Source organism: Ranitomeya imitator, chromosome 3 (genome assembly GCF_032444005.1).
Source record: "Ranitomeya imitator isolate aRanImi1 chromosome 3, aRanImi1.pri, whole genome shotgun sequence".
Lineage (NCBI taxonomy): Eukaryota > Metazoa > Chordata > Amphibia > Anura > Dendrobatidae > Ranitomeya > Ranitomeya imitator.
Window position 1 is genome coordinate 99,503,527 of NC_091284.1, and position 144,179 is coordinate 99,647,705.

The 144,179-nt window shown below is 44.3% G+C and overlaps 1 protein-coding gene across 2 annotated transcripts; it reads left to right on the forward strand.

The window, feature by feature from the left end:
• The first annotated feature begins 2,163 nt into the window (after positions 1 to 2,163).
• Positions 2,164 to 116,010, forward strand: LOC138672816 (flotillin-2-like). 2 transcript variants are annotated; one of them, XM_069761211.1, is made up of 11 exons: positions 2,170 to 2,286; positions 42,191 to 42,272; positions 61,500 to 61,569; positions 90,039 to 90,162; positions 100,940 to 101,058; positions 101,317 to 101,430; positions 101,512 to 101,631; positions 108,860 to 109,074; positions 110,493 to 110,676; positions 110,993 to 111,142; positions 114,206 to 116,010. In XM_069761211.1, the coding sequence occupies exons 1-11, from the start codon at positions 2,238 to 2,240 to the stop codon at positions 114,242 to 114,244; spliced, it is 1,266 nt and encodes a 421-aa protein (XP_069617312.1). In that variant the 5' UTR covers positions 2,170 to 2,237; the 3' UTR covers positions 114,245 to 116,010. The 2 variants fall into 2 exon arrangements, with proteins under 2 accessions (XP_069617313.1, XP_069617312.1); XM_069761212.1 differs by lacking the exon at positions 61,500 to 61,569 and having other exon boundaries at positions 2,164 to 2,286; positions 114,206 to 116,009.
• The last annotated feature ends 28,169 nt before the right edge of the window (positions 116,011 to 144,179 follow it).

The window sequence follows — 144,179 nt, forward strand, 5'->3', positions numbered from 1 at the left end:
GCACCCCTATAACTGACAGCAGGGCGCCCCTATTACTGGCAGCAGGGCGCCCCTATTACTGGCAGCAGGGTGCCCCTATTACTGACAGCAGGGAGCCCCTATAACTGACAGCAGGGAGCCCCTATAACTGACAGCAGGGAGCCCCTATAGCTGATAGCAGGGCGCCCCTATAACTGACAGCAGGGCGCCCCTATAACTAACAGCAGGGCGCCCCTATAACTGACAGCAGGGAGCCTCTATAACTGACAGCAGGGAGCCCCTATAACTGATAGCAGGGCGCCCCTATAACTGACAGCAGGGCGCCCCTATAACTAACAGCAGGGCGCCCCTATAACTGACAGCAGGGAGCCTCTATAACTGACAGCAGGGAGCCTCTATAACTGACAGCAGGGCGCCCCTATAACTGACAGCAGGGCGCCCCTATAACTGACAGCAGGGCGCCCCTATTACTGGCAGCAGGGTGCCCCTATTACTGACAGCAGGGAGCCCCTATAACTGACAGCAGGGAGCCCCTATAACTGACAGCAGGGCGCCCCTATTACTGGCAGCAGGGTGCCCCTATTACTGACAGCAGGGAGCCCCTATAACTGACAGCGGGGAGCCCCTATAACTGACAGCAGGGCGCCCCTATAACTAACAGCAGGGCGCCCCTATAACTGACAGCAGGGAGCCTCTATAACTGACAGCAGGGAGCCCCTATAACTGACGGCAGGGAGCCCCTATAACTGACGGCAGGGAGCCCCTATAACTGACAGCAGGTGCCTCTATAACTGACACCAGGGAGCCCCTATAACTGACAGCAGGGCGCCCCTATAACTGACAGCAGGAGCCCCTATAACTGACAGCAGGGCGCCCCTATAACTGACAGCAGGAGCCCCTATAACTGACAGCAGGGAGCCCCTATAACTGACAGCAGGGAGCCCCTATAACTGACAGCAGGGCGCCCCTATAACTGACGGCAGGGAGCCCCTATAACTGACAGCAGGGAGCCCCTATAACTGACGGCAGGGAGCCCCTATAACTGACAGCAGGGAGCCCCTATAACTGACAGCAGGTGCCTCTATAACTGACAGCAGGGCGCCCCTATAACTGACAGCAGGGAGCCCCTATAACTGACAGCAGGGAGCCCCTATAACTGACAGCAGGGCGCCCCTATAACTGACAGCAGGGCGCCCCTATTACTGACAGCAGGGAGCCCCTATAACTGACAGCAGTGAGCCCATATAACTGACAGCAGGGAGCCCCTATAACTGACAGCGGGGAGCCCCTATAACTGACAGCAGGGCGCCCCTATAACTGACAGCAGGAGCCCCTATAACTGACAGCAGGGAGCCCCTATAACTGACAGCAGGGCGCCCCTATAACTGACAGCAGGGAGCCCCTATAACTGACAGCAGGACGCCCCTATAACTGACAGCAGGGAGCCCCTATAACTGACAGCAGGGCGCCCCTATAACTGACGGCAGGGAGCCCCTATAACTGACAGCAGGGAGCCCCTATAACTGACAGCAGGTGCCTCTATAACTGACAGCAGGGCGCCCCTATAACTGACAGCAGGGAGCCCCTATAACTGACAGCAGGGAGCCCCTATAACTGACAGCAGGGCGCCCCTATAACTGACAGCAGGGAGCCCCTATAACTGACAGCAGTGAGCCCATATAACTGACAGCAGGGGGCCTCTATAACTGACAGCAGGGAGCCCCTATAACTGACAGCGGGGAGCCCCTATAACTGACAGCAGGGCGCCCCTATAACTGACAGAAGGGAGCCCCTATAACTGACAGCGGGGAGCCCCTATAACTGACAGCAGGGCGCCCCTATAACTGACAGCAGGGAGCCCCTATAAACAGTAGCGGATTTCTGCATCTGTCACTGAGGGCAGATAACGAGTCTTCCTGTCTCCATGACAACACACAGCGATCTCCATCCGCAGATCGGATGAACCGTGACGTCACGTCACACCCCCCCAGCTCTGAGGCGGAGCCGCGCTGTCTACTCACAAGTCACTCAGGGAGTAATCTGTTACAGTTAGCATTGGGAGCACGTGATTGGTCCTCTGTACACCAAGCTCCGCCCCATAACTCCAGAGCGCTATTCTAGTCATTCATGCCTGCGGAGGGGCCGTGCGCACCGAGCAGCTGACTCCGCCCCGCTTGGTTGTCGTAAGCGTCTTGTCTGTCCTCGTCGTCATTAGCCGCAACGCGACAAACGATCTGTGCGCACGGAGCTCCGCAGCCATGGGCAACTGTCACACGGTGGGGCCCAACGAGGCGCTGGTGGTGTCCGGTGAGTGCAGGGCCCGGCTGTGCCCGCCCGGCCGCACATAGTGTGCTGTTATCATCACCAGGATTAGATCTCCACTCCCCCCCACCCAAAAAAAAACAAAAAAAAAACATTCTGTATGTAATGGGGGGTCTGTGGCTTCTGAAAGTAAAGATCTATGAAGAAACGAGACCTGTCACTATGTGCACACAGGGGGCTGCACATCTACTACGGTGTGATTAGCGGGCATTGTGTGTGTGTAGATATTACTCTCTGTGTGTATATAGATTACTAGCTATTGAACCCGTTCTACGCCCTGGTGGCGAGCATTTATAGTGGTATATGGTCTCCATCCTGTCATGTGCTGCTCCCATCCTGCGCCCCCATCCTGACATGTTCTGCTCCCATCCTGCGCCCCCATCCTGACATGTGCTGCACCCATCCTGCGTCCCCATCCTGTCATGTGCTGCTCCCATCCTGCGCCCCCGTTCTGTCATGTGCTGCTCCCATCCTGCGCCCGTTCTGTCATGTTGTGCTTCCATCCTGCGCCCCCGTTCTGTCATGTGCTGCTCCCATCCTGCGCCCCCATCCTGACATGTGCTGCACCCATCCTGCGTCCCCATCCTGTCATGTGCTGCTCCCATCCTGCGCCCCCGTTCTGTCATGTGCTGCTCCCATCCTGCGCCCGTTCTGTCATGTTGTGCTTCCATCCTGCGCCCCCGTTCTGTCATGTGCTGCTCCCATCCTGCGCCCGTTCTGTCATGTTCTGCTTCCATCCTGCGCCCCCGTTCTGTCATGTGCTGCTCCCATCCTGCGCCCGTTCTGTCATGTTCTGCTTCCATTCTGCGCCCCCGTTCTGTCATGTGCTGCTTCCATCCTGTGCCCCTGTTCTGTCATGTGCTGCTTCCATCCTGCGCCCCCGTTCTGTCATGTGCTGCCCTATTCTGTCATGTTCTGCTTCCATCCTGTGCCCCTGTTCTGTCATGTGCTGCTCCCATCCTGCGCCCGTTCTGTCATGTGCTGCTCCCATCCCTCGCCCCCGTTCTGTCATGTGCTGCTCCCATCCTGCGCCACCATTCTTTAATTTGCTTCTCCCATCCATATGCCCCATACGCTGCTCCATTATGGTTGATGGCCCCCATAAGATGCTCCATAGTATATGCCCCCGTACACTGCTCCATTATGGTTTATGGCCCCCATAAGATGCTCCATAATGTATGCCCCCCGTACACTGCTCCATAAAGGTTTATGGCCCCCATAAGATGCTCCATAGTGTATGCCCCCGTACACTGCTCCATAAAGGTTTATGGCCCCCATAAGATGCTCCAGTGTATATGCCCCCGTACACTGCTCCATTATGGTTGATGGCCCCATAAGATGCTCCATTGCATTATATGCCCCCCATAAGATGCTCCATTGTATTATATGCCCCCCATAAGATGCTCCATTGTATTATATGCCCCCATAAGATGCTCCATTGTATTATATGCCCCCCCCATAAGATGCTCCATTGTATTATATTCCCCCCATAAGATGCTCCATTGTATTATATGCCCCCCATAAGATGCTCCATTGTATTATATGCCCCCATAAGATGCTCCATTGTATTATATGCCCCCCCCCATAAGATGCTCCATTGTATTATATGCCCCCCATAAGATGCTCCATTGTATATGCCCCGTATGCTGCTGCCATATATAAAAAAAAAATATACCATACTCACCTATGGTCGCTGGGTGCCGAGTGCTGGGGGGCCTGAGCAGGCGGGGACACCGGCGTGCTGTGGGGGTCAGGTGCCGGAATCACCGCTAGCTCAGGCCCCCCCAGCACTTGCTATACTCACCTGTCTGTCCAGTTCCACCGCTGCGCGCCGCCATCTTCCGGCTCCTCTGCTGTGACTGGTCAGTCAGAGGGCGGCGCCGGCGCGCATTAAGCGCGTCATCGCGCCCTCTGAGCTGTGAACGTCACAGCAGAGGACCCGGGCGACGGAGCCGCACGCAGCGGTGGAACGGGGGACAGGTGAATATACTCACCCTCCTGGTGGTCCCTGACTCTCCGGTGGAGATCGCGGTGTGCGTTCAGTGTTTACGCATAACACGATCTCCTGGGAGCGTCACTCTGAGGGGGCCAGACTGCGCCGGCGCTTGCGCAGTCTATAAAGGCTTCGGACAGAGTGATGCTCCCAGCGTTATATTATAGATATATATATATATAATTCCCTATACATAATTGAAGCATCTCACGTCGGATCATCATTTGATGTCATCTGGTCTTCATCTCAATGTTGTCTTCTTGATTATTTTAAAACAATCTTTATTATAATTCTTTTGAAATACAGGATAGCATATAGATATTGTAGAGACCCATGGCCGTAACTACAACCGGGGCACTGCCCCGGGGCCCCAACCACCCAACTACTTTCATTTGAGAATGATCGAGCTCAACAGATCAACTTTGACAAAGTAATTGATTAATTCGCTTCTCTGTAAGTTAGGAAACAAATATTTAAGTAGCTGTTTAAAACTGAACAAATTGGTAATGTTTAAGTAATGCTGTGTTTAAGTGAACAAAGTTTAAATATATTGTAACAACTCTGCTTGCATCAAGGCATGGCCTCTCATCTCTCACACTATCTTACCCACTGCTCCAGGTCATATTGTGGTTTCTGTTTCTTGCCAGCTTCATATTCTGTTCCTCTGCTCTCTGCATGCTTCCTGGCTGTGTGCATAGGGGGCGGCGCCTGAACGCTATGGTTCTTATAGCAATCAGGTGCACCTGTCTAATCGGTTCCTGACCAATTACCAAGAGGCCTCCAGTATTTAGTGCAGCTCCACCCAGTGGACTGGGCCTGTGCAATGTGTTAGCTCAGTTTGTATTTAGCTTCTGAGTTGCCAGGCCTTGCTCTGTTACTCCCTCTCTAGAGGCTTTTCTCCTTGCCTTGCCTTGATCTTGTTTGTCTGCCCTCCAGGAGGCAGCATATCCTGGTCCCTGTGTCTTTGTTCTTGTACCTTGTCTTGTTCCATTACCTTGTCTGAATTTGGTCCTACCTCTGTCTCCTTGTCTATGGATTCCTTCCCTGCTGTCTTTCCTTGCGTCCTTTCTGTTTGCTTATGCTCTGCACTCTTGCGGCTCTTTTGACTTTGCCTGTGCTCCGCTGTCTTGCAGCTTTACCTCTGCTCCGCACTCCTGCGGTTCTGCTTCGTTCTACTCTGCTCTGCTCCTGTTGCTGCAGGAATCTCTTGCTGCAGCTCCTCTCCACATTCCTTGTGGCTCCGCTCTGCTTAGCTTCTGCTGCTGCAGTAATCTCTTGCTGCAGCTCCTCTCCGCATTCCTTGCGGTTCCGCTCTGCTTAGCTTTTGTTGCTGCGCTATCTCTTGCTGCTCTTCTGCTCCTATCTGCAGCCTTGCACTTCTCTTCCTGTGTGAACAGGTCCCAACCTGTTCCTTCATACTCCTTTCCTTCATACTTCATATCTATACTTGCATCTCCCGTGTGAACAGGTCCCAACCTGTTTCTTCATACTCCTTTCCTTCCAGCTTGCATCCATACCTGCACCTCTTGTGTGAACAGGTCCAAACCTGTTCCTTTATACACCACACCAGCCAGCCCTGTGTCTCTGCTGTTCCTGCCAGCCCTGTGTCTCTGCCGTTCCTGCCAGCCCTGTGTCTCTGCTGTTCCTGCCAGCCCTGTGTCTCAGCTGTGCCAGCCTACTCGTCTGAGTTTCATCCGTGCTCATCTGCCAGTCCTGCCTGATGCCCGCACCTGTCCTAGTAGTAGCCACAGACAGACACCACCCTGGAGTAGCACCTGGCAGCTGCCTGCCACCCAAGTCTGACCTCACCATCAGAGGCTCCAGCTAAGACCAAGGCAGCTGTCATAGTTACGCCCCTTCCAGGGTAGTCTGGTTCGTGGCACAGTTGGGCCACAAACCCCCCGAGCTCACGCCCACAAATCAGGGCATGAGCGTGACATATATACTGTTTAAAACTACTTAATATTTATTAAACATATACAGTTATTTGAAAAATGCTGCAAAATTTTGGAATTATTCACCTTATTAATTTTCCAAACATATTCACTGAATATTTAACTTCTAAAACTTGCATCATATACAAAATCTATTAAAGGTCTTGCAGAACGTGGTGAAGCCTGTGTGTTGTATACAACAATGCGTAGCAGGCTTCACCACGTTCCGCACAACCTCTAGTGATTGAAATGTTGAGGGGCCCCACTATGAAGTTTTGCCCCGGGGCCCCGAAGTTTATAGTTACGGCACTGTAGAGATCGTGTTTCATGTGTCAATCAAAGTCCATAAATTCAAATGTTGATGAGAAAACAAAGTTCATAGATGAAATGTAGCTTTAATATCTGTGCAGTGTCACCTTTAGAGACCTGGACTTAAATTGGCTCGCCTTGGAAATCATCTGGAATCCTTCCATATGATCCGCACTGGTCTTGGAACAGGTGTGACTTTTTGGTCAGCACAGCAAGGGTTAAATTGACTCTTCCTTGCTAATCATAGCACCATAACCAGTCCTTAGTGCACAGGACATATGTCAAGATTGCAGTGTCCTGACCATTACCTTATTGTTCACCAGCTTTCATGGAAGTCTTATAGGGGATAGGAAACCACTGGAACGTGATAAAAACATGACAACACAGTTCATCTTGGCATCATAGGATCATTGTCCTCTCCAGTTGTGGTTGTTAGTTTAGATACTGTACTCATAGTTGTCAGTGATGGATGCTGCAGTCGTGGTTCTCAGTGGTGACATGAATTGTAATTGACTCAGTGGTCTTGTATGTCTTCCATTTTCTAATTATTGCTCCCACTGTTGATTTCTTCACTCCAAGCTGGTTGGCTATTGCAGATTCAGTCTTCCCAGCCTGGTGCAGGGCTACAATTTTGTTTCTGGTGTTCTTTGACAGCTCTTTGGTCTTCACCATAGTGGAGTTTGGAGTCAGACTGTTTGAGGGTGTGCACAGGTGTCTTTTTATACTGATAACAAGTTTAAACAGGTGCCATTACTACAGGTAATGAGTGGAGGAAAGAGGAGACTCTTAAAGAAGAAGTTACAGGTCTGTGAGAGCCAGAAATCTTGATTGTTTGTTTCTGACCAAATACTTATTTTCCACCATAATATGCAAATAAAATGTTAAAAAAAACAGACAATGTGATTTTCTGGATTTTTTTTTCTCAGTTTGTCTCCCATAGTTGAGGTCTACCTATGATGTAAATTACAGACGCCTCTCATCTTTTTAAGTGGTGGAACTTGCACTATTGCTGACTGACTAAATACTTTTTTGCCCCACTGTATATATATATTTATATATATCTATCTACTATATAATTGTCTAAGGGTCACTTCCGTCTGTCTGTCTGTCCTTCTGTCACGGTTATTCATTCGCTGATTGGTCTCGGCAGCTGCCTGTCATGGCTGCCGCGACCAATCAGCGACAGGCACAGTCCGATTAGTCCCTCCCCTACTCCCCTGCACTCACTGCCCGGCGCCCGCTCCATAATCCCCTCCACTCACCGCTCACAGAGGGTTAATGGCAGCGGTAACGGCCCGCGGTGTAACGCACTCCGTTACAGCTGCTATTAACCCTGTGTGTCCCCAACTATTTACTATTGATGCTGCCTATGCAGCATCAATAGTAAAAATATGTCATGTTAAAAATAATTAAAAAAATAAAAAAAACCTGCTATACTCACCCTCCGTTGCCTTTCCCGCTCCTCGCGACGCTCCCTGGGACCAGAAGCTGCAGCTTGCAATGGAGCGATCCCGGGAGCGTCGCGAGGAGCGGGAAAGGCGGCGGATGGTGAGTATAGCAGGACTTCAACGGGCCTTCGGAAGGTGAGTATATGTTTATTTTATTTTTTTAAGTCTCTATACTATGTGGCTCTGTGCTGTATACTCCGTCGCTGTGCAATATACTACGTTGCTGTGCAATATAGTACGTGGCTGGGCAATATAGTACGTGGCTGTGCAATATACTACGTGGCTGGGCAATATACTACGTGACTGGGCAATATACTACGTAGCTGGGCAATATACTACGTGGGCTGGGCAATTTACTACGTGGCTGGGCAATATACTATGTGGCTGGGCAATATACTACGTGGCTGGGCAATATACTACGTGGGCTGGGCAATATACTACGTGGGCTGGGCAATATACTACGTGGGCTGGGCAATATACTACGTGGCTGGGCAATATACTACATGACTGAGCAATATACTACGTGGCCTGTGCAATATACTACGTGGCCTGTGCAATATACTACGTGACTGGGCAATATACTACGTGACTGGGCAATATACTACATATTCTAGAATACCCGATGCGTTACCATCGGGCCACCATCTAGTATATATATAATTGTCTAAGGGGTACTTCTGTCTGTTTGTAACTAACTTCCGTAATGGAATCCCACGCCGGCCGGGCGCGACCAATCAGCGACAGGCTTAGTCCGGCCGCGAATTGGCCCCTCCCTACTCTCCTCAAGTCAGTGCCCCCTCCCTACTCCCCTCCAGTCAGTGCCAGTGTGTCGCCCCCATCCCGGACCAACATTTTACTATTGATGCTGCCTATGCAGCAACAAGTTTTTCCTAGCTTTAGTTTGGAGGAGTTATGCCTCCGAGTCGTCTTTTATTTTTAATGGTCTTTGTACATCTGTTCCTTGTACGTCATCTTCGTCAGTTCTCATGTCTCCTTCTACGTTTCTTCCATTTTTTTTACATCATGAGACAAAAGGTCACCTTGAGTTGCCATTACAGACATGTGTCTTACATCTTGTTCACTCTCCACATTTCAGTCAACATCACTAATTTCCTTAGAAATTTTTTCTACACAGTCTTTTTTGGATTTCTCTGAAACAAACTTATGAAATACGTCAACCAAATGTAAAATATTTTTCAATTTCTCTTTTTCTCTGGATATTAGCTTAGAATCTATCTTTAGATTTGCAATCTTGCATTCTGCATATAAGGAAAGCCAAAAAACTTCTAAACTAGACTTTTCATTTAAACTTAAAAATTTCAGCTGACTTCACTTAGAATATGAATTCTTTAAATCCATTTTTCTTACCTTGAAATATCTCAGCTTGTAGTTCCTTTGTTGGACAACGCTGGGCTCTGGTCGTCACGTCTGTCTCTTGTAATACTACTACTTGTCAATCCATCTGGCACCTGTTAGTCCTCACTCATGGACTGATGAAGGTCTAGATAAGACCGAAACATTTACAGACTGCAAAAATAATATAAAATCATTTTGCAATGACATACAAAGTTGAGTGCCAAGTTCTTTATTTTACTGCTCCTGAGGAACTGACCAACTGGGATAGCTTTAATGACTGACTGTGCCCAGGAGGCATGTAATAAGGAGTTCACAGCTGTCTTCTTACAATAAAGGTCTGTCTCAATAGTTTCATCTTCCTCAACACACAGTGTAATGTCCAGAAAATCAATTGTTTATGATGGTAATTGTATGTAAACTTAAGATTAATTGGAATATCTTTAAGCTGTTGCATAAATTTCACTAGGCTGGTCTCGCTAACCTCCCAAATCATCAAAACATCATCAATGTAACGAAACCAGCCTAGGACCAGGTCCGTGGTGTGTGCTCCGGTACACTGAAAAACCTGCCTCTCCCAGAAACAAATAAACAGGTTGGTATATGGCGGAGAACACGCCACACCTATCGCAGTACCTTGAGTCTGTATTAAAAAAGATCCTTGAAAACAAAAAAATTGTGCGTTAAGATGAACTCCAGCAAATCCATAATGAAATCAATAAGATGACCATCCCAGTTGGTCGTCTCCAGGAAGAAGTGAGCTGCCCTGCGGCCATCACACCTCATTTAAAGATTTTTCTGTATTTTCATGACAATGAAAATCGTACATTCACACTGAAGGCATCAAAACTATGAATTAACACATGTGGAATTATATACTTAAGAAAAAAGTGTGAAACAACTGAAATTATGTCTTATATTCTAGGTTCTTCAAGGTAGCCACCTTTTGCTTTGATGACTGCTTTGCACACTCTTGGCATTCTCTTGATGATGCCTTCAGTGTGAATGTACAATTTTCATAGTCATGAAAATACAGAAAAATCTTCAAGTGAGAAGGTGTGTCCAACCTTTTGGTCTGTACTGTATATAATGACTCAATGTCAATCACAACCAACGTCATATTTCCTTCAAGAGACAGTCTGTCAATCCTGGTGAGTACATCCATAGTGTCTCTGACATAGGGTAGGAGCCTCTCCACTAGTGGTTTAAGATAAAAATCCACAAATTTACAATTATTATTGCTCAAACCTCCTATGCCAGAGACAATTGGCCGGCCAGGAGGACAAACAGGGTCTTTGTATATCTTGGGTAGCAAGTATAAAGTTGTCACCTTCGGATACTTAGGTAACAACCCTTCTATAACCTTCTTTGGGAAAATATCTGACTCGTAGGCATCAAAAATAATTGACTCCAATTGAGTCAAAAAGAACCAAAGGGTTATGAGGCAACACCTGATATGTGTCCTTGTTTCAGAGCTGGTGGAACGCCTCTTTCTCATATTTCTCGGTCGGCCAGATCACAACGTTCCCCCCTTGTCTACAGGTTTAATGACCACATCATCTAGGGACTGTAATTCTTTTAAGGCTCGTCTTTGTACATTTGTAAGATTGTCATTCCGTATATTTTTTTATATCTTTTTTTTTTTTTTTTAAATCCTCTGTAACTAATCTACAGAAGGTATCCACCTGTGGTCAGACAGACAAAGGGGGGAACGTAAGAGATCTGGGGACAATTGACTGTGGAAAGGTACCTGTCAAATCAGATTGTTGCTCCCTTAAGGGTATGTGCACACGTCAGGATTTCTTGCAGAAATTTTCCTGACAAAAATCGGACATTTCTGCCAGAAATCCGCTTTTTACCGCGATTTTGATGCGTTTTTGGTGCGTTTTTGTGCGTTTTTTCCCAAATGCATAGAATTGTGGGAAAAACGCAGAAAATCCGCAAAAATAATGAACATGCTCATTTTTTTATCGCGATGCGTTTTTTTTCGCGGAAAAAAACGCATCCATGTGCACAAAACATGCAGAATGCATTCTAAATGATAGAATGCACAATGTATGCATTATTAATGAGTTTTTATAGCGTTTTTAGCACGAAAAAAACGCAAAAAAACCTGAACGTGTGCACATGGCCTAATAGCTCCTCCAAAGCTACTAGTGCTTGTTGTTCTGTCATATCAGTAATGTCCAATTGTGCAATTTTTTCAGCATCAATTTTCGACACTAGACGTGCACATCCTTCAAGGCTGTAAAAAAAAATCAAAGCTATTAGAAGGAACAAAATTTAAACCCAGTCTCAAAAGTTCAGACTGCGCCTCTGATAAGGGATGCAAGGACAAGTTTTTTACCTCTAAATTACTGTAGTATTTTTGGCCTTCTGCCCATATTTAGAAGGAGATGCATGCTTCCTCTTATTGGTCATCAAATGTCCTCCCATGCTTCTTGTATTCTTAACCCTTTCATTTCCCATAGTTTTATTTTGTTCAATTGTTGAATTGGGCTCATCAATGGACGTAAGTGATGATATGGACTCGGATCTGGCCTGTGAGGAGGCTCGGTGTTTACCCCTCCTTCCCTTCCATCTATAAACTTAATTTTCCTGGAAATCAAGATTATCTCTTTGTAATTTCCTAGTTTTGGTGGTACCTATCTCTATCTCCCACTTTGAGAAGTTTTTTTCCAGATCGGCATTTAGCTTATCAAGGACATCAGGAGTAAGCTCATTTTTAATGCTAGTCTGGATATTTCAACCTCATTGTCTCCCAATCTTTTATCATCAAGTTTCACTAACAGTTCCATAAAGCCTTGTGAACATTTATTCACCACTTCCTCCCAATCCCTTTTGAAAGTCTTATCATCCACAGAAAAAGATGGAAAGGTTTGAATACGTTAACCCCTAGGGATCAAGCCACGAGTCAAGGATTGTCCTAAAGAAGTCCTGTTCCACCATAGTTTAGTACGTTTATGTAAAAGTGCCTTCAACTGCACAATTAGTTCCTTGGAGTCCCTGCATCCTGATTCTGAAATACCAACAGAATCCTCCTTAAAAACCTCGTTCAAGCAAGAGAGCCAGGTTTGATCACGGGTTCGGAAATCCATGTGTTTGAGATTAGAAACTGTGAAAGACACAGAACCAATAAATATTGAATCAATAATCAAAAAACACCAATAAAGTAATGGGGTTGAGAGCATATTGCAGTCAAGCTCTCCTCACTAAAATATAAGATCAACAGTATAGTGGTGTACTCCAGATACAATAGCTACAATCACCAGCGAAAAATGGAGTAGCAACAAGCCACAATATGGATAAAAATGGCAAAAATTTTATTAAACACTTAAATAAAAACAGATCATACAAAATTCATATCAACATGCTATAATTAGACAAAGGAGGACAAAGAGGTAAATAAGGGGTAAGTGAATGGTCAAAAGCATAAATGGACTAGGGAAAAAGCCGGGTGAAGAAATATTGCAGCTGCACCAAGGTGGTATTATATATAAACCAACAGTGTAATATGAGAATACCCATATAAAATGGCCATAGCAGAGTTATATCACCCATAAGCCGGCTTATCCATGAGTCCAGACCAAGACAGCACCCCAGGTGGCCCCTGATGCGCGTTTCGCCGATTGCTTTATCAAAGGGAGTAAGTATAATGTCCCATCTTCCCAACTCCCTTTTTATAAGGAAAATCAATCAGCGGCGCATACGCTCCGGAATCCAGCCGGCCGCGATGTCACTTCCTCCACCGCCATCATGTCAAACTGCGCATGCGAGCAAAAAACCCAGTGACGTCAACAGACATGCCCAATGTGAAATACTAACGGCTGCCGAGAAAGCAAAGTGCCAGGGAAATCCCAGTGGACACAGGAAGCTGCCATGATGCTTTCCTTGAGACTAAAATCTTTTACTTGCATACATAAGATCTCCCTTGCTTACTTGTGTATATGCAAACAAGGCTCTTTGCATTGTGATTGGAGCTTATCTGTCTGTGTAGTTCACTCAGAAACCTGCATCTTATTCCACATACGAATTATGGTATGTGACACAAAAAGGGATTTTTCATGTAATCTTTCACCACTTTGTAGTTCTGTGTTTGGACTGCACCTTTTTTTTTTTTACAACTTTGCTTGTTGGAATTTTTGTATTTCCTAATTTGAGTTTGTATATGTTCACTCATGCTTTTATTAAACTCACTTTTAACCCTCCGTCACATACAATATTCGGACTAACGAGTTCACATACAATGTGCCTGTCAGGCGCCTGCTGGAAAAATACCTATAATATCTAATGTTTGCAATTTCAGTGCTCTAAAAGTGATCAGTGACCTTCATAGGGATGTAATAAAAGAAACTACACATAATCAGTTGCAAAAAAAAACATTTACTTAACATAAAACTAATAACTATGAAATACCAACTTTTCAAAACTCCCGCCAAATAGTCCCCAGTTCGACTCTCTCAAAAAAATGTACAAAGAAAATTTTTGAGCACAAACTTAATTTTAAGGTACCTTAAGTACTATTAAAAACATATTCAATCAGAAGTAGATGCTGAGGTTTCCCCAGAAAAGTCACACTTGCAGAGCAAATAGCAAGAATTACACACCATTTTTGCATGTGTCAGGCAAATTGCTTTATGACATTTGAGACATTCATAATTTGAAAGCCTTCTGGTTCCGCTTTCCGTTTGGCAGGTGGTGCATCTCCTTCTTTTGTGAGGTGGTGCAGATGGTGAGTTTTCACCATCATCTTCTGGGCGGAACCTTTTGAGCTGAACTTGAAGGCGAGAGGGGATACCGATTGTTTTCACGCTTCTCCTGCGTAGCTCTCCAAGTACTAGTTCTTTTCCAATATAATATGACCCAACTTCTTCATCCTCACCACTGTCACCATCTTGCTCTGTTTCAGAATCCAGGACACATTCTTCCACCTCATCATGAGAATCAATCTCACTTTCCTCTCCTAAATCCTCATTCAGTGTGAGGTCTCTATCATCTAACAGCATGTTTGTTACTTCCTCAACATCAAGTTGTTTGGATAAATTGTACATTTTCCTCTCCATTTCAGCAGATAATCTGAAGCAAAAGAAGGAATATGTTAGGGAACTACTGTATATGCCTGAGCAGCACACTTTCTTTTATAATATCTCCCTTATTTCTATGAAATATCCTCACATTTTGTGCTATACATTCATAAAACAAGCTAAATAAACTATTGTGATGAATAAAAACATAAAATACCAACCTTACTGAATGTGACGTATTCACATACAATGAGCCTGAGAGATCTGTGCAGCTATATCCTCTCCCCTGAAGCTCTGAAATCCAACTGTGATATCAGGTTTCACAGACCTTCAAGAGACAGGAGACTACCTGGAGGGAGGGGGTTTCCTCACAATCTGGTGAGGAAGGAGAAATGAAAGTAAAAGAGAAGCGCCTGTCAGATCAGTTGTATGTGACGGAGGGTTAAGAGCTTTCTGCACAGACATGAACCCGATCATTGAACTCAATGTTTGGTCATGGAAGCAGAAATTTAATGCTAGGGTATTATTATTATCATCATTATTGTTGTTGTTTTTTTATTATTATTATTTATTATTATTTTCCATTACCTTGCCACAATACTAATGCACTGCTGGATACAGCACAACCCCATGATAAAAGGCTGAGGCAGAGGAAGTGCAAAATACTGATAGAACAGCCCTTTGCACACCGATCATCCATTAGGAGGACTGCCTGGTATTAGACACTGATAAGGCTTGTATATGACGCCAATCACACAGAAGCATGTAATGCAGTGACTTAAACTTAATTTTAGTCTAGGACTCTTAAGGCACTGATGACACTTTGCTAGAGATGAGAGCTTGCGTATTTTGGCTAAAAATATCACTCCATAATATTTTATACAGCTCTAGCAAAAATTAAGAGACCACTGCAAAATATTCAGTTTGATTTGTCTCTTTATGGGTATATTTTTGAGTAAAATGTAAAATGCTCTTTTATTCTATAAACTACTGACAACATGTCTCCGAATTTACAAGCACTACATTTTGTATTTATTTTCAGAAAATGAGAAATGCTCAAAATAACAAAAAAATGCATTGCTTGCAGACCTCAAATAATGAAAACAAGAAAACAAGTTTGTAATCATTTATAAACAACAATACTAATGTTTTAACTAAGGAAGAGGTCAGAAATCAATATGTTGTGGAATAGCCATGATTTTTAATCACAGCTTTCATTCTTCTTGGCATGCTTTCCACCAGTCTTTCACACTGCTTTTGAGTGACCTTATGCCACTCCTGGCTTGTGACTATCCACCTTCCTCTTGATTACATTCCAGAGTTTATCAGTGGGGTTCAGGTCTGGAGATTGGGCTGGCCATGACAGGGATTTGATGTGGTGGTCCTTCATCCACATATTGATTGACCTAGCTGTGTGGCATGGCACATTGTCTTGCTGCTAAAAACAGACCTCACAGTTGGAGAACATTGTCTGAGCAGAAGGAATCAACTGTTTTTCCAGGATAACCTTGTATGTTGCTTGATTCATACATCCTTCTCAAAGATTAACCTGCCCAATTCCAGCCTTGCTGAAGCATCTGCAGATCATCACCGATTCTCCACCAAATTTCACAGTGTGCGCAAGACACCGTGGCTTGTACACCTCTACAGGTCTCCGTCTAACCATTAGATGACCAGGTGTTGGGCAAAGCTGAAAATTAGACTTATCAGAGAAGACTACCTTTTTCCAGTCCTCTATGGTCCAATCCTGATGGTCTTTGGCAAACTTCAGCCTGGCTCTCCTTTGCTTCTCATTGATGAAAAAGGCTTTTTTCTAGCTTTACATGACTCTTGCCCTGCCTCTAGGAGCCTGTTATGAACTGTTGTTGCCGTGCACTTCACCCTAGCTGCCGTTTGACATGCCTTTTTGTAGGTCACTTGATGTCATCCTGCGGTTGCTGAGTCACATTCAAATAAGATGACGGTTATCCCGGTCAGTGGAAGGTCTTTTTCACCCTCTGCCAGTCTGTAGCTTTGTTGTCCCCAATGTCTGCTGCTTGACTTCGTTGTAACGGACTGCCGTCTTGGAAATTTTAATAATGGAGGCAACATGACGCTCACTGTATCCCTCTGCTAGTAAAGCCAGAAATGAGCCCTTCTTTTCCTCACTCAAAACCTCTCTTTTCAACTCCTTTGGCATGGTTGAAATTTTATATATATATATATATATATATATATATATATATTGTTTTCCATGAAAACTCATACTTTTATTAATCATATGAGTTGCCAAATGAATTGAAAATCTAGTACAGACATTGACAAGGTTCGAAAAAAAGATTTTTATTTGAAATAATAATTTTCAACTTCAAGCTTTGCTTTAGTGAAATAATGCTCCCTTTGCAGCAATTACATCATTGCAGACCTTTGGCATTCTAGCAGTTAATTTGCTGAGGTAATCTGGAGAAATTTCACCCCATGCTTCCAGAAGCCCCTCCCACAAGTTGGGTTGGCTTGATGGGCACTTTTTGCTTACCATACTGTCAATCTGCTCCCACAACGGCTCAATGGGGTTGAGGTCTGTTGACTGCGCTGGCCACTCCATTACAGATAGAATACCAGCTGCCTGCTTCTTCCCTAAATAGTTCTTGCATAATTTGGAGGTGTGCTCTGGGTCATTGTCCTGTTGTGGGATGAAATTGGCTCCAATCAAACGCTGACCACAGGGTATGGTATGGCATTGCAAAATGGAGTGATAGCCTTCCTTATTCAAAAACCCTTTTACCTTGTACAAATCTCCTACTTAACCAGCACCAAAGCAACCCCAGACCATCACATTACCTCCATCATGCTTGAAGGATGGTGTCAGGCACTTTTCCAGCATCTTTTCAGTTCTGCTTCTCACAAATGTTCTTCTGTGCGATCCAAACACCTCAAACTTGGATTCGTCTGTCCATAGCACTTTTTTCCAATCTTCCTCTGTCCAATGTTTGTGTTCTTTTGCCCATATTAATCTTTTCCTTTTATTAGCCAGTCTCCGATATCGCTTTTTCTTTGCCACTCTGCCTGTTATGGTCTGGTGATTAAGGAGCGACATGCGACTAGCTCTGAGCAGGTGGTAACTATACTGACCGCAGTCCCTAAGCTCGACACAACACTAGAAGTAGCCGTGGAATGCTCCTAACTCTGCCTAGGCATCTCGTCACAGCCTAAGAGCTAACTACCCCTAAAGATAGAAGCAGGATAACTATCTTGCCTCAGAGAAAATCCCCAAAGGATAGATTAGCCCCTCACAAGTAATGACTGTGAGAGGAGAAGGAAATGACATACGTAGTATGAAACAAGATTAAGCACAGGAGGCCACTTCTAGCTAGATAGAGATAGTACAGGACAGAACGCTGTGCGGTCAGTAATAAAAACTAGAAAAAGTCCACCGCAGAGGAATGCAAAAATCTCCACACCTGACTAAAGGTGTGGAGGGCAAACTCTGCTGCCCAGAGCTTCCAGCCTAGCTGAATAGATCCATACTGATAAGCTGGACAAATGAACAAAACATAGAAAGTGCTGAACAACAAAGTCCACAACAAGTGTACTGCAAAAGGACAAGCAAGGACTTAGCTTTTGCTGAACTGGTCAGAGTGTCAGGAAAATCCTAAGAGCAATGACTCCAGGCAGGAACAATTGACAACTGGCATTGAATGAGGGATAAGGCCAGACTAATATAGCCGAGCCAGAAAGACGATCAGTGAAAACAGCTGCTGAAGCTAAATCCAAGAAGCAGCCATACCACTCAAAACCACAGGAGGGAGCCCAAGAGCAGAACTCACAAAAATGCTACTTACAACCACCAGAGGGAGCCCAAGAGCGGAATTCACAACATCTGCCCTGAAGGCCAGCATCCCGGAGTCGCCTCTTCACTGTAGACATTGACACTGACATCTTGCAGGTACTATTTAATGAAGCTGCCAGTTGAGGACCTGAAAGGCATCGATTTCTCAAACTAAAGACTCTAATGTACTTGTCTTGTTACTCAGTTGTGCAGCGGGGCCTCCCACTTCTCTTTCTACTCTGGTTAGAGCCTGTTTGTGCTCTCCTCTGAAGGGAATAGTACACAATGTTGTAGGAAATCTTCAGTTTCTTGGCAATTTCTCACATGGAATAGCCTTCATTTCTAAGAACAAGAATAGACTGTAAAGTTTCACATGATAGTTCTTTTTTTCTGGCCATTTTGAGAGTTTAATGGAACCAGCAAATGTAGTGCTCCAGATTCTCAACTAGCTCAAAGGAAGGTCAGGATTATAGGTTCTGTTTTCAGCTGTGCTAACATACTTGCACAAGGGTTTGCAAGGGTATTCTAACCATCCATTATCCTTCTTACACAGTTTGCAAACACAAAGTACCATAAGAACACTGGAGTAATGGTTGTTGGAAATGGGCCTCTATACACCTATGAAGATATTGCATTACAAACCAGATGTTTGAATCCCGAATAGTCATTTACCACATTAACAATGTATGGAGTGTATTTCTGAATAATTTAATGTTACCTTAATTGGAAAAAACTGAGCTTTTCTTTCAAAAATAACCAAATTTCTAAGTGACACTAAACTTTTGAACGGTAGTGTTTGTGTATATATATTATAGCCCTCGGCTTTGGGCAGAGGGGGGATATGTAGCACAGCTGGGAAGGACAGGGTTAAATCAAAGCTCTGCAGTGTCTTGATTAGATGCACCTGTAAAGTCAAGCATGATGTTGGTGAGTGTCCAGCCATAGTGCGAGCTGTAGGTGAGAGAGTGGCACATGCCGAGGTCCCTCTCTGAATGGCGATTGCACTTGTGAGAGCTGCAGAGAACCGTGTCGAAGCTGCTGCCTCATCAGTGTGAACTGTTCCTGGAGTTGAATTTTTGTCATTGAAAGCTGCTGAAGGGGATACCGCAACTGTTGGGATTGTTCTTCTTCTGTGTATGAAGTCTGCTGTGGGCAAAGGACTGATCTATGGGATTATGATCAAATGCCCAGTCTGTGTGCAGAGAACCGCGAGTATCAATGGTTGCTATGGACGATAGCTATTTGTGTGTGACCGAGCTTGGGGCTAGCTCACCCGTGTTTGAGAAGCCAGGGTCTGCTCTGTTTAGTTAGCAGTTGGGCAAGGCTGGACAACACAGTGCTGTGGAGTCGGTGTCTGACTTCCGAGTCCACAGCACTGGTTATTCTGTAATGCTGTAGATAAGCCCCCGATGTATCCTGAAAGATGAGAAAAAGAGGTTAGATTATACTCACCCAGGGGTGGCCCCGCTGCAGTCTGGTCCGATGGGCGTCGCGGTCCGGTCCTGGGGCTCCCATCTTCATAGGATGACGTCCTCTTTTTGTCTTCACGCTGCGGCTCCGGCGCAGGCGTACTTTGTCTGCCCTGTTGCCGGGAAAGGTCAGAGAAGCCCGGCCTGCGCACTGCAGTACTTTGCTCTGCCCTCAACAGGGCAGACAAAGTACGCCTGCGCCGGAGCCGCAGCGTGAAGAAGAGGACATCATCCTATGAAGATGGGAGGCTCCGGACTGGACCGCAGCGCCCATCGGACCAGACTGCAGTGGGACCACCACTGGGTGAGTATAATCTAACCTCTTTTTCTCATCTTTCAAGATACATCGGGGGCTTATCTACAGCATTACAGAATGCTGTAGATAAGCCCCTGATGCCGGTGGGCTTAGCTCACCTTCGATTTTGGGGGTGACAGGTTCTCTTTAACCCCATAGAGAATCCATGGGGTATTGTAAAGAGCAAGATGAGAGACACCAAACCCAACAATGCAGACGAGCTGAAGGCTGCTATCAAAGCAACCTGGGCTTCCATAACACGTCAGCAGTGCCAAAGGCTGATCAACTCCATGCCACGCCGCATTGATGCAGTAATTGATGCCAAAGGATCCCTGACCAACTATTGAGTGCATTTACTGAATATACATTTCAGTAAATCAACATTTTGGATTTAAAAATCATTTTTTTACATGCTGTAGATAAGCCCCCGATGCCAGTGGGCTTAGCTCACCTTCGATTTTGGGGGTGACAGGTTCCCTTTAACCCCTTCATGACCCAGCCTATTTTGACCTTAATGACCTGGCCGTTTTTTGCAAATCTGACCAGTGTCCCTTTATGAGGTAATAATTCAGGAACGCTTCAACGGATGCTAGCGGTTCTGAGAGTGTTTTTTCGTGACATATTGGGCTTCATGTTAGTGGTAAATTTAGGTCAATAATCTGCGTTTATTTGTGATAAAACCGGAAATTTGGCGAAAATTTTGAAAATTTCGCAATTTTCACATTTTGAATTTTTATTTTGTTAAACCAGTGAGTTATGTGACACAAAATAGTTAATAAATAACATTACCCACATGTCTACTTTACATCAGCACAATTTTGGAAACAAAATTTTATTTTGCTAGGAAGTTATAAGGGTTAAAATTTGACCAGCGATTTCTCATTTTTACAAAAAAATTTACAAAACCATTTTTTTTAGGGACCACCTCACATTTGAAGTCAGTTTGAGGGGTCTATTTGGCTGAAAATACCCAAAAGTGACACCATTCTAAAAACTACACCCCTCAAGATACTCAAAACCACATTCAAGAAGTTTATTAACCCTTCAGGTGCTTCACAGCAGCAGAAGCAACATGGAAGGAAAAAATGAACATTTAACTTTTTAGTCACAAAAATGATCTTTTAGCAACAATTTTTTTATTTTCCCAATGGTAAAAGGAGAAACTGAACCACGAAAGTTGTTGTCCAATTTGTCCTGAGTACGCTGATACCTCATATGTGGGGGTAAACCACTGTTTGGGCACACGGCAGGGCTCGGAAGGGAAGGAGCGCCATTTGACTTTTTAAATGAAAAATTGGCTCCACTCTTTAGCGAACACCATGTTGCGTTTGGAGAGCCCCAGTGTGCCTAAACATTGGAGCTCCCCCACAAGTGACCCCATTTTGGAAACTAGACGCCCCAAGGAACTTATCTAGATGCATAGTGAGCACTTTAAACCCTCAGATGCTTCACAAATTGATCCGTAAAAATGAAAAACTACTTTTTTTTTCACAAAAAATTTATTTTAGCCTCAATTTTTTCATTTTCACATGAGCAATAGGACAAAATGGATCCTAAAATTTGTTGGGCAATTTCTCCTGAGTACGCCGATACCTCATATGTGGGGGTAAAGCACTGTTTGGGCACACGGCAAGGCTCGGAAGGGAAGGCGCGCCATTTGACTTTTTGAATGGAAAATTAGCTCCAATCGTTAGCGGACACCATGTCGCGTTTGGAGAGCCCCCGTGTGCCTAAACATTGGAGCTCCCCCACAAGTGACCCCATTTTGGAAACTAGACCCCCAAATGAACTTATCTAGATGTGTGGTGAGCACTTTGAACCCCAAGTGCTTCACAGAAGTTTATAACGCAGAGCCATGAAAATAAAAAATAATTTTTATTTTCTCAAAAATGATTTTTTAGCCCCCAATTTTTTATTTTCCCAAAGGTAACAGGAGAAATTTGACCCCAAAAGTTGTTGTCCAGTTTCTCCTGAGTACGCTGATACCCCATATGTGGGGGTAAACCACTGTTTGGGCACACGTCGGGGTTCGGAAGGGAAGTAGTGACGTTTTAAAATGCAGACTTTGATGGAATGCTCTGCGGGCGTCACGTTGCGTTTGCAGAGCCCCTGATGTGCCTAAACAGTAGAAACTCCCCACAAATGACCCCATTTTGGAAACTGGACCCCCAAAGGAACTTATCTAGATGTGTGGTGAGCACTTTGAACCCCCAAGTGGTTCACAGAAGTGTATAACGCAGAGCCGTGAAAATAAAAAATAATTTTTCTTTCCTCAAACATAATTTTTTAGCCCGCAATTTTTTTATTTTCCCAAGGGTTATAGGAGAAATTGGTCCCCAAAAGTTGTCCAGTTTCTCCTGAGTACGATATTACCCCATATGTGGGGGTAAACCACTGTTTGGGCACACGTCGGGGCTCGGAAGGGAGGGAGCACCATTTGACTTTTTCAACGCAAGATTGGCTGAAATCAATGGTGGCGCCATGTTGCGTTTGGAGACCCCTGATGTGCCTAAACAGTGGAAAACCCTCAATTCTAACTCCAACACTAACCCCAACACACCCCTAACCCTAATACCAACTCTAACCACAACCCTAACCCCAGTCTTAACCCTAATTCCAACCCTAACTCTAATTCCAACCCTAACCCTAAGGCTATGTGCCCACGTTGCGGATTTGTGTGGGGATTTTTCCGCTCCGTTTTTGAAAAATCTGCAGGTAAAACGCACTGCGCTTTACCTGCGGATTTACCGCGGATTTCCAGTGTATTTTGTGTGGATTTCACCTGCGGATTCCTATTATGGAGCAGATGTAAAACGCTGCGGAATCTGCACAAAGAATTGACATGCTGCGGAAAATACAACGCAGCGTTTCCGTGCTGTACTTTCCGCACCATGGGCACAGCGGATTTGGTTTTCCATAGGTTTACGTGGTACTGTAAACGTAATGGAAAACTGCTACGATTCCGCAGCGACCAATCCGCTGCGGATCCGCAGCCATATCCGCACCGTGTGCACATAGCCTAATTCTAACCCTAATTCCAACTCTAGCCCTAATTCTAACCCTAACCTTAATTGTAACCCTAACCCTAAGGCTAGGTTCATATTGCGTTTGGGCAATCCGTTTAGCGCTAAGCGCTAGCGGATTGCGCTAATGCAATGTATTTTTCGGGGTCGCGTTTAACGTCCCCGCTCTCGCAGATCCCCGATCTGCGAGAGCGGGGAACGGACCTCGGGCACGCCGCGGACGCTGCAAGCAGCGTCCAAGGCGCGTCACAAAACAGTGGCACATCGCTAGCGCGTGACGAAAATGGCACGCGCTAGCGATGCGCGTTCCCATTGCTGCCAATGGGCGCGCTAACGGACGCATTGCACGGTGTTAATTTCACCGTGCAGCGCTGTTCGTTAGCGCAGTCCCATTAACGCAATGTGAACCTAGCCTAATTCTAACCCTAATTCTAACCTTAGCCCTAAGTGCAACCCTAGCCCTAAGTGCAACCCTAACCCTAAGTGCAACCCTAACCCTAAGTGCAACCCTATCTCTAAGTGCAACCCTATCTCTAAGTGCAACCCTATCTCTAAGTGCAACCCAATCCCTATGTGCAACCCAATCCCTAAGTGCAACCCAATCCCTAAGTGCAACCCAATCCCTAAGTGCAACTCTAAGTGCAACCCAATCCCTAAGTGCAACCCTATCTCTAAGTGCAACCCTATCTCTAAGTGCAACCCTAACCCTAAGTGCAACCCTAACCCTAAGTGCAACCCTAACCCTAAGTGTAACCCTAAGTGCAACCCTAACCCTAAGTGCAACCCAATCCCTAAGTGCAACCCTAAGTGCAACCCAATCCCTAAGTGCAACCCTAACCCTAAGTGCAACCCTATCTCTAAGTGCAACCCTAACCCTAAGTGCAACCCTAAGTGCAACCCTAACCCTAAGTGCAACCCTAACCCTAAGTTTAACTCTAAGTGCAACCCTAACCCTAAGTACAACCCTAACCCTAAGTGCAACCCTAACCCTAAGTGCAACCCAATCCCTAAGTGCAACCCTAACCCTAAGTGCAACCCTAACCCTAAGTGCAACCCTAACCCTAAGTGCAACCCTAACCCTAAGTGCAACCCAATCCCTAAGTGCAACTCTAAGTGCAACCCAATCCCTAAGTGCAACCCAATCCCTAAGTGCAACCCTAACCCTAAGTGCAACCCTAACCCTAAATGCAACCCTAACCCTAAGTGCAACCCTAACCCTAAGTGCAACCCTAACCCTAAGTGCAACCCAATCCCTAAGTGCAACCCAATCCCTAAGTGCAACCCAATCCCTAAGTGCAACCCTAACCCTAAGTGCAACCCTAACCCTAAGTGCAACCCTAACCCTAAGTGCAACCCTAACCCTACCCCTAACCCTAACGGAAAAACAAAAATAAATATATTTTCTGTATTTTATTATTTTCCCTACCTATGGGGGGGATAAAGGGGAGGGTTTATTTACTATTTTTTTTATTTTGATCGCTGTGATAGAACCTATCACAGCGATCAAAATGTACAGGGAACGAATCTGCCGGCCGGCAGATTCAGCAGGCGTACTGCGCATGCGCCCGCCATTTTCCAAGATGGTGGCGCCCATGCGAGAAGACCGAGGACACGGGAGGGACACCGGGACTAGGTAAGTATGGGGGGTGCGATCGGACAGCGGGGGTGGGGGGGCAGAGGGGAGGATGGGGGAGGGGGCGGAGGGGAGAGGATGGCGCTGAAGACATAACGGAGGGGTACGGAACACTGACGGCGGCTGCAGATCGCCGCCGTCAGTCGGTGGGGGGGCCAGATCGGGGTCTCCAGCCATGGCCGATGCTATTGCAGCATCGGCCATGGCTGGATTGTAATATTTCACCAATTTTCATAGGTGAAATATTACAGATTGCTCTGATTGGCTGTTTCACTTTCAACAGCCAATCAGAGCGATCGTAGCCATGGGGGGGTGAAGCCACCCCCCTGGGCTGAACTACCACTCCCCCTGTCCCTGCAGATCGGGTGAAATTGGAGTTAACCCTTTCACCCGGCCTGCAGGGACGCGATCATTCTGTGACACAGCATATGCGTCACAGGTCGGATTGGCACCGACTTTCATGACGCATACGCTGTGTCACAGGTCGGGAAGGGGTTAAGGTCAGGCAAGTTTGCTGGCCAATCAAGCACAGTGATACTGTTGTTTTTAAACCAGGAATTGGTATTTTTGGCAGTGTGGACAGATGAGAAGTCCTGCTGGAGAATGAAATTTCCATCTGAAAAAAATTTGTCGGCAGAGGGAAGCATGAAGTGCTCTAAAATGTCCTGATAGACGGCTGCACTGACTTTGGTCTTGATAAAAATACAGTGGACCTATGCCAGCAGATGACATGGCTCCCGAAACCATCATTGATTGTGGATACTGTCCCACGACGATCTCCCGTGTAGAACACTGACATTAGGAGATGTCAATGTTCTACAGGGCTCCCGCGATACACTGACAGGAGGAGGTAATCCTCCGCTAGTGTATCCCTTCGCAGCCGGCAGAGAGGTCACTTCAGTTCATGCTGTCACCGGCTGGCACCCTGCGTGAGAAAATTCTCACACAGCATTGCTGTAAAATGAGAACATGTCCTCGGGGTACCTCTTCAGCGATGGACTGTAGGAGCCATTACCTCCTGTCAGCGCATCGCGGGAGGCCCTGTAGAGCAGTGACATCTTCTGATGTCAGTGTTCTTACACGGGAGATCGTCTTCGGACACTCGTTATTAAATGGATTACGTGAGAACAGGGAGTATTTGTGTTGTTTTTTTGTTTTTTTTGCAGGAGATCGAGGGCGTTGCTGGAATTAGGCATATAATAAAGATGGGAAACTGTGTTTAGTGTGTTATTTCATTAAAATACTTTATTCTGGCTGTGTCTTTATTTAACATGTGACAACTATAGGATTAGTAATGGATAGGTGTCTTATTGACACCTCTCCATTACTAAGCCTGGGGTTGTTGTCACTTTACAATTCAAAGGTGCTATTACCCCACTTGCCACCACTACAGGCAGGGTCAGGCTGGGGTGTCTGGGGCCCACCAGGAGAATGGACTCTAGGGGCCCACCTTACAGCTATATGCAAATATCTGTAAGTCTTTATCCCCATTATAGTGGAGCATTGACTGTAAAACACTGGGGGCTCCTGCATATCTACTGTGCGCCCCCATAACTGAGATGTACAATTACGGTATTTTACATTAAAGGTTCTATGGTTAAAACAAGTCATCACCGATCCATGGGCTCCACAGGACAGGTGATCGGTTAGGTCCGACCATTAAAAACTGCACCGATCAGAAGAATGGGGAAGTTTTATCCATTATAGGACACTTATCCCAATCTTAAAATGCAGTAGCAGTTCAGATGTCTGACCGCAGCTCCATTCATTCTCTTTGCGGGCTTCCAGAAAAAAAGTAAAAGCAGCCACTGAGGGAATGAATTGTTCAGTGGTCAAGTCGGACATATCGCTTCAGTCTAATGGGGATAAAAGTTCCACATTCTGCCAACTGGGTCCCAGTAGTCAGATTCCCCCATCAATCAATACGTTATCACTAATCCTGTGGAGAGGTGATTACTTTTTTCACAGGAGAACCCCTGCAAGTGCATCTCTGATGCTGTGATCCAAGTATCTAATCTCTAATGGAAACAAAAAGAATCGTCTCCTAATTAATATCAGAGAGAACAGATGACGGCCATATACAACACAATCCACTAAACCAAGACCAATAACACCACATGCAGGGATGAAATACCACCACACCATGAACAGATCACATAGTGACGGAATAACACCACATATTACCAGGATATAGGGACTAAATAATACCACATACAAAGAGAAACACCACCGCACCATAACTAGACTACATATTCCACCACATAGTATCCGAATAATAACACAAATAGGGGATAAATACCGCCATACCGTAACCAGACCACAAATTACCACCACATAGTGACCGAATAATACATATAGGGGTTAAATACCACCACACCGTAACCAGACCACAAATTACCATCACATAGTGACTGAATACTGCAATACTAATCATGAATACAAACCACAATACTAACACTGTTATTACCAACAGTGACGTTATACACAAGAGCTCTGTAAATACTGTCAGTGTACATGTGATGCAGGGTTCACCAGTGACATTATACACAGGAGCTCTGTATATAGTGTCTGTGTACAGGTAATGCAGTGATCACTAGTGACAATACACAGGAGCTCTGTATATAGTGTCGGTGTACAGGTAATGCAGTGATCACTAGTGACAATACACAGGAGCTCTGTATATAGTGTCAATGTACAGATATCACCAGTGACATTATACACAGGAGCTCTGTATATAGTGTCAGTGTACAGGTAATACATTGACCAGCAGTGACACTATACAAAGGAGCTCTGTATATAGTGACGGTGTACAGGTAATACAGTGATCACCAGTGACATAATACACAGGAGCTCTGTATATAGTGTCAGTGTGCAGTTAATACAGTGGCCACCAGTGACATTATAAACAGGAGCTTTGAATATAGTGTATACTGTACAGGTACAGGAGCTATGTACACAGTATATAGTGTATAGTGTGCGTGTACATGTAATACACCGACTCACCGATGACGTCTCTAGTTGAAGTTCTTGTTCGCTTTTCTTCTTCAGCCAGGACAAGCCACGATCATTTCTTCCAGCCAGGACTCATCCCTGCAAAAAATAACACACCGTCATCAATAGCCGATCGCTTCCAGAACACTTCCCCCACTTTTTCCCTGACTTCTACACTACATCAGATGAAGAAAAAAAGCGACGTAGTGCCGCCCTGCACAACAGGACTCCCCCTTTGGTTTCCTCATGGAACACAATTTCCTAAAAAGCAAATTATTTTACTGTATTAATAATGTCTCTAATTGGACCCTAAAGAAATTATGTTCCCCACTTGTCTCAAAAAACGAATATAGCATGTTCGTCATTCTGGCCCCCTAACAGTAAATAAGTCCCTTATCCTGGTCCCCTTTATTTAATAATCTCACCCAGCCTGCCCCCCTTTATTTTATAACTAGCTGAAGAGCCCGGCGTTGCCTGGGCATAGTAAATATCTGTGGTTAGTTAGAGCACCTCACTTCTCTTATTTTCCCATCACGCCTCTCATTTTCCCAATCACATCTTTCATTTTCCCCCTCACATCTCTCATTTCCTCCCTCACTCCTCTCATTCCCCCCTAACACTTGTCATTTCGACCTCACATCTGTCATTTTCCGATCACTCCACTATTTTCCCTCACTCCTCTCATTTTGCACTCACACCTTTTCATTTTCACCTCACACCTCTCATTTTCACCTCAGTATATACATGTTTGTCATCTCCCTTATATATAGTATACACCTGTATGTCATCTCCTGTTTATAGTATATACCTGTATGTCATCTCCCCTGTATATAGTATGTACCTGCTGTGTGTCATCTCCCCTGTATATAGTATATACCTGTATGTCATCTCCTCCTATATATAGTATATACCTGTATGTCATCTCCTCCTGTATATAGTATATACCTGTGTGTCATCTCCCCTGTATATAGTATATATCTGTGTGTCATCACCTCCTGTATATAGTATATACCTGTATGTCATCTTCTATATATAGCATATACCTGTATGTCATCTCCTCCTGTATATAGTATATACCTGTAGGTCATCTGCTCCTGTATATAGTATATACCTGTATGTCATCTCCTCCTGTATATAGTATGTACCTGTATGTCATCTCCTCCTCTATATAGTATATACCTGTGTGTCATCTCTCCTGTATATAGTATATATCTGTGTGTCATCTCCTCCTGTATATAGTGTATACCTGTGTCATCTGTATTAGACCTCGTTCACACGTTATTTGCTCAGTATTTTTACCTCAGTATTTGTAAGATAAATTGGCAGCCTGATAAATCTCCAGCCAACAGGAAGCCCTCCCCCTGGCAGTATATATTAGCTCACACATACACATAATAGACAGGTCATGTGACTGACAGCTGCCGTATTTCCTATATGGTACATTTGTTGCTCTTGTAGTTTGTCTGCTTATTAATCAGATTTTTATTTTTGAAGGATAATACCAGACTTGTGTGTGTTTTAGGGCGAGTTTCGTTTGTCAAGTTGTGTGTGTTGAGTTGCGTGTGGCGACATGCATGTAGCGACTTTTGTGAGATGAGTTTTGTGTGGCAACATGCGTGTAGCAACTTTTTGTGTGTCAAGCTGCATGTGACAGGTTAGTGTAGTAAGTTGTGTGCAGCAAGTTTTGCGCATGGTGAGTTTTGCGCGTGGCGAGTTTTATGTGTGGTGCCTTTTGAGTATGTGCAAGTTCTGTGTGAGGCAATTTTTGCATGTGTTGCAACTTTTGTGCATGTGGCAATTTTTCCGCATGTGCAAGTTTTGCGTGTGGCGAGTTTTCCATGAGGTGAGTTTTGCACTTGTGGCGAGTTTTGCGTGAGCCTAGTTTTTGCATGTGGCGAGTTTTGCACGTGGCGAGTTTTGAGCGGCGACTTTTGTGTTTCGACTTTTATGTGGCGAGGTTGGTGTATGTGTGGTGAAATGTGTGCTGAGAGTAATATGTGTTCAAGCACGTGGTAGTGTGTGGCGCATTTTGTGTGTGTGTTCATATCCCCGTGTATCCCATGTCGGGGCCCCACCTTAGCAACTGTATGGTATATACTCTTTTGCGCCATCGCTCTCATTCTTTAAGTCCCCTTTGTTCACATCTGGCAGCTGTTAATTTGCCTCCAACACTTTTCCTTTCACTTTTCCCCATTATGTAGATAGGGGCAAAATTGTTTGGTGAATTGGAACGCGTGGGGTTAAAATTTCGCCTCACAACATAGCCTATGACGTTCTCGGGGTCCAGACGTGTGACTGTGCAAAATTTTGTGGCTGTAGCTGCGACAGTGCAGATGCCAATCCCGGACATACACACACACACACACACATTCAGCTTTATATATTAGACTAGCTGAAGAGCCCGGCGTTGCCTGGGCATAGTAAATATCTGTGGTTAGTTATAGCACGTCACTTCTCTTATTTTCCCATCACGCCTCTCATTTTCCCAATCACATCTTTAATTTTCCCCCTCACACCTCTCATTTTCTCCCTCACTCCTCTCATTCCCGCCTAACACTTGTCATTTCGACCTCACATCTGTCATTTTCCGATCACTACACTATTTTCCCTCACTCCTCTCATTTTGCACTCACACCTTTTCATTTTCACCTCACACCTCTCATTTTCACCTCAGTATATACATGTTTGTCATCTCCCTTATATATAGTATACACTTGTATGTCATCTCCTGTATATAGTATATACCTGTATGTCATCTCCTCCTATATATAGTATATACCTGTATGTCATCTCCTCCTATATATAGTATATACCTGTATGTCATCTCCTATATATAGTATATACCTGTATGTCATCTCCTGTATATAGTATATACCTGTGTGTCATCTCCCCTGTATATAGTATATATGTGTGTGTCATCTCCTCTTGTATATAGTATATACCTGTATGTCATCTTCTATATATAGCATATACCTGTATGTCATCTCCTCCTGTATATAGTATATACCTGTAGGTAATCTGCTCCTGTATATAGTATATACCTGTGTGTCATCTCCTCATGTATATAGTATGTACCTGTATGTCATCTCCTCCTTTATATAGTATATACCTGTGTGTCATCTCTCCTGTATATAGTATATATCTGTGTGTCATCTCCCCTGTATATAGTATATACCTGTGTGATCTCCTGTATTAGACCTCGTTAACACGTTATTTGCTCAGTATTTTTACTTCAGTATTTGTAAGATAAATTGGCAGCCTGATAAATCCCCAGCCAACAGGAAGCCCTCCCCCTGGCAGTATATATTAGCTCACACATACACATAATAGACAGGTCATGTGACTGACAGCTGCCGTTTTTCCTATATGGTACATTTGTTGCTCTTGTAGTTTGTCTGCTTATTAATCAGATTTTTATTTTTGAAGGCTAATACCAGACTTGTGTGTGTTTTAGGGCGAGTTTCGTTTGTCAAGTTGTGTGTGTTGTGTTTTGTGTGGCGACATGCATGTAGCGTCTTTTGTGAGATGAGTTTTGTGTGGCAACATGCGTGTAGCAACTTTTTGTGTGTCGAGTTGCATGTGACAGGTTAGTGTAGCAAGTTGTGTGCAGCAAGTTTTGCGCATGGCGAGTTTTGCGCTTGGTGAGTTTTATGTGTGGTGCCTTTTGAGTATGTGCAAGTTTTGTGTGAGGCAATTTTTGCATGTGTTGCAAATTTTGTGCATGTGGCAATTTTTCCGCATGTGCAAGTTTTGCGTGTGGCGAGTTTTCCATGAGGTCAGTTTTGCACTTGTGGCGAGTTTTGCGTGAGCCTATTTTTTGCATGTAGCGAGTTTTGCGCGTGGTGAGTTTTGAGCGGCGACTTTTGTGTTTCGACTTTTATGTGGCGAGGTTGGTGTATGTGTGGTGAAATGTGTGCTGAGGGTGGTATATGTGTTCAAGCATGTGGTAGTGTGTGGGGCATTTTGTGTGTGTGTTCATATCCCCGTATGTGGTGAGTATCCCATGTCGGGGTCCCACCTTAGCAACTGTACGGTATATACTCTTTTGCGCCATCGCTCTCACTCTTTAAGTCCCCCTTGTTCACATCTGGCAGCTGTCAATTTGCCTCCAACACTTTTCCTTTCACTTTTCCCCATTATGTAGATAGGGGAAAAATAGTTTGGTGAATTGGAAAGCGCGGAGTTAAAATTTCACCTCACAACATAGCCTATGACGCTCTCAGGGTCCAGACGTGTGACTGTGCAAAATTTTGTGGCTGTAGCTGCGATGCCTCCAACACTTTTCATTTCACTTTTTTCCCCATTATGTAGATAGGGGCAAAATTGTTTGGTGAATTGGAACGCGCGGGGTTAAAATTTCGCCTCACAACATAGCCTATGACGCTCTCAGGGTCCAGACGTGTGACTGTGCAAAATTTTGTTGCTGTAGCTGCGACGCCTCCAACACTTTTCCTTTCACTTTTTTCCCCATTATGTAGATAGGGGCAAAATTGTTTGTTGAATTGGAACGCGCAGGGTTAAAATTTCGCCTCACAACATAGCCTATGACGCTCTCGGGGTCCAGACGTGTGACTGTGCAAAATTTTGTGGCTGTATCTGCGACGGTGCAGATGCCAATCCCGGACATACACACATACACAAACACACACACATTCAGCTTTATATAGTAGATATGCCCCAGCCTGCCCCCCTATGTCCCTTGTGCAGCCTGGCCCTCAGATATCCATCCTGCCCCCCAGCTATCCATATTGGCCCCCATATGTCCTCCCCACCCCCATATATCCATCCTGATCCATTGTCCTCATAAATCCATCCTGGCTCCACCCATAATGCAACTTATATGCATCCTGGCTCCTCCATATAGCCACCATCCTAGCCCCCTATATCTATCTATCTATATATCTATCTATCTACCTATATATATATATATATATATATACCCACACACACACACATACATACATCCTGGTCCCCCAATATATATCCATCCTAGCACCCCATATATGTGCATCCTGGCTCCACCATATATATCCATCCTGGCCCCCCACATATATCCATCCTGGCCCCCCACATATATCCATCCTGGCCCCCCATATATATGCATCCTGTTCTCTTGTCCTGCCACCCCCATAAATCCACCCTTTCCCCCCAAATATATGCATCCAAAGGCTCCTCCATGTATGCATCCTGGACCCCCTCATATCGATCCTGGCACCCCCATGTATATGCATCCTGGTTGTCCATATATCTGTATCCTACCCCCCCCCCCCCCCCATATATATGCATCCTGCCCCCCATATGTCTTAATCCTGGCTCCTCGCGCCCCATATGTATCCATCCTGGCCCCTCATTTGTATCCATTCTTGTCCTTTGTCCTGCATCCATATATCCATCCTGCCACCCCCCTTATATCCATCCTGGTCCTTTTTTCCTGCCCCCATATATTCATCCTGCCGCCCCCCTTATAGCCATCCTAGTCCTTTGTCCCGCACCCATATATGCATCCTGCTGCCCCCTTATATCCATCGTGGTCCTTTTTTCCTGCCCCCATATATCCTTCCTGCCACCCTCTTATATCCATCGTGGTCCTTTTTTCCTGACCCCCTTATATCCACCCTGGTCCGTTTTTTCCTGCTCCTTATATATATCCATCCTGCGGCCCCCGTTATATCCATCCTGGTCCTTTTTTCCTGCCCCCCATATATCCATCCTGCTGCCCCTGTTACATCAATCCTGGTCCTTTTTTCCTGCTCCCCATATATCCATCCTGTCCCCCTTATCCTGGCTTCATGAGACAGAGAGACAGCAAGTGAGCTAGAGAGAGAGAGACTGCCAGAGAAAGAGACAGATGGAGACAGAGATAGAGAGAGACTGCCAGCCAGAGAGACAGCCAGCCAGAGATAGACAACCAGAGAAACAGCGAGAAATAGACAGCCAGAGATAGCGAGACATCCAGACAGAGACAGACAGCCAGAGAGAAAACCAGAGAGACACACAGCCAGAGAGATGAAAAAAATTCCTCTTACCTTCCTGCGCTCCTGGCGGCATTCTCCTCCTCCTCTGCAGGTCAGCACTCACATAGTAAAATGGTCGCCGACCCAGCAGAGGCCGGCGGCTGAGGTGCGCCCGTCGCATGCGGCGCATGACACTGACATCATACACTGGTGACGACGGGCGCACACTTGACAGATAGGATCAGGACGTGCGATGCCGCGGTTCAGATAATGAAAGCTGCGTGCGCGCGCCCCTTCACTTTGTCTGCACTTTTAAAGGGCCCATGCCCCTAAAAACCGCAGGCCTTTTCTTTTTTCTTCTCTCCTGCTCCCCGAGACAAGGGACCACAGGGGATTTCTCTGATACCCCGCCAGGCCAGACCAACTCTGGCTACAGAGCAAGTGGGAAGAGAAAGGCTAAGTACCAGAATTGGCGCATCTTAGAGATACGCCATTTCTGGGGCGGCTGAGAGCTGATGTTTGTAGCCGGGGGCAATATCCATGGCCCTTTCCTAGGCTATGAGTATCAGCCCACAGCTGTCTGCATGTCCTTTTCTGATTATTAATTATATGGGGACCCCCCTATTTTAATAGCCAGTAAAGGCAAAATATACAGCTGCTGGCTGATATTCATAGCCTGGGAAGCTCCATGGGTATTACCCCCTTCCCAGGCTATAAACATCTGTCCCCAGTCGCTGACTTTCGCTGTCTGGTTGGGAAAATTGCGCGGGAGCCCACACATTTTTTTTTTTATTAAACAGATATTGCGTTTAAGGCCGGGGAGTCACTTATGAGAAACTAGCACGAGTCTCGCACCTCAATACCCGGCACTCGGGACCAGAGTGTGAGGCTGCATGTATTTCTATGCAGCTGAACGCACCAGTCCAAGTATTGCAGCAGTGCCGGGTATTGAGGTGCGAGACTCGTGCGAGTTTCTCGCAAGTGTGTGACTCCAGCTTAATGCAGATTTTATGTGTGTGTGTCTTTAACTCTTTATGTACCATTTTATTATGTTCTTTACTAACATCGGGCTTGGTATTATCTATCTATAGATATATCGATAGTAGTAGTAGTCCAAAAAAGAAAAGCAGCACACCACTGTCTGTGAATAAGGAGCTATTTTATTTAGCACATGATGGCGACGTTTTGGTTCAGCGTAGCAAACCTTTTCCAAGCTTGAAAGATCTACTGTGTATATATGTGTATATATATATATATATATATATATATATATATGTATATATATATATATATATATATAGATGTATCTATCCATCTATCTATAGATGTATCTATCCATCTATCTATAGATGTATCTATCCATCTATCTATAGATGTATCTATCCATCTATCTATAGATGTATCTATCCATCTATCTATAGATGTATCTATCCATCTATCTATAGATATATATATCTGTGTGTGTAAACATACTTGAATGGAGTATGTAAAAGAGGTTAGACAAGGAAATGACATCACAGTTCTTTTTTTTTTGTTAAATAATATACCGTATCTATATTTAACTTACAAAAATGCATACAAATCCACATGAAAATCCGCGTAAAAAAATGCATCAAATCCGTGCGGATTTTCAAGTGCATTTTCTGCCAAGAGAGGAAGAATCTGCACATAAAATTCCACAGACAAATCCGCAACGTGTGCACATACCCTTAGGGTCCCCCCTACGCCAGCTTTGCGATGTTATTGAAGAGAAACTTTACCGCTTAGATCCTGCAACATAAATTGACATACTGCTGATTCTAAAATCCTTTCAGGAATGTGCACACACATCTGTCAAGAATTTGTCCATCGGGAGATGAATGAAGAGTGACCATGGGAGTGGCGATGGTGGCCCAGTGCCGTGCCTGACAATCTATGTTAGTGTCATAGACATTGAACTGATTGGTATGAGCAACCAGCCACTACGATCAACTCAGAACAGTCTTGTGGCCAGAGGAGAACTGGGATAGAAATCCATGATAGGAGAAATCCGGGACAGGACTGTTATGGCACCCGGGTATAGCTGCTGCAGGGAAAGCTGCACCCAGCAGCAAAGGAGCTGGGCTAGACGCCAAGTTACTAACCTGATCACCAACAAGACCTTACACATGTGACAGTGGCCAGGTAAAACAACAGGACCTTAGACATGTGACAGAGTGGGAGGAAGTCAGGGGGCGGAACCAGACGCCAGGAAACAGAGAAGGGACAAGCATAAAAGAATAGTCAAACAAGCAGAGGTCATAGCCATGAGATCACGAGATACTAATAGGAAGAGTCAGGGAACAGTCAGAAGCAAAGCCAGAGGTCAGTAATCCAGGAAAACGATTAGAGTAACGCACAGAAAGCAAGAACACTATGCAAGCTGGCACACACTCCAGAGGTCAAGCATACAGACTGAAGTAAACCTATAGCTGACAGGGATACCAGGTTAGGAGCGAGTATAAATAGCCCTCCCATCTTGAAAGAGAGGCCAATAACATTAACCCTGAGAGAACAGGACATTAACCATGTCCTAACCATGACAAGGACTAATCCAGGATAGGAGCACCGCACAGTCTACAAGGAACAGAAAGCAAAACATATGACACAAAGTCACACCTCCTGACGAAGAAAGCGAAATGTGCGTTGGGGCAGCGAGAGATGCCACACACAAACTCCTTATTTATGTAAGTGCTGCGAATCACTATTCTACTATAGCCAGTTTTTTCAGGAGAACAGTATATCCCGCAATTTGTACGTGTTACATTTTAGTGGCTTTAATTATATTATACTCTGCAAGCACATGTGGGATCACCTTCTGTGTATTGGCCTTCCCTGCTTGGAATGCAGTCACCTTGGATGTTTCTATGTTTTTAATTATATTTAAATAAACATTATTTTTATTGGCACGTTATACTACATTTTCTTGTTATGGTTGAAATAACTGATCCAGTTTTTTGGTGCCTTGGTATATCTACATGGGTTTCAGTGTGTAATACAGATAGGAAAGCAGGAACCTCTCATGTCTGTGTGTGACGTGTATGGGAGACATCATAGCAGCTAGTCTACACCCACTGGCTCAGAGACAACTGAAAATAGAGCCTGCAAAGGGGAAAACTGCTGATAAATGCTGGATTCAAGTAATTCAATAGCCAAACATGGTGTTATTTTTCATGTACACGCAGGTCAGCTTTTTCTAAAGTCACCTGAAACAGGCAGGTCACGTACACTCTGAGTATTTGAGGTTTTTTACCTCAGTATTTGTATGTGAAAACCAGGAGTAGGTGATGAATACAGAAGTGGTAACGTGTTTCCATTATACTTTTCGTCTGATTGTTCCTCTCCTGTTTTTTTTAAACTTTTTCTTACAAATACTGAGGTAAAAAACTGACCAAATACTGAAGGTGTGGCTTCTAATGAGGCAGTAATTCTGGGGAAGAAGCAGGCTATTTATATTTGACAGCACTTTATTGGATCGGTGTCATGGCAGTGACCTTTCCATAAACTGTTCACGACTGACTACAGCTGTGAGTGTTCAGCACTGCAGCTCTGTCAGAATGGGCCTAAGGCCGGAGTCACACATGTGAGAAACACGTCCGTGTCTCGCATGTGAAAAGCAAGCTCTGGCACCGGCACTTGGGAGCGGAGCGTGCGGCTCCATGTGTTGCTATGCGGCCGCACGCTCCGCTCTGGAGTGCCGGCGCCAGAGCTTGCTTTTCACATGTGAGACACGGACGTGTTTCTCGCATTTGTGTGACTCCGGCCTAAGTTGTACAAAGGTTTAAGTAAAACTGCTGATGAAGTGAATAATGTGCATCAGTTAAACAGGAAAATCTTGACCGCTTCCCCAGACCCCCAAACCGCCACCATGTATTTAATGCTATTTTTATGCCCTGCCTAAGGCTACTTTCACACTAGCGTCGGAATCTCCCCGTCACTTTGCGTCGGGCCGAGATTCCAACGCTAGCGTTTGTTGTGCCGCACAACGGGTGCAGCGGATGCATTTCTCCGGCGCATCCGCTGCCCCATTGTGAGGTGCGGGGAGGTGGGGGCGGAGTTCCGGCCGCGCATGCGCGGTCGGAAAAAGCTGTCTGTCAGGAGCAAAAAACGTTACATTTAACGTTTTTTGCTCCCGGCGGTCCGCCACAACACGGCGCAACCGTCGCACGACGGTTGTGACGTGTGGCAAAGCGTCGCAATGCGTCGCTAATGTTAATCTATGGGGCAAAAATGCATCCTGCAAACAACTTTGCAGCATGCGTTTTTTGCCATAAACGACACATTGCGACGTCTGGCAAAAAACGCCAGTGTGAAAGTAGCCTAACACGCTCACCTTTATGTCTTACTGATTTCTTAATATGCAAAAAATCAATTTAATAACTGTGGACGCAATATACTAGTTAGTGGGTGACTAGTTGTGGGGGAAATGTTTTTTTTCCCCCCAGACTGATGGATGTAAGTAAGATGAATTGCAAGAGTGGCGTCACCGCGACTGTTTGCACATCTCTGACAGTCTAATATAAGCCGGGGGTACACATTGCACATGTCCAGGAAGGCAGTAGCCTTGCTGGACTCGGCCAGCCGTTGCTGTGGTCTCCACATACCTCGCAGCTGATTGTCCCCTACATCAGTGGCGCTTACCTGGGCGATGCAGCTGGGGTATATCGTACACCTGGCTTACTGCACAACATCAGGGAGGCAGAGATGTGCAAGAGTCGGCGGTGACTCTCCTCTTACAAATCATGTTACTCGCCCACAGGGGATTGATAATGTATTTAGTGGTACCATTAGTCTGGGGAAAACATAGCCCTCATGACTAGTCACCCACTAATTAGCACATCACCACTGCAGCTATAAAATAGATTTTAGGCATATACAGTAATCTATAAGACGATAAAGGAATAGGATGGGTATAAAAGAATCAATAAATACATGACAGTTTGGAGGATTCTGAGGAAGCTATTTTGTTTTAGAAAACACGACATTAGCTGAAATGTACAAAGTGCTTTTGGATTGTTACTAATGATCCATTGCAATTACCGTATATACCCGAGTATAAGCCGACCCCCTAATTTTGCCACAAAAAACTGGGAAAACTTATTGACTCGAGTATAAGCCTAGGGTGGAAATGCAGCATTTACCGGTGAATTTCAAAAATAAAAATAGATCATTATTTCCCCATAGCTGTGCCATATAGTGCTCTGCACTGTTCATTATTTCCCCATAGCTGTGCCATATAGTGCTCTGCACCGTTCATATTGCCCCATATCTGTGCCCCATATAGTGCTCTGCACCGTTCATATTGCCCCATATCTGTGCCCTATATGCTCTGCACCGTTCATATTGCCCCATATCTGTGCCCTATATGCTCTGCACCGTTCATATTGCCTCATATCTGTGCCCTATATGCTCTGCACCGTTCATATTGCCCCATATCTGTGCCCTATATGCTCTGCACCGTTCATATTGCCCCATATCTGTGCCCTATATGCTCTGCACCGTTCATATTGCCCCATATCTGTGCCCCATATATGCTCTGCACCGTTCATTTTTGTCCCATAGCTGTGCCCCATATAGTGCTCTGCACCGTTCATACTGCCCCATATAGTGCTCTGCACCGTTCATACTTCCCCATACAGTGCTCTGCACCGTTAATACTGCCTCATATAGTGCTCTGCACCGTTCATACTGCCCCATATAGTGCTCTGCACCGTTCATACTTCCCCATACAGTGCTCTGCACCGTTAATACTGCCTCATATAGTGTTCTGCACCGTTCATACTGCCCCATATAGTGCTCTGCACCGTTCATACTGCCCCATACAGTGCTCTGCACCGTTCATACTGCCCCATATAGTGCTCTGCACCGTTCATACTGCCCCATATAGTGCTCTGCACCGTTCATACTGCCCCATACAGTGCTCTGCACAGTTCATATTTCCCTATAGATGCTCCACATAAATCTGTGCCGCTGCTGCAATAAAAAAAAAAAAGCCATACTCACCTCTCTTGATTGCAGCTCCCGGCGTCTCGTTCCGGCGTCCGGTCCCGGCATCTCTCTCCGCTCTGACTGATCAGGCAGAGGGCGCCGCGCACACTATATGGGTCATCGCGCCCTCTGACCTGCACAGTCAGAGCGGAGATAGACGCCGGGAAGATGGAGCGGCGGCTGGAATGGGGACAGGTAAGTATGACATACTTACCTAGTCCCAGCGATCCTGGCGCTCCCCGCCTGTCATGCGGTCTTCTGTGCTGCAGCTCTTCCTGTCAGCGGTCACCGGCACCGCTGATTAGAGAAATGAATAGGCGGCTCCACCCCTATGGGAGGTGGAGTCGCCTATTCATTTCTCTAATGAGCGGTCCCACGTGACCGCTGAAGAGGGGAAGAAGCTGCAGCACAGAAGACCGTGGGACGGCAGGGGGAGCGTCAGGATCGCTGGGACTAGGTAAGTATACCTCAGCGCCCTCTCCCCCTCACCCGCCGACCCCACCGCTACCGTGACTCGAGTATAAGCCGAGAGGGGCACTTTCAGCCCAAAAATTTGGGCTGAAAATCTCGGCTTATACTCGAGTATATACGGTAAATATTTCTGTAGCGCAAAAAGACTTTGTGATCTTTATTTTGTTCATTTTTTTTAATTTTTTTTTCTCAACTTAGATTTAATTTATACATTGTGTATAATGCAGTCTTTCAGTGAGCGTGCAATGGTTTCATATCTTGTAATACTTAATTTATACATTTACTTTACAGTGCTTACAACCAGTAGCGTAGCTACCAGGGAGGCAGAGGAGGTGGTCGACCCGGGCCCCACGCTCTGAGGCGCCCACCCAGAGCTACACTACTGCAACTGTATCTGCATGTGCAGCGTGCCCATATAGTTACATTCTGCGTCAGAGCAAGGTGACTATCTCCCTGCACAGCCACCCGGCTGCTATTGGGCCTTTGGACAGGGTGGAAGGGAGGCCCATCATTGCAAGTTCAACTGTATCGGCTGAATGATGAGTCAGGGAGCAAGACGCTCCCTCTCCCATCATTCCCCCTCTGCATCTGACGTCACTGACGCACATATTGGCGTGATTATATCAGTACATGGTGCCCGCAATGCTGACATGAGTGGGTGCTCGGAGCACCGGAGAAACGAGGAGTAGAGATGGCTGGTGAGTATTATTATTTACAGTATGTTACATTTTTAAAAGGGAGTGCATTCTACTGTATGGAAGCCTATGGGGAGTGTATTATACTATATGGAGGCTATTTAGGGGGCCATCCTGCCATGTTGGAGCCATCAAACCGTTTGGGGGCTACTAAGGGGTCAGTATACTATGTGGGGCCATTATACTGTGTAGAGGGGAGCTGTACATGGGGAGACTCAGAGCATTATTACATGTTAAGTGGTCCCTTATTGTTATAGGGGCACTCTGGTTATTGTGACTTTAAAAGGGGTACACAGGGTATTACTTTCTAGGGGGGAAAATGTGGGCACTGTTTACTAGGGCACTCGCACATGGCATTAAAATATTCTAAAAGTTTGTTTTACCATCTAGAGGGCACACAGTAGGTGCAGTAATAGGGACACTTACGTCAGCTGTGGCTCAGCATTGCAGTAGAGTTTGTGCCGGTTGGGGATGGATGGGGACGGTGCCTGAAATGTGAGAAGTCAGATGTCATTGTTGTAGTCTCTGAAGCGGAGTCCTGACTGGAGAAGTGGTAATGACGGTCTGGGCCAGATGGAAAAGTGAACGACTCCATCAGAAAGAACGTCAGCTGTAAGTCATCATCTATAACTTTACTGTATTGTTATATGTTTTGCAGCTCTGGTATCTACCACTATATGGTCTCCATATAGCAGTAATATCAGTGTTGGTCTTTGTATAGAATTTTTTTTTTTTTAGTAACCGCGCGGTCATCTTCTGAGGATATGCCACCATAGTTGTTATCAGGGTTACATGGTTAAGAGCCCACTCTGAAGATAGAGATGAAAGCTACATTGGGAAATCAGGTCAAAAAGGCAAAATAAAAGTCAAATAATGACTGTCCTTTTACTCATAGTGGGGAGCTGACCACTGGTAATAATAATAATAATAATAATAATAATAATAATTTTATTTATATAGTGCCAACATATTCCACAGCGCTTTACAGATTATAGAGGGGTGTGAGATATATTGTCCCAGACTGGTGGGGAGAGCAGTGAGGAGCAGCTCCTGTCAGACTGAATTACAAGTGTTAGGCTGGAGTCACACGGTGTATAACATGACTGAGTGCTATACGATAAAACCTTGCATTACACTCGGGCCAAGTGTTATTCTATGGAGCAGCTCAGATCTGCGATTATTTTCTCATGCCGATTGGGCATGAGAGAACAATCTCAGCATTCTGGGATTGCATCTTAGAATTGGATCACATACATTCATACAAGTCTATGGGTGTGTTGAAACATCAGACTGCACTCGGATGTCATCCCATGATTAACTGGTAATCTGATGTTCCCTGGAACTATCGCCTCCTTTTTTCTTTTTCTTTTTTTGGTGGGAAAAAAATGTGCATAAAAAAAACAAAACAATTGTGAGCGTAATGTTGGATATCAGTTTTTTGTTTATCTCTAATTGTTTTAATTCTCTCTTTCTTTCTCTGCAGGCGGCTGCTGTAGCTCCGATTCTAAACAGTATATATATGGTGGATGTGCCTGGGTGTGGTGGTGTGTATCCGACACCCAAAGGTCAGTGCCCTCATTTAACTTCAAAATGATATAGGGTGGTCTTCTCTTGCATGCAGGCCCACATAATGCAGTGATCATCTAGAAGTTTGTTTGTTTGTTTTAACATGTAAGATTTCATACACTTCATTTCAAGGAAGTATGTTGTAAGAAATAAACTGCTCTAAGACCAGCCTTTTTTGAAATTTTGGCTTGGTAAGATATCTTTACTAAGGGTCTGTGCTCACCTCTCTCTGTCCTTGGATGCCAAAATACACATACTGGGCATACTTTTGTCCCAAGAGAAAGAGGTGGTACTGGTACTCTGACAGTCATCCATGCCCTAATGGACATAAATGTCTTATTTGTTATAAAGAAATATTACACCTTTCTTTTTTATGTATTTTTCCTTGAAAAAAAGACACTGCATGCTATGTTGTATTTCCACTTTATATTTAATATATTTTATAATATACTTTCTCACATTCTGAACAAGATCAAAAACACTTTGGCTGATTTATTTGTTGTTTTTAAGGGGAAAAAGCGTCCAAATTATCTCCTGTGCTTATGTCTTGTGAATATGGTTGTGATCTTCGCTCAATAATCACTTTGGCACTGCTCTGAGAATCTCCCAAATTATTGTCCTCTCTGGACCATTCAAATCAATAATAATTTTCTGAAAATAATTCAGCAATATTAGGGCGATATTCTCATCTTGCATATCCACCGGATTTGCTATAAATATATAGTAAATGTGGGTGCCATCAATGGGTCTTCAATGGTATCTGTTTTGAGAATGGGGCCAGGGCGCCCGCCATTGTTAGTTTGTTTAGAGGTGGTTGGAATCCCATTCATTTGTATCAGTATTCCTACCTCCTCCCTCTCCATGGGCAGTGGCGCATGATGGGGCACCATTTATGTGGGATCCACATCTATATTACATTTGTGGCATATCTGGTGGTTATTCCTTAAATGTACAAGATGGGCATACCCCTTTACTTTAATCTTTTCACAGCTCATTACTATACACCATGTTCCAAATTATTATGCAAATGATATTTATCTCGGATTTTCCTAAATGGTCGGTGCAAATGACAGTCAGTCTAATAAGTCATCACTAGTGATGAGCGAATATACTCGTTACTCGAGGTCCTCCGAGTATTTTTTAGTGCTCGAAGATTTAGTTTTTCTTGCCACAGCTAAATGATTTACATCTGTTAGCCAGCATAAGCACATGTGGAGATTCCCTAGCAACCAGGCAACCCCCACATGTACTTATGCTGTCTAACAGAAACAGAACTCTCGAGTAACGAGTATATTCGCTCATCACTAGTCATCACCCGTTAGGGTATACATCAAATTTTATTGAAGAAACCTCCCAATGATAACAGTATAATCTCCAAAATGAATAAAAACTCAAAACGCACTGCTCCAAATTATTAGGCACAGTAGAATTTCTAAACATTTGATATGTTTTAAAGAACTGAAAATGCTCATTTGTGCAATTTGCAGCATTAGGAGGTCACATTCACTGAACAAAAAGCTATTTAACTCCCAAAACATCCTAACAGGCCAAGTTACATGTCAACGTAGGACCCCTTCTTTGATATCACCTTCACAATTCTTACATCCATTGAACTTGTGAGTTTTTGGGAAGTTTCTGCTTGTATTTCTTTGCATGAAGTCAGAATAGCCTCCCAGAGCTGCTGTTTTGATGTGAACTGCCTCCCACCCTCATAGATCTTTTGCTTGATGATACTCCAAAGGTTTTCTATAGGGTTGAGGTGAGGGGAAGATGGTGGCCACACCATGAGTTTATCTCCTTTTATGCCCATAGCAGCCAATGACTCAGAGGTATTCTTTGCAACATGAGATGGTGCAATGTCATGCATGAAGATGATTTTTCTCCTGAAGGCACGTTTCTGCTTTTTACACCACGGAAGAAAGTTGTCAGTCAGAAATTTTATATATTTTGCAGAGGTCATTTTCACATCTTCAGGAACGTTAAAGGGCCCTACCAGCTGTTTCCCCATGATTCCAATCCAAAGCATGACTCCTCCACCTCCTTGCTGACGTCGTAGCCTTGTTGGGACATGGTGGCCATCCACCAACCATCCACTCCTCCATCCATCTGGACCATCCATGGTTGCTCGAAACTCATCAGTAAACAAGACTGTTTGGAAATTAGTCTTCATGTATGTCTGGGTCCACTGCAACCGTTTCTGCTTGTGAACACTGTTTAGGGGTGGCCGAATAGTAGGTTTATGCACCAAAGCAAGCCTTTGAAGGATCCTATACCTTGAGGTTCGAGGGACTCCAGAGGCACTAGCAGCTTCAAATAACTGTTTGCTGCTTTGTAACGGTATTTTGGCAGCTGCTCTCTTAATCCAATGAATTTGTCTGGCAGAAACCTTCCTCATTATGCCTTTATCTGCATGAACTCTGTCTGTGCTGTTTCAGTCACAAATCTCTTCACAGTATAATGATCGCTCTTAACTTTTCGTGAAATATCTAATGTTTTCATCCCTTAACCAAGGCATTGCACTATTTGATGCTTTTCGGCAGCAGAGAGATCCTTTTTCTTTCCCATGTTACTTGAAAACTGTGGTCTGCTTAATAATATGAAACATCATTTTTAAATACCGTATATATACTCGAGTATAAACCGACCCCCCTAATTTTGCCACAAAAAACTGGGAAAACTTAATGACGAGTATAAGCCTAGGGTGAAAAATGAAGCAGCTACAGGTAAATTTCAAAAATAAAAATAGGTACCAATAAAAGTAAAATTAATTGAGACATCAGTAGTTTAAGTGTTTTTGAATATCCATATTGAATCAGGAGCCCCATATAATGCTCCATACAGTTCATGATGGCCCCATAAGATGCTCCATATTAAAATATGCCGCATATAATGCTGCACAAATGTTGATTAGGACCCCATAAGATGCTCCATACAAACATTTGCCCCATACAATGCTGCACAAATGCTGATTATGTCCCCATAAGATGCTCCATAGAGATATTTGCCCATATAATGCTGCACATGGCCCCATAAGATGCTCCATATAGATAATTGCCCCATATAATGCTGCACATGGCCCCATAAGATGCTCCATACAGATATTTGCCCATATAATGCTGCACATGGCCCCATAAGATGCTCCATATAGATAATTGCCCCATATAATGCTGCACATGGCCCCATAAGATGCTCCATATAGATAATTGCCCCATATAATGCCTCAAATGGCCCCATAAGATGCTCCATACAGATAATTGCCCCATATAATGCTGCACATGGCCCCATAAGATGCTCCATACAGATCTTTGCCCCATATGCTGTTGCTGCGATTAAAAAAAAAAATCACATACTCACCTCTGAAGCCCCCGGAACTTGCTATTTTCACCTGCTCCCCGTTCCACCGCCGAGCGCTGCTGTGTCTTCCCATCCTCTGCACTGGCGCACAAATCGCATCATCGCGCCCTCTGACCTGAGCATCCCTCCAGAGGATGTGGAAGACGCAGCGGCGCCGACGGAGGAACGGGGAGCAGGTGAATATAGCGCACTGCGTTATACTCACCTGCTCTCGGCGCGGTCCCTGCACGTCTGTTCCCCGGCGCCGGCAGCTTCTTCCTGTAGTGAGCGGTCACATGGTACCGCTCATTACAGTAATGAATATGCGGCTCCACCCCTATGGGAGTGGGGTCCATATTTAATACTGTAATGAGCGGTACCATGTGACCACTCACTACAGGAAGAAGCTGCCGGCGCCGGGGAAAAGACGTGCAGGGACCGTACTAGGAACAGGTGATTATTAATACACAGCTCCGCTCCCCCTCTCCTGCCAACCCCTGCGTATGACTCGAGTATAAGCCGAGAGGGTTACTTTCAGCCCAAAAACGTGGGCTGAAAATCTCCGCTTATACTCGAGTATATACTGTAGTTTTTCTTTAATTAGAATCACCTGGAAAACTAATTATCACATTTGTTTAAGATTGATTTCAGTGATACATTGAGCCCTGAGAGACAATACCATCCATGAGTTTATTTGAACAACAAAACAATGAAATCTTTATGACACTTAAATCCTATTTGTATAATAATTTGTAACACGGTGTACACTACCGTTCAAAAGTTTAGGGTCACCCAGACAATTTTGTGTTTTCCATGAAGACTCATACTTTTATTAATCAACTGAGTTGCCAAATGAATTGAAAATCTAGTCCAGACATTGACAAGGTTCGAAAAAAAGATTTCTATTTGAAATAATAATTTTTTCCTACAAACTTTCTGGGGTAATATGTAGAAATGTCACCCTATGGATCCAGAAGCCCCTCTTACAAGTTTTTTGGGCTTGATGGGCACTTTTTTGCTTACCATACGGTCAAGCTGCTCCCACCACAGCTCAATGGGGTTGAGATCTGGTGACTGCGCTGACCACTCCATTACAGATAGAATACCATCCGCCTGCTTCTTCCCTAAATAGTTCTTGCATAATTTGGAGGTGTGCTTTGGGTCATTGTCCTGTTGAAGGATGAAATTAGCTCCAATCAAGCGCTGTCCACAGGGTATGGCATGGCGTTGCAAAATGGAGTGATAGCCTTCCTTATTCAAAATCTCTTGTACAAATCTCCCACTTAACCAGCACCAAAGCAACCCCAGACCATCACATTACCTCCACCCAGGCGCGGGCTGGCCCAGGTGGCAGAAATGCATATGCCCCCCGGGCCGGTGTCTAAGCAGCTGCACAGGGCCGCTGGAGGACTGGCAGTGACTAATACATAGCGCACCTGTAGTGCGCGATGGTGTCATCCCGCCAGCAGCCCTGACATGCAGGCTGCAGGGGTATGTGATGAGCAAGCTCCTATGCGCCACTGCCACTCTGAGGGAGAGAGCCAGCAGCCAAGATGAAAGGTCAGCATACCGGCATACCCGCCTGTGTGTGCACGGAGCTCCGGCTTCTCCTGCTCTTATCTGCTATCCCGGCAGAGAAGGAGAGATGGGGGAGGTGCCGGGACAGTGCAGAGCTGTGAGCAGGAGAAACTGAAGAGCTGCACATGGACATCAGCCGCCCCTGCACCACAGAGGAGAGTGTCTGTGTGTGTATGAGGAGAGAGTGTGTGTGTGTATGAGGAGAGAGTGTGTGTGTGTATGAGGAGAGTGTGTGTGTGTGAGCTGCGTGCGTGCGTGTGTGTGTGAGCTGCGTGCATGTGTGCGTGTGAGCTGCGTGCATGTGTGTGTGTGAGCTGCGTGCGTGTGTGTGAGCTGCGTGCGTGTGTGTGAGCTGCGTGCGTGTGTGTGAGCTGCGTGCGTGTGTGTGAGCTGCGTGCGTGTGTGTGAGCTGCGTGCGTGTGTGTGAGCTGCGTGCGTGTGTGTGAGCTGCGTGCGTGTGTGTGCTGCGTGCATCTGTGAGCTGCATGTGTGTCATTATACAGTGGGGCCGTGCGTGTGCGTGTCATTATACAGTGGGGCCGTGCGTGTGCCTGTCATTATATAGTGGGGCCGTGCGTGTGCCTGTCATTATACAATGGGTGTGTGTGTGTGTGTCATTATACAGTGGGGCTGTGCATGTGCCTGTCATTATACAGTGGGGCCGTGCGTGTGCCTGTCATTATATAGTGGGGCTGTGCGTGTGCCTGTCATTATACAGAGGGGGGCTGTGTGTGAGTGTGTGTGTCATTATACAGTGGGGCCGTGCGTGTGTGTGTCATTATACAGTGGGGCCGTGCGTGTGCCTGTCATTATATAGTGGGGCTGTGCTTGTGCCTGTCATTATACAGTGGGGCTGTGTGTGTGTGTGTCATTATACAGTGGGGCCGTTCGTGTGCCTGTCATTATACATTGGGGCCGTGCGTGTGCCTGTCATTATACAGTGGGGCTGTGTGTGTTTGTCATTATACAGTGAGGCTGTGCAGGTGTGTCATTATACAGTGGGGCCGTGCGTGTGCCTGTCATTATACAGTGGGGCCGTGCGTGTGCCTGTCATTATAGAGTGGTGCTGTTGCGTGTGTGTGTGTCATTATACAGTCGGGCTGTGCGTGTGTGTGTCATTATACAGTGGGGCTGTACATGTGTGTGTGTGTGTATGTCATTATATAGTGGGGCTGTGTGTGTGTCATTATACAGTGGGGCTGTGCGTGTGTGTGTCATTATAGAGTGGGGCTGTGCGTGTCATACAGTAGGGCTGTGCGTGTGCCTGTCATTATATAGTGGGGTTGTGCGTGTGTGTCATTATACAGTGGGGCTGTGGGTGTGTGTTTGTCATTATACAGTGGGGCTGTGCGTGTGCCTGTCATACAGTGGGGCTGTGCATGTGTAATTATACAGTGGGGCTGTGCGTGTGTGTGTCATTATACAGTGGGGTTGTGCGTGTGTGTGTCATTATACAGTGGGGTTGTGCGTGTGTGTCATTATACAGTGGTGCTGTGCGTGTGTGTATGCCATTATATAGTGGGGCTGTGTGTGTATGCCATTATACAGTGTGGCTGTGCGTGTGTGTCATTATACAGTGGGGCTGTGCGTGTGTGTGTCATACAGTGGGGCTGTGTGTGTGTCATTATACAGTGGGGCTGTGTGTGTGTCATTATACAGTGGGGCTGTGCGTGTGCCTGTCATTATACAGTGGGGCTGTGCGTGTGCCTGTCATTATACAGTGGGGCTGTGCATGTGCCTGTCATACAGTGGGGCTGTGTGTGTGTCATTATACAGTGGGGCTGTGCGTGTGTGTGTGTCATTATACAGTGGGGCTGTGTGTGTCATACAGTGGGGCTGTGTGGGTGTCATTATACAGTGGGGCTGTGGGTGTCATTATACAGTGGGGCTGTGCGTGTGTGTGTGTCATACAGTGGGGCTGTGTGTGTCATACAGTGGGGCTGTGCGTGTGCCTGTCATTATATAGTGGGGTTGTGCGTGTGTGTCATTATACAGTGGGGCTGTGGGTGTGTGTATGTCATTATACAGTGGGGCTGTGTGTGTTTGTCATTATACAGTGGGGCTGTGCGTGTGCCTGTCATACAGTGGGGCTGTGCATGTGTCATTATACAGTGGAGCTGTGCGTGTGTGTGTCATTATACAGTGGGGTTGTGCGTGTGTGTCATTATACAGTGGGGCTGTCCGTGTGTGTATGCCATTATACAGTGGGGCTGTGTGTGTATGCCATTATACAGTGTGGCTGTGCGTGTGTGTGTGTCATTATACAGTGGGGCTGTGCGTGTGTGTGTCATTATACAGTGGGGCTGTGCGTGTGTGTGTCATACAGTGGGGCTGTGTGTGTGTCATTATACAGTGGGGCTGTGTGTGTGTGTCATTATACAGTGGGGCTGTGCGTGTGCCTGTCATTATACAGTGGGGCTGTGCGTGGGGCTGTCATTATACAGTGGGGCTGTGCGTGTGCCTGTCATTATACAGTGGGGCTGTGCATGTGCCTGTCATACAGTGGGGCTGTGTGTGTGACATTATACAGTGGGGCTGTGCGTGTGTGTGTGTCATTATACAGTGGGGCTGTGTGTGTCATACAGTGGGGCTGTGTGGGTGTCATTATACAGTGGTGTGGGTGTCATTATACAGTGGGGCTGTGGGTGTCATTATACAGTGGGGCTGTGCGTGTGTGTGTGTCATACAGTGGGGCTGTGTGTGTCATACAGTGGGGCTATGTGTGTGTCATTATACAGTGTGGCTGTGTGTGTGTGTCATTATACAGTGGGGCTGTGTGTGTCATTATACAGTGGGGCTGTGTGTCATTATACAGTGTAGCTGTGTGTGTGTGTCATTATACAGTGGGGCTGTGTGTCATTATACAGTGTGGCTGTGTGTGTGTGTCATTATACAGTGGGGCTGTGGGTGTCATTATACAGTGGGGCTGTGCGTGTGTGTGTCATACAGTGGGGCTGTGTGTGTCATACAGTGGGGCTGTGTGTGTGTCATTATACAGTGGGGCTGTGTGTGTGTGTGTGTCATTATACAGTGGGGCTGTGCGTGTGCCTGTCATTATACAGTGGGGCTGTGCGTGTGCCTGTCATTATACAGTGGGGCTGTGCGTGTGCCTGTCATTATACAGTGGGGCTGTGCGTGTGCCTGTCATTATACAGTGGGGCTGTGCATGTGCCTGTCATACAGTGGGGCTGTGTGTGTGACATTATACAGTGGGGCTGTGCGTGTGTGTGTGTCATTATACAGTGGGGCTGTGTGTGTCATACAGTGGGGCTGTGTGGGTGTCATTATACAGTGGGGCTGTGGGTGTCATTATACAGTGGAGCTGTGCGTGTGTGTGTGTCATACAGTGGGGCTGTGTGTGTCATACAGTGGGGCTATGTGTGTGTCATTATACAGTGTGGCTGTGTGTGTGTGTCATTATACAGTGGGGCTGTGTGTGTCATTATACAGTGGGGCTGTGTGTCATTATACAGTGTAGCTGTGTGTGTGTGTCATTATACAGTGGGGCTGTGTGTCATTATACAGTGTAGCTGTGTGTGTGTCATTATACAGTGGGGCTGTGCATGTGTCTGTCATTATACAGTGGGGCTGTGCGTGTGTGTGTGTGTGCCATTGGTGCATTCACTCTGTCATTCTTTGGACTGCAGACTTGTGCTTCTCACATTGCTGGCAGTGCTGTGGTCATTTGGCGGGTGTGTGGCTGTAAGTTTGTGATTTGCATACATGCGGTCACATGCTGACTAGACTTGCATGGCCTAATGCAACTGTATTGAACAAGGCCCAAAACAGTCTAGTCGAAATGTGGCTGGGAATATATATATCGCATGCTTGCAGTCACAAGACCACCTGTTGCCGGCACCAGAGAATCTTCATAGCGCATGATATGAGGATTCACACATAGTGTCTGTAGACATGTAGCATAAGATCCGACAACCCCTTTAAGGATGAGCCGCTACTCATGGGCCACTGCTGTGTGCTTGCCCCCCAGGCTAAAATTTGCCAGTCAGCCACTGCCTCCACCATGCTTGACAGATGGGGTCAGACACTCTTCCAGCATCTTTTCAGTTGCTCTGCGTCTCACAAATCTTCTTCTGTGTGATCCAAACACCTCAAACTTGGATTAGTCTGCCCATAACACTTTTTTCCAATCTGACTCCGTCCAATGTCTGTGTTCTTTTGCCCATATTAATCTTTTTCTTTTATTAGCCAATCTCAGATATCGCTTTTTCTTTGCCACTCTGCCCTGAAGGCCAGCATCCCGGAGTCGCCTCTTCACTGTAGACATTGACACTGGCGTTTTGCAGGTACTATTTAATGACGCTGCCAGTTGAGGACCTGTGAGGCGTTGATTTCTCAAACTACAGACTCTAATGTACTTGTCTTGTTGCTCAGTTGTGCAGCGGGGCCTCCCACTTCTCTTTCTACTCTGGTTAAAGCCTGTTTGTGCTCTCCTCTGAAGGGAGTAGTACACACCGTTATAGGAAATCTTCCGTTTCTTGGCAATTTCTTGCATGGAATAGGCTTCATTTCTAAGAACAAGAATAGACTGTCGAGTTTCACATGAAAGTTCTTTTTTTCTGGCCATTTTGAGAGTTTAATGGAAATCAACTAGCTCAAAGGAAGGTCAGGTTTATAGGTTCTCTAATTCTCTAATCAGTCAAACTGTTTTCAGCTGTGCTAACATACTTGCACAAGGGTTTTCAAGGGTATTCTAACTAATATATCTATATATAGATATAGATAGATAGATAGATATATATTAGCTGAACTATGGTTAGTTAAAACAAATTATAATGATTATCCTCCATCCCATAGTCAAGTGCCCATATACCCGTCACACATCCTCCATCCCATAGTCCCGTGACTATATACCCATCATACATGTGAAGGCAAAAGGGCCAACAAGTGCTAAGCATCTCTGGGAACTCCTTCAAGATTGTTGGAAGACCATTTCCCGTGGCTACCTCTTGAAGCTCAAGAGAATGCCAAGAGTGTGCAAAGCAGTCATCAAAGCAAAAGGTGGCTACTTTGAAGAACCTAGAATATATGACATAATTTCAGTTGTTTCACACTTTTTTTTGTGAAGTATATAATTCCACATGTGTTAATTCATAGTTTTGATGCCTTCAGTGTGAATGTACAATTTTCACAGTCATGAAAATACAAGAAAATCTTTAAATGAGAAGGTGTGTCCAACAAACTCTTGGTCTGTACTGTGTGTATACAAATAAATATATATATATATATATATATATATATATATATATATATATATATATATATATATATATAGATCTATATATATATATATATATATATATATATATATATATACAGTTAGGGCCAGAAATATTTGGACAGTTACACAATTTTCGCGATTTGGGCTCTGCATGCCACCACATTGGATTTGAAATGAAACCTCTACAACAGAATTCAAGTGCAGATTGTAACGTTTAATTTGAAGGGTTGAACAAAAATATCTGATAGAAAATGTAGGAATTGTACACATTTCTTTACAAACACTCCACATTTTAGGAGGTCAAAAGTAATTGGACAAATAAACATAACCCAAACAAAATATTTTTATTTTCAATATTTTGTTGCAAATCCTTTGGAGGCAATCACTGCCTTAAGTCTGGAACCCATGGACATCACCAAACGCTGGGTTTCCTCCTTCTTAATGCTTTGCCAGGCCTTTACAGCCGCAGCCTTCAGGTCTTGCTTGTTTGTGGGTCTTTCCGTCTTAAGTCTGGATTTGAGCAAGTGAAATGCATGCTCAATTGGGTTTAGATCTGGAGATTGACTTGGTCATTGCAGAATGTTCCACTTTTTGGCACTCATGAACTCCTGGGTAGCTTTGGCTGTATGCTTGGGGTCATTGTCCATCTGTACTATGAAGCGCCGTCCAATCAACTTTGCAGCATTTGGCTGAATCTGGGCTGAAAGTATATCCCGGTACACTTCAGAATTCATCCGGCTACTCTTGTCTGCTCTTATGTCATCAATAAACACAAGTGACCCAGTGCCATTGAAAGCCATGCATGCCCATGCCATCACGTTGCCTCCACCATGTTTTACAGAGGATGTGGTGTGCCTTGGATCATGTGCCGTTCCCTTTCTTCTCCAAACTTTTTTCTTCCCATCATTCTGGTACAGGTTGATCTTTGTCTCATCTGTCCATAGAATACTTTTCCAGAACTGAGCTGGCTTCTTGAGGTGTTTTTCTGCAAATTTAACTCTGGCCTGTCTATTTTTGGTATTGATGAATGGTTTGCATCTAGATGTGAACCCTTTGTATTTACTGTCATGGAGTCTTCTCTTTACTGTTGACTTAGAGACAGATACACCTACTTCACTGAGAGTGTTCTGGACTTCAGTTGATGTTGTGAACGGGTTCTTCTTCACCAAATTAAGTATGCGGCGATCATCCACCACTGTTGTCATCCGTGGACGCCCAGGCCTTTTTGAGTTCCCAAGCTCACCAGTCAATTCCTTTTTTCTCAGAATGTACCCAACTGTTGATTTTGCTACTCCAAGCATGTCTGCTATCTCTCTGATGGATTTTTTCTTTTTTTTCAGCCTCAGGATGTTCTGCTTCACCTCAATTGAGAGTTCCTTTGACCGCATGTTGTCTGCTCACAGCAACAGCTTCCAAATGCAAAACCACACACCTGGAATCCACCCCTGACCTTTTAACTACTTCATTGATTACAGGTTAACGAGGGAGACGCCTTCAGAGTTAATTGCAGCCCTTAGAGTCCATTGTCCAATTACTTTTGGTCCCTTGAAAATGAGGACGCTATGCATTACAGAGCTATGATTCCTAAACCCTTTCTCCGATTTGGATGTGGAAACTATCATATTGCAGCTGGGAGTGTGCACTTTCATCCCATATTATATATATAATTGTATTTCTGAACATGTTTTTGTAAACAGCTAAAATAACAAAACTTGTGTCACTGTCCAAATATTTCTGGCCCTAACTGTATATTGCTATTGGGGTGTTGAGCTTTACAAGGGGAGGCTATGGGGGTGTTGTGCTGCTCAAGGGGAGGCTTTGGGGGCCTCGTGCAGCACATTGGGAGGCTGTGTGGGGCTTGTGCTGTATATAGGGAGGCTGTGTGGGGCTCATGCAGTGTACATATGGAGGCTGTGTGGAAAATTAATTGCCCACCCCTGCCATATACCCATCATGCATATTCTCCATCCTATAGTCCCGTGCCCATATACCCATTATACATATCCTCCATCCCGTAGTCCAGTGCCCATATACCCATCACACATCCTCCATCCCATAGTCCAGAGCTGGATGGCGCTGAGCAGGGAGTTCCTGGAGATGTGCTGTTATGTAACCTGTCAGTGTGGCTCTGTGTGCAGCCGCTGATGATGCGATTTTCTACGCCTGTAACAATAGAGCGTGGCAGTAATAAGGAGGGGGTGGTTTATTTCCGTCATGTGCTCTCTGCTCCTTTCTGGGGAGCAGACAATGGCTGGAGCTTATGCTCCTGGTGATGCTAGATTTCTCCCACCCGGGTCAGTGTCTGCTGAGGTGTTGTGGAGTGCGAAAACTGTTACTCATAGCAACCAATCACATCTTAGCTTCTTTTAAACAGGTCTGGTGAAATGAAAGATGCCTAGTGATTGAGTCGGGCTATGTGGAGTGGGCGTGGCTGATACACACACACATACACTCATTTTAATATATATATACCTGTATATTATATATACCTATATTATACACCGTGCCTTGCAAAAGTATTCGGCTCTCTGGAACTTTTCAACCTTTTCCCACATATCATGCTTCAAACATAAAGATGCCAAATGTAAATTTTTAGTGAAGAATCAACAACAAGTGGAACACAATTGTGAAGTTGAACGAAATTTATTGGTTATTTTAAATTTTTGTGGAAATTCAAAAACTGAAAAGTGGGACGTGCAATATTATTCGGCCCCTTTAACTTAATACTTTGTTGTGCCACATTTTACCGAATACAGCTGCAAGTCGCTTGGGGTATGTCTCTATCAGTTTTGTAATTCGAGAGACTGAAATTCTTGCCCATTCTTCCTTGGCAAACAGCTCGAGCTCAGTTGAGGTTTGATGGAGATCGTTTGTGAACAGCAGTTTTCAGCTCTTTCCACAGATTCTCGATTGGATTGAGGTCTGGACTTTGACTTGGCCATTCTAACACCTGGATACATTGATTTGTGAACCATTCCATTGTAGATTTTGCTTTATGTTTGGGATCATTGTCTTGTTGGAAGATAAATCTCCGTCCCAGTCTTAGGTCTTTTGCAGACTCCTACAGGTTTTCTTCAAGAATGGTCGTGTATTTGGCTCCATCCATCTTCCCATCAATTTTAACCATCTTCCCTGTCCCTGCTGAAGAATAGCAGGCCCAAACCATGATGCTGCGACCACCATGTTTGACAGTCGGGAGGGTGTGTTCAGGGTGATGAGCTGTGTTGCCTTTACACCAAACATATCGTTTGGCATTGTTGCCAAAAAGTTTGATTTTGGTTTCATTTGACCTGAGCACCTTCTTCCACATGTTTGGTGTGTCTCCCAGGTGGCTTGTTGCAAGCTTTAAACAACACTTTTTATGAATATCTTTGAGAAATTGCTTTCTTCTTGCCACTCTTCCATAAAGGCCAGATTTGTGCAGTGTACGACTGATTGTTGTCCTATGGACAGACTGTCCCACCTCAGCTGTAGATCTCTGCAGTTCATCCAGAGTGATCATGGGCCTCTTGGCTGCATCTCTGATCAGTCTTCTCCTTGTTTGAGATGAAAGTTTATAGGGACGGCCAGGTTGTGGTAGATTTGCAGTGGTATGATACTCCTTCCATTTCATTATGATTGCTTGCACAGTGCTCCTTTCCTTTTGGAAATCATTTTGTATCCAAATCCGGCTTTAAACTTCTCCACAACAGTATCACGGACCTGCCTGTTGTGTTCGTTGGTCTTCATGATGCTCTCTGTACTTCAAACAGAACCCTGAGGCAATGTTCACATGTTGCAGTTTTTACCGCGGATTCGCAGCAGTTTCCCATGCGGTTTACATTACCATGTAAACCTATAGAAAACCAAATCCGCTGAGCACATGCTGCGGAAAAAAACGCACAGAAACACAGCGTTGTTTTTTCCGCAGCATGTCAATTCTTTGTGCGGATCTGCAGCGTTTCTGTACCCATTGACTTGCATTGAGTCAGGCACATCCGTAGCAAAACGGCAGATGTAAAAAAAGATCTGCGATTTAGCTGCGGGTGAAACGCTGCAGATCGGGAGGGGGGAGTGTGTGGGCAGAGTGTGTCCGGAGACTGTATATGTATGTGTGTGCGGGCGGGGTCTGTGCGGGGCTCTGTGCGGGGCAGTCAGGGGTCTGTGTGGGGTTCTCAGGGGTCTGTGCGGGGCTCTCGGAGGTCTGTGCACGCTGCTGGGGGTCTGTGCGGGGCTCTCGGGGGTCTGTGCACGCTGTCGGGGGTCTGTGCGGGGCTCTCGGGGGTCTGTGCGGGCTGCCGAGGGTCTGTGCGGGGCTCTCTGGGGTCTGTAAGGGGCTCTCTGGGGTCTGTGCGGGGCTCAACTGTGGTCAACTGCAAGCCCTAGCATTACCAGGACACAACCCTAGTCCCCTTGAGAGAGCTTTGTTCCCTATTCGAGTGTATAGGTCCACTGAGGAGTCGTGGAGAAGACGAAACGCATCGGGATGCACAGGGACAAATAAGGCTATGTGTATAAGGGTCAGATGTGGACTGCCCTTGTAAGGGCGGGAGTTTTGGGATCAGGGCCATACTAGCCTATACACGGCATATTAGGTCTAAACGTGATCCACTCCCTCTATGGAACCTGGTTGTCTGGAAATTAGGAGGAGATGATCGGTACCTGCACGGCTGATGGGTGAGATCTTTCCTTTTTTCCTGACCTTTTGGTGTAGTTGACAACACATGCAATCAGGCTAAGAAGTCGACATAGAGACGGTGTTTTGTATCCCTCTAACAAGAGCATCGTGTATTATGCCGGGATTGATAAATTTACGGTCTACTTACTAATTTTTTGATTGGGCATCCTATCTAATCAGAATTGGTTATTGTGTACTTTTAGGGAGTCTTGTCTATAAGAGGTACTATATCCCTATGATATGTTAGTCCGGATGGACGCTTTAGCTGATAAAGTGAGATTTTATTGTGCACTATATCACGTCTTTATTGTTTTTTTTGGGGTAGTTTTTTAGACATATATTATTTAAAGTTATATTTTATATTAGTTTCTCTTAGCTGTATAGCTTTTATTATAAGCAGAAACTCCGTCAAGAGGACTCCGCACTAACCCCTAATACATACTCTTCTTCCCAGGTGTACGTGAAACGCTCGCCAGGGCGGTGGGGTACTCTGTACCGGGTCCGGTACTTAAAGGGATGTTTCACGGTGGCGGAGACCCAGTCCGTGGCCCTGGGCGCCCATGTAAAAGGGGATTTGTAATGGGAAATAAAGTTTGTGTTCGTGACGCCACCTGTGGTATTCGGTCAGGGGTGACAGACGCTGCTTAAAGGGGTCCTCGGGTGATGTTGTGGCAGCATGGATGATACAGCTTCCTACAGGTGAAGCGGGATCCCCAGGGCTCCCATTGTATAGATAAAGATGGTAGATGGTGTAGCAAGAAACAGAGGACACAGGGTTGCAGTCTCTTTACCTTTTTACTGTAGAATTCAGGCAGCTACAGTCCAGGGTACCAGATCACGGGTGCAGGTGTGGTCTGGCTGGCTTGGAAGCGAGTTGGGAATCCCCCTTACTAGGTGGGGTTGGAAGCCTTCCTTCTAGCGCCGTGGTGTAGTCCCTTGCTGCCTTAGGCCACTCACAAGGTCCTCACGTTTATCTCTGTCTTCCTTGCAGATAGGACACTAACCCATATGACAGGTGGCTCGAGCCTTTTTACAGGATCTCTATCATGACCCGGGCTCTCTGTGCCACTCTGTCTTCGGGTGTAAAGGTGGACAGGTGACTTGGAGGCAACTCGCAGCTCTCTTCCATCTCCTTTCTCTCTCCTGCACTTCACTTCCCCTCTCAGTCTCTTTACAGACTGCTCTGCTTTCTCTTTGCTCTTCCCAGGAGCTGCAACTCCTCACGTGGCTGCACGGCCCCAGCTCTCCTTCTTCACTTCTCACTCTCCTCTCACAGACTAACTGACTTCAGTTCCTGTCTCTGGCAGACTAACTAACTCCTCCTCCAGACCAGCATATATATCTACATCTAGGGAAGCTCCCCTGAAACTGGGTTCAGAGCTCCCCCTTCTGGCCTGGAGCCAGAACAGTGTTGTATGTGCCGAATACCTGATAAAAGGGGTCCTTCCTCGCTTCCAAGTGTGACATCACTCTCCCCGTGAGGAAAGCAATGCCACTGTAACAACCAGGAACCTGGGGTGTTACATACGCTTTCAACTTTCCTTCCTACGTTCACTTCCCCCATTGATGTCCAGCCAGCAGTCACCTTTGAACATCATGTGATTCTCTAGTAAATCAAAGCGTTTATTAAAAGCGAAGCTGTCCTCATAGAGATGCCAACAACCAGACCGTATCTGATTTTGTTGTGAATTATCACAGATTTATCAATCACAGGTCTTAAGGTGCCCATACACATCAGAGAGCAAGTCCTCATTTGGCTGATGGGAATTTATTAAGACCTGGTGTTCTTTATACTGATCTTAATAAAGAGTATGGTAGGTTTCACCTCCTGGCATAAACCTTTTAGTATGTTAGATGCATCTACTCCTGTGTGTGCGCCAGAAAAAAAAAGAAAAAAAAAGCACATTATGTTGTGAATTGGACTTGCGTAAAATTTTTTATTTCTTTACTTTTTTTCACTCTAGAAAACTGATCTAGGGACAATGATAAATTCCCCGACTGAGTCACTAGGTCCATGTGGCCTCCCGCAGAGAACAGGAAGTATGAGTTTAGTATTCGGCTTAGTGGTCAGTGTGAAAATGCAAGATACCGTATATATGTGTGTGTATATATATATATATATATATATATATATATATATATATATATATATATATACACACACACACATATATATTACTTCTCTTTATACGTTTGGATTATTTGTGTGTCTAGCTTTATACTGTACATTTTTATTCTTTTTCCTGAGGACTTCTTCCCTTTTATATTCACTATACACATGTAACTTTGTCACTGACCAGACTTATCAATTTCACCAGATCATGTTGCCCACATACAGGAAACAATAATTTCCGGTTATTGTGAATTCCACTTGGTTTTCATACTTGTGTCCTACTAGCTTATACTTTTGTGTTAACCAGTTATGGAAAATCCCGAATATTTTCAACCACTTTTTTCCTATGTGGGTCAGTCACACATACAGGTCCTTCTCAAAAAATTAGCATATAGTGTTAAATTTCATTATTTACCATAATGTAATGATTACAATTAAACTTTCATATATTATAGATTCATTATCCACCAACTGAAATTTGTCAGGTCTTTTATTGTTTTAATACTGATGATTTTGGCATACAACTCCTGATAACCCAAAAAAACTGTCTCAATAAATTAGCATATTTCACCCATCCAATCAAATAAAAGTGTTTTTTAATAACAAACAAAAAACCCAACAAATAATAATGTTCAGTTATGCACTCAATACTTGGTCGGGAATCCTTTGGCAGAAATGACTGCTTCAATGCGGCGTGGCATGGAGGCAATCAGCCTGTGACACTGCTGAGATGTTATGGAGGCCCAGGATGCTTCAATAGCGGCCTTAAGCTCATCCAGAGTGTTGGGTCTTGCGTCTCTCAACTTTCTCTTCACAATATCCCACAGATTCTCTATGGGGTTCAGGTCAGGAGAGTTGGCAGGCCAATTGAGCACAGTAATACCATGGTCAGTAAACCATTTACCAGTGGTTTTGGCACTGTGAGCAGGTGCCAGGTCGTGCTGAAAAATGAAATCTTCATCTCCATAAAGCATTTCAGCCGATGGAAGCATGAAGTGCTCCAAAATCTCCTGATAGCTAGCTGCATTGACCCTGCCCTTGATGAAACACAGTGGACCAACACCAGCAGCTGACATGGCACCCCACACCATCACTGACTGTGGGTACTTGACACTGGACTTCAGGCATTTTGGCATTTCCTTCTCCCCAGTCTTCCTCCAGACTCTGGCACCTTGATTTCCGAATGACATGCAAAATTTGCTTTCATCAGAAAAAAGTACTTGGGACCACTTAGCAACAGTCCAGTGCTGCTTCTCTGTAGCCCAGGTCAGGCGCCTCTGCCGCTGTTTATGGTTCAAAAGTGGCTTTACCTGGGGAATGCGGCACCTGTAGCCCATTTCCTGCACACGCCTGTGCACGGTGGCTCTGGATGTTTCCACACCAGACTCAGTCCACTGCTTCCTCAGGTTCCCCAAGGTCTGGAATCGGTCCTTCTCCACAATCTTCCTCAGGGTCCGGTCTCCTCTTCTCGTTGTACAGCGTTTTCTGCCACATTGTTTCCTTCCAACAGACTTACCATTGAGGTGCCTTGATACAGCACTCTGGGAACAGCCTATTTGTTGAGAAATTTCTTTCTGGGTCTTACCCTCTTGCTTGAGGGTGTCAATGATGGCCTTCTTGACATCTGTCAGGTCGCTAGTCTTACCCATGATGGGGGTTTTGAGTAATGAACCAGGCAGGGAGTTTATAAAAGCCTCAGGTATCTTTTGCATGTGTTTAGAGTTAATTAGTTTGATTCAGAAGATTAGGGTAATAGGTCGTTTAGAGAACCTTTTCTTGATATGCTAATTTATTGAGACAGGTTTTTTGGGTTATCAGGAGTTGTATGCCAAAATCATCAGTATTAAAACAATAAAAGACCTGACAAATTTCAGTTGGTGGATAATGAATCTATAATATATGAAAGTTTAATTGTAATCATTACATTATGGTAAATAATGAAATTTAACACTATATGCTAATTTTTTGAGAAGAACCTGTACTTGGGACTTTCCACTAAAAGTATTCACATCGTCTCTGGTCCACTTACTTCACCGGAGGCATCGAATGGGTTGAAGGCAATTAATATACAGTATATGGCTAATCATTGCCTAGACCCACAAAGCTCCTCTGACCTCTCCAATGTTTCCAATTAGTTTGGTGCTGGTGTATTTAATTTTGCAAAAGGACCGTTTTTGTGTCCGTTCTGAGCTGAGCATTGCGCACACTGTGACTATGGACTAGAAGGGGGAAGGAGATGTGAAGGAAGTGTAAAGTTGATTTTGGCAAACTGGAAAATGTGCAAATGTTTTTCCCTTTTTTGGCAGGATTTCCCTAGGGATTATGACGGTGCATCCCAAGTGTAGGGGCGCCATAACTGTCATTGGTGTGGCCCAGGTACAGTAACTCACAGCACGTCATTTTGGAAAATGCATGTCTCCAGGAATGGATGCTGAACTGATGCCATGACAAGTTGGCGGGTCAGGTCTGTGTTTGCAGACTCTCCGAGAATATTCGTAGCATATACTGAGCAAAAAAAGAATATTCTCTTATTTTGAATGGGGCGAAAGGGGGGTGATTTGAACATTATATTATATATACAGGTCCTTCTCAAAAAATTAGCATATAGTGTTAAATTTCATTATTTACCATAATGTAATGATTACAATTAAACTTTTATATATTATAGATTCATTATCCACCAACTGAAATTTGTCAGGTCTTTTATTGTTTTAATACTGATGATTTTGGCATACAACTCCTGATAACCCAAAAAACCCGTCTCAATAAATTAGCATATCAAGAAAAGGTTCTCTAAACGACCTATTACCCTAATCTTCTGAATCAACTAATTAACTCTAAACACATGCAAAAGATACCTGAGGCTTTTATAAACTCTCTGCCTAGTTCATTACTCAAAACCCCCATCATGGGTAAGACTAGCGACCTGACAGATGTCAAGAAGGCCATCATTGACACCCTCAAGCAAGAGGGTAAGACCCAGAAAGAAATTTCTCAACAAATAGGCTGTTCCCAGAGTGCTGTATCAAGGCACCTCAATGGTAAGTCTGTTGGAAGGAAACAATGTGGCAGAAAACGCTGTACAACGAGAAGAGGAGACCAGACCCTGAGGAAGATTGTGGAGAAGGACCGATTCCAGACCTTGGGGAACCTGAGGAAGCAGTGGACTGAGTCTGGTGTGGAAACATCCAGAGCCACCGTGCACAGGCATGTGCAGGAAATGGGCTACAGGTGCCGCATTCCCCAGGTAAAGCCACTTTTGAACCATAAACAGCGGCAGAGGCGCCTGACCTGGGCTACAGAGAAGCAGCACTGGACTGTTGCTAAGTGGTCCCAAGTACTTTTTTCTGATGAAAGCAAATTTTGCATGTCATTCGGAAATCAAGGTGCCAGAGTCTGGAGGAAGACTGGGGAGAAGGAAATGCCAAAATGCCTGAAGTCCAGTGTCAAGTACCCACAGTCAGTGATGGTGTGGGGTGCCATGTCAGCTGCTGGTGTTGGTCCACTGTGTTTCATCAAGGGCAGGGTCAATGCAGCTAGCTATCAGGAGATTTTGGAGCACTTCATGCTTCCATCGGCTGAAATGCTTTATGGAGATGAAGATTTCATTTTTCAGCACGACCTGGCACCTGCTCACAGTGCCAAAACCACTGGTAAATGGTTTACTGACCATGGTATTACTGTGCTCAATTGGCCTGCCAACTCTCCTGACCTGAACCCCATAGAGAATCTGTGGGATATTGTGAAGAGAAAGTTGAGAGACGCAAGACCCAACACTCTGGATGAGCTTAAGGCCGCTATTGAAGCATCCTGGGCCTCCATAACATCTCAGCAGTGTCACAGGCTGATTGCCTCCATGCCACGCCGCATTGAAGCAGTCATTTCTGCAAAAGGATTCCCGACCAAGTATTGAGTGCATAACTGAACATTATTATTTGTTGGTTTTTTTGTTTGTTATTAAAAAACACTTTTATTTGATTGGATGGGTGAAATATGCTAATTTATTGAGACAGTTTTTTTGGGTTATCAGGAGTTGTATGCCAAAATCATCAGTATTAAAACAATAAAAGACCTGACAAATTTCAGTTGGTGGATAATGAATCTATAATATATGAAAGTTTAATTGTAATCATTACATTATGGTAAATAATGAAATTTAACACTATATGCTAATTTTTTGAGAAGGACCTGTATATATATATATATATATATACAGTATATATATATATATATATATATATATATATATATATATATATATATATATATATATATATATATATATATTATTTTTTTTAAATATTTTTCTTTAACTTTTGGCATGCTTCAATAGCCTCCATTGGAAGGCTAGAAGCTGCCACAACTCGATCGGCTCTGCTATATAGAGGAGATGATCAGTTCGCCTCTATGTACAGTACAGACCAAAAGTTTGGACACACCTTCTCATTTAAAGATTTTTCTGTATTTTCATGACTATTAAAATTGTACATTCACACTGATGAAGCGATGGCCGGGGGACCATCACGGTGCAGAAAGACTACTGTACACAAGATGAGGTGCAAACAACAAAGGGTAGATTTATTGGAAGACAAGGAATGAAGTGGATGAGGAAGATGCAAACAGTGGTATGCAATGGCAAAAGATAATTTACAAGAGTTATATTCTTTAGCTTGTCCGTAAAATAGCACGGTGCTCCAACTGTTACAGACTCAATATATGTCACACAAGTAAATGCAAGCAATAAACAAAGAATGATGCTACTCTACGTATAACCTCCCTGGCCTTTACTAAGCAGGCCTCATGGTTGCCGTGTTCTGACTATTGAAGCCTACACTAGGCCCTGACATGTGCACAAAACAGGAACAAACTCCCGGTGATGTTGGGGACTCAGATCCAGTCCCGGGGGGCCCTCTATAGTCTAGTACGGTGGTGCGCATGGCTTTCTGCCAGCTCCGTGAAACGTGGTCTTCTCCTTGCTTCGGGGGTCCTGGAGGTGCTCCTGGAAACTGTAAATCCCTTTCTCGGTATCTTCGTGGCTCCTCGAACTAACACAGGACAGCCACCCTCGCTGCACCCGGAAAAGTCTGTGAAATCTCACAAGTCCACTCCGTTACAGGCTGGGGCTCCTCTCTTGTAGCTATCTCAGGACACAGTTCTCCTCTCTTGCAGCTATCAGCACAAAGTTCTCTCTGCAGAAGCCTCAGCTCACACATGCTGTTCAGGCTCCACCCCTGCCATCTGCACAGTCCAGTTCATTCACACAGTATATCCCAGGGGAGAAGCAGAACATTCCATCCTGCCAGAGATGGCGGTGCAGACTCTTAAAGTAGCAGTGTGTTCCTTACTGTCCATAACAGCACCACCCTCCTACACTGAAGGCATCAAAACTATGAACTAGCACATGTGGAATTATATACTTAACAAAAAAGTGTGAAACAACTGAAAATATGTCTTATATTCTAGGTTCTTCAAAGTAGCCATCTTTTGCTTTGATGACTGCTTTGCACACTCTTGATGAGCTTCAAGAGGTAGTCACCGGGAATGGTTTTCGATTCACAGGTGTGCCCTGTCAGGTTTAATAAGTGGGATTTCTTGCCTTACAAATGGGGTTGGGACCATCAGTTGTGTTGTGCAGAAGTCTGGTGGATACACAGCTGATAGTCCTACTGAATAGACTGTTAGAATTTGTATTATGGCAAGAAAAAAGTAGCTAAGTAAAGAAAAACGAGTGGCCATCATTACTTTAAGAAATGAAGGTCAGTCCGAAAAATTGGGAAAGCTTTGAAAGTGTCGTCCCCAAGTGCAGTAGCAAATACCATCAAGTGCTACAAAGAAACTGGCTCACATTGACCGCCCCAGGAAAGGAAGACCAAGAGTCACCTCTGCTTCTGAGGATAAGTTTATCCGAGTCACCAGACTCAGAAATCGCAGGTTAACAGCAGCTCAGATTAGAGACCAGGTCAATGCCACAGAGTTCTAGCAGCAGACACATCTCTACAGCAACTGGTAGGGCTCCTTTTCACTTGCGAGAAATACGTGCGAGTCTTGCATATTTAAACCAAGCTCTGGCAGTGGCACTCCAGAGCGGAGCGTGCGGCTGCATAGCAACACATGGAGCCGCACTCTCCGCTCCCAAGTGTCGGCGCCTGAGCTTGGTTTTAACATGTGAGACTCGCACGTATTTCTCGCAAGTAAAAAGGAGCCCTTAAAGGGACTCTGTCACCTGAATTTGGCGGGACTGGTTTTGGGTCATATGGGCGGAGTTTTTGGGTGTTTGATTCACCCTTTCCTTACCCGCTGGCTGCATGCTGGCTGCAATATTGGATTGAAGTTCATTCTCTGTCCTCCATAGTACACGCCTGCGCAAAGCAATCTTGCCTTGTGCAGGCGTGTACTATGGAGGACAGAGAATGAACTTCAATCCAATATTGCAGCCAGCATGCAGCCAGCGGGTAAGGAAAGGGTGAATCAAACACCCGAAAACTCCGCCCATATGACCCAAAACCAGTCCCGCCAAATTCAGGTGACAGGTTCCCTTTAAGAGGAGAATTTGTGCAGCAGGCCTTCATGGTAAAATAGGTGCTAGGAAACAACTGCTAAGGACAGGCAACAAACAGAAGAGACTTGTTTGGGCTAAAGAACACAAGGAATGCACATTAGACCAATGTAAATCTGTGCTTTGGTCTGATGAGTCCAAATTTGAGATCTTTGGTTCCAACCACCGTGTCTTTGTGCGACGCAGAAAAGGTGAACGGATGGACTCTACATACCTGGTTCCCACCGTGAAGCATGGAGGAGGAGGTGTGATGGTGCGGGGGTGCTTTGCAGGTGACACTGTTGGGGATTTATTCAAAATTGAAGGCATACTGAACCAGCATGGCTACCACAGCATCTTGCAGCGGCATGCTATTCCATCCGGTTTGCGTTTAGTTGAACCATCATTAATTTTTCAACAGGACAATGACCCCAAACACACCTCCAGGCTGTGTAAGGGCTATTTGACCAAGAAGGAGAGTGATGGGGTGCTACGCCAGATGACCTGGCCTCCACAGTCACCAGACCTGAACCCAATCGAGATGGTTTGGGGTGAGCTGGACCGCAGAGTGAAGGCAAAAGGGCCAACAAGTGCTAAGCATCTCTGGGAACTCCTTCAAGATTGTTGGAAGACCATTTCCGGTGACTGCCTCTTGAAGCTCATCAAGAGAATGCCAAGAGTCCAAAGCAGTCATCAAAGCAAAAGGTGGCTACTTTGAAGAACCTAGAATATAAGATATATTTTCAGTTGTTTCACACTTTTTTGTTAAGTATATAATTCTACATGTGTTAATTCATAGTTTTGATGCCTTCAGTGTGAATGTACAATTTTCATAGTCATGAAAATACAGAAAAATCTTTAAATGAGAAGGTGTGTCCAAACCTTTGGTCTGTACTGTAGCTGAATTACTGACTTGCTATGCAATCCAGCAGTGACAACCATAGAGGCCTCCAGGAGACCTCTGGTCTCATGCCGACGAACCAGTGACCCACGATCACGTGACACGGGTCACCGGTGTGTGTATTTCCGGCACGATTACCAGTAGCGCTACTTAAATGCTGCTGACAGAGTTTGACAGTGGCATTTAACTAGTTAATAGCGCGGGCAGATCGCGATTGCACCCGTGGCTATTGTGGGTACGTGTCAGCTGTTCAAAACAGCTGACATGTCCCTGGAAAGATGTGGGCTTACCTCCGGAGCCCACATCAAAGGGAGGGATACCGACATTGGTGTACTGTTATGCCCAATGTCGGAAAGGGGTTAAATAAATATTTTCAATGGATTGTTTGATCAGAGTTTTTTGTTTTTTTTTCTTTGTTCTTTTCTTTATAAACTGCAATTTTTTTACGATTATTCACGTAGAAATGAACAGTCTCTACTGTACATGTCCAAAATTGTCTATTAGTAAATGTACAGATTTGCATTCTAATGATGTCTCTTTTTCTAGGATTGGTGTATGTAACTGTATTGTCATTGTTCATGTGTCGCTGTCATTTATTGATATATGTATACTCTGGTTTTCTGCACATATTGTGTGTATGTGTGAGATATATAATGTATTTGTATATATGTGTGTGTGTATATATTGTAGAGTAGAGGTGTCCACGCTGTGCAGTGATGAGGCAGTGACCCAAGCAAGTTCAAAATAAAACGTGTTTAACCCCTTTCTACCATTGGACGTACTATTCCGTCCATGTGGGGTAGGCCCTACTTCCCATGGACGGAATAGTCCGTCCAGCGCGATCAGCCGCGCTCACAGGGGGAGAGCGGCCGGTTGTCAGCTGACTATCGCAGCTGACATCCGGAACTATGTGCCAGGAGTGGTCACGGAACGCTCCTTGCACATTAACCCCCGGCACACTGCGATCAAAGATGATCGCAGCGTTCCGGCGGCACAGGTAAGCATCGCGCAGGGAGGGGGCTAAATCGCGTTGCTCCGAGGGTCTCCTACCTCCTTCTCCCTGCAGGCCCGGATCCAAAATTGCCACGGGCGGCCTTCCAGGTCCTGCGGGGAGGTGGCTTTCAAGCGCCTGCTCAGAGCAGGCGCCGGGAAGCCTCCCTGCAGTGCCTGTCTGATCTGACACAGTGCACTGCAAAGTGTCAGATCAGCGATCTGATAATATATAGTGATGTCCCCCCTGGAGCAATGTAAAAAAATGAAGAAAAAAAAAACCTTTTCCATGCTTTTCCATGTGTAAAACAAAAAAATTCCTAAATAAAGAAAAAAAAATTGTTCCAATAAATACATTTCTTTATCTAAATAATAATAAAAAAAATAATAAAAGTAGACATATTTAGTATTGCTGAGTCCGTAACGACCCGACCTATAAAACTGTCCCACTAGTTAACCCCTTCAGTGAACACCGTAAAAAAAAAAAAAGCGGCAAAAAACGACGCTTTATCATCATACCGCCAAACAAAAAGTGGAATAGTACACAATCAAAAAGATGGATATAAATATCCATGGTACCGCTGAAAACCATCTTGTCCCGCAGAAAACGAGCTGCCATACAGCATCATCAACGAAAAAATTAAAAAGTTATAGTTCTCAGAATAAAGCGATGCAAGAATTTATTTTTTATATAAAATAGATTTTATCGTATAAAAGTGCCAAAAAATAAAAAAAATAATATAAATAAGGTATCGCTGTAATCATACTGACCCGAAGAATAAAGCTGCTTCATCAGTTTTACCAAACGCGGAACGGTATAAGCTCCCCCCCAATAGAAATTCATGAATAGCTGGTTTTGTTCATTCTACCTCACAAAAATCGGAATAAAAAGCGATCAAAAAATGTCACGTGCCCGAAAATTGTACGAATAAAAACGTCAACTCGTCCCGCAAAAACAAGACCTCATATGACTCTGTGGACCAAAATATGGAGAAATTATAGCTTTCAAAATGTAGAGACGCAAAAACTATTTTTTGCAATAAAAAGCGTCTTTTAGTGTGTGACGGCTGCCAATCATAAAAATCCGCTAAAAAACCCACTATATAAGTAAATCAAACCCCCCATCATCACCCCCTTAGTTAGGGAAAATAATAACATTTTAAAAAATGTATTTATTTCCATTTTCCCATTAGGGTTAGGGTTGGGGCTAAAGTTAGGGTTGGGTTTAAAGTTAGGGTTTGGGCTACAGTTAGGGTTTGGATTACATTTACGCTTGGGATTAGCTTTGGGATTAGGGTTAAGGGTGTGGTTAGGGTTGGGATTAGGGTCAGGGATGTGTCTGGGTTAGGGTTTCAGTTAGAATTGGGGGGTTTCCACTGTTTAGGCACATCAGGGGCTCTCCAAACGCGACATGGCGTCGGATCTCAATTCCAGCCAATTCTGCGTTGAAAAAGTAAAACAGTGCTCCTTCCCTTCCGAGCTCTCCCGTGCGCCCAAACAGGGGTTTACTCCAACATATGGGGTATCAGTGTACTCAGGACAAATTGGACAACAACCTTTGGGGTCCAATTTCTCCTGTTACCCTTGGGAAAATACAAAATCGGGGGCTAAAAAATAATTTGTGTGGAAAAAAAAAGAATTTTATTTTCACGGCTCTTTGTTATAAACTGTAGTGAAACACTTGGGGGTTTCAAGTTCTCACAACACATCTAGATAAGTTCCTTGGGGGGTCTAATTTCCAACATGGGGTCACTTGTGGGGGGTTTCTACTGTTTAGGTACATCAGGGGCTCTGCAAACGCAATGTGACGCCTGCAGACCAATCCATCTAAGTCTGCATTCCAAACGGCGCTCCTTCCCTACCAAGCTCTGCCATGCGCCCAAACGGTGGTTCCCCCACACATATGGGGTATCAGCGTACTCAGGACAAATTGGACAACCACATTTTGGGTCCAATTTCTCCTGTTACCCTTGGGAAAATACAAAACTGGGGGCTAAAAAATTATTTTTGTGGATAAAAAAATTATTTTTATTTTCACGGCTCTGCATTATAAACTGTAGTGAAACACTTGGAGGTTCAAAGTTTTCACAACACATCTAGATAAGTTCCTTAGGGGGTCTTTCCAAAATTGTGTCACTTGTGGGGGGGTTCAATGTTTAGGCACATCAGGGGCTCTCCAAACATGACATGGTGTCCTATCTCCATTCCAGTCAATTTTGCATTGATAAGTCAAATGGCGCTCCTTCCCTTCCGAGCTCTGCCATGCGCCAAAACACTGGTTTACCCCCATATATGGGGTTTCAGCGTACTCAGGAAAAATTTTACAACAACTTCTGGGTCCAATTTCTTCTGTTACCCTTGGGAAAATAAAAAATTGGGGGCGAAAAGATCATTTTTGTAAAAAATATGATTTTTTATTTTTACAGCTCTACATTATAAACTTCTGTGAAGCACTTGGTGCGTCAAAGTGCTCACCACTAGGGTTGAGCGAAACGGATCGGACAAATTCAAAAGTCGCCGACTTTCGGCAAAGTCGGGTTTCATGAAACCCGACCCGATCCTAGTGTGGGATCGGCCATGCGGTTGGCGATCTTGGCACCAAAGTCGCGTTTCGTATGACGCATTTGGCGCCATTTTTTCAGCCAATGAAGGAGCGTGGGCAGAGTGATGACATAGGTCCCAGGGGCGTGTGTTGTGAATTCTGTGGTCAAGCTCCCTCCTGTGGTCATGAGTGGTACTTCGGCTGGTTCTGTCTAGGAGCTTCCTCTGGTGGATGTGAGTGGGGCTGCGGCTTCTGAGTTTCCTTCCTCAGGTGACGAGGTTAAGTCATTAGGTGCTGCTCTATTTAACTCCACCTAGTTCTTTGTTCCTGGCCTCCAGTCAATGTTCCAGTATTGGTCTTGCTCTCTCCTGGATCGTCTTGTGGCCTGTCTGCCCTGCATAAGCTAAGTTCTGCTTGTGTTACTTTTGTTTGCTATTTTTTCTGTCCAGCTTGCTATATTGGTTTTTCTTGCTTGCTGGAAGCTCTGGGACGCAGAGGGAGCACCTCCGTGCCGTTAGTCGGTACGGAGGGTCTTTTTGCGCCCTCTGCGTGGTTGTTTGTAGGTTTTTGTGCTGACCGCAAAGCTATCTTTACTATCCTCGGTCTATTCAGTAAGTCGGGCCTCACTTTGCTAAATCCTATTTCATCTCTGTTTGTGTTTTCATCTTAACTCACAGTCATTATATGTGGGGGGGCTGCCTTTTCCTTTGGGAAATTTCTCTGAGGCAAGGTAGGCTTATTTTTCTATCTTCAGGGCTGGCTGGTTTCTCGGGCTGTGCCCGAGGCACCTGGGTCTGGTCAGGAGCGCTCCACGGCTGCCTCTGGTGTGGTGTGATAGGATTAGGGATTGCGGTCAGCAGAGTTCCCATGTCTCAGAGCTCGTCCTATGTTATTCGTAACTATCAGGTCACTTTGTGTGCTCTTAATCACCAGGTCCATTGTGTTTCTGAATCACCAGTTCATAACAGTACTGGAGGCCCAAAGTACTAATGCTTCTCAATAGAGGGAAAAGAGAAGTTCTGAGACCATTTTCTTTCTCTGCACTGTGTTTTGTCTTTCTTTTCCCCTAGACATTTGGGTGGTTCAGGACACAGGTGTAGTGATGGACATTAAAGGTCTGTCTTCTTGTGTGGATAATCTCACTGCAAGAGTACAAAAAATTCAAGACATTATGGTTCAGAAATCTATGTTAGAACCTAGAATTCCTATTCCTGATTTATTTTCTGGAGATAGAGCTAAGTTTCTGAATTTCAAAAATAATTGTAAACTGTTTCTGGCTTTGAAACCCCGCTCCTGTGGTGACCCAGTTCTACAAGTTAAGATCATTATTTCTTTATTACATGGCGACCCTCAAGACTGGGCATTTTCCCTTGCGCCAGGAGATCCTGCATTATGCGATATTGATGCGTTTTTTCTGGCGCTCGGATTGCTGTATGATGAACCTAATTCAATGGATCAGGCAGAGAAAAATTTGCTGGCTCTGTGTCAGGGTCAGGATGAGGTAGAGATATATTGTCAGAAGTTTAGGAAGTGGTCTGTGCTCACTCAATGGAATGAATGTGCGCTAGCAGCAATTTTCAGAAAGGGTCTCTCTGAAGCCCTTAAGGATGTCATGGTGGGATTTGCTATGCCTGCTGGTCTGAATGAGTCTATGTCTTTGGCCATTCAGATCGATCGACGCTTACGTGAGCGTAAAAATGTGCACCATTTGGCGGTATTATCTGAGCATAAACCTGAGCCTATGCAATGTGATAGGACTTTGACCAGAGCTGAACGGCAAGAACACAGACGTCGGAATGGGCTGTGTTTTTATTGTGGTGATCCCACTCATGCTATCTCCGATTGTCCTAAGCGCACTAAGCGGTTCGCTAGGTCTGCCACCATTGGTACTGTACAGTCGAAATTTCTTTTGTCCGTTACTTTGATCTGCTCTTTGTCATCCTATTCTGTCATGGCATTTGTGGATTCAGGCGCTGCCCTGAATTTGATGGACTTGAACTTTGCTAGGCGCTGTGGGTTTTTCTTGGAGCCCTTGCAGTATCCTATTCCATTGAGAGGAATTGATGCTACGCCTTTGGCCAAGAATAAGCCTCAGTACTGGACCCAACTGACCATGTGCATGGCTCCTGCGCATCAAGAGGATATTCGCTTTTTGGTGTTGCAGAATCTGCATGATGTGGTCGTGTTGGGGTTGCCATGGCTACAAGTCCATAACCCAGTATTGGATTGGAAATCTATGTCTGTGTCCAGCTGGGGTTGTCAGGGGGTACATGGTGATGTTCCAGTTCTGTCTATTTCATCATCCACCCCTTCTGAGGTCCCAGAGTTCTTGTCGGATTACCAGGATGTATTTGATGAGCCCAAGTCCAGTGCCCTACCTCTGCATAGGGATTGCAATTGTGCTATCGATTTGATTCCTGGTAGTAAGTTTCCTAAGGGTCGACTGTTTAATTTGTCTGTGCCAGAGCACGCCGCTATGCGGAGTTATGTAAAGGAATCCTTAGAGAAGGGTCATATTCGCCCATCGTTGTCGCCATTGGGAGCAGGGTTCTTTTTTTGTGGCCAAGAAGGATGGTTCGTTGAGACCTTGTATTGATTACCGCCTTCTAAATAAAATCACAGTCAAATTTCAGTACCCCTTGCCGCTGCTGTCTGATTTGTTTGCTCGGATTAAGGGGGCTAGTTGGTTCACCAAGATAGATCTTCGTGGTGCGTATAATCTTGTGCGTATTAAACAGGGCGATGAATGGAAAACAGCATTTAATACGCCCGAGGGCCATTTTGAGTACCTGGTTATGCCATTCGGGCTTTCCAATGCTCCATCAGTATTTCAGTCCTTTATGCATGACATCTTCCGAGAGTACCTGGATAAATTCCTGATTGTATACTTGGATGATATTTTGGTCTTCTCGGATGATTGGGAGTCTCACGTGAAGCAGGTCAGAATTGTGTTCCAGATCCTGCGTGCTAATTCTTTGTTTGTGAAGGGGTCAAAGTGTCTCTTTGGTGTTCAGAAGGTTTCATTTTTGGGTTTCATTTTTTCCTTTTCTACTATCGAGATGGACCCTGTTAAAGTTCAGGCCATTTATGATTGGACTCAGCCGACATCTCTGAAGAGTCTGCAAAAGTTCCTGGGCTTTGCTAATTTTTATCGTCGCTTCATCAATAATTTTTCTAGTATTGTTAAACCGTTGACTGATTTAACCAAGAAGGGTGCTGATGTGGTCAATTGGTCTTCTGCTGCTGTAGAAGCTTTTCAGGAGTTGAAGTGTCGTTTTTCTTCTGCCCCTGTGTTGTGCCAGCCAGATGTTTCGCTCCCGTTCCAGGTCGAGGTTGATGCTTCTGAGATTGGAGCAGGGGCTGTTTTGTCGCAGAGAAGTTCTGATGGCTCGGTGATGAAACCATGTGCCTTTTTTCCAGGAAGTTTTCGCCTGCTGAGCGTAATCATGATGTTGGCAATCGAGAGTTGTTGGCCATGAAGTGGGCATTCGAGGAGTGGCGTCATTGGCTTGAAGGAGCTAAGCATCGCGTGGTGGTCTTGACTGATCACAAGAACTTGACTTATCTCGAGTCTGCCAAACGGTTGAATCCTAGACAGGCTCGTTGATCGCTGTTTTTCTCCCGTTTTGACTTTGTGGTTTTGTACCTTCCGGGCTCTAAGAATGTGAAGGCGGATGCCCTGTCTAGGAGTTTTGTGCCCGACTCTCCGGGTTTGCCTGAGCCGGCGGGTATTCTCAAAGAGGGGGTAATTTTGTCTGCCATCTCCCCTGATTTGCGGCGGGTGCTGCAAAAATTTCAGGCTAATAGACCTGACCGTTGCCCAGCGGAGAAACTGTTTGTCCCTGATAAATGGACGAGTAGAGTTATCTCTGAGGTCCATTGTTCGGTGTTGGCTGGTCATCCTGGAATCTTTGGTACCAGAGATTTGGTGGCTAGATCCTTTTGGTGGCCGTCTCTGTCATGGGATGTGCGTTCGTTTGTGCAGTCCTGTGGGATTTGTGCTCGGGCTAAGCCCTGCTGTTCTCGTGCCAGTGGGTTGCTTTTGCCCTTGCCGGTCCCGAAGAGGCCCTGGACACATATCTCTATGGATTTTATTTCGGATCTCCCCGTCTCTCAAAAGATGTCGGTCATTTGGGTGGTTTGTGATCGCTTCTCTAAGATGGTCCATTTGGTACCCTTGTCTAAATTGCCTTCCTCCTCTGATTTGGTGCCATTGTTTTTCCAGCATGTGGTTCGTTTACATGGCATTCCGGAGAACATCGTTTCTGACAGAGGTTCCCAGTTTGTTTCGAGGTTTTGGCGAGCCTTTTGTGCTAGGATGGGCATTAATTTGTCTTTTTCCTCGGCTTTCCATCCTCAGACAAATGGCCAAACTGAACGAACCAATCAGACCTTGGAAACATATCTGAGATGTTTTGTTTCGGCTGATCAGGATGATTGGGTGTCCTTTTTGCCTTTGGCTGAGTTCGCCCTTAATAATCGGGCCAGCTCGGCTACTTTGGTTTCGCCGTTTTTCTGCAATTCTGGTTTCCATCCTCGTTTCTCTTCAGGGCAGGTTGAGTTTTCGGACTGTCCTGGTGTGGATACTATGGTGGATAGGTTGCAGCAGATTTGGACTCATGTAGTGGACAATTTGACATTGTCCCAGGAGAAGGCTCAACGTTTCGCTAACCGTAGGCGCTGTGTGGGTCCCCGACCTCGTGTTGGGGATTTGGTTTGGTTGTCGTCTCGTTATATTCCTATGAAAGTTTCCTCTCCTAAGTTTAAGCCTCGTTTCATTGGTCCGTATAGGATTTCTGAGGTTCTTAATCCTGTGTCTTTTCGTTTGACCCTTCCAGCTTCTTTTTCCATCCATAATGTATTCCATAGGTCATTGTTGCAGAGATACGTGGCACCTGTGGTTCCATCCGTTGATCCTCCTGCCCCGGTTTTGGTTGAGGGGGAGTTGGAGTATATAGTGGAGAAGATTTTGGATTCTCGTATTTCGAGACGGAAACTTCAGTACCTGGTTAAGTGGAAGGGTTATGGTCAGGAAGATAATTCCTGGGTCTTTGCCTCTGATGTTCATGCTGCCGATCTGGTTCGTGCCTTTCATTTGGCTCATCCTGGTCGGCCTGGGGGCTCTGGTGAGGGTTCGGTGACCCCTCCTCAAGGAGGGGGTACTGTTGTGAATTCTGTGGTCAAGCTCCCTCCTGTGGTCATGAGTGGTACTTCGGCTGGTTCTGTCTATGAGCTTCCTCTGGTGGATGTGAATGGGGCTGCGGCTTCTGAGTTTCCTTCCTCAGGTGACGAGGTTAAGTCGTTAGGTGCTGCTCTATTTAACTCCACCTAGTTCTTTGTTCCTGGCCTCCAGTCAATGTTCCAGTATTGGTCTTGCTCTCTCCTGGATCGTCTTGTGGCCTGTCTGCCCTGCATAAGCTAAGTTCTGCTTGTGTTACTTTTGTTTGCTATTTTTTCTGTCCAGCTTGCTATATTGGTTTTTCTTGCTTGCTGGAAGCTCTGGGACGCAGAGGGAGCACCTCCGTGCCGTTAGTCGGTACGGAGGGTCTTTTTGCGCCCTCTGCGTAGTTGTTTGTAGGTTTTTGTGCTGACCGCAAAGCTATCTTTACTATCCTCGGTCTATTCAGTAAGTCGGGCCTCACTTTGCTAAATCCTATTTCATCTCTGTGTTTGTGTTTTCATCTTAACTCACAGTCATTATATGTGGGGGGCTGCCTTTTCCTTTGGGGAATTTCTCTGAGGCAAGGTAGGCTTATTTTTCTATCTTCAGGGCTGGCTGGTTTCTCGGGCTGTGCCCGAGGCGCCTGGGTCTGGTCAGGAGCGCTCCACGGCTGCCTCTGGTGTGGTGTGATAGGATTAGGGATTGCGGTCAGCAGAGTTCCCACGTCTCAGAGCTCGTCCTATGTTATTCGTAACTATCAGGTCACTTTGTGTGCTCTTAATCACCAGGTCCATTGTGTTTCTGAATCACCAGTTCATAACAGGCGTGCACATCTATCGGCATTTTTTTTGCTTGTGTGCTGTAGCGATTTGCAATGTGTAAAACCAGCTTTTCAGTGTAGGGACGGACGGACGGGGGGTTGGGGGGGTAGAGAGAGAGAGAGAAAAGAAAAAAAAAAATCATCCCACTGACTTTGCATTGGGTTTCGTGTTTCGGTCGATCCCCGACTTTTTGCGATAATCGGCCGATTCCACTCGACTCGACTTTTGAGATAGTCGGGTTTCGCGAAACCCGACTCGACCCTTAAAAAGTAAGAGTCGCTCAACCCTACTCACCACACATCTAGATAATTTCCTTAGGGGGTCTACTTTCCAAAATGGTGTCACTTTTGGGGGGTTTCAATGTTTAGGCACATCAGGGGCTCTCCAAACACGACATGGCGCGCATCTCAATTCCAGTCAATTTTGCATTGAAACATCAAACGGCACTCCTTCCCTTGCGAGCTCTGCCATGCGCCCAAACAGTGGTTTACCCCCTCATATCGGGTATCAGCGTACTCAGGACAAATTGTACAACTTTTGGGGTCCAATTTATCCTGTTACCCTTGGTAAAATAAAACAAATTGGAGCTGAAGTAAATTTTTTGTGAAAAAAAGGTAAATTTTCATTTTTTTTAAACATTCCAAAAATTCCCGTGAAACACCTGAAGGGTTAATAAACTTCTTGAATGTGGTTTTGAGCACCTTGAGATGTGCAGTTTTTAGAATGGTGTCACACTTGGGTATTTTCTATCACATAGACCCCTCAAAGTGACTTAAAATGTGATGTGATCCCTAAATAAAAATGGTGTTGTAAAAATGAGAAATTGCTGGTCAACTTTTAACCCTTATAACTCCCTAACAAAAAAAATTTCGTTCTAAAATTGTGCTGTTGTAAAGTAGACATGTGGGAAATGTTACTTATTAAGTATTTTGTGTGACATATCTCTGTGATTCAAGGGCATAAAAAATCAAAGTTGAAAAATTCAATTTTTGTCACAAATAAACGCAAGTAATTTCAAAGAAATTTTACCACAATCATGAAGTACAATATGTCACGAGAAAACAGTGTCACAATCATCAGGATCCGTTGAAACGTTCCAGAGTTATAACCTCATAAAGGGACAGTGGTCAGAATTGTAAAAATTGGCCTGGTTATTAACGTGCAAACCACCCTTGGGGGTAAAAGGGTTAATGTCCAAAAACTCACACAGTGCACAGCACGCTGTATCCTCCGGATCGCATTCGGGAAAACAAAAGACAGTTTGAGACCGATTGCTGTGAGCGTCCACCAGGGGCTGACTGGCAAATTTTGGCCTGGGGGGCAAGCACACAGCAGTGGCCCATGAGTAGCGGCTCATCCTTATTAAAGGGGTTGTCGGATCTTATGCTACATGTCTACAGTCACTATGTGTGAATCCTATCGTGCGCACTGTGCGCTGTGAAGATTCTCTGGTGCCGGCAACAGGTGGTCTTGTGACCACAAGCATGCAATATATATATATATTCCCAGCCACATTTTGACTAGACTGTTTTGGGCCTTGTTCAATACAGTTGCATTCGCCATGCAAGTCTAGTCGGCATGTGACCGCATGTATGCAAATCACAAACTTGCAGCCAGACACCCGCCAAATAACCACAGCTCTGCGAGCAATGTGAGAAGCACAAGTCTGCAGTCACATAGAATGACACAGAGTGAATGCACCAATGGCACACACACACGCACAGCCCCACTGTATAATGACAGACACACGCACAGCCCCACTGCATAATTACACACACGCACAGCCCCACTGCATAATGACACACACACACAGCCCCACTGTATAATGACAGACACACGCACAGCCCCACTGCATAATGACACACACGCACAGCCCCACTGTATAATGACAGGCACACACGCACAGCCCCACTGTATAATGACAGGCACACACGCACAGCCCCACTGTATAATGACAGGCACACACGCACAGCCCCACTGTATAATGACAGGCACACACGCACAGCCCCACTGTATAATGACAGGCACACACGCACAGCCCCACTGTATAATGACAGGCACACACGCACAGCCCCACTGTATAATGACAGGCACACACGCACAGCCCCGCTGTATAATGACAGGCACACACGCACAGCCCCGCTGTATAATGACAGGCACACACGCACAGCCCCGCTGTATAATGACAGGCACACAGGCACAGCCTCGCTGTATAATGACAGGCACACACGCACAGCCCCGCTGTATAATGACACACACGCACAGCCCCGCTGTATAATGACACATATGCACAGCCCCGCTGTATAATGACACACACGCACAGCCCCGCTGCATAATGACACATACGCACAGCCCCGCTTAATAATGACACACACGCTCAGCCCCGCTGTATAATGACACACACGCACAGCCCCGCTGTATAATGACACATATGCACAGCCCCGCTGTATAATGACACACACGCACAGCCCCGCTGCATAATGACACATACGCACAGCCCCGCTTAATAATGACACACACGCTCAGCCCCGCTGTATAATGACATTCACACGCACAGCCCCACTGTATAATACACACACACAGCCACACTGTGTAATACACACACAGCCACACTATAATGACAGGCACACGCACAGCCCCACTGTATAATGGCACAAACGCACAGCCCCACTGTATAATGACAGGCACACACTCAGCCCCACTGTATAATGACACATACGCACAGCGCCACTGTAAAATGAAACAGACGCACAACCCCACTGTATAATGACATACACGCACGCAGCTCACACACAGCTCACACACAACACACACAGCTCACACACACTCGCAGCATCACACACACACACACACAGTATCACACACACACACGCAGCATCACACATACACATGCAGCATCACAAACGCAGCTCACAAACATGCAGCTATGACACAAATGCATCACACACATACAGCCATCACACACACAGCAACACACACACACACACGCAGCTCTGACACAAATGCATCACACACGCAGCCAGCACACACACACACGCAGCCATCAAACACACACGCAGCCATAACACACACATCACACATGCAGCATCACACACACACACCAGATACCTCATACACACATCACATAATCTCCTCTGTGGTGCAGGGGCGGCTGATGTCCATGTGCAGCTCTTCAGTTTCTCCTGCTCACAGCTCTGCACTGTCCCGGCATCTCCCCCGTCTCTCCTTCTCTGCCGGGAAGGGATGCCAGATAAGAGCAGGAGAAGTCGGAGCTCCATGCACACACAGGAGGTATGCTGAGTCGCTGACCTTTCATCTTGATTGCTGCTGGCTCTCTCCCTCAGAGTGGCAGCGCCGCACAAGAGCCTGCTCATCACATACCCCTGCAGCCTACATGGTGAGGCTGCTGGCGGGATGACGCCACCACGCACTACAGGTGGCGCTATGTATTACAATCACTGCTAGTCCTCCAGCGGGCCTGTGCAGCTGCTTAGGCACCGGCCCGGGGGGCATATGCATTCCTGCACCTGGGCCAGTCCACCCCTGGCGTCCACACTGCCGTGTACACAGGGGTTCCAGACCCTTTGGCTCTGTTTGATCCTGTGTTACCTCACACAGGGAGTGTTCTGCAGACCAACTGCTCTGTCTGCTTGCAAGACCAAAACTGACACACCCATAACCCTCTTGCAGGTTTTTTTTTTCTTTACTCCAGACTCTGTGGCTATGGGCCACTTATAAGATCAGGGCTGGAGGAAACGTACAGGCCCCACTACCTTCCTGAAGTCCGTTTTAAATATAAAAGCCCATACCTGGTTTTCCTGAACAAATCCTTGGTCAAATAACTTGACCAAATTCACACTGACTTTTATTCTGCCTTGTGACTCATAGGCAACTTGCTGTGAGCACAAGGCACTACAGCTGATCTAATACGCTCCTGAGCACATCCTCGGGGACACATAGCGACCCTCACAATATATATATATATATATATATATATATATATATATATATACATATACAGGGGTTGGGAAACACCTAACGTTTTAGCATCATAATCTTCGAACATATTATATACATCCAAACCGTGACATATGGTAATGTTTTGTAGTTGATTATTTGTGTTATGTGATATGTGTATGTAAATTAACTGTTTGTTTTGTCGAATTGTAAGAACATTGATGAGAACCTGATACCAATGGCAGACCCTGCGGATTTTCAAAGATGCCAAATTGTTGGTGCTCGTATGGCAGGCACTAGTGTAACAGAAAGTGCCCGAATGGTTGGCGTGTCAAGAGGTACTGTCTCCAAAGTAATTACTGTGTTTGAAAGAGAAGGAAAAAAGTCCGCAGCAAAGCACAGGTTCGGCCGAAAGTCAAAGTTGACTGAGAGACCGTCGGACTTTAAAGCGAATTGTGAGAGAGGATCGCAAGACCACGGCTCTGAAAATCACTGCTGAGCTTAATGAACACCTACAGAACCCAGTTTCCATGAAAACTGTTCGTCGGGAGCTGCACAAATCTGGATTCCACGGAAGAGCTGCAATTAGAAAACCGCCGCTCTCAATGACAAATGTTTCCAAGCGTTTAGAGTGGTGTAGAAACCTCCAGAATTGGTCCCTCGAGCAGTGGAAACATGTGATATTTTCAGATGAATCATCGTTTACCCTATTTCCGACCTCCGGCCGAGTGTACGTTTGGAGACAGCCGAAAGAAGCATTCCATCCAGACTGCCTTCTCCCAACCGTAAAACATGGCGGAGGTTCTGTGATGATCTTGGGTGCTATTTCGTGGAGATCTGCCGGGCCAATGATATCCCTTCATGAAAGAATTAACAGCCAAGATTATTTAGGCATTTTGGGCGACCAAGTGCATCCAATGGGTCAAGCACTGGTCCCGAATGGGAACGCCATCTTTAAGGATGATAATGCACCAATTCATACAGCTAGAATCGTTAAAGCATGGCAGGAGGAACATTCTAATGAAGATGAGCATCTCATCTGGCCCCCACAATCCCCAGACCTCAACATTATTGAGCATTTATGGTCGATTTTAGAGATTCAAGTTAGACATCGATTTCCGCCGCCATCGTCGCTCAAAGAATTGGAGGGTGTTTTAACTGCAGAATGGGCAAAAATTCCTTTGGAAACAATTCACACCTTGTATGAATCCATACCTCGCAGAACTGAGGCTGTAACCGCCACAAAAGGTGGACCTACACCAGATTAAACTAACTTTTGTTGATGTTTCCAGGTGTTTCCATTATTTTGTCCAACCCGTGTGTCTATATATATATATATATATATATCTAATATAGAATTGCCTAGAATACTACTTCCTGCAATTTGTGCCAACTTCCGTGGCTTTGTCCGGAGCTAATGTCCGGAGATAAGTGACGTCAACAGTGTCCAGTGTCTGATTGGTTGCCGCCTGCTGCGAGCGACCAATCAGAAACGTGCCGTACTGTGACACACTCCGCCCGCCATTTTGGTGTGATTTTTGAATTTTTACCTCACAGCAAGTTTCTACTGCGTGGAGGCGGGCCCAGTGACGTTGCTCTTCAAGCTCCTGCCGAATTTCGTCAAAAAAATGATAATACCATTTACCAAAACTATATATATTTAGTTGTGAAGTGGTTCAGTGACATTTTCACACCAATTTTGAACTTTTGTTTGGTGTTTTCTCCATATACTGCCTATTATTTTTGTTCTTTCTTACTATTATTTATTAATTGTATTATTCTTACATTTGAATAAATAAAGTATATATGGATTCTAGACTCCCGATTCTTTAGAATCGGGCTGCCATCTAGTATATAATATAACGCTGGGATCGTCACTCTGTCCGAAGCCTTTATAGACTGCGCAAGTGCCGGCGCAGTCTGGACCCCACAGAGTGACGCTCCCAGGAGATCTCGGTATGCGTAAACACTGAACGCACACCGCGATCTCCAACAGAGAGGCAGGGACCGTGGACGCGCCAGGAGGGTGAGTATGAGCTATATTCACCTGTCCCCCGTTCCAGCGCTGCGTGCGGCTCCGTCTCCGTGTCCCAGTCCTCGGCCTGTGACGTTCAGTTCAGAGGGCGCGATGACGCGCTTAATGCGCGCCGCCCTCTGACTGACCAGTCATAGCCAGAGGACCCGGAGATGGCGGCGCGCAGCGGTGGAACGGGACAAACAGGTGAGAATAGCAAGTGCCGGGGGGCCTGAGCTAGTGGCGATACCGGCACCTGACCCCCACAGCGCGCCGGTGTCCCCGCCTGTTCAGGCCCCCCAGCACTCGGCGCCCAGCGACGATAGGTGAGTATGGTATTTTTTTATATATTGCAGCAGCATACGGGGCATATACAATGGAGCATCTTATGGGGGCCATAAACCATAATGGAGCAGTGTACGGGGGCAAATACCATGGAGCATCTTATGGGGGCCATAAACCATAATGGAGCAGTGTACGGGGGCATATACCATGGAGCATCTTATGGGGGCCTTAAACCTTTATGGAGCAGTGTACGGGGGCATATACCATGGAGCATCTTATGGGGGCCATAAACCATAATGAAGCAGTGTATGGGGGCATATACCATGGAGCATCTTATGGGGGCCATAAACCTTTATGGAGCAGTGTACGGGGGCATATACCATGGAGCATCTTATGGGGCCCATAAACCTTTATGGAACAGCATACGGGGCATACACTATGGAGCATCTTATGGGGCCATCGACCATAATGGAGCAGTGTATGAAGGCATATACTATGGAGCATCTTATGGGGGCCATAAACCTTTATGGAGCAGTGTACGGGGCCATATACTATGGAGCATCTTATGGGGGCCATAAACCTTTATGGAGCAGCATATGGGGCATATGGATGGGAGCAGCAAATTAAAGAACGGTGGCGCAGGATGGGAGCAGCACATGACAGAACGGGGGCGCAGGATTGGAGCAGCACATGACAGAATAGGGCAGCACATGACAGAACGGGGGTACAGGATGGCATCAGCACATGACAGAACGGGGGTGCAGGATGGAAGCAGCACATGACAGAACGGGGGCACAGGATGGGAGCAGCACATGACAGGATGGGGGCGCAGGATGGGAGCAGCAAATGACAGAATGGAGGCGCAGGATGGGTGCAGCACATGACAGGATGGAGGCGCAGGATGGGTGCAGCACATGTCAGAATGGAGGCGCAGGATGGGTGCAGCACATGTCAGAATGGAGGTGCAGGATGGGTGCAGCACATGTCAGAATGGGGGCGCAGGATGGAGCAGCACATGACAGGATGGGGGCACAGGATGGAGCAGCACATGTCAGAATGGGGGCGCAGGATTGGAGCAGCACATGACAGGATGGGGGCGCAGGATGGGAGCAGCACATGACAGGATGGGGACCATATACCAATATAAATGCTCGCCACCCGGGCGTAGAACGGGTTCAATAGCTAGTATATATATATATATATATATACATATAATATATATACACACACACACACACACAGCTCTGGCAAAGATTAAGCGGCCACTGCAAAATTTTCAGTTTGTCTGATCTTTCTCTTTATAGGTATATTTTTTAGTAAAATGTAAATTGTTCTTTTATTCTGTAGACTACTGACAACATGTCTCCGAAGTTCCAAGCAATACATTTTGTATTTATTTTCTGAAAATGAGAAATGGCTCAAAATAACAAAAAAAGCAGTGCTTGAAGACCTCACATAATGCAAAGAAAATAAATTCATAATCATTTAGAAGCACCAATGCTAATCTTTTAACTCAGGAAGAGATCACAAATCAATATTTTGTGGAATAACCATGATTATTAATCACAGCTTTCATGCATCTTGGCATACTTTCCACCAGTATTTCACACTCCTTTTGGGTGACCTTATGCCACTCCTGGTGCAAAAATTTAAGCAGTTCTTCTTTGTTTGATGGCTTGTGACTATCCATCTTCCTTTTGATTACATTCCAGAGGTTTTCAATGGGGTTCAGGTCTGGAGATTGGGCTGGCCATGAAAGGGATTTGATGTGATGGTCCTTCATCCACACCTTGATTGACCTAGCTGTGTGGCATGGTGCATTGTCCTGCTGGAAAAAAACAGACCTCACAGTTGGGGAACATTGCTAGAGCAGAAGGAGTCAACTGTTTTTCCAGGATAACCTTGATTAATACGTCCTTCACAATGATTATCCTGCCCAATTCCAGCCTTCCTGGAGCATCCCCAGATCATCACCGATCCTCCACTAAATTTCACAGTGGGTGTGTAAGGGTCGGCCAGGACTATAGTAGTGGCCAGAGACACTAAAGCATCAGTGTCCAGTCCTTTCCTTACAGAAAAATACAATCCACTTTCGGCAGGGCCGGCTCTAGGTTTTTGAGGGCCCCGGGCGAAAGAGTCTCAGTGGGCCCCCCCTTTAACACATACCCCGATTCATGATCGCATATAAACACAGCCATGTAGTATATAACACTGCCCACGTAGTATATAGCAGCCCATGTAGTATATAGCAGCCCACGTAGCATATAGCAGCCCATGTAGTATATAGCACAGCCCACGTAGTATATAGCAGCCCACGTAGTATATAGCAGCGCAGCCCACGTAGTATATAGCAGCGCAGCCCACGTAGTATATAGCAGCACACGTAGTATATAGCAGCGCAGCCCACATAGTATATAGCAGCGCAGCCCACATAGTATATAGCAGCGCAGCCCACGTAGTATATAGCAGCGCAGCCCACGTAGTATATAGCAGCGCAGCCCACGTAGTATATAGCAGCGCAGCCCACGTAGTATATAGCACGCCACTCACGCATGCACTAGGAGCTCCTCCTGAATCTGCCTCATAACTTCAGCAGCATGGCAGCCAGCCAGGGGGGAGAGCAGAGCAGAGAGCAGAGAACATGCTCTCTCCGCCCACAAACAATGTCACACTGGCTGCCTTCTCTTAACCCCTATGTGTGCCTGCCTGGCTGCACTGACTGAGTGAGAAGATGCTTGTGTCAGAGCTGGCACATAGGGGTTAAGAGAAGGCAGCCAGCAGTGACTTTGTGGGCGGAGAGAGCATGTTCTCCTGCTCTGCTCTCCCAGCTGTATCTATGACAGCGTGAGTGGGCCCCTTTCTCTTCCCAGGGCCCCGGCATTTGCCCGCTGTGCCGGGTGCTGACGCCGGCCCTGACTTTCGGTGTACCTGCGTCTCCAGGTTCGGGTCCCCCTGGGCACTTTCCAAGCGGCGATGGCCCCTCTCCGAGGCGACTCCCAGTAACTGAGACATAGTCCATGGTATCTTGAACAGTTTCTTTACTGACAACTTCACACAATATATCCACAGTTGGCACATCATTGATAACATATCCGTCTTTTCTTTGCCTCCTCAGCTTTCCCTACTTTGCTGACACTTCTATACGGCACGTACCCGGACCAGACCGTCTTAGACTTCTTCCCAGCTTCTTCCTGGCCTAACCTTGCCATGATGACTGTTCATTCTGCCTGTTTTGCCCCAGACTTGAAATCATCCGCCACCTGGTTTAGTTGCCTCTGGAAAAGCATCCAACCCGTCTGTACTTCTCCCTGTGAAGTTACAGCATCCTTCTGTTCCTCACTTCGTCCGACTCCCACCCTAAGGGCGTCCGCCCAGGCTATGAGTCGCCACATCTTCTCTACTGTTCTGGCTCACTGTACTGATGTCCAATAGCCATGGATAAATTGGACTTTCGCTACTTAACTTTGCGTGGCTGCCGAGCCATCCTGGGCCTATAGCCCATGTGGACACTTCAGGCACCCTGTCCCCGTCTGAACTAACTTCCTTCTAACTTAGCCTTAACTCCCGGCAGCCCCTCCTACACTTAATCCTATCCTACTAAGAGCTCTATATACTAAAGTGACCCCTCTAGTGTCCAAAGGGTGCACTACACTTTCCCTATCTGAAACATAGCATTATACAATGAAACACTACATATTTACAGCAAATGGTAACACATAACAGTGTGGCAATACCATTGATTCTGGGTGGTAATACATGTCGACATGTAGCAGTACCACCAGATTATTATAAAAACATTAAGAACACTAAAGTATGCAGAGCAAGGAAATAGTTTCATTCCACCCCCTTACAGGTGCAAGACACTATGGCTTATACACCTCTCCAGGTCTCCGTCTAACCATTAGACGACCAGGTGTTGGGCAAAGCTGAAAATTAGACCCATCAGAGAAGATTACCTTACTCCAGTCCTCTATGGTCCAATCCTTATGGTCTTTGGCAAACTTCAGCCTGGCTCTCCTTTGCTTCTCATTGATGAAAGGCTTTTTTCTAGCTTTACGTGACTTGAGTCCTGCCTCTAGGAGAATGTTTGGAACTGTTCTTGCCGTGCACTTCACCCCAGCTGCCATTTGACATGCCTTTTGTAGGTCACTTGCTGTCATCCTGCGGTTGCTGAGTGACATTCGAATAATAGGACGGTCATCCCGGTCAGTGGAGAGTCGTTTTCACCCTCTGCCGGTCTGTAGCTTTGTTGTCCCCAATGTCTGCGGCTTGTCTTTGTTGTAATGGACTGCCGTCTTAGAAATTTTAAGGTTGGAGGCAACATGACGCTCTGTGTCCTTCTGCTAGTAAAGCCAGAATTGAGCCCTTCTTTTCCTCACTCAAGACTTTTCTTTTCAACTCCTTTGGCATGGTTAAAAGTATTTTTTTCATTCCTATTACATTTTGGATATTACTAGCAATTGTTTTGCCATCCAACTTGTCCTATTGCAAGAGGATTGTGAACACCACAACAGTGTTTTTATACTTTCCTTCATTAAATAAGATTTGGTTCAGGTGATCACCTAATCAGAAGCCTAGGGGGCTCTAAAAGTCTCTTTGGCCTATAGAAAAAGACTCTTGCTATTAAAGATTTAAAATATTTGGGGGCCCCGTTGGAGCTTTCGCATCCAGGCCCATGAGTTTCAAGTTATGCCACTGGCTGTCAAACATATAGAGAAGCTGATTTTTAGAAAACTGTGCAGTGGTCTCTTAATTTTTGCCAGAGCTGTATGTATATGTGTATGTATATAATAGATATGTATATTATGTATGTGTGTGCATTATACCCTTATTTTATCTGCTCACAATTTGCTACAATGTGCATTTTCTTTAATCTGAAGTGGTACTTAAGGGGGTTGTCTGGCACTTCTGCATCTAGAGGAGAGCTGCACTGATCACACCATAGGTTTTTTCCCACAGACTGTCATTGTATAAATTATAGCAGGGAAACCGCTTCCACTGTGTGAAGCATGGCAATTGGTTACCAATTCATCTTTATGAAGAATGACATTGTCACAGCATTATGTAAAAAGACGCCAACATGGAGAATCAACCCGAGAAAATTATGATCAGTGATAAAGGCAGATTCCATAATTCCACGCCCCACATTTCTTGATGTTGACGAAAGACTGGTGTGTAATAAAATATTACATTAATCTTACAGGTTACACATACCTGCCAAAACACATGAAAGATGCCATTGAAATGTGGAGACACAACCTCATCAGTGCCGCTCACCTCTCAGAGTGGAAGAGCGCGGTGCCAGGCAACCCTTTTAAAAAAAAAATGTTTTGGTAGTTTTGTAACAAATCATTGACATTACCAGTGTGCACATAACAGCTACGTCCTTTAAAGGGAACCTGTCAGCATGAAAATGTTGTCTAATCTGTAGGACCCATGTTATAGATCCGGGGGAGCCAAGCAGATTGATATATAGTTGTCAGAAAAGATTCAGTATAACCTGTGTTTTAATAATTTAATCCACTGCTCTTTCTGGGCTTTACGGTCCAGTGGGCGGGACTATCAGTGACTGACAGCCATCTATCTATGCAGAGCAGATAAGGAGTGGCTCAGACTGTTATATACAGGTGCTCAGGAAAAATATCTTAATAGTCTCGAAAAATATCCAGCACACTGTTAAATATTTTTGCTTTTTTATTTATTATTTTTGCAGTGGGACGCTGCAAATATGTGTCCTTATATGCGAGCAGGCTGAACCCGGGAACAGATACTTCCGGGTAAATATGAGGAGCCAGAGATCTAGTGCACATGTGCAGCCAGGGAGCCGAAAGGAGACGATAGCAGCCGAAAGAAGCCGAGAAATCCAGCCGGTCACATGACACCCCTGCTAGTGTCAACGAGGGTCGGCTCCTGTCTATAAGGCTACGTTCACACTAGCGTTGTGCGCCGCTGCGTCGGCGACGCAACGCACAACGCACGCAAAATGCGGCAAAACGCACGCAAAAACGCTGCGTTTTGCGACGCATGCGTCGTTTTTTGCCGAAATTCGGACGCAAGAAAAATGCAACTTGTTGCGTTTTCTTGGTCCGACGCTTGCGGCAAAAAAGACGCATGCGTCGCACAACGCAACAAAAAAAAACGCATGCGTCCCCCATGTTAAATATAGGGGCGCATGACGCATGCGTCGCCGCTGCGTCGCCCGACGCAAATTAGCGTAACGCTAGTGTGAACGTTACCTAAGAGAAGAGAAAAGAAAAGAAGGGGGGGAGGGAGAGTAAAGGAGGGGAGGGAAAAGGAAAAAACAAAGGGGAAAAAAGGAGACTATTATAATGAACGGTATGTGAATTGGCATAACATGCAGCAACAGGAGAACATAATATATGTCTATGATAGTGCATCCAATCAGATAATGAGCCAATAGAGAGATACATCAATATAGGATATATAAAAACTATTAGAGAAATAATGAAAAAATTAAGAAAAAATAATGCAAAAAGTGAATATAAAAAAAAATATATATGATGGAGTCGTCATTTTACCAATGAGTATGAAATGTCTTCGGGTGTAAGCTTTATAATTGCATATGTATATACCTTATTTATTATGCTTTATTTTTATTTTTAAATATTTTTGCTTTTTTATTTATTATTTTTGTTAGTAATTTGAATTTATATCGCCCTATTTAGGTATCTCTTGATAAAGGCTAATGCTATAGCCGAAACGTTGAAATATGATACCTACCTCATGTGGATCTTGATACCTACTTTATGTACCTTTTTGGTCCTTTTTGTGCGCATTTTGCTTGAATACGAAATGAAATAAATTTACATTTCTAATAAATTTCACCGTGTTTGGAAAAACAGTGTGCCGGATATTTTTCGAGAGCCATCTATCTATGCACTCTTATATGTGGAAAGCTGTCAGTCACTGATAGGCCCGCCCACTGGACTGCAATGCTTGCGTGCACGGCCACCACTTTAGTCCATTGGGCAATTTCAGAACCCTTCTCTTCTTCTCAGTGGGGGTCTGACCTCTGGGACACCACATTGGTCAGAAGTAGTTATTGCCTATCGTGTGGGATGATAATGCCTCCAAAAATTAAAATGGAGGTGCGTCATGTATGCAGAACCTCACTGTGTTGTCCTGTATAAGAAGCAATTCTGTAATATAGCCTAATTGCCCAAAAATCCCTGCCATGCAACCAGTACAGGGAAACAACCCAAACCTTCAGGCAGCGATGGCCGTCTATAAACGTTCAGATGTGGCCACCAGATCCTGCAGATGGGCAACCTATATGCAGAATATATGGCAACTTGACATTTTTCTGCAATGTGGAGTTGTGTTCAAGTGTTATGTATTTTCTAAAATGGGTTTCATTTTCTTTTTTAGGCTTTTACGAAATAGAAATCTTCAATATTTTGATTGCTGCAGATAAGATCGATTTGTATATATTTTGTCTTTGTGTATATCGCCCCTCAGAAAGCTTCAAAAAGCATACGCTGAGCACATCTTGATGCGTTCTTGTACATGTGTTTTATTATTTCATATCATGTTTATTAGTTTGTTGTCTAATCTTATGCTGTTTTGATTCTTATATCTGTTTTTATGTAATTCATATAAAAAAAAATATTCTTTTTAGGTGAAAATTATGACTGAGCGTGAACTTCTAGCTGTGGCCAGTGAGCAGTTTCTTGGAAAAAATGTCCGTGAGATTAAAAATGTTGTCCTGCAAACCTTAGAGGGCCACTTGCGATCAATTCTCGGTAAATAAATGCTTTTTTTTTTTCTCGTCTTTCATAGATTACTGTGATCACCTAACATTAAAAGTGTGTTCCCAAATCATCCATTGTCGATAAATGAGTGAAAGGTGCGCATCCCACTAATAGGAACTACAGTCACTATAAAGGGAATCTGTCAGCACGTTTTTTCTATTTAATCTGAGAGCAGCATGAAGTTGTGGCAGAGAGCCTGATTCCAGCAATGTGTCACTTGCTCAGCAGCTTGCTGTAGTTTCAATACAATCAGAGTTTTATCAGCAGGATATTATCAGTAGAGGACTAGGTGTCTCATGCCAGGCAGTCCAACTTTACTTGTGCAACCCCACCCCTACCACTGATTGGCAGCTTGCTAACAATGTGCACAGAAAACTGCCAATCAGGCGTGTGGGAAGAGTTATAAACAGATCAGCATCCACTGCTATATTTACAGCAAAAAATAATACTGCACCAAGCATCCCAGTAAGACTAGTTTCACATTTGCATTAGAATCCGTATCCGCAAGTGGTGGAAAAAACGCATATAAACGCGTACAAACGCGGCGTTTTTAGACACATGCGGTTAAAAAAAGCCGCGTTTATATGCGTTTTTCTCTGCGTTTGCATTTGACAAATTTTACAGGAGAAAAATCTAGATAACCAGACACCGCCAATGGGACTACAGAGGGCGTGTATTATGGGATATCTTAATATAGATCCTTGAACAGCTGAAATCTTCAGATTTTGCTCCTGTATCTTGTGTCATGATGGATCTTCGCATGGAGAGTTTTAATTTCAACCTGGATTTAAGCATCAAGCTGTTTCTTGCCTGTGCGTTTGCTTGGGAGCAAGACAGAAATAGCGAAAGATGGAGAAGGAGACATCGTAGGCGTTTTTGGAGACACCCCATTATCGATCCACGTGAGAGCCGTGGAGCCTATCACACGCTGTATGGCGAGCTTAATGCCAACCCGGAGAAATTCCATGAATATACAAGGATGTCGGGAGACTCGTTCCGGGATTTGCTTGCTCGCGTCCAAGGAGCCATTCGGAGCCAGAACACCCAGCTCCGTAGAGAGATTCCACCCGAGGAACGTCTGCTGGTTACATTAAGGTACGTTCCAAATCTAAACCAATGACAGTCTAAATTTTGTGTTTTCTGACATGTATGTTTTGGGTATTTTCCTTTCTGTCTTTAGCGTAACCACACCATAAATAGAATAGATTGTAATTTTTTATTGGTTTGTTTTTCTTACAGATTTCTGGCAACCGGAGAGAGTTTATCATCCCTCCACTTCCAGCTTGGAATATCCACCCTGTCCGGAATAGTTGCGGACACCTGCCGGGCTTTGTGGAATGTTCTCCGGGATGAGTTTATACCCCTACCCACCTTGGACATGTGGCTTGAAATTGCGGAAAAATTCTGGAGTGTGTGTGATTTCCCAAACTGTTTGGGAGCCGTGGATGGAAAGCACATCCGCATTATCAAACCAGCCAGAACAGGATCGGAGTACTTCAATTACAAAAAAATATTTTTCTGTTGTGCTCATGGCAATAGCCGATGCGGACTGTCGCTTCATCGCCGTGGACATTGGAGCTTTTAGCCATGGCAACGATTCCCAGACTTTTAAGAACTCTGATATGGGCCGCCGTGTGTATGGAAAAAAATTTAATTTTCCACGGCCACAACCGCTCCCCAACACTCAAGGTCCACCGACGCCATTTGTTATGGTTGGGATGAGGCCTTTCAGATGTGTGAAAACCTACTGAAGCCCTATTCCAGTCGGGACTTGAACCACACTAGAAGGATCTTTAACTACAGACTGACCAGGGCCCGAAGAACAGTAGAGTGTACTTTTGGCATTCTAGTCTCAAAATGGCGCAGTCTTGCATCAGCCATTAATCTAAAAGTGGAGACAGTCGACGAGGTGGTAAAAGCCTGTGTGGTTCTGCACAATTATATAATGGCAAAGGAACAACCCAACATTGAACTGGATGAACCAGTTGCACACCCACTGCCCGATTACCAGCATCACCCGCTGCGGTCAACTTCAGAAGTTGGTCACATGCGGGACCAATTTGCTGCCTTTTTTGATTCTGATATTGGACGTGTGTCATGGCAGGACAATGTTGTGTAAATGTCCTGTTGTAATTTTATCTGTACAAGTAATTTTCTTAAATGATAATAATATTTCTCATTAATAAACTTTAGTTTTGGTTGTGTTGACCGTGTCTCCTATGTTTTTCCTCTACAAACCAAGGCTGTCCTAAAACTAGCAGTATTTGGTCTGTATTTAATATCAGTATTTGTAATCCAAAACCAGGAGTGGGTGATAAAGGCAGAGGTGCTAGTTATTATGTTAATATCATAATTTACCTCTAATTGTTCCACTCCTTGTTTTGGCTTACAAATACTGATATAAAACACTGACCACATACTGCTAGTGTTACGGCAGCCATGTTGCTTTATTGGTAAGCTTGTTGACGTCATTGCGTCCTGATTCTGTTCTGCTGTATCCATTGGACACAGACTGAAGAGACAATGACTGTCACACTAAAGAGATCTATACTCATCAAATCTGGTGTCAGAAATAATGAATTAATGATGCACATATAACAGCCTCATGAATTCACTATTTCTGACACCTGTGCAGGTGAGCATAGATATGCCGTGTATGACCACCATCGTCCCTTTGTGTGGAATAGATTATGTACACAGAAGAGAAAATGGAGGTTATACAAGGCAGTTCTCTACTCACCAGGTCAGGTGTCCTAACTAATGAGTTTTTTGACACCTGACCTGTTGAGTAGAGTTCTGCATTGTATTTCCGCCATTTTCTCTTCAGACTGCAATACTAGTCACAGACTAAGCAGAAGGAAGAGATTATGGAGATAATAAATCAATTAATTTTTTGGCCCACCTCATATCTTTATACTAAAGAAACACAAAGCTGCAGTCTTTTATTTGCTAACTACTGGAGATATGATGTGGCCCAAAAATAAAGTGTGTGGCGAAGTTTTTTATTTAGCGCACGGTGTGTGTTGCCGGCGGCGAAATACACAGTAAACCAAACATAATTGGGGTAAATAAAATTGTATTTATGTTTTAACAACAAAAATATTTATTTAACTGCGCCGGCTTGGGGTAGAGTGATGTAAACGGGGGGGGGGGGGGGGGGGTGTGAAGCACTGAGGCCTGGCTAACCGTGGACGACGCAGAGGTGGCAGGAGAAGGGGCAATGAAACTAGTGGGGTCTGGTAGTTCGGGGATGGGGCTTGACACATGAGAGGCTTGAGACGCACTGGAAGGGTGAGACAAACCTGACATTACAGACACATTGGGAGGTGAAGGGGGAGGAATACTAAGAGTCCGCTGTTTTTTTTGTTTTGTTTTTTTTTTGGATTGCCGGGTTCTGGGAAGCCTCGGTGAGCTCATATGTCTTTGCATGGTCGTGGTGTGTGACCTGTCAGGGTCCGTCTGCACTGTGTCAGAGTCCATAGTGCTCGTAGAGCGTGCAGCCATGCCAGAGTCCATAGTGCTCGTAGAGCGTGCAGGCATGCCAGAGTCCATAGTGCTCATAGAACATGCAGCCATGCCAGAGTCCATAGTGCTCATAGAATGTGCAGCCATGCTAGAGTCCATAGTGCTCGTAGAGCGTGCAGCCATGCCAGAGTCCATAGTGCTCGTAGAGCATGCAACCATGCCAGAGTCCATAGTGCTCATAGAGCGTGCAGCCCCATGCCAGAGTCCATAGTGCTCATAGAGCGTGCAGCCATGCCAGAGTCCATAGCGCTCGTAGAGCGTGCAGCCATGCCAGAGTCCATAGTGCTTGTAGAGCGGAAGGCATGCCAGGGTCCTGCTGCATCGTGGTGGTGGTGGCGGTACGGAAGGCCATGCCAGATTCCTGCTGCATCGTGGTGGTGGCGGTACGGAAGGCGATGCCAGGGTCCTGCTGCATCGTTGCATCGTGATGGTGGCGGTACGGAAGGCCATGCCAGGGTCCTGCTGCATCGTGGTGGTGGCGGTACGGAAGGCCATGCCAGGGTCCTGCTGCATCGTGGTGTCAGTGGAGGAGTTCCAAGCAGGAGCAGCGGTTGTCATGGTGGTGGCGGTGGCTGTCAAACTGCTCTCGGCATGGTGGTGGTGCTGTAGTGGTGTCCAGCAGTGCTAGGAATAGAGGTGGCCGTGCAGCAGAGGTCGGCATTGAGGTTAATCGTGACAGTGAAGGCACAGGTGGATATGCCGCCACTGTCTGCTGAAAATACCGACTCTGCTGCATAGCCTGCACGTAAGCAGCATTGCAGGCCTGCATGACACTCAGCTGGAGATCAGGAGTAAGGTGTTCTGACATGCTCTGCTCAATTTGGTTAAATTTGGAGGTCGGCTTTCACTTGGTCAAGGCTTTTGGTGACCTCCTGGATACGTGTATTCATGAGGCTAAGTGAAATATCCATTCGGTCACCCAAAGCCTTGAGTCCTTCGTGAAAAACTGAGCTCAAGTGCAAAAGCTCGGGCATGAGGGACCTGTTCGATGCCCTCTGCCGCTTCCGGGAGGAGCCCAAAAAAAAGGGGCAGTGGCAGAGGACTGGGAAAGGGGAACACCTGATGGACCAGCTTCCTGGTCTCCAGTTAGTGTGGCACGGGTCTGTGGCTGTCTGATGAAGGACCGCTCCAGAACCTGGGCCAACAGTAGTGCTCCATGTGCTGTGAAAAAAGTAAAAAGAAAATTAATACCAAAAATTTACCAGACGCAAAATCCTGTGGAATAGAAATATACAGTTTATGGCAATACAATACAACCTAATGCACGGGATAAATACTTACGTTCTCTGGGCAAGGACCGGTCTTAAAAATGCCAGAACGCGATGGTATTTGTATTTTCTGATCCTTGCTCCTGAACCACTGGGAACACGGCTCTCTTGACGCAGGTCCTTGTTGAAGCGGTCCTTCATCAAACGCCAACGTGTTTTGACTTTGGCCACTGTTAAAAAAAAAAACCATTATGGTCAGAAAATGGACTTTTGGCCGTGCTCACACAACTGTGTGTGATGAGAGAAACTCCTGAGAGTTTCTTTCATCACACACAGTTGAGTGAGCACGGCCAAGGTCTCTGCTGCTTCACACTGCAGTGCAATACTTAGGCTAGGGTCACATTGCGTTAGTGCAATCCGTTTAGCGCTAGCGGATTGCGCTAACGCAATGTTTTCTATGGGGCTGCGGTCGGGGTCGCGGTAACGTCCCCGCTCTCGCAGATCCCCGATCTGCGAGAGCGGGGAACGGACCGCGGGCGCGCCTCGGACGCTGCAAGCAGCGTCCGCGGCGCGCCAGGAATCACCGGCGCGTCGCTAGCGCGTGCCGAACATGGCACGCGCTAGTTAAGCGCGTTCCCATTGCCTTCAATGGGCGCGTTAACGGACGCGTTGCACGGCGTTAATTTCGCCGTGCAACGCTGTCCGTTAAACGCGGTCCCATAACGCAATGGGAACCCAGCCTTACCAAATGTACTTCGGACCCGAGTCGGGGCTTTGTCCCAGCCATCCCATATCTCTTTGGCCACCTCATTCCATAGGCGCCGGATCGTGACGTTGTTTGAGTGCTGTGGATCCCGGGTGTCCCACAACGGGACTCGCTCCTGGACCAGGGAGATGAGGAGGTCATTTTCTATTAGGTCATCCTCCCGTTGTGGAACCTAAAAATTAAATAAAGTCATTAAAGTTTGGTCAATTAACATAAGGAAAAGAAAGAAAACAGAGGCTGAGAAATGGCATGAATTGGAAAGTCAACATACAAAAGGATTCCAGAAGGAAAAAGTAAAGAAATAGGAATGGAAAGAAAGGAAGATTCAAGAATATTACACTGAGGATACAGTAAACAGTCAGCCTTGTATACGTACACGCTGCCGGCTTGCCACCCAACCTTGACTCCGCTGCTCCAGCCCAGTCTCTGCCACAGTAGAAGAAGAGCTCTAAAAAAATGAAAAACAAAAATTTTCATATGTGTAGCTGTGACAGTGAATACTTACCAATCTGAGGAGGCAAGTACTCACCTCACTGATATGTTCGACTTCCGAAGGCCCAGGACGTTGCTCCTCATCAGAAGAAGAAGACATTCTGATGCATGTAGAAAGAAAGAAATGCAAGAAATTAGGACATGTAGAGACAGAAAATAGAAAATAAAGGCATTGGATAGGATATGCTCATATTGTTCAGTGTCCTGTTTTCCTCCAAGGATGTAGCCTGCGTCTCGTCTGCTTCTGTGTCTGCTGTGAAGTGACCTGCAACTGTCCACTCCCTCCCTTTATCTCCTTGTATGTGGAGGGTGGCTTATCAGTGTCTAGACATGTTTTTCTCTTGTGAAACGCATACGTTCACGAACGCAAGCATACGCATGTGCTTGTGAACGCATGCGTTCATATAGACAGCAATGCGTTTTTTTGGCGCTTTCCTTGCGCAATCGACCGCATATGTTTCCAGGTGGCAAATTGACGCCTCTAAAAATTACTACATGTTGAATTTCCGCGACAAGCCGCAGACGACGAAATGACGCATGCGTCGTCAAACGCGGCAAAACGCATGCGTCCCTAATGTTAAAAATAGGAATACACAACACATGCGGATATTTGCGGAAGAAACGCTGCAGACACAACCGCAAATGTGAAACCGGCCTAAGTGACATCGCTGGAATCCGGCTCTGCCCCTACATCATGCTGCTATCAGATTACATAGCAAACACCTGCTGCCAGATTCCTTTTAGGAGCTGGGTTCCCCTACCCCACGTCTCGCTTCACTCAGGTGAATTTGTTGTTGGCCATCACATCCAGATGGAGAATGAGTTCACAGGTGGCCACTTAGTCTACATTATGGGAGTCACAAACGGTTTGCCCACACCTACAATTACAACACGTTTATGTTCTACCCTGTGTATCAGGTGCCAGAAATGTAAGTTGGGAATATCTCTTTAAGGAAGTAGTAGACAAATTATATATATATATATATATATATATATATATATATATATATATATATATATATACAGTGGGGCAAAAAAGTATTTAGTCAGTCAGCAATAGTGCAAGTTCTACCACTTAAAAAGATGAGAGGCGTCTGTAATTTACATCATAGGTAGACCTCAACTATGGGAGACAAACTGAGAACAAAAAATCCAGAAAATCACATTGTCTGTTTTTTTAACATTTTATTTGCATATTATGGTGGAAAATAAGTATTTGGTCAGAAACAAACAATCAAGATTTCTGGCCCTCACAGACCTGTAACTTCTTCTTTAAGAGTCTCCTCTTTCCTCCACTCATTACCTGTAGTAATGGCACCTGTTTAAACTTGTTATCAGTATAAAAAGACACCTGTGCACACCCTCAAACAGTCTGACTCCAAACTCCACCACGGTGAAGACCAAAGAGCTGTCAAAGGACACCAGAAACAAAATTATAGCCCTGCACCAGGCTGGGAAGACTGAATCTGCAATAGCCAACCAGCTTGGAGTGAATAAATCAACAGTGGGAGCAATAATTAGAAAATGGAAGACGTACAAGACCACTGATAATCTCCCTCGATCTGGGGCTCCACGCAAAATCCCACCCCGTGGGGTCAGAATGATCACAAGAACGGTGAGCAAAAATCCCAGAACCACGCGGGGGGACCTAGTGAATGAACTGCAGAGAGCTGGGACCAATGTAACAAGGCCTACCATAAGTAACACACTACGCCACCATGGACTCAGATCCTGCAGTGCTAGACGTGTCCCACTGCTTAAGCCAGTACATGTCCGGGCCCGTCTGAAGTTTGCTTGAGAGCATTTGGATGATCCAGAGGAGTTTAGGGAGAATGTCCTATGGTCTGATGAAACCAAACTGGAACTGTTTGGTAGAAACACAACTTGTCGTGTTTGGAGGAAAAAGAATACTGAGTTGCATCCATCAAACACCATACCTACTGTAAAGCATGGTGGTGGAAACATCATGCTTTGGGGCTGTTTCTCTGCAAAGGGGCCAGGACGACTGATCCGGGTACATGAAAGAATGAATGGGGCCATGTATCGTGAGATTTTGAGTGCAAACCTCCTTCCGTCAGCAAGGGCATTGAAGATGAAACGTGGCTGGGTCTTTCAACATGACAATGATCCAAAGCACACCGCCAGGGCAACGAAGGAGTGGCTTCGTAAGAAGCATTTCAAGGTCCTGGAGTGGCCTAGCCAGTCTCCAGATCTCAACCCTATAGAAAACCTTTGGAGGGAGTTGAAAGTCCGTGTTGCCAAGCGAAAAGCCAAAAACATCACTGCTCTAGAGCAGGGGTCCCCAACTCCAGTCCTCAAGGCCCACCAACAGGTCATGTTTTCAGGATTTCCTTTGCATTTCACAGGTGATGCAATTATTACCTGGGCAAGACTAAGGAAATCCTGAAAACATGACATGTTGGTGGGCCTTGAGGACTGGAGTTGGGGACCCCTGCTCTAGAGGAGATCTGCATGGAGGAATGGGCCAACATACCAACAACAGTGTGTGGCAACCTTGTGAAGGCTTACAGAAAACGTTTGACCTCTGTCATTGCCAACAAAGGATATATTACAAAGTATTGAGATGAAATTTTGTTTCTGACCAAATACTTATTTTCCACCATAATATGCAAATAAAATGTTAAAAAAAACAGACAATGTGATTTTCTGGATTTTTTTTTCTCAGTTTGTCTCCCATAGTTGAGGTCTACCTATGATGTAAATTACAGACGCCTCTCATCTTTTTAAGTGGGGGAACTTGCACTATTGCTGACTGACTAAATACTTTTTTGCCCCACTGTATATATTTATATATATATATATATATATATATATATATATATATATATATATATATATATATATATATATACTAGATGGTGGCCCGATTCTAACACATCGGGCATTCTAGAATATGCATGTCCACGTAGTATATTGCACAGCCCACGTAGTATATTGCCCAGCCACGTAGTATATTGCCCAACCACATAGTATATTGCCCAGCCACGTAGTATATTGCCCAGCCACGTAGTATATTGCCCAGTCACGTACTATATTGCCCAGCTACGAAGTATATTGCCCAGCCACGTAGTATATTGCCCAGCCACGTAGTATATTGCCCAGTCATGTAGTATATTGCTCAGCTACATAGTATATTGCACAGCGATATAGTATAGAGCACAGAGCCACATAGTATACAGCACAGACACGTAGTATACTGCCCAGTCACGTAGTATATTGGCCAGTCACGTAGTATCTTGCCCAGCCACTTATGTAACAGGTTAAAAAATACTTAAAATAAAAAATAAACATATACTCACCTTCTTTTGAGCCCCTTGTTGTCCTGGCGCTTGTGTGCGGTGCAGCGGCAGCTTCCGGTCCCAGGGTTCGTATGAGCGTAGGACCTGTGATGACGTCGCGGACTCGCGGTCACATGTATATTGCACAGCGACGTAGTATACAGCACAGAGCCACGTAGTATACAGCACAGACACGTAGTATACTGCCCAGTCACGTACTATATTGGCCAGTCACGTAGTATATTATCCAGCCACGTAGTATATTGCACTTCGACGTAGTATACAGCACAGAGCCACATAATATACAGGACAGACATGTAGTATACTGCCCAGTCACGTAGTATACTGCTCAGTCACGTAGTATTTTGCCCAGCCACGTAGTATATTGCCCAGCCACGTATGTAACAGGTTAAAAAATACTTAAAATAAAAAATAAACATATACTCACCTTCCGAAGAGCCCCTTGTAGTCCTGGCGCTTGTGTGCGGTGCAGCGGCAGCTTCCGGTCCCAGGGTTGGTATGAGCGTAGGACCTGTGATGACGTCGCGGTCACATGACCGTCATGGAAGGTCCTTTTCGCATAGCATCCTTGCCACCGGAACCTGCCGCTTGCACTGCCGAGGAGCGGACGCGACGGCGGAGGGTGAGAATAACCTTTTTTTATTATTATTATTTGTAACATTAGATCTTTTTACTATTGATGCTGCATACACAGCATCAATAGTAAAAAGTTGGTCACACAGGGTTAATAGCTGCGTTAATGGAGTGCATTACACCGCAGTCCATTATCGCTGGTATTAACCCTGTGTGAGGGCTGACTGGAGGGGAGTATTTTGCCGCCGGACTGTGCCCGTCGCTGATTGGTCGTGGCTGTTTTGCCGCGACTAATCAGTGACTTGGGTTTCCATGACAGACAGAGGCCGCGACCAATGAATATCTGTGACAGACAAACAGACAGACAGACGGAAGTGACCCTTAGACAATTATATAGTGTATATATATATATATATATATATATATATACATACAGTACAGACCAAGTTGTTTCACAATTTTTTGTTAAGTATACAATTTCACATGTGTTAATTCATAGATTTGATGCCTTCAGTGTGAATGTACAATTTTCGTCGTCATGAAAGTACAGAAAAATCTTTAAATGAGAAGGTGTGTCCAAACTTTTGGTCTGTATTGTGTATATATATATACAGTATATATATATATATATATATATATATATATATATATATATATATGTGTGTGTATATATATATATATATATATATATATTATTTTTTTTTTAATGATTGTTAAGTGGATACTTGTCCTGAAGCGTTATTGACCCCTGTAACCTTCGGAGGGCGTTATTGTATGTACGATCCCCTGAGGAACAGCATATAATCTTGGGACCTCCGTGTTCTGTTCCTTGTGGCATCTATCATGTACTACAGTCCTTCTATAATGGGCGACTTTTCCTCCAGGTAAACTAACGGTGGAGCAGATTTTTCGGGACAATGAACGATTTGCAAAGCTGGTTCGAGAAATTGCAGCCCCTGATGTCGGCCGCATGGGTATTGAAATCATAAGCTTTACCATCAAGGTGAGAGTATAAGAAAACTGTTAGGAAAATCATTAAATTGCATTTACAAATTAGTCACCCTCCAGGCACTTTTGGTTTATTTCCCTTTTTTTTAATTGCCCATGAAAATCATAAGTGCATTCACCTTATTTGCTTATGATTCAGTATTGCCATAAATGACACTGAAGAAGGCGCGTCGCCTGCAGAGATTCTGACCTTTGTCATCTTTGCAATGAATGTTGTCCGTGTAATTCCAATAATTCACGTTTTGTCCTGCAGGATGTGCAGGACAACATTGGGTATATAAGCTCCCTGGGTAGGACTCGGACAGCTGCTGTTCAGAGGGATGCAGACATTGGCGTTGCAAATGCAGAGCGCGATGCATGCATTAGGGTATGTAATCCATAACTATAACTATATGTAGCTTTTACATCCTGCGGCATAATTTAATTTGTTGTTTCATTTCCCTGACAGGAAGCCATGTTGAAGAAAGAGATGTTTGATGTCGTATATCTGTGTGGTACGAGAGTGCAATATTCCAGACAGGCTTATGAACTACAGAAGGCGGCCTTCAGCCAGGAAGTCAACACCAAGGTAAGACGGGGAGCGTGAGCTGGTATATTCTCCTGAGAATGAGCAAAGCGAAGTGCAAAGTGTCCTATGGAGGAGTAAACCGTTCTGGGCACGGAGCAGGATGAGACAGAAGACGCTTGGTGTTCTTACATATTGGAGACGATGGCAGGGAGCTTGCTTTAGCTTGGATAACTCAGAGGCCCCATTTACACTCGGCAATATCACATGTGTAAAAAGAATTTATATAAAAATGATGTGTGAAAACAGTCCTCTTGAAAAAAAAAAAATAAACATGTAAAATTGTCTTATTGACATGAAGTTGCACGGGGCAGGAGAATTTGAACTTCTGTGGTCAATCAGCAACACCAAGAAAGAATGATTTAGTTTCATGCCGCAGCCCTCCACTAGGCGGTCACAGTATTCGATTTACCAAGAATGTTCCTTCAAAAGCTTAACCCCCTAAACTGTGAGTTTTATTTCATAAATCAATAATCCGCATAAATGGAAACAACTCTGTAATGTATCTTGTCAGAGGAATCTGCGTTTTCTTCTTCTGGATTGCTCTTTCACTTTAAATGAATGGGTAAAATCTGTATTCAGTGAAGAGAGATTTTCCCATTGCTGAGATAGGAGATAGCAGTTGGTGCTTTTAAAATTCTATGGTGAGGGGGAGGAGCAAGAGGCCGTCACAGAAATGATGCCGCATGTTCTCCTGAAATTGTTATATTTCTCCATAGAACTTTATGAGCACAAAGTCTCATCTCTTATCTCTGTAATAGGAAGCTCTATACTTACTGAAGACAGATTTTGTCCATGAATCGAAAATTAGTGACAATGAACAATCAGTCCTAGAGGAGAAAGATGCAGATTTCTCTGAGATTTTACAAAGCTTCTGTTTTTCGAGTGTGCTGCTCCTAGACCTGGATTAAAGCATCAGTGAACTCTTGGTCAGGCTGTGGTGCAATGTGGTGTTGGTGCATTGAACGAGACATGATGTGCTCGATTGGACTCAGAACTGGGGAACGGGCGGGCACTGCCATAGCATCAATGCTTTCATCATGCCTGAACTGCTGACACACTCTCAAACATAAACAGTCACACTCAAAAAAGTATCTTCAGAGAGTTATTAGCCAAACAAGTGTTTTTTTTTATTTTGAAAAACACCAACAATTTATATAGAAAATTCACCGCAGTGTTGCAAGGTAACGTTTCGACTCTCTGGGTCTTTTTCAAACCTTACTGGAACAGAAAAAATATACATGGTGTCACTATAACTTGAAAAAATAACATAATAAAACAAGAAACACACAAATATGAACAAGTATAATGTCCTTATTCAATAGAAATCATAATATGTCCGTATAATAGTAGATAAGACGGCAGTATAGCGGGACCCTTCAAGATACTGGAGAGAAACCGTGGTAGGTATCACCAGAGGTATCATTGGACCTGTAAGATGTTGTACACATACTCTCAGAGAGATTTTAGGAATAAATTCTCTGAAAAAAATTCTGAAAAAAACACCTTCGGTATATCCAAGTGACAAGGGCTAAATACATGGAGAGCACAGCAAAAACCGTATCACATAAAGAGAAAAACACATATATACAACCATCACAGTCTAATGCTGGAGCCCAGGGAGGTCACTTAGATATGTCTATAACAATATGAAATACCATGGTGGTGGACATAGATAGCAGTATAATAAACGATGGGTACTGACCTTATGGAAGTAGAAAATAAGAGGAGGGCAAAATCCCTGGAGAGGTGCAGGAGTCCCGTTAGGGGCTGTAAGAAGGAAGGCCACAGCGATGAATGTAGTAAAGTAGGCAGGAAGGCTGAAGTGGAGAGATAGAGGGCAACGGGTGTATTTACCTATCCGTGTGTAGCATCGGGTATTTGCGGTGGTGGTGTGTGGAAGCATAGAGGTGAGCGCCCTTTATGCTGGGCGGCCGGAAGTGTGGAGCGCCGAGTGTGCAGGCGCAATGAAAGGCGGCCAAAAGGAGGTTTGGAGCGCACGGAGGAAGGAATCCAGACTGCGCAAGCGCAGTGTGGATAGAGGGATACTGTGGAAGGCGTTCCCTGCCTGGGCTAATGGTGTGCGCGGGCGCACTCGGCCTGCGCAATCGGCGCTCCACACTTCCGGCCGCCCAGCATAAAGGGCGCTCACCTCTATGCTTCCACACACCACCACCGCAGATACCCGATGCTACACACGGATAGGTAAATACACCTGTTTCCCTCTATCTCTCCACTTCAGCCTTCCTGCCTACTTTACTACATTCATCGCTGTGGCCTTCCTTCTTACAGTCCCTAGCGGGACTCCTGCACCTCTCCAGGGATTTTGCCCTCCTCTTATTTTCTACTTCCATAAGGTCAGCACCCATCGCTTATTATACTGCTATCTATGTCCACCACCATGGTATTTCATATTGTTATAGACATATCTAGGTGACCTCCCTGGGCTCCTGCATTAGACTGTGATGGTTGTATACAGTTAGGGCCAGAAATACTTGGACAGTGACACAATTTTCGCGAGTTGGGCTCTGCATGCCACCACATTGGATTTGAAATGAAACCTCTACAACAGAATTCAAGTGCAGATTGTAACGTTTAATTTGAAGGGTTGAACAAAAATATCTGATAGAAAATGTAGGAATTGTACACATTTCTTTACAAACACTCCACATTTTAGGAGGTCAAAAGTAATTGGACAAATAAACATAACCCAAACAAAATATTTTTATTTTCAATATTTTGTTGCAAATCCTTTGGAGGCAATCACTGCCTTAAGTCTGGAACCCATGGACATCACCAAACGCTGGGTTTCCTCCTTCTTAATGCTTTGCCAGGCCTTTACAGCCGCAGCCTTCAGGTCTTGCTTGTTTGTGGGTCTTTCCGTCTTAAGTCTGGATTTGAGCAAGTGAAATGCATGCTCAATTGGGTTTAGATCTGGAGATTGACTTGGTCATTTTAGAATGTTCCACTTTTTGGCACTCATGAACTCCTGGGTAGCTTTGGCTGTATGCTTGGGGTCATTGTCCATCTGTACTATGAAGCGCCATCCAATCAACTTTGCAGCATTTGGCTGAATCTGGGCTGAAAGTATATCCCGGTACACTTCAGAATTCATCCGGCTACTCTTGTCTGCTCTTATGTCATCAATAAACACAAGTGACCCAGTGCCATTGAAAGCCATGCATGCCCATGCCATCACGTTGCCTCCACCATGTTTTACAGAGGATGTGGTGTACCTTGGATCATGTGCCGTTCCCTTTCTTCTCCAAACTTTTTTCTTCCCATCATTCTGGTACAGGTTGATCTTTGTCTCATCTGTCCATAGAATACTTTTCCAGAACTGAGCTGGCTTCTTGAGGTGTTTTTCTGCAAATTTAACTCTGGCCTGTCTATTTTTGGTATTGATGAATGGTTTGCATCTAGATGTGAACCCTTTGTATTTACTGTCATGGAGTCTTCTCTTTACTGATGACTTAGAGACAGATACACCTACTTCACTGAGAGTGTTCTGGACTTCAGTTGATGTTATGAACGGGTTCTTCTTCACCAAATTAAGTATGCGGCGATCATCCACCACTGTTGTCATCCGTGGACGCCCAGGCCTTTTTGAGTTCCCAAGCTCACCAGTCAATTCCTTTTTTCTCAGAATGTACCCAACTGTTGATTTTGCTACTCCAAGCATGTCTGCTATCTCTCTGATGGATTTTTTCTTTTTTTTTCAGCCTCAGGATGTTCTGCTTCACCTCAATTGAGAGTTCCTTTGACCGCATGTTGTCTGCTCACAGCAACAGCTTCCAAATGCAAAACCACACACCTGGAATCCACCCCTGACCTTTTAACTACTTCATTGATTACAGGTTAACGAGGGAGACGCCTTCAGAGTTAATTGCAGCCCTTAGAGTCCATTGTCCAATTACTTTTGGTCCCTTGAAAAAGAGGACGCTATGCATTACAGAGCTATGATTCCTAAACCCTTTCTCCGATTTGGATGTGGAAACTATCATATTGCAGCTGGGAGTGTGCACTTTCAGCCCATATTATATATATAATTGTATTTCTGAACATGTTTTTGTAAACAGCTAAAATAACAAAACTTGTGTCACTGTCCAAATATTTCTGGCCCTAACTGTATATGTGTTTTTCTCTTTATGTGATACGGTTTTTGCTGTGCTCTCCATGTATTTAGCCCTTGTCACATGGATATACCGAAGGTGTTTTTTTCAGAATTTTTTTCAGAATTTATTCCTAAAATCTCTCTGAGAGTATGTGTACAACATCTTAAAGGTCCAATGATACCTCTGGTGATACCTACCACGGTTTCTCTCCAGTATCTTGAAGGGTCCCGCTATACTGCCGTCTTATCTACTGTTATACAGACATATTATGATTTCTATTGAATAGGGACATTATACTTGTACTTATTTGTGTGTTTCTTGTTTTATTATGTTATTTTTTCATGGTAAAGTGACACCATGTATATTTTTTTCTGTTCCAGTAAGGTTTGAAAAAGACCCAGAGGGTCGAAACGTTACCTTGCAACACTGCGGTGAATTTTCTATATAAATTGTTGGTGTTTTTCAAAATAAAAAAAAACACTTGTTTGGCTAATAACTCTCTGAAGATACTTTTTTGAGTCCTCCACGTTCAGTCTGCACCATTGCCAGTGAGAGTGCACGTCTTGTTCTTCACTATGAACTGCTGACACACTTCAGCCACATGAGGTTTAAGGTACCTTCACACATAACGATTTTGTTAACGATATCGTTGCAACGTCACGCTTTTTGTGACGTAGCAACGATCCCGCTAACGATCTCGTTATGTGTGACAGCGACCAACGATCAGGCCCCTGCTGGGAGATCGTTGGTCGTTGGGGAATGATCAGGACCTTTTTTTGGTCGCTGATCACCCGCTGTCATCGCTGGATCGGCGTGTGTGACGCCGATCCAGCGATGTGTTCACTTGTAGCCAGGGTAAATATCGGGTTACTAAGCTCAGGGCCGCGCTTAGTAACCCGATATTTACCCTGGTTACCATTGTAAAAGTTAAAAAAAAAACAGTACATACTCACATTCTGATGTCTGTCATGTCCCCCGCCGTCAGCTTCCCTGCACTGACTGTCAGCGCCGGCCGTAAAGCAGAGCACAGCGGTGACGTCACCGCTGTGCTCTGCTTTACGGCCGGCGTTGACACAGTCAGTGCGGGAAGATGACGGCGGGGGACGTGACAGACATCGGAATGTGAGTATGTAGTGTTTTTTTTTTTTACTTTTACAATGGTAACCAGGATAAATATCGGGTTACTAAGCGCAGCCCTGCACTTAGTAACCCGATGTTTACCCTGGTTACCTGGGGACTTCGGCATCGTTGAAGACAGTTTCAACTATGCCGAAGTCGTTCCCCTAATCGTTGGTCGCTGGAGAGAGCTGTCTGTGTGACAGCTCCCCAGCGACCACACAACGACTTACCAACTATCACGGCCAGGTCGTATCGCTGGTCGTGATCGTTGGTAAGTCGTTTAGTGTAACGGTACCTTTAGCATTGTCGTGCATCAGAAGAATCCCAGTGCACCTGCATGTGGTCTCACATTGGGTCTGAGGATCTCATCCTGGTACTTAATAGCAGTCAGGGTACCTCTGGCTAGCACATGGAGGGCTGTGCCGCCCTCCAAAAAAATGCCTCCCCACACTATTACTCACCCACTTGCAAATCGGTCATGCTGGAGTGGAGGATATTGCAGGCAGCAGAAAGTTCTCCACGGCGTCTCCAGACTATCACGCATGTTTCACATGCTGAGTGTGAAACTGCTCTTTGTTCTCTGCAAATGCCAACCGCCCTGCACGGTGTTGGGCTGTAAGCATAAAACCTACTTGTGGCCCTTACCACCCTCTGGAGACTGGACCTCATACCACCCTCTGGAGACTGGACCTCATACCACCCTCTGGAGACTGGCCCTCATACCACCCTCTGGAGACTGGCCCTCATACCACCCTCTGGAGACTGGCTCTCATACCATCCTCTAGAAACTGGCCCTCATACCACCCTCTGGAAACTGTTTCTAACAGTTTGAGCAAATACATGGATGTTAGTGGCCTGCTGGAGGTCATTTTGCAGGGCTCTGGCACTGCTCCTCCTCTTCCTCCTTGTATAAATGAGGTGGTAGCGGTCCTGCTACTGGTTATTGCCCTCTTATGGCACCCTGCACATCTGCTGGTGAACTGGCCTGTCTCCTAGTATCTGCTCCATGTTCTGGATACTGTGCTGACAGACACAGCTATTCTTCTTGCCATAGACTGCAATGATGTGCCATCCTGGATGAGCTGCACTACCTGAGCAACTTCTGTGGGTTATAGACAATGCCTCATGCAAAAAGGATGAGAACAGAGAATAATGGCCTGTGGTCACCCCCTCCAGAACCACTCCTTTAGGTGTTGTCTTTGCCTATCATTTCTACCTGTTGTCTGTTCCATTTGTAAAACAGCAGGAGCAATTGATTCACAATCAGTGTTGCTTCATAACTGGACAGGTTGATTACACAGAAGTGTGAGTAACAATCTTTTGTGTTGTGTTGTAACAGCCTTTATTTTTTTGAGCAGTGTATAGTGTATTGCTATATTAGTATTCCACTGGTCTGCCATAATGTGTGAACATTGATTCTCATATTAGCACAATATAATAGGCAGCAAGTAAACGGTCATTTCTTGAATTTGTAAAAATGGGGCAAGAATAAAGACCTGTGCAACTTTAGCAAGTGTCAGAGTGTGATGGAAAAAGCAGTGGGTCCAAGCACCTCCAAAATAGAAGGTCATATGAGATGTTCTTTGTATTTGGTGACTGGTACCTGAAAAAAAGTGATGGTGTGCTTTCACATTGCGTTCTCTGTCCCTTGTTGGGCCATATGTTCAAAATAAAATGGACCCCGTGTTGCGGGGGGGGGGGGGGAATTTCAAATGTATGCCCTGCTGGGGACTCAGAATGCAATGTGAAAGCACCCTTCCAAAGAAGCAATCCCGGTGATCTAGTAACTGGGTCATGGACACTTGCGTCTTATTGAAGGCTGCACCGATCCCACATAAAAAGATGGAGACCCCACCTCTTAGGTTCTGGTGCTAACATCTCGTGCCTGAGTTTGGGGGAGCCCGTTTTTGCACTGATCAGAGCGGGTGTAGCAGCACCGTGCGGGTACACACCATGTACATGGTCCTCGCTGTAACCGTCATCTCCTTCTTATGTAGAAAGCAGAATCTCAGCTGGCGTATGAACTTCAGGCAGCTAAAGAACAGCAGAAGATTCGACAGGAAGAAATTGAGATCGAGGTCGTACAGAGGAAGAAACAGATTGATATTGAGGAGAAAGAAATTGTTCGTACGGACAAGGAGCTGATTGCCACAGTGAGGAGGCCCGCAGAAGCCGAGGCCTATAGGATGCAGCAGATTGCAGAAGGACAGAAGTGAGTACACACTTGGCAGATACGGCGTCACTTTCCCTGTATTCATAACATTGTCGGAATCTGAACCAGATTTATTTTGTAGGAAGAAGGACTTTAAAAAGGTTTCTGCAATAACAAACTTTTGCACCATAGGTTTATAAATGTACAAAATCAACAAGACGGACCTCTTTGACAGGTTGTGGAACCCGTGGCTTGAATCAATGTGATCTAAAACAGGGGTCCCCAACTCCAGTCCTCAAGGCCCACCAACATGTCATGTTTTCAGGATTTCCTTAGTCTTGCCCAGGTAATAATTGCATCACCTGTGCAATGCAAAGGAAATCCTGAAAACATGACCTATTGGTGGGCCTTGAGGACTGGAGTTGGGGACCCCTGATCTAAAAGACCTTTTGCCCCATTGGGAGGATTATTGACAAGTCATCTTCCTTTTCTTGTATTTTTATATATGACAAAGTAGGGGGGGTCGACAGGTCTCTAGAGGGGGGGGAAGGGGGGGGAGTTTGGTTTGGGACTAAATATGTTTTCTTTAAAAAAGTATTGTACATTGGTATATTGCTGATAACAAAGTATCCCTTTTATTGTTTATGTGCAATATTTATGGTTTAATAAAAAATATCTGATTTAAAAAAAAATAAATGTACAAAATCACTAAACCTGCTATATTCGTCCTCCGCAGGTCTTGTGCTGCTTCTCTGCTGCTGCCTCAGGTTCTATTGACATGGTGCAGCGCTTATGTCACATCTACAGTACACATGTGACCGCTGCAGCCAATTACCGGATTCAAATACAACCAAAAAAAAAAGGAAATGCTGATATTTCACAGCTTTTAGGATTTATATTTCAGTAAAGTTTATAAGAAATTTTTTGGTAATTCGGATTATTATATTTAGTCCTGGCACACATTTTTCCCTTTTTTTCAGTTAGATTTATTGTCCTTGTTCCCTGTGGGAACATCAATATTTATTAATTCCTAGAATTACAATTTTCAGTCTCTCAATTACTGGACTCTACAGCGACGCCAAGGATGTGGGGGGAAAACATTTTTTTTTTGTAATAATACCCCCCTTCCACGTAGCCTATTATTATAGTATCCAGCTGTTTCCAATTGTCCTTTTTAGCATTTAAAAGGGGTTTTCTAGGGTTAGAAGACTAATGGCTGCAGGTTTCTACACGCATCTCCATAGCTGTCCATGCAGATGAACTCCATTGAAGTTATTGGGGCTGAGCTGCAATACTACACAACCTGTAGACATATATCCTATTTTTGGAGGAAAAAAGGTTTTGTTTTGTTTTTTTACTCCTGGATAACACCAGAATTTTTTTTTAAAGTGTTTTTAGGATGAGAATTGTAGCTCTTCATTTCTAGTTGCTGGTTCAGATCGGACGTCTTTTGCTTATGTTTTTTTGATTTTCCATAGGGTGAAACAAGTGCTGATTGCTCAAGCAGAGGCCGAGAAGATCCGTAAAGTTGGAGAAGCAGAAGCCTCTGTCATTGAAGCTATGGGAAAAGCAGAAGCCGAGAGGATGAAGCTGAAAGCCGGAGCCTACCAACATTATGGAGAGGCAGCTAAAATGGCCCTTGTTCTGGAGTGTCTGCCACAGGTAACTCGTCGCTTTTACGCCTTTGATTTTTGAGAACGGTCTCTGAACCATTCAGCAGAGGTTGGTGGAGATATTCATGAATCCCTGATATAAGAGGCACTAGGGCTTTCAGGGTTGTACAGGATATGAAATGTCATTGATGAAGGTTTGGGTTTTGTCCCCCCACAATCTGATGCACAGACTGTCTCCCTTTGCCGTGGCTCTTGCTTTCCCTCTTATTACTCTTCTTCTACCACTAGCTTCTGGAGCTTCAGCCATTTATTCCCACATCGCTTTACCTTGTGCGTTTGCTGGAGTTGTTTCTTCTTTGTTACAGATTGCTGCCAAAGTGTCAGCGCCATTGGCCAAAGTGGATGAAATTGTCATTCTCAGTGGAGAGAACAGTAAAAAAAACGGTGAAATGAATCGTCTGTTGGCTGAAGTTCCTGATTCGGTTCAAACTCTCACTGGTGTAGATCTGACGAAGGTGAGCGTGCCAGGAGATGGATGACATGGCCAGTAGTCCTGTCTGTAAATATAGCTAGAATGTTCTACTGCAACGCCCACCAGGGCCGTGGGATACTCGATCCGGGTCAGACAGTTCTCCCGACGGTTGTCATAGCAGCAGGGACCCAGTCTGTGGCCCTGGGCGTGCAATAAAATGCTGAGGGAGAAACTTTATAGGGAGTTTAACGTGACGCCACCTGTGGTGTTCGGCAGTGGATAGCCGACGCTGTTTAAGGAGTCTGTAACACCCCAGGAATTCGGTTGTTACAGTGGTATTGCCTTCCTCACGGGGAGGGTGATGCCATACCTGGAAGCGACAAGGATCCCTTTAAATAAGACGTACACACAACACTGTTCTGACTCTGGGCCAGAAGGTGGAGCTCTAGACTCAGTTTGAGGGTAGCTTCCCTATATATTCTGGCTGGAGGAGGAGTTAGTGGTGAGTCTGTGAGGAGAGCTGGAGCCGAGCAGACATGCTGTTCTGCAGCTCCTGACAGGAGAGTCAGACAGTCTGTAGGAGACAGTGAGGGGAGAAGGAGCAAAGGAGGAGAGAGAAACTGGATTGGGCTCACTCCAAGATCAAGCGCAGAAACCGGAGGCCGGAATTCCGAGGTTGTGGGGGTAACTGTATACCCCACAGCAGAAATCAGCGTGCAGGAGATTCCAAGTCTCCTGGCCACAATTACACCCGAAGGCACAGCAGCAGATTAGAGCCCGGAGTCACTACAAGAGAGGGTCTCCTGTAAAAAGGCTCGAGTTGCCTGCCATGCGGGTAATGTCCACCTAAAAGGACAGAGTGAGAGAGGACCTTGTATGAAATCTCAGGCAGCATGGGACTGGGAATACAGCGCAGTATGGAAGGCTTCCAACCCCACCTGTCTAGGGGGATTCCGAATCGCTTCCAGGCTTCTCCGATTCCAAAGACAACCTGTACCTGAACTGCATCAGTAAAAGGTAAAGAGACTGCAACCATGTGTCCTCCAATTCTTTCCTGCACTTCACCATCTATCATCATTTCTAACTACATCGGGAGCCCTGGGTACTAAGCTTTACCTGTGGGGAGCTGTACCATCTAAGCTGCAATACCATCATCTCCAGTGGACCCCTTTAAGCAGCGTCGCTCATCCATGGCCGAGCACCACAGGTAGCATCACGAACATCACTATTACACCAGACTTTGTTTCCACTTCCATTAACCCCCTTTTATTGGACACTCAGGGCCACAGAACGGGTCACCGCTGCCGTGACCACATCCCTTTAAGAACCGGCCTGGTTCCGAGTACCCCATGGTCCTAGTGGGTGCTCCAAGTCCACTGGGGCTGATGGTGATGCAGCTGAGATGGTTCTGCTCCCCACAGGTGGAGTGGAGCCCCAGGGCTACCGGTATTGTTGTTATAAGGGATCGTGAACGTTGGGGTGCAGGACTGAGGGAGTGAGGAATGACTCAAGACTCAGGGGTTGTGGTTTCCTTTACCTTTACTTGATGGTTCAAGGTGCAGACCAGAGCACTGATGACAGATGGTAATGGAGATCTGGGCAGCCTGGAAGCAATTTAGGGTCCACTAAGCCTGATGGGTTTGGAGGCCTTCCTATTGCGCTGTCCTCTGAGGTCTTTGCTGCCTAAAGCTATGCTCTGGCCTCTGTTCCTTCCTTTACTTAAGTTCTTGCCCATATGGCAGGCAGCTTGAACCTACTAAAGGTGTAGCTCCTTCGTGGATGCTCCGGGGTGCTGCTGTGCCGATGGGTGTTAGATGGGGCCAGGAGACCTGCAGTCCCCGGCCTCCAGATTTAGCTGCTGGGACTTCTGGGTGAGCTTGGTTACAGTTCCACGCCCCAGGTTCTCCTCGACTTCCTTCTTCTCCCACACTGCTCTTCCCTCAGACTCCTAACCCCGCCTCCAGGCCAGAACTTATAGGGAAGCTCCCCTGAAACCAGATGTTAGAGCTCCCCCTTCTGGTCTGGAGTCAGGAAAAGTGTTGGATGCTGGTATTACCTGGTAAGGGGACCCCTCCTTGCTTCCAGGCATGTCATCACCCCCGTGATGGAGGCAATGCCAATGTGGCAACCGGACTCCTGGGGTGCCACACTACTTTTTACAGATAAGCAATTAATTCACAAGTTCTCTGGTCCAGTGACCTCATGAGTAGTTTGTGGCTGTTGGATGGAAGCCCTGCGAGCCACTTCCTACCTGCTGGAATCTCTGGTGCCTCACTGAATTAGTAGGCCCAGCAGTTGTGCAGAAAAATGGATTGATTGCGACTGGTAATGAGCGAAAGTGCTTGGATAAGGTGTTTATCTGAGCATGCTCGGGTGCAAACCCAGTGTCTTCGGTGTGCTCGAATTATATGTTCCAGTCCCCGCGGCTGCATGTCTCACAACAGTTTGACAGCCTCAACACATGCAGGGATTGTCTAACAGCCGCAAGACTATGTGATGACTGCACATGTCAAAACTGGATGGGGGCATTTGTGTGACCCAAAGTAGGCTATATGGTTTCTACCGCTGGTTCCAACAGACGTCTGTGGACACAGTGTTCAGCGCTTCCAAGCGGACCCATGGAGTAAAATGCAATCTGATATCTTTTCAGTTGGACAATAAAAGGTGCTGGAATGGCGTGGCAGCGGTAGCACAGGTGAACCCACACCATTCCAACACCTTTCATTCCTTTCTTGTGGGTCTGCAGCAGCCCATGCCTCTTTCAGTGGTTGTGTTCACACAACACTATCAGGTATGCTTACTGGTGCGCATTCTTCTCCACACTATCTACCCAGATAAGACCATATGGTGCTTCTTGTCCCTTCCAGGTTTATTTTCTTCAATTGGACAATAGGCACTGAGGAAGGTCTGATGTAGGCCGAAACGTTGGTGAACCTTTTGTTGTTGGATTGCGTATCAAATAATTTATTTAATTTCATCTACTCTGAACGCCATGTGGAAGCCTCCCAACAGGCGCTGTGACTACGTGACCCTCATTTACAGTCTCCATTTCATTGATCCGATTCCTTTTGTAACTTTTTTTTGCTTCTTTCTTCCCTTCCCGCAGATCCCTCTAATCCAGAAAGCCACGGAAGTCTTGGCATAGGAACGCATGAGAGCAGCCTGCCCCTCCATTCACTTGAGCAAATGCCTTCAATTCTTCGGGACTCTGTTTTATACAGAAAAGACAATTTCTGTTACATTTTTAAGCATCTGGTGCCTTACATTTCAGGACAGAACCACAAGTTTTCATATCATTTAAGTTTATTTTTAGTTTTCGTCATAAGATTATTTTTTTTTTTTAGCAGAATCATTTTTATGTGATTTTATTGGTTTTTTATAATATGTAGGGACTTCAGCCACACACACCAGCACTGATCCATGGCACCTGCAATTGTATGCGACAATCGGGCTGCAAGCCTTGTGGTCTCTCCTGCAATCTATAGTCACATTACATATGCCTGGCCTTGATTCCCGACCCCTTAGTGTCACAGCTATGCAGTTGTATGTGTGTCCTAGCAGTACGGGCTGACGCCAGTTATTTTGTAAGGTCGTAGCTGAGCGAAGTGCATGTAGCAATAAATCCATTTGCGCATGCACCACCCAAGTTTGTGCCATAAGATGGCGCTCCTTGCCTCTACACTGAAGCAGTCACTAACAAGGACACAGGGTGGGAGCCACATGCCAGCTGCAGCCTTCCCTATGAACAGTGAATAAGGCTACTTTCACACTAGCGTCGGAATCTCCCCGTCGCAATGCGTCGGGCCGAGATTCCGACGCTAGCGTTTGATGCGCCGCACTATGGGTGCAGCAGATGCATTTCTCCGGCGCATCCGCTGCCCCATTGTGAGGTGCGGAGAGGTGGGGGCGGAGTTCCGGCCACGCATGCGCGGTCGGAAAAAGCGGTCCGTCGGCAGCAAAAAACATTACATTTAACGTTTTTTGCTCCCGGCGGTCCGCCAAAACACGGCGCAACCGTCGCACGATGGTTGTGACGTGTTGCAATGCGTCGCTAATGTTAATCTATGGGGCAAAAACGCATCCTGCAAACAACTTTGCAGGATGCGTTTTTTGCCATAAACGACGCATTGCGACATATTGCAAAAAACGCTAGTGTGAAAGTAGCCCAAGGCTCATTGTGGTCTAACTACCTCTTGCAATAACTTATGCGCAGTCCATTAAGTTTGAAAGGTACAAAGGCTAAGTCTACCTCAATACATCTGCATTCCTAGCAATTGATAACAATTGTGTGCACATACCCTGAAAATCAATAAAAAAAAAATCTAGAATTTTCTTTCTTCACATTTTGCATTCTCTGACACACTATTACCAAATAACAAAATCTCAAAAGAATTAAAAATATAAAGGAAAAAATCATTGTTTCACTTGACATGGAATGACCTGATAGAGAAAACATAATGGTGTATTGTTGGCATATTCTTGGAAACATTGGTCCATCCCGGAGAATAACCCTCCTACTTTGTCTTAAAGCAAAGTATGTTTTTTTTTTACCTCGTTTAACCACCCTCCACAGGTCCAGTACTGAACTTCCCTGTGTTTGTCAGTAACGCTGCAGCCAGTTAGTGAGCTCAGCAACTCTGCCCGGGTGGACAGGACAAGCCACTCCGCTCGCTGACTTCAGTGCTGATAGGGTGATGTCATTGCTGCAGATGATAAGACACATCGGGTTCAGCGGTGGAGACTCCACACTGGACTCAGGAAGGGTGAGAAAAGGCAGGTTTGTTTTTTTGTTGTTATTTTTTTAAACTACCCTAGGATCAGGGCCGTATTTGCCACTAGGCACGCGAGGGCACGTGCCTAGGGCGGCGACATTGCTGGGGGCGGCACCTGAGCAGGGTGTTTTTTTTTTTCTGTTTTTTTTTTTTCAAGTCCCGGGTCAAAAACGCGACTGACAGCGCCATGCATAGGGAGGGAGGGGGGGAATTATGAGCCATCAGCCATGCATAGGGAGGGAGGGGGGGGAATTATGAGTCATCAGCCATGCATAGGGAGGGGGGGGGGGGGAATTATGAGCCATCAGCCATGCATAGGGAGGGAGGGGGGGAATTATGAGCCATCAGCCATGCATAGGGAGGGAGGGGGGGGAAATTATGAGCCATCAGCCATGCATACAGGGGGGGATTATGAGCCATCAGCCATGCATACAGGGGGGGGGATTATGAGCCATCAGCCATGCATACAGGGGGGGGATTATGAGCCATCAGCCATGCATACAGGGGGGGAATTATGAGCCATCAGCCATGCATACAGGGGGGGGAATTATGAGCCATCAGCCATGTATACAGGGGGGGGGGAATTATGAGCCATCAGCCATGCATACGGGGGGGGAATTATGAGCCATCAACCATGCATACGGGGGGGGGGGGGAATTATGAGCCATCAGCCATGCATATAGGAAGAGGGGGGGATATGAGCCATGGCCATTATACAATATGGAGTATCATGTGTGGCCATTATACAGTATGGAGCATCATGTGTGGCCATTATACAGTATGGAGCATCATGTGTAGCCATTATACAGCATGGAGCATCATGTGTGGCCATTATACAGTATTGAGCATCTTGTGTGGCCATTATACAGTATGGAGCATCATGTGTGGCCATTATACAGTATGGAGCATCATGTGCAGTCATTATACAGTATGGAGCATCATGTGCAGTCATTATACAGTATGGAGCATCATGTGTGGCCATTATACAGTATGGAGCATCATGTGCGGCCATTATACAGTATGGAGCATCATGTGTGGCCATTATACAGTATGGAGCATCATGTGTGTTCATTATACAGTATAGAGCATCATGTGTGTTCATTATACAGTATGGAGCATCATGTGCGGTCATTATACAGTATGGAGCATCATGTGTGGTCATTATACAGTATGGAGCATCATGTGCGGTCATTATACAGTATGGAGCATCATGTGCGGTCATTATACAGTATGGAGCATCATGTGTGTTCATTATACAGTATGGAGCATCATTTGAGGTCATTATACAGTATTGAGCATCATGTGCGGTCATTATACAGTATGGAGCATCATGTGCGGTCATTATACAGTATGGAGCATCATGTGCGGTCATTATACAGTATGGAGCATCATGTGAGGTCATTATACGGTATGGAGCATCATGTGAGGTCATTATACAGTATGGAGCATCATGTGCAGTCATTATACAGTATGGAGCATCATGTGTGTTCATTATACAGTATGGAGCATCATGTGAGGTCATTATACAGTATTGAGCATCATGTGCGGTCATTATACAGTATGGAGCATCATGTGTGGTCATTATACAGTATGGAGCATCATGTGCGGTCATTATACAGTATGGTGCATCATGTGAGGTCATTATACAGTATGGAGCATCATGTGCGGTCATTATACAGTATTGAGCATCATGTGGGGCCATTATCAAGTATGGAGCATCATGTATGGCCATTATACAGTATGGAGCATCATGTATGGCCATTATACAGTATTGAGCATCATGTTCGGCCATTATACAGTATGGAGCATCATGTGTGGCCGTTATACAGTATGGAGCATCATGTGTGGCCGTTATACAGTATGGAGCATCATGTGTGGCCATTATACAGTATGTGGAGCACTGCGTAGCCATTATACAGTATGGAGCACTGCGTGGCCATATTTTTTTGGTTTTAATTATTGTATATGAAACAGTGTGATCAGCAGTGCTAAATGGGTGTGGTTGGGACTTGGATATGGGTGTGATTAGTTGTGAAATGGGTGTGGTCAGAGGCGTGGCCTAAAATTTGCTGCGGCGCACGTAGCCTTTACACCTTTTTCCCTTCTTCAAAGGTTGGGAGGTATGGTACCGCATTTCCCAGATCACAGCAAGTACCGCAAATCCCATAGGGAATGAATGAAACCAAACGCAATGTTGCTGTAAGTGATCCGTTACATGGCAGGTGCAGAAAAACTGCCCGATCTGCTGCAAAAGGCGACTTTCACATCAGTGATTCTTGCCAAAGTCACTGCGGATAGTGTCATACTCACCAATGGGGGAGGCAGCACTAAGAGTGCCTAGGGCAGCAGAAACTCTAAATACGGCCCTGCCTAGGATAAGTTTTGTCTGAAACCGTAAAACCCCTTTAATACTAAATTCCCACTACAGTACTTCTCTGTAAATTACAGAAGATTACTTTCCTGCATTTCCTGAGAGTTCTGCTGTGCTTTAATGACATTTCAGCATTTCCCTACCTGTTCTGTTCTGGTCCAGTACTCCATTCTGTCCTTTCAATGTAAATAGCCGATATCGGAGTACATTTCTGCCTCGTTTGTGATCTAGTAGAGTGACTGAAACTTTGTACAGGAAGAAAAGTTTGATGTCATCAGCCAATCAGTCGGTCCGGTTTCTGTGAGCGGGCGGATTTAAGCTCACATTTCATTGGCTGCATTGATCGCCATCATTCCATTTTTTCCTCCTACTTTTCATAAATGTGTATTGCTGTAAGAAGAGGTGTCCTGTATACTTATACCCCATGTTATATTTGGTTGTATACATAATAATATAAAGATAAATAGATATATAACATGGACACGATTCCGCTTGGAAGCAGAACTTTACCCTGTGTGGGAGAAGGAAGAGTCTGGATTTGTCTCGTGACCTCAGGGATAATGTCTTGGCAGAATTATGCGATCCCTTTGTATAAGGCCAGTTTCACACGTCCAGATAATTCCGGTACCGGAAGAAATCAGTACCGGAATTATCCGTGTCCGTGTGCCCTACGTTTCTGTGGTACATCAGTGTGGCACACGTGTGCCGCCCGTGTGCCCACTGGGTACCACACGGAGCATGCCGGAGACAGCGCTAAAGTTTAGCGCTGTCCCCGACATCGTGCTGAAGGCCCATTCATATCTTCTCTGCAGCAGCATTTGCTGCAGGGAACATATGAATATTAGTGTTTAAAATGCAGATCCAGGTCCCCCCCCTCCCATCCCCTGTGCAAAACCCGCTGTGATTAAAATACTCACCGAGCTTCCGGATCCCTCGCCGCAGCGTCCTCTTCTGGCCGCATCGCGTCCTGTATGCGGTCACGTGGGGCGGCCGATTACAGTACTGAATATGCGGCTCCGCCCCTTTGGGAGGCGGAGCCGCATATTCATGATTGTAATCGGCGGCCCCACGTGACCGCATACAGGAGAAGCTGCGGCCAGAAGAGGACGCTGCGGCGAGGGATCCGGAAGCTAGGTGAGTATTTTAATCACAGCGGGGGGAGGGGGGGGCGCACAGGGGATGGGAGGGGGGGGGGGGGGACTTGGATCTGCATTTTAAACATTAATATTCATATGTTCCCTGCAGCAAACGCTGCTGCAGAGAAGATATGAATAGCGGCTTCAGCACTAGTGGGGGGGACAGCGCTTACAGTAGCGCTGTTTCCTGCTCGGCACACGGACTGCACACGGACAATGTCCGTGTGCGGTACGTGTTTTACAAGGACCCATTGACTTTAATGGGTCCGTGTAATCCGTGCGCTCCCACGAACACTGACATGTCTCCGTGTTTGGCATCTGAAAAGATGCATTGATTTTTATGTGTCTACGTGTGTCAGTGGCTCCAGTACGTGAGGAAACTGTCACCTCACGTACCGGAGCCACTGACGTGTGAAACTGGCCTAATATGGAAGCAGATATCTAATGACTGTTATGTTATCCACATTACTATCTGCATGTGTAATGTATATGCAGCACACATCATATGGATCGTGATATTGTTTCTTTTGTGAGTTTGTAAGTGTTTCATATCTATATAATAAAATCCTATGCTACTGACTTGTTTATTCTTTTTGTCTTCGAGTTTTGTATACTGTATTATATAATAACTAGATGAAGGCGAATAATGGGCAACAAATACAATCAACAGTCATGACATGCACGCTGCTAATTGGGTATCATTGACTCACTTAATGAAGGGGGGGTGTGCTAATTAAAAGCATTGTGTAGTTCAGTTAGTGAGATCATTCATTCTCTAAAGAAACAGGTGTCATTTATGGCCCTTATTTATTTATAAGCACTAAGCAATAGTACATATGCATTCTTAAGACTAGAGGTTAGGACTATCCTGACTGGATAAACTTTGGCGCTTGAGGCTTATAAAGAAAAAATAAGAGAAATATTATTTTTTTATAAATATATATATATATATATATATATATATATATATATATATAGTACAGACCAAAAGTTTGGACATACCTTCTCATTTAAAGATTTTTCTGTATTTTCATGACTATAAAAATTGTACAGTCACACTGAAGGCATCAAAACTATGAATTAACACATGTGGAATTATATACTTAACAAAAAAGTGTGAAACAACTGAAAATATGTCTTATATTCTAGGTTCTTCAAAGTAGCCACCTTTAACTTTGATGACTGCTTTGAACACTCTTGGCATTCTCTTGATGAGCTTCAAGAGGTAGTCACCGGGAATGGTCTTCCAACAATCTTGAAGGAGTTCCCAGAGATGCTTAGCACTTGTTGGCCCTTTTGCCTTCACTCTGCGGTCCAGCTCACCCCAAACCATCTCGATTGGGTTCAGGTCTGGTGACTGTGGAGGCCAGGTCATCTGGCGTAGCACCCCAGCACTCTCCTTCTTGGTCAAATAGCCCTTACACAGCCTGGAGGTGGGTTTGGGGTCATTGTCCTGTTGAAAAATAAACGATGATCCAACTAAACGCAAACCGCATGGAATAGCATGCCGCTGCAAGATGCTGTGGCAGCCATGCTGGTTCAGTATGCCGTCAATTTTGAATAAATCCCCAATAGTGTCACCAGCAAAGCCCCCCCACACCATCACACCTCCTCCTCCATGCTTCACGGTGGCAACCAGGCATGTAGAGTCCATCCGTTCACCTTTTCTGCGTTGCACAAAGACACGGTGGTTGGAACCAAAGATCTCAAATGTGGACTCATCAGACCAAAGCACAGATTTCCACTGGTCTAATGTCCATTCTTTGTGTTCTTTAGCCCAAACAAGTCTCTTCTGCTTGTTGCCTGTCCTTAGCAGTGGTTCCTAGCAGCTATTTTACCATGAAGGCCTGCTGCACAAAGTCTCCTTTTAACAGTTGTTGTAGAGATGTGTCTGCTGCTAGAACTCTGTGTGGCATTGACCTGGTCTCTAATCTGAGCTGCTGTTAACCTGCGATTTCTGAAGCTGGTGACTCGGATAAACTTATCCTCAGAAGCAGAGGTGACTCTTGGTCTTCCTTTCCTGGGGCGGTCCTCATGTGAGCCAGTTTCTTTGTAGCACTTGATAGTTTTTGCAACTGCACTTGGGGACACTTTCAAAGTTTTCCCAATTTTTCGGACTGACTGACCTTCATTTCTTAAAGTAATGATGGCCTCTCGTTTTTCTTTACTTAGCTGCTTTTTTCTTGCCATAATACAAATTCTAACAGTCTATTCAGTAGGACTATCAGCTGTATATCCACCAGACTTCTGCTCAACACAACTGATGGTCCCAACCCCATTTATAAGGCAAGAAATCCCACTTATTAAACCTGACAGGGCACACCTGTGAAGTGAAAACCATTCCCGGTGACCACCTCTTGAAGCTCATCAAGAGAATGCCAAGAGTGTGCAGAGCAGTCATCAAAGCAAAAGGTGGCTACTTTGAAGAACCTAGAATATAAGACATATTTTCAGTTGTTTCACACTTTTTTGCTAAGTATATAATTGCACATTTAAATGAGAAGGTGTGTCCAAACTTTTGGTCTGTACTGTATATATATATATATATATATATATATATATATATATATATATATATTATATATATATATAATATTATATAGAGAGATATCAAAAACGAGTTTACTAACTAGCCCATGTTATTTATCTGCACTATTGATTTTTACTTACTTGTAGCAGGGTATACGTTCTTTTGTTTCTATCTTAGGTCTTGTCAAAAGATTATGGGAATACTTGAACATCACAGTATAATCACAAATCAATTAACAGTTTCATATCACAGCGTTGCCTTTTTTTTCTTTTTTTACATCCTAAGAAATGTCAGTTTCTATAAAGAAGTGAAAAGGCATTGCATCCTTCCATATCCCCTCGCTAATGGCTGTGCTAGCAGGATGAAGTGAGTGCTGTCAGTGTCTTCAGCAGCTTAATTAACCCACTTTCTCTGCATGTCATAAGGAGTTTGATGGAGGTCACTTCCTTTGTCACTCTGTAAAAGTATAATACGGACAGGCTAGATAGTGATAGTACAATTAAATATTTATGCGATAAAAGGATTGCATGTTCAATTTTTCCATTGGGGAAATAAGACATTCTATTTTTTTATTTTTTTTTTACTAATCTCAAATAACAAAAAAATTATTTTTCACTAATAAAGTTGTTTATTCAAATAAAAAATACCCCCCAAAAATGTACATATCTGGTATTGCCACATTTGCAACAACCCATACCATAAAACAGTATAATTAATTATTCCATACAATGAATGTCGCAAAATAAAACAAAAAAACTATGCCAGAATTACTTCTTTTGTTTATCCTGCACCACAAGAGATGACCAAAATAAAAAATCAAATTCTTATGTATCTCAAAATTGCATCAATGAAAACTACATCTCATTATTTTAAATCCCTTTGATCATATTGATTTGTTCTTCAAAAGTATGTATTTAACCCTGATAGGGAATGGCAAAAAAAAATATAAACAATGACAGAATGACTGTTTTGTTCCTTCCTCCTACAAAAAAAATGGAATAAAAAGTGATAGTTTTTTTATGTGCCCAAAAATGGAACCAGCGAATGAAAGCTAAAGAAACGATTGAAAAACAACAACAAAACAATCCAAAAAGTGATCAAAAAGTCATGTATACCCCCAATAACCAATGAAAACTTCATCTCATCAGCCAAAGAATAAGTATCATTACAGCTCCATTGATGAAAAATGTTAAACTTTTGGCTGTCAGAATATAGAAGGCGGCTTTGGCATCTGTTTGTGCTCTGCACACACATTTAGCCTTTACTAGGATTCAAGCTCACATCCTCTAGAATGGCAGGAAACCACTTGAGCTATTGGTCACACATTAATGGTATTCTTCCTTCTTTAAAGGAACATTATACTGGTATATAGAAAGTGAAATAAAGAAGGAAAACCTGTGCCATGAACATGTGGCTATGTGCACACGTTGCGGATTAGGCTTAGGAATTTCTGGTGCGGATTCTGCCTCTCCTGGCAGAAAACGCACCTGCGGACTTGTTACGTTTTTTGTGCGGTTCCGCAGCATTTGTTGTGCGTTTTTGCTGCGGGTTTCTTGCGATTTTGCTGCGGTTTTTACCCCTGCGGTTTTCTATAATGGAATGGGTACAAAAACGCTGCAGATTCACAAAAAAAGAAGTGACATGCTTTCTTCTTTTAAACCGCAGCGTTAACGCAGCGGATTTTCCGCAAAGTGTGCACAACATTTTTTTTTCTCATTGATTTACATTGTACTGTAAATCAATTGCGGATCTGCAGCGTTTCTGCGCTGCAAAAAACGCTGCAGATCCGCAGAGAATCCGCAACGTGTGCACATACCCGTAAGGTTTTGTTTGCACTTAGTATGAGTCTCATCGCCAAACTGACAGGATCCAGGAGCTCACCAAGCATTGGGTCATAATATATGTGAAGTGAAGAAAAGGTGGCATCGGTCCATTAAAATCCAAAGTTTTACTCAAACATCACATTATAAAACTGGTAACAGGAACGAGTATGGTACATTGGACTCCTGTTACCAGGTTTAATGTGATGTTTGAATAAAACTTTGGATTTTAACCCCTCTGTGACCTTAGACGTACTATCCCGTCGAGGTGCCCTGGGCTTATCTGACCCTGGACGGGATAGTACGTCATAGCCGATCGGCCGCGCTCACGGGGGGAGCGCGGCCGATCGCGGCCGGGTGTCCGCTGCTTATCGCAGCTGACATCCGGCACTATGTGCCAGGAGCGGTCACGGACCGCCCCCGGCACATTAACCCCCGGCACACCGCGATCAAAGATGATCGCGATGTGCCGGCGGTGCAGGGAAGCACCGCGCAGGGAGGGGGCTCCCTGCGGGCTTCCCTGAGCCCCCCGCAGCAACGCGATGTGATCGCGTTGCTGCGAGGGTCTCCTCACCTCCCTCCCTGCTCGAGCCCCGGATCCAAGATGGCCACGGATCCGGGTCCTGCAGGGAGGGAGGTGGCTTCACAGAGCCTGCTCAGAGCAGGCACTGTGAAGCCTGCAGCGCTGCATGTCAGATCAGTGATCTGACAGAGTGCTGTGCAAACTGTCAGATCACTGATCTGTGATGTCCCCCCCTGGGACAAAGTAAAAAAGTAAAAAAAAAATTTTCCAAATGTGTAAAAAAAATAAAAAAAAAATATTCCAAAATAATGAAAAAAAAAAAAAATATTATTCCCATAAATACATTTCTTCATCTAAATAAAAAAAAAAAAACCAATAAAAGTACACATATTTAGTATCGCCGCGTCCGTAACGACCCGACCTATAAAACTGTCCCACTAGTTAACCCCTTCAGTAAACACCGTAAGAAAAAAAAAAAAAAAACGAGGCAAAAAACGCTTTATTATCATACCGCCGAACAAAAAGTGGAATAACACGCGATCAAAAGGACAGATATAAATAACCATGGTACCGCTGAAAACGTCATCTTGTCCCGCAAAAAAAGAGCCGCCATACAGCATCATCAGCAAAAAAATAAAAAAGTTATAGTCCTGAGAATAAAGTGATGCAAAAATAATTATTTTTTCTGTAAAATAGTTTTTATCGTATAAAAGCGCCAAACCATAAAAAAATGATATAAATGAGGTATCGCTGTAATCGTACTGACCCGAAGAATAAAACTGATTTATCAATTTTACCAAACGCGGAACGGTATAAACGCCTCCCCCAATAGAAATTCATGAATAGCTGGCTTTTGGTCATTCTTCCTCACAAAAATCGGAATAAAAAGCGATAAAAAAATGTCACGTGCCCAAAAATGTTTTCAATAAAAACGTCAACTCGTCCCGCAAAAAACAAGACCTCACATGACTCTGTGGACCAAAATATGGAAAAATTATAGCTCTCAAAATGTGGTATTGCAAAAAATATTTTTTGCAATAAAAAGGGTCTTTCAGTGTGTGACGGCTGCCAATCATAAAAATCCGCTAAAAAACTCGCTATAAAAGTAAATCAAACCCCCCTTCATCACCCCCTTAGTTAGGGAAAAATAAAAAAAAATGTATTTATTTCCATTTTCCCATTAGGGCTAGGGTTAGGGCTAGGGTTAGGGCTAGGGCTAGGGTTAGGGCTAGGGTTAGGGCTAGGGTTAGGGTTAGGGCTAGGGTTAGGGCTAGGGTTAGGGTTAGGGCTAGGGTTAGGGCTAGGATTAGGGTTAGGGTTAGGGTTGGGGCTACAGTTAGGGTTGGGGCTAAAGTTAGGGTTTAGATTACATTTACAGTTGGGAATAGGGTTGGGATTAGGGTTAGGGGTGTGTCAGGGTTAGAGGTGTGGTTAGGGTTACCGTTGGAATTAGGGTTAGGGGTGTGTTTAGATTAGGGTTTCAGTTATAATTGGGTGGTTTCCACTGTTTCGGCACATCAGGGGCTCTCCAAACACGACATGGCGTCCGATCTCAATTCCAGCCAATTCTGCGTTGAAAAAGTAAAACAGTGCTCCTTCCCTTCCGAGCTCTCCTGTGTGCCCAAACAGGGGTTTACCCCAACATATGGGGTATCAGCGTACTCAGGACAAATTGGACAACAACTTTTGTGGACCAATTTCTCCTGTTACCCTTGGGAAAATACAAAACTGGGGGCTAAAAAATAATTTTTGTGGGAAAACAAAAAGATTTTTTATTTTCACGGCTCTGCGTTATAAACTGTAGTGAAACACTTGGGGGTTCAAAGTTCTCACAACACATCTAGATAAGTTCATTGAGGGGTCTAGTTTCCAATATGGGGTCACTTGTGGGGGGTTTCTACTGTTTAGGTACATTAGGGGCTCTGCAAACGCAATGTGACGCCTGCAGACCAATCCATCTAAGTCTGCATTCCAAATGATGCTCCTTCCCTTCCGAGCCCTCCCATGCGCCCAAACGGTGGTTCCCCCCCACATATCGGGTATCAGCGTACTCAGGACCAATTGGACAACAACATTTAGGGTCCAATTTCTCCTGCTAACCTTGGAAAAATACAAAACTGGGGGCTAAAATATAATTTTTGTGGAAAAAAAAATATTTTTTATTTGCATGGCTCTGCGTTATAAACTGTAGTGAAATACTTGGGGGTTCAAAGCTCTTACAACACATCAAGATGAGTTCCTTAGGGGGTCTACTTTCCAAAATGGTGTCACTTGTGGGGGGTTTCTACTGTTTAGGTACATTAGGGGCTCTGCAAACGCAATGTGACGCCTGCAGACCATTCCATCTAAGTCTGCATTCCAAATGGCGCTCCTTCCCTTCCGAACCCTCCCATGCGCCCAAACGGTGGTTCCCCCCCACATATGGGGTATCAGCGTACTCAGGACAAATTGGACAACAACTTTTGGGGTCCAATTTCTCCTGTTACCCTAGGGAAAATACAAAACTGGGGGCTAAAAAATAATTTTTGTGGGAAAAAAATTTTGTTTTATTTTTATGGCTCTGCATTATAAACTTCTGTGAAGCCCTTGGTGGGTCAAAGTGCTCACCACACATCCAGATAAGTTCCTTAGGGGGTCTACTTTCCAAAATGGTGTCACTTGTGGGGGGTTTCAATGTTTAGGCACATCAGTGGCTCTCCAAACGCAACATGGCGTCCCATCTCAATTCCTGTCAATTTTGCATTGAAAAGTCAAACGGCGCTCCTTCCCTTCCGAGCTCTCCCATGCGCCCAAACAGTGGTTTACTGCCACATATGGGGTATCAGCGTACTCGGGACAAATTGGACAACAACTTTTGAGGTCCAATTTCTTCTCTTACCCTTGGAAAAATAAAAAATTGGGGGCAAAAATATAATTTTTGTGAAAAAATATGATTTTTTATTTTTACGGTTCTGCATTATAAACTTCTGTGAAGCACTTGGTGGGTCAAAGTGCTCACCACACCTCTAGATAAGTTCCTTAGGGGGTCTACTTTCCAAAATGGTGTCACTTGTGGGGGGTTTCAATGTTTAGGCACATCAGTGGCTCTCCAAACGCAACATGGCGTCCCATCTCAATTTCTGTCAATTTTGCATTGAAAAGTCAAACTGCGCTCCTTCCCTTCCGAGCTCTCCCATGCGCCCAAACAGTGGTTTACTGCCACATATGGGGTATCAGCGTACTCAGGACAAATTGGACAACAACTTTTGAGGTCCAATTTCTTCTCTTACCCTTGGAAAAATAAAAAATTGGGGGCAAAAATATAATTTTTGTGAAAAAATATGATTTTTTATTTTTACGGCTCTGCATTATAAACTTCTGTGAAGCACTTGGTGGGTCAAAGTGCTCACCACACATCCAGATAAGTTCCTTAGGGGGTCTACTTTCCAAAATGGTGTCACTTGTGGGGGGTTTCAATGTTTAGGCACATCAGTGGCTCTCCAAACGCAACATGGCGTCCCATCTCAATTCCTGTCAATTTTGCATTGAAAAGTCAAATAGCGCTCCTTCCCTTCCGAGCTCTCCCATGCGCCCAAACAGTGGTTTACTGCCACATATGGGGTATCAGCGTACTCAGGACAAATTGGACAACAACTTTTTGGGTCCAATTTCTCCTGTTACCCTTGGTAAAATAAAACAAATTGGAGCTGAAGTAAATTTTTTGTGTAAAAAAGTTAAATGTTCATTTTTATTTAAACATTCCAAAAATTCCTATTAAACACCTGAAGGGTTAATAAACTTCTTGAATGTGGTTTTGAGCACCTTGAGGGGTGCAGTTTTTAGAATGGTGTCACACTTGGGCATTTTCTATCATATAGACCCCTCAAAATGACTTCAAATGAGACGTGGTCCCTAAAAAAAAATGGTGTTGTAAAAATGAGAAATTGCTGGTCAACTTTTAACCCTTATAACTCCCTAACAAAAAAAAAAATTGGTTCCAAAATTATGCTGATGTAAAGGAGACATGTGGGAAATGTTACTTATTAAGTATTTTGTGTGACATATCTCTGTGATTTAATTGCATAAAAATTCAAAGTTTGAAAATTGCGAAATTTTCAAAATTTTCGCCAAATTTCCGTTTTTTTCACAAATAAACGCAGGTACTATCAAAGAAATTTTACCACTATCATGAAGTACAATATGTCACGAGAAAACAATGTCAGAATCACCAGGATCCGTTGAAGCGTTTCGGAGTTATAACCTCATAAAGGGACAGTGGTCAGAATTGTAAAAATTGGCCTGGTCATTAACGTGCAAACCACCCTTGGGGGTAAAGGGGTTAAAGGACCGGTGAGGGCCACCTTTTCTTCACTTTACGTGGTATATAGAAATACATTCCTTTATTTCTGTATATTAGGGGTAAAATAAGTCTGATTTTTTTCCCTATAAAAATCAATTGCAATAATCACATTTCTTAATTAACTTTTTAAAAATAAAGATCAAAAATCAGCAAATAACTTGTACAAATGTGGCTTTCCTGTAGCATGCAGTGAACCATTTAATTAATCAGTAAATGATGTAAAGAAAAACAAAAGCATGATTGTTTTTCTCTCTATTAAATCCATAAAATTAATGCAATAAAATGTTAAGCCTGCCTACCTACCTACATATGTAATTTGCAAAATGGCACAAAAAAAAGCCACAGTTTGTCTAGCAGAAAAGCATGGCCTTACAGTAAAGCATATGCTAAAATGTAAAACTTATTTTACACATATGAGCGAATGAACAAAAAATAAATTAATGGGTTCGGACAGTCGAGGATAAATTCATCAGTACCAAATTTAGGACCTTGGCGCACTGCCCTGGGTGTCTGGCTGATTATCCTTGACTGTCAGCATGCACCCATCTGACATTTATCAGTAGGGTAGCGCTTTGCAAAAGGAGCGCACCACTGACCTGCTGAGGTCACCCTGCACAGTATCATATAGTTCACTGTTCCTATCCATCTTTACTCCAGTTATAAGGCGTTATAGTGTCCTCGTTATGTCTCTCCCGTGATGACAGAAGGCTCAGGACTAGTGATAAATGCAAATGCTCATTATTTGAGTTTGCCTATGGTGCTCGGGTATGCACTGAGTATCGGGGGTGTTTGAGTCCTCGCGGCCGCATATTTCGCAGCTGTTAGCCAAAAAACATGCAGGGATTGCCCTTGTTTGTCAGACAATCATAAAACATGTGGGGATTGCCCTTGTTTGTCAGTCAACCATAAAACATGTGGGGATTGCCTAACAGCCGCAAAACATGAGACCGCGGGGACTTGAACATGTCACTTGAGCACCCACAATACTCAATGCATACCCGAGCATCAGAGGCAATCCTGAGTAACGAGCACTTGCGCTCATCACTTCTCGCACTAATGCCACTTTACTTGGCATGAGATGCTGCGCTCAGTGATTGGCTGCAGCTGTTACATGTGCTATTGACATTACAGTTGCAGCCTGTAAACAAAGACAAGCGCATTGGCAAAAAGCTAGCACTAGAGTAGGGTAAGGTAAGCAAGGGAAGAGTCAGACAGCCATATAACTTGGACAAGGATCGTAGCACAATGCTGTGGGCGTGTACTTCTTCCCCTGCTTGTGGTTGACTAATCATAAGCCAACAGCACAACACAGGGTAAAGTAGACCAAGCCCCCACAATGACTTAGAGCAGGTTTCTCAGTGCGAAACATAATGACAGACTGTGATCTCACTGTAAAGCTGTGCATAATTAGACAACGTGCTGTTAGCCAAGTACACATAAGTGATTACGAACACTTTTATATCTTCCATCTTACAACAGTCATTGTGGGGGAGGGGCAGTACAGCATAGATGACAGCATTGTTAGAGGAGAGCTGCTAGAAGTATTTGTAATGAGACAAAGCTCAGCTCTTCTGTACTGCCTACCCCCCAGACTGACCGCCATGAAATGAAATCTGAAAGCTGTTTGTAATAAGACTTGGCTCTTCACATGGCATTTTGTAATCACATCTCTGCAGTGAGAGCAGACTGACTGTCATTTCATTCATGTCTCACATAGGAGAAAGCCTGTTCTAAGTTATTGTCTGGGTGTATTCCTTTTATCCCTGTGTGTTGCTGATTTGTTAACCACATCCAGGGGAAAAAGTACAAGTACACCTCACAGAGACAAAAATTTCTGATAATGCCCAGTTGAATAATAGCATAAATTATAGCCTAAATTATGCAAGATAATTTCTCCAAATTTGAGAAATGTAAAAAAAAAATTACCTTAAAATCTACTCTTTAAAGGAGTTGTCTGTCATTTTCTCACATTTTCTTTATGTGACTATCGGAGAATGAAATGGCAAATGGTTCTGACTATGAATTGTAGTTAAGTATGTAGCCTAAACTTTTGTGTACCACTTGGTCGGTCCTTTTTAAGTTGGGCGGTATGCAGTTTAACTGTATCATCATGCTATGTATGCTCTTTTAGTTAAGAGTTGCAGATGTTGCTGATGTGTTTAACTCACAGAGCATTGTCTAAATCTCATGTTCTCGTTCTTTTTTTTTACTGGATACTTACCAGCCATAAATAAGTTATGCCTTGCATTCACCACTGATCATGGAATATGTTAAAGTCACATAATATGAATATCGTGGCGTGCATTTGTATTCAGCCCCGTTATCTGATACCCTAAATACAATCCTGAGTGACCAATTGTATCCAGAAATCACAAAATTGGTAAATTGAGTCTGTGTAATTTTATCCCTCAGTATAACTACAGCTGTTCTGTAAAGGGCTCAGAGGTTTGGGTGAGAACATAGTAACATAGTTAGTAAGGCCGAAAAAAGACATTTGTCCATCCAGTTCAGCCTATATTCCATCATAATAAATCCCCAGATCTACGTCCTTCTACAGAACCTAATAATTGTATGATACAATATTGTTCTGCTCCAGGAAGAAATCCAGGCCTCTCTTGAACCCCTCGACTGAGTTCGCCATCACCACCTCCTCAGGCAAGCAATTCCAGATTCTCACTGCCCTAACAGTAAAGAATCCTCTTCTATGTTGGTGGAAAAACCTTCTCTCCTCCAGACGCAAAGAATGCCCCCTTGTGCCCGTCACCTTCCTTGGTATAAACAGATCCTCAGCGAGATATTTGTATTGTCCCCTTATATACTTATACATGGTTATTAGATCGCCCCTCAGTCGTCTTTTTTCTAGACTAAATAATCCTAATTTCGCTAATCTATCTGGGTATTGTAGTTCTCCCATCCCCTTTATTAATTTTGTTGCCCTCCTTTGTACTCTCTCTAGTTCCATTATATCCTTCCTGAGCACCGGTGCCCAAAACTGGACACAGTACTCCATGTGCGGTCTAACTAGGGATTTGTACAGAGGCAGTATAATGCTCTCATCATGTGTATCCAGACCTCTTTTAATGCACCCCATGATCCTGTTTGCCTTGGCAGCTGCTGCCTGGCACTGGCTGCTCCAGGTAAGTTTATCATTAACTAGGATCCCCAAGTCCTTCTCCCTGTCAGATTTACCCAGTGGTTTCCCATTCAGTGTGTAATGGTGATATTGATTCCTTCTTCCCATGTGTATAACCTTACATTTATCATTGTTAAACCTCATCTGCCACCTTTCAGCCCAAGTTTCCAACTTATCCAGATCCATCTGTAGCAGAATACTATCTTCTCTTGTATTAACTGCTTTACATAGTTTTGTATCATCTGCAAATATCGATATTTTACTGTGTAAACCTTCTACCAGATCATTAATGAATATGTTGAAGAGAACAGGTCCCAATACTGACCCCTGCGGTACCCCACTGGTCACAGCGACCCAGTTAGAGACTATACCATTTATAACCACCCTCTGCTTTCTATCACTTAGCCAGTTACTAACCCATTTGCACACATTTTCCCCCAGACCAAGCATTCTCATTTTGTATACCAACCTCTTGTGCGGCACGGTATCAAACGCTTTGGAAAAATCGAGATATACCACGTCCAATGACTCACCGTGGTCCAGCCTATAGCTTACCTCTTCACAAAAACTGATTAGATTGGTTTGACAGGAGCGATTTCTCATAAACCCATGCTGATATGGAGTGAAACAGTTATTCTCATTGAGATAATCCAGAATAACATCCTTCAGAAACCCTTCAAATATTTTACCAACAATAGAGGTTAGACTTACTGGCCTATAATTTCCAGGTTCACTTTTAGAGCCCTTTTTGAATATTGGCACCACATTTGCTATGCGCCAGTCCTGCGGAACAGACCCTGTCGCTATAGAGTCCCTAAAAATAAGAAATAATGGTTTATCTATTACATTACTTAGTTCTCTTAGTACTCGTGGGTGTATGCCATCCGGACCCGGAGATTTATCTATTTTAATCTTATTTAGCCGGTTTCGCACCTCTTCTTGGGTTAGATTGGTGACCCTTAATATAGGGTTTTCATTGTTTCTTGGGATTTCACCTAGCATTTCATTTTCCACCGTGAATACCGTGGAGAAGAAGGTGTTTAATATGTTAGCTTTTTCCTCGTCATCTACAACCATTCTTTCCTCACTATTTTTTAAGGGGCCTACATTTTCAGTTTTTATTCTTTTACTATTGATATAGTTGAAGAACACTTTGGGATTAGTTTTACTCTCCTTAGCAATGTGCTTCTCTGTTTCCTTTTTGGCAGCTTTAATTAGTTTTTTAGATAAAGTATTTTTCTCCCTATAGTTTTTTAGAGCTTCAATGGTGCCATCCTGCTTTAGTAGTGCAAATGCTTTCTTTTTACTGTTAATTGCCTGTCTTACTTCTTTGTTTAGCCACATTGGGTTTTTCCTATTTCTAGTCCTTTTATTCCCACAAGGTATAAACCGCTTACACTGCCTATTTAGGATGTTCTTAAACATTTCCCATTTATTATCTGTATTCTTATTTCTGAGGATATTGTCCCAGTCTACCAGATTAAGGGCATCTCTAAGCTGGTCAAACTTTGCCTTCCTAAAGTTCAGTGTTTTTGTGACTCCCTGATAAGTCCCCCTAGTGAAAGACAGGTGAAACTGTACAATATTGTGGTCGCTATTTCCTAGATGCCCAACCACCTGCAGATTTGTTATTCTGTCAGGTCTATTAGATAGTATTAGGTCTAAAAGTGCTGCTCCTCTGGTTGGATTCTGCACCAATTGTGAAAGATAATTTTTCTTGGTTATTAGCAGAAACCTGTTGCCTTTATGGGTTTCACAGGTTTCTGTTTCCCAGTTAATATCCGGGAAGTTAAAGTCCCCCATAACCAGGACCTCATTATGGGTTGCAGCTTCATCTATCTGCTTTAGAAGTAGACTTTCCATGGTTTCTGTTATATTTGGGGGTTTGTAACAGACCCCAATGAGAATTTTGTTACCATTTTTCCCTCCAGAACATTAGGGCTCAAACAGCATCATGAAAATTAAAGAACACACCAGACAGGTCAAGGATAAAGTAGTAGAGAAGAAGAGTAAGGCAGAGTTGGGTTATTAAAAAAAATAAAAAACTAGCCTAAGCTCTGAACATCTCACGGAGCACTGTTCAATCCATCATCCAAAAATGGAAAGAGTATGTGGAGTGGTGCAATGGGGGACGTTAATACAGGATGGGGACATTACAACATGGGGACCAGGAAGGGGGAACATTGATATAGGATAAGGACATTATTACAAGATGGGAAACGTTATTACAAGTAGGGGACCACGATTGGGGAACAATATTACATGATGGGGACATTGTTACAAGATGTGGACATTAATCCAAAGTAGGGACCAGAATGGGGACATTACTACAAGATGGCGACCATGTTGAGGAACATTATTACTTGATAGGGACCAGGATGAAGACACTACTACATAATAGGGACCAGGATGGGGGACATTCCTACAAGATGAAGACCAGGATGGGGACATTACTTCAAGATGAGGACAGTAGTCCTGGATGAGGACCAGGATGGGAAACATTGCTACAATATAGGGACTAGGATGAGGACCATTACTACAAGATGAGGACCAGGATGGGGAATATTACTACAACATGAAGACCACAATGCGGGACACTATTACAGGTTATGGACCAGAATGGGAACATTATTAAAAGATAGAGACCAGGACGGGGGACATTTTACAGGATAGGGACCAAAATGTGGGACATTACTACAAGATAGGGACATTATTACAGGATGAGGACATGTCTACAAGATGTTGGCCATTACTACATCATGATAATTGTAACACAATATTAATAACATAGTTAGCAAGGCTGAAAAAAAACACTTGTCCATCCAGTTCAGCCTATTATCCGTCAGAATAAATCCCCAGATCTATGTCCTTCTAAAAAACCTAATAACTGTAAGATACAATATTGTTACGCTCCAGGAAGACATCCAGGCCTCTCTTGAACCCCTCGACTGAGTTCGCCATTACCACCTCCTTAGGCAAGGAATTTCAGATTCTCACTGCCCTAACAGTAAAGAATCCTCTTCTATGTTGGGTAGAAAAACCTTCTCTCCTCCAGACGCAGAGAATGCCTCCTTGTGACGTCACCTTCCTTGGCATAAACAGATCCTCGGAGAGATATTTGTATTGTCCCCTTATATACTTATACATGGTTATTCGATCGCCCCTCAGTCGTCTTTTTTCTAGACTAAATAACCCTAATTTTGCTAATCTCTCTGTGTATTGTAGTTCCCCTATCCCCTTTATTAATTTTGTTGCCCTCCTTTGTACTCGCTCAAGTTCAATTATATCCTTCCTGAGCACCGGTGCCCAAAACTGTACACTGTACTCCATGGGCGGTCTAACCAGGGATTTGTACAGAGGCAGTATAATGCTCTCATTATGTGTATCCAGACCTCTTTTAATGCGCCCCATGATCCTGTTTGCCTTGGCAGCTGCTGCCTGACACTGGCTGCTCCAGGTAAGTTTATCATTAACTAGTATTCCAAAGTCCTCCATGTCAGAGTTACCCAGTGGTTTCCCATTCAGTGTGTAATGGTGATATTGATTCCTTCTTCCCATGTGTATAACCTTACATTTATCATTGTTAAACCGCATCTGCCACCTCTCGGCCCAAGTTTCCAACTTATCCAGATCCATCTGTAGCAGAATACTATCTTCTCTTGTATTGACTGCTTTACATAGTTGTGTATCATCTGCAAATATCGATATTTTACTGTGTAAACCTTCCACCAGATATAATAAATATGTTGAAGAGAATAGGTCCCAACACCGACCCCTGCGGTACCCCACTGGTCACAGCAACCCAGTTAGAGAATATACAATTTATAACCACCCTCTGCTTTCTATCACTAAGCCAGTTACTTACCCATTTACACACATTTTCTCCCAGACCCACATTCTCATTTTGCGTACCAATCTCTTGTGTGGCACGGTATCAAATGCTTTAAAAAATCGAGATATACCACGTCCAATGACTCATCTTGGTCCAGTCTATAGCTTACCCCTTCATAAAAACTGATTAAATTGGTTTGACAGGAGCGATTTCTCATAAACCCATGCTGATAGAGAGTTAAACAGTTATTCTCATTGAGATAATCTAGAATATCATCCCTCAGAAACCCTTCAAATATTTTACCAACAATAGAGGTTAGACTTACTGGCCTATAATTTCCAGGTTCTCTTTTAGAGCCCTTTTTGAATATTGGCACCACATTTGCTATTCGCCAGTCCTGTGGATCAGACCCCATCACTATAGATTCCCTAAAAATAAGAAATAATGGTTTATCTATTACATTACTTAGTTCTCTTAGTACTCGTGGGTGTATGCCATCCGGACCCAGAGATTTATCTATTTTAATCTTATTTAGCCGGTTTTGCACCTCTTTTTGGGTTAGATTGGTGACCCTTAATATAGGGTTTTCTTTGTCTCTCGGCATCTCACCTAGCATTTCATTTTCCCCTGTGAATACCGTGGAGAAGGAGGTGTTTAATATGTTAGCTTTTTCCTCGTCATCTACAACCATTCTTTCCTCACAATTTTTTAAGGGGCAGCCTACACGGGCAAATTTCTTTACCAGTGTGGCTTTTTCTATATCGGCAAAACAATCCGGCCTTTGTTTGTTAGGATAAGGGAGCATTTTAACTCCGTACGGACAGGCAAGGGGATGCCCAGGTTAATTAATCATGTAAAAGATCATCACGAAGGTAATGTTCAGATACTGCGCTTTTCAGGACAAGAAAAAATTTCTTTACCACGAGAAGGAGAGGACTTACATCGTCTTCTGCTGCAAAGAGAAGCGAGGTGGATACTTCGCGCAGGCGCATTGGGGCCTCTCAGATTAAAAGAGAATAGATATGTCGGTCTTCTTGTGAAAAGTTAACGGTAATGTATAATGCATTTATAACTCATGTTGCAGATGTTGTGTTACTTAGAATGCTTTTAAACGTATATGTTGTATGATTCTTTCACTTTTTTAGACTTACGTTCTGATGCACGGTGGTTGTGTTCACCGTGACGCTTAGTGGAGGGAGAGGTTAATTGACTTGTTTAGTCAAAAAGCCCTCCCTGCTTCCGTTCGGCGTCAGGACCCGTTGAAGTGCCGTGGGCACGAAACGGCCGTCGTCCTTCTTTGTCCACATCCCTCCCTGCTGGTTTTTGATACATGTCCTAATAAAGTGGTGACTATTTTACTTAGGTAAGTGCGCTCCATTCTTTTCTGTTTTTTTCTACGAACATTGTGCACTTTTTTCTGGATGCAGCACCCTATTGGATTTAAAGGGAAATATGATCATGGCTACAACATAAAAGGTCGGATATTATCAGGGGCCAGCTGATTGCAGCTGTGCGGAGGTGTAACTTCGTTGTTTGCCTACTTTTAGAAATGCCTTCAGAAGACGAATGCCTTTCCAAAGATTCCAGTCAGACAGAGATTGGGAAGGAAGAAGGTCACCAACGGAGCAGAAGAAAAGAGGTGCATACTTCGGAAGCGCTTCATCATCATCAAGGTGCAGGCGCAACTATAGATAAAACTGATTTTCCAGTAGGGGGTAGATTAAGATATTTCCTTAATCAATTGGCCAGGATAACCTCTAGTAGATGGATTCTAGGGGTAGTCGAGTCAGGGTTAAAGTTGGAATTTCAGAGGACACCTCCGAATCATTATATATTGACTACTCTTGATTCTCCAGACCAACAACAGGCCATAGAAATAGAGATTCGCCAATTGATAAAAAAGCGAGTTATTGTAGAAGTTCCAAAGGATCAAAAGAAAGAGGGGTTTTACTCTCCTCTATTTTATATTTCAAAGCCTGATGGATCCTTTAGGACTATCATAAATTTATGGAAATTAAATACATTTCTCCAGTATTGCGCTTATAAGATGGAGTCCATTAAATCAACAACTAAACTTCTATTTCCCAAGTGTTACATGTCGGTACTAGATCTGATGCGTACTACCATCTACCCGTTTACAGGGATCACCAGCAGTTCCTCAGGATGGCGGTACTACTAAAGGATCAGGTTAGGCATTTTCAGTTTGCGGCAATGCCCTTTGGCCTGTCCATGGCTCCGTGAATATTTACTAAAATTATTGCAAAGGTAATGGCCCATGTCAGGGAGAGGGATACCCTTGTGGTTCCCTATTTGGCTACCGTCACACTAGCAGTATATGGTCAGTATTTTACATCAGTATTTGTAAGCCAAAACCAGGAGTGGAACAAATAGAGGAAAAGTATAATAGAAACATATGCACCACTTCTACATTTATCACCCACTCCTGGTTTTGGCTGAGAAATACTGATGTCAAATACTGACCAAATACTGCTAGTGTGATGGCAGCCTTTAGATCAGTGGTTCTCAACCTTTCTAATGCCGTGACCCCGCAATACAGTTCCTCATGTTGCGGTGACCCCCAACCCAAAAAATAATTTTGGTGGCTACTTTAAAACTGTAATTTTATTAGTTATGATTCGGAATGTAAATATCTGATATGCATTATGTATTGTATTCTCATTGCTACAAATCAAACATAATAAATAATCACAAAAACAAATACCGTATATACTGCAGGGCTAACTATAAATCTTCTCTCACTGCCCCTCTCATGGAGAAGCCACAAAATAAAAAAACAAAGTTAAGTAAAGGGAGTGGTAGTAGCAGTAGCCGACCCTTTCAAGAGACATGGACTGAGATGTATGGCATTATAGAAAAAAATGGCAGATCATTTTGCGTTCTATTGTAGTGAAACGGTAGTAAGCAGAACGTGGAATATAAATAGACATTTTGAAACTAATCATTCCCAGCTCTTGAAAAAAAGTGAGGATGAAAGGAAGGAATACATTTCCAGGCAGCTACACCTTCATAAGAGTCAATCTAATTCCATCCTTAAATTTGTAAAAAGCTCTACAAATTTAACATCTGCAAGTCTGAGCATTGCTCACTCCATAGCTCAGCATGGAAAAGCACTCAGTGAGGGAGAATTTATTAAAGAAACTCTCTTAAGATGTGCACCAGTTCTATTTCATGATATGCAGAATAAAGATGCAATTATTAAGAGAATATCTGAGTTACCACTCAGTAGAAATATCATAAAAGACCGAATAATGAGACTGAACAAAGGCGTACAACATCAATTAAAGAGAGACATAAGTAATTGTAAATATTTTTCGATCTCTCTTGATGAAACTACTGATGTCACATCACATGCTCAGTTGGCCATTATTGGTCAATATTCTGATGGTCTCACAATGAGAGAAGAGTTGATAAAGTTAGTATCAGTGCCAACAAGTACATCAGGAAGTGAAATATGTAAGGTTGTTATGCAAACATTCTGTGACCTAAGCATTGAGATCTCTAAAGTTGTGTCAGTGACGACAGATGGGGCACCAAGCATGGTGGGGAAAAAAGTCGGATTTGTTAAATTGTTTACGGAAGGTATTGGACATCCGATTGTGCCTTTTCATTGTATTATCCATCAGGAGGCTTTATGTGCCAAAGCAGGATTCACTGACTTAAACGACTTAATGTCAGTTGTTACAAAAATAGTTAATTTAATAGCTGCTCGCCCCCTTCACAAGCGAGAATGTTCTGCACTTTTACTGGAGGTTGATTCCACCTACAGTGGACTGCTGATGTACAATAATGTAAGATGGCTGAGCCGAGGCAAAGTTCTTGAGCGCTTTGTGGAGTGCTTTGAAGAAATGAAGGTATTTCTTGAGGATAAGGATCTGGGAAACTTTCCTCAGCTCTATGATTCTAAGTGGGTCAACAACCTGATGTTTTTTACAGATCTCTCTGTTCATATTAATGAACTGAACTTAAAGCTACAAGGCTTTGGCAAAAGTATTGACGTTATGTTTGGATACATAAAAGCTTTTGAAAGTAAACTTAAAATTTTCAAGCGAGATGTAGAAACTAAAACTTATAAGTATTTTCCTCGAGTAACAAAGTATTTTGAGAAGGCCAGTGCAGCTGTACAAAATGAAATGGAACCCTTGCATATAAAGTACCAGCATGTTTTAGACTCGTTACTTGACCAGTTCAGTGATAGATTTAATCAATTTAGAAGCCTAGAACAGACCATGAAAATAATTAAGTATCCAGATGTAGTAGTCTACACTCTACAGTAGTTTGGAATTAAATGGTTTCCAGTGGATACAAATTGATGATTTGGAGATGCAACTTGCAGAATTTCAGGACAGCATCTGGGCTCAGGTGTTTGTTGACTTGAGGTCAAAGCTTGAGAATCTAGAAAGGTGCCGCTTGGAGAATCAAGAGGAGTGCCACTATGAATAGGAAATTTGGAGTGCCTGGAATAGGTTACCAGACACTTTTAGCACCCTGAAAAATATAGCAATGGCTTTACTCACTATTTTTCCCTCTACCTACTTTTGTGAGACCTTATTCTCAGCATTAAATAATATCAAAACCAACAAAAGAAACAGATTGACAGATGAACTTAGTCGCGCTTGCTTGGGCTTGAAGTGTACAAAATAGCAACCTTCAATTGAACATTTAGCCAATGAAATTCAGCAACAAAAAAGTCACTAAAAATCAGTGATGGCGAACCTGTGGCAGTACAGCTGTTGCAAAACTACAATTCCCATCATGCCTGGCCATTCGAAGCAAAAGCTTTGGCTGTGAAGACATGATGGGAATTGTAGTTTTGCAACAGCTGGAGTGCCACAGGTTCGCCATCACTGGAAGAATTCCCCCTCCCCCTCACTTATCTTAGTTCACGGCACCCCACACAAGTTAAATAATAGCAAGACCAACAAAAGAAACCAACTGACAGATGAACAAATAAGTCACTAAGCAGGTAAGTTAAATAATTATACATATTTGTTATTTAAACTATACATGTCGCAAAATTATGTTTTTTTTCTCAAGGTGACATACCACCCAAGTTATGTTCGGTTTTTTGGCGAATTTTGACACACCAAGCTCAAAAGGTTGCCCATCACTGATCTAGGCCATGTGAAAACACAGACAAATATTCAATATGGATTATACTTCTCAAAAATATTTTTTTCACAAATTTTTTCAAAAATTATTTTTTTTCCATAAAACTTACAGTAATAGATGAAATGAAGATTCTTAGCGCATAAATTGGCCAATTCATGTGTGCCCGTCAACCATGGTAAGGTGATCTCCTTCTGATGGGTCCTACTCTACCATATATGCCACTTTTGGGCCACCAGCCTACAACTATGGACAAACATGTCACTCTGGGCTAAGCCTACAATATATGGGCAGGTAGAGTAGATTACCGCCACCTGCAAGGTCAATGGGAGGAGTGCAAGATTAGTCTGGATGCAGCCAACATTATATATATATATATATATATATATATATATATATATATACTTTTTGTTTCTCCAGCGATCAGCCCAATGGTAGAGTAAAATATACCTTTTATTTATCCATTAAAAAGTTCCAGATTTCTTCAGTAACAATATTGCATACATTCAATCCCTTATGGACGACATGTTTTGACACCACATGTGTCTTCCTCCAGGTCCAAATGAGTACTGAATCAAGACCGCATATGTAGTATAGGGAAGCAAAAAAAAAAAATTAAAAAAAATAAAGAAAAAGGCCCATATGAGTTGCCGGGTGTCACAAGTGTGTATACAGAATTCCAATAGATTTGATTTAACCTGTTTAACCCTATAGCCATCAGTAACCCCTTGCGGTATTGATCCTTCCCCAAGGATTTCAACAACATGAAAAAAAACGAATGATTAAAATCCACATTAAATACAAATTAAAATCAACCATATCTATAGGATACAAAAAAATTCATATTAAATATTCAGATTCAGATTCTCACAGCACAAAACAAGAAAAAAGGGGGTTAATAGTGGAATTATTTCATATTAAATAAATTACTGTGACTATAGAGCTTCTATTGTAATATCTCAATATATATTTAATATTGCATTATCAAGTCCATGTGGCTATTTAAACCACATGGCATTCTAGTTTCCAGTAAAAAAAATCCACTTACTTTCCCTTGCTAGAATTTTGTCATGTAAATTGCCCCCCTAAAGGGCGTAGACACTTTCTCTATTCCTCTGAAGGAAAAAGATTTTAGATCCCCATTATGCTTATTGGCGAAATGTCGTGAAACCGCATCGGACAAATGTTTCCGGATGCGTTTTTTTCAGAGGGTTCATAGTACAACCCACATATTGAAGTTGACAAATATTGCACTGAATTAGATAAATAACATTGTCCGTATTGCAATTTATAAAACTGCGTATCGGAAACTCTTTTTTGTCTGTAAAAGAGGAAAAAAAATTATCCTTTCTAGCATGCTGGCAACATTTGCACACGTTAGCTCCACATTTGTGGAAACCAGCGGCACTAAGACAGTTTTTCCTTTGATCTCGTTCTACATTCACAAATAAGCTGGGAGGCAAAAGGATTTTTAATGTAGTTGCTCTTTTTGGCACAATTCGGACAATGTGATTATCCAAGATGTTTCTGAGAATTGCATCTTGTCGTAAAATAGGTATGTACCTCCGTATGATGTCAGTGATCTGGCTAAATTGTGGACCGTACCCTGTGGTGAATGTAAAAAAATTGTTATCAGTTTTGTTTTTCTTACGTTTATGTTTAAGTAAAGAGTCTCTGCTAATATTCCTGACAATGGAATGGGCTCTTTCCAAACACCATTTAGGGTAACCACGGTTTTGTAATCGGCTGCAAACTTTTTTACTTTCACTTATATAAATAGAATCATCAGAACTATTGCGTTTAGTCCTGATGAGTTCCCCCACAGGTAGGTTGGCAAGATGTAGCTGCCAGTATACTGTTTGAAGCAGTTGATTTTCGGTAAGGGAGTACCAATACCTTGTTCTCCTCAATACTAGCAACAAATGTTACATCTAAGAAATCAATCTGTGACTTCTCAGGAAAACCAGTAAATTGGAGATTATAATCATTGTTGTTTAAATATTCAAGAAAAGATTGGGCATCATCCTCCATATTTTTCACCACAAAGACCAGATCATCAATATATCTTCCCATCCACACCAGATTATCTCTGAATGGATTTGAAGATATATAGATAAAATTCTCTTTCCAGGTTGCCATTACAATATTAGCGAGTGAAGGGGAGAATTTTGCTCCCATAGTTACACCACTAGTCTGCAAAAAATACCTACTGTCAAACATGCAATAATTATGACTCAAGAGGAATTAAGTTGCTTCAAGTAAAAAAAAATCACATAAAACCTCCGAATAGCAGTTATATTTCCTGAGATAGAAGGATAAACATTTGAGAGCTACATTGTGGGGAATAGAGGGATACCGACTAATTACATCACACGAGAACCATGTGAAACCAGCCTCCCACTTTAAAGCATGCATCATGGTAACCACTACCTTCGTGTCACGTATATGGCTAGGAGTCAAATAAACTAGTGGCTGGAGATGTGCATCCAACCACTCACCCAGCCTTTCACCTAGTGCACCAATCCCCGCCACTATGGGTCTCATAGGCGGTGGAAATATATTTTTATGAATTTTTGGTAGGGAATGATACACTGGAATGACAGGGTGGTCCAAATAGCAATAATGTTATATTTTTTTTAGTTCAAAGCTCCAGTTGTTACACCTTCCTGGAGTAAATTTAGAAGTTCACCGTTAAATCTCACAGTAGGATTTTCTTTTAATTCCAAATAAACATCCAGATTCTCTAGATCTCTAAGGTTTAGGATTTTATACAGTCCAGCATTAATCACCACAATCGCCCCACCTTTGTCCACATTTTTAATTAGAAGATCTTTATTTTGTGCTAATTCATCTAACGCTATTTTTTCTTTTCTACTCAAATTGCCCTTGGATTTTTATTCATTCTTTTTTTTCATGTTGTTGAAATCCTTGGGGAAGGATCAATACCGCAAGGGGTTACTGTTGGCTATAGGGTTAAATGGGTTAAATCTAGTCTATTGGAATTCTCTATACACACTTGTGACACCCAGCAACTCATATGGGCCTTTTTCTTTCTTTCTTTTTTTTTGCTACCCTACACTACATATGCGGGCTTGATTCAGTACTCATTTGGACCTGGAGGAAGACACATGTGGTGTCGAAACATGCCATCCATAAGGGATTGAATGTATGCAATATTGTTACTGAAGAAATCAGGAACTTTTTAATGGATAAATAAAAGGTATATTTTACTCTACCATTGGACTGATCACTGGAAACAAATAAGTTTTTTCTTTACATGTGTGGATTTATCCCACTTTTTTTTAACCCCTTAGCGACCGCCGATACGCCTTTTAACGGCGGCCGCTAAGGGTACTTAAACCAGTACCAGTACTTAAAACAGTGGAAAAAGTGAATAGCGCCCCCAAGAGTCGGATTTTCTCTGGGGTCTCGGCTGCCGGGGGTAGCCGAGACCCCAGAGAACATGATTCGGGGGTTTTGTACCGACCCCGCATTTG

Excerpts from the sequence above, each read along its gene's own strand:
- LOC138672816 (XM_069761211.1), top strand. The coding sequence starts at position 2,238 with ATGGGCAACTGTCACACGGTGGGGCCCAACGAGGCGCTGGTGGTGTCC. Across the intron at positions 101,059-101,316 it reads TCATAAGCTTTACCATCAAG|GATGTGCAGGACAACATTGG; the intron begins GTGAGAGTATAA and ends TTTGTCCTGCAG. Across the intron at positions 101,632-108,859 it reads GCCAGGAAGTCAACACCAAG|AAAGCAGAATCTCAGCTGGC; the intron begins GTAAGACGGGGA and ends CTTCTTATGTAG.